The sequence below is a fragment of the Aristolochia californica genome, unplaced genomic scaffold (genome assembly GCF_029961685.1).
Source record: "Aristolochia californica isolate CCGP_79_NKW_82.1479 unplaced genomic scaffold, dmAriCali1.0.hap1 SCAF_2, whole genome shotgun sequence".
Taxonomy (NCBI): Eukaryota; Viridiplantae; Streptophyta; class Magnoliopsida; order Piperales; family Aristolochiaceae; genus Aristolochia; species Aristolochia californica.
The window spans coordinates 42,411,686-42,548,703 of record NW_027181881.1 but is presented as its reverse complement, the minus strand read 5'-3'; the positions used below and the strand labels follow the sequence as shown (position 1 = coordinate 42,548,703).

The 137,018-nt window shown below is 36.7% G+C and overlaps 10 protein-coding genes, 3 non-coding genes and 2 pseudogenes across 21 annotated transcripts; 8 read left to right on the top strand and 7 right to left on the bottom strand.

Moving 5' to 3' along the window:
* Positions 1 to 3,900: 3,900 nt before the first annotated feature.
* Positions 3,901 to 5,986, bottom strand: LOC137955104 (trans-resveratrol di-O-methyltransferase-like; annotated as a pseudogene).
* Positions 5,987 to 6,400: 414 nt separating this feature from the next.
* LOC137956376 (metal tolerance protein 2-like) lies at positions 6,401 to 17,406 on the top strand. Of its 2 annotated transcripts, XR_011113240.1 has the most exons (8): positions 6,401 to 6,972; positions 8,185 to 8,254; positions 8,595 to 8,692; positions 8,885 to 9,030; positions 10,370 to 10,485; positions 10,678 to 10,774; positions 16,020 to 17,064; positions 17,132 to 17,168. XR_011113240.1 is itself a non-coding variant. In XM_068803852.1 (7 exons), the coding sequence occupies exons 1-7, from the start codon at positions 6,634 to 6,636 to the stop codon at positions 16,033 to 16,035; spliced, it is 882 nt and encodes a 293-aa protein (XP_068659953.1). In that variant the 5' UTR covers positions 6,401 to 6,633; the 3' UTR covers positions 16,036 to 17,406. The 2 variants fall into 2 exon arrangements, 1 of the variants encoding a protein (XP_068659953.1); XM_068803852.1 differs by having other exon boundaries at positions 16,020 to 17,406.
* On the bottom strand, positions 16,382 to 17,182 carry LOC137955103 (trans-resveratrol di-O-methyltransferase-like). Its single transcript, XM_068801976.1, has one exon. It carries the CDS (start codon positions 17,180 to 17,182, stop codon positions 16,382 to 16,384), a length of 801 nt encoding a protein of 266 aa, XP_068658077.1.
* Positions 17,407 to 21,619: 4,213 nt separating the features above from the next.
* LOC137955102 (trans-resveratrol di-O-methyltransferase-like) lies at positions 21,620 to 22,782 on the bottom strand (annotated as a pseudogene).
* A 482-nt stretch (positions 22,783 to 23,264) lies between these two features.
* LOC137955700 (metal tolerance protein 2-like) lies at positions 23,265 to 35,220 on the top strand. 4 transcript variants are annotated; one of them, XR_011113175.1, is made up of 12 exons: positions 23,265 to 23,767; positions 24,983 to 25,052; positions 25,393 to 25,490; positions 25,683 to 25,828; positions 27,176 to 27,291; positions 27,484 to 27,580; positions 32,444 to 32,528; positions 32,668 to 32,730; positions 33,113 to 33,218; positions 33,466 to 33,609; positions 34,620 to 34,711; positions 34,877 to 34,886. XR_011113175.1 is itself a non-coding variant. In XM_068802775.1 (12 exons), the coding sequence occupies exons 1-12, from the start codon at positions 23,429 to 23,431 to the stop codon at positions 34,980 to 34,982; spliced, it is 1,452 nt and encodes a 483-aa protein (XP_068658876.1). In that variant the 5' UTR covers positions 23,265 to 23,428; the 3' UTR covers positions 34,983 to 35,220. The 4 variants fall into 4 exon arrangements, 3 of the variants coding, with proteins under 3 accessions (XP_068658876.1, XP_068658874.1, XP_068658875.1); XM_068802775.1 differs by having other exon boundaries at positions 33,466 to 33,602; positions 34,623 to 34,711; positions 34,877 to 35,220; XM_068802773.1 differs by having other exon boundaries at positions 33,466 to 33,602; positions 34,608 to 34,711; positions 34,877 to 35,220.
* A 701-nt stretch (positions 35,221 to 35,921) lies between these two features.
* LOC137957391 (small nucleolar RNA Z155) lies at positions 35,922 to 35,995 on the bottom strand. The gene has a single exon (XR_011113360.1). It is a non-coding gene; the product is annotated as a small nucleolar RNA Z155 (small nucleolar RNA).
* Positions 35,996 to 36,071: 76 nt separating this feature from the next.
* On the bottom strand, positions 36,072 to 36,168 carry LOC137957389 (small nucleolar RNA R41). Its single transcript, XR_011113358.1, has one exon. It is a non-coding gene; the product is annotated as a small nucleolar RNA R41 (small nucleolar RNA).
* A 2,728-nt stretch (positions 36,169 to 38,896) lies between these two features.
* Positions 38,897 to 42,293, bottom strand: LOC137955699 (zinc finger protein GAI-ASSOCIATED FACTOR 1-like). Its single transcript, XM_068802771.1, has 3 exons — positions 41,900 to 42,293; positions 40,656 to 41,052; positions 38,897 to 40,224 (listed from the first exon to the last, which is right to left on the bottom strand). The coding sequence occupies exons 1-3, from the start codon at positions 42,105 to 42,107 to the stop codon at positions 39,090 to 39,092; spliced, it is 1,740 nt and encodes a 579-aa protein (XP_068658872.1). The 5' UTR covers positions 42,108 to 42,293; the 3' UTR covers positions 38,897 to 39,089.
* Positions 42,294 to 58,329: 16,036 nt separating this feature from the next.
* On the top strand, positions 58,330 to 68,653 carry LOC137956606 (KRR1 small subunit processome component). The gene is made up of 13 exons (XM_068804161.1): positions 58,330 to 58,590; positions 59,818 to 59,971; positions 60,083 to 60,159; positions 60,905 to 61,015; positions 64,955 to 65,023; positions 65,400 to 65,456; positions 65,572 to 65,610; positions 65,738 to 65,842; positions 65,931 to 66,013; positions 66,515 to 66,596; positions 66,853 to 66,996; positions 67,076 to 67,153; positions 68,363 to 68,653. The coding sequence occupies exons 1-13, from the start codon at positions 58,504 to 58,506 to the stop codon at positions 68,471 to 68,473; spliced, it is 1,197 nt and encodes a 398-aa protein (XP_068660262.1). The 5' UTR covers positions 58,330 to 58,503; the 3' UTR covers positions 68,474 to 68,653.
* A 584-nt stretch (positions 68,654 to 69,237) lies between these two features.
* On the top strand, positions 69,238 to 69,318 carry TRNAL-AAG (transfer RNA leucine (anticodon AAG)). Its single transcript has one exon. It is a non-coding gene; the product is annotated as a tRNA-Leu (tRNA).
* A 4,631-nt stretch (positions 69,319 to 73,949) lies between these two features.
* Positions 73,950 to 86,118, bottom strand: LOC137956083 (uncharacterized). Of its 3 annotated transcripts, none has more exons than XM_068803402.1 (4): positions 85,876 to 86,118; positions 85,682 to 85,780; positions 82,874 to 83,629; positions 73,950 to 76,345 (listed from the first exon to the last, which is right to left on the bottom strand). In XM_068803402.1, exons 2-4 carry the CDS (start codon positions 85,685 to 85,687, stop codon positions 74,465 to 74,467), a joined length of 2,643 nt encoding a protein of 880 aa, XP_068659503.1. In that variant the 5' UTR covers positions 85,688 to 85,780; positions 85,876 to 86,118; the 3' UTR covers positions 73,950 to 74,464. The 3 variants fall into 3 exon arrangements, with proteins under 3 accessions (XP_068659503.1, XP_068659505.1, XP_068659504.1); XM_068803404.1 differs by having other exon boundaries at positions 85,682 to 85,749; XM_068803403.1 differs by having other exon boundaries at positions 85,682 to 85,777; positions 85,876 to 85,891.
* Positions 86,119 to 88,111: 1,993 nt separating this feature from the next.
* On the top strand, positions 88,112 to 90,543 carry LOC137956616 (probable methyltransferase At1g29790). Its single transcript, XM_068804175.1, has one exon. It carries the CDS (start codon positions 88,833 to 88,835, stop codon positions 90,234 to 90,236), a length of 1,404 nt encoding a protein of 467 aa, XP_068660276.1. The 5' UTR covers positions 88,112 to 88,832; the 3' UTR covers positions 90,237 to 90,543.
* Positions 90,544 to 99,144: 8,601 nt separating this feature from the next.
* LOC137956050 (nuclear cap-binding protein subunit 1) lies at positions 99,145 to 120,795 on the top strand. Of its 3 annotated transcripts, none has more exons than XM_068803354.1 (20): positions 99,145 to 99,347; positions 99,507 to 99,602; positions 99,995 to 100,054; positions 102,496 to 102,552; positions 102,980 to 103,051; positions 103,895 to 103,957; positions 105,176 to 105,352; positions 106,187 to 106,318; positions 108,734 to 108,800; positions 109,993 to 110,192; positions 111,041 to 111,114; positions 111,356 to 111,440; positions 112,888 to 112,956; positions 116,832 to 116,950; positions 117,573 to 117,711; positions 117,922 to 118,413; positions 118,553 to 118,852; positions 119,769 to 119,947; positions 120,047 to 120,161; positions 120,301 to 120,795. In XM_068803354.1, the coding sequence occupies exons 2-20, from the start codon at positions 99,519 to 99,521 to the stop codon at positions 120,403 to 120,405; spliced, it is 2,589 nt and encodes an 862-aa protein (XP_068659455.1). In that variant the 5' UTR covers positions 99,145 to 99,347; positions 99,507 to 99,518; the 3' UTR covers positions 120,406 to 120,795. The 3 variants fall into 3 exon arrangements, with proteins under 3 accessions (XP_068659455.1, XP_068659456.1, XP_068659454.1); XM_068803355.1 differs by having other exon boundaries at positions 99,145 to 99,389; positions 120,050 to 120,161; XM_068803353.1 differs by having other exon boundaries at positions 99,145 to 99,389.
* A 374-nt stretch (positions 120,796 to 121,169) lies between these two features.
* On the top strand, positions 121,170 to 122,778 carry LOC137955101 (acyltransferase GLAUCE-like). Its single transcript, XM_068801975.1, has 2 exons — positions 121,170 to 121,622; positions 121,763 to 122,778. Exons 1-2 carry the CDS (start codon positions 121,170 to 121,172, stop codon positions 122,669 to 122,671), a joined length of 1,362 nt encoding a protein of 453 aa, XP_068658076.1. The 3' UTR covers positions 122,672 to 122,778.
* A 6,451-nt stretch (positions 122,779 to 129,229) lies between these two features.
* Positions 129,230 to 129,706, top strand: LOC137955100 (nuclear transcription factor Y subunit B-1-like). Its single transcript, XM_068801974.1, has one exon. The coding sequence runs from the start codon at positions 129,230 to 129,232 to the stop codon at positions 129,704 to 129,706; it is 477 nt and encodes a 158-aa protein (XP_068658075.1).
* The last annotated feature ends 7,312 nt before the right edge of the window (positions 129,707 to 137,018 follow it).

The window sequence follows — 137,018 nt, the reverse complement described above, 5'->3', positions numbered from 1 at the left end:
TGGAATTCTCTATATTAGAAGGAGATTCAGAAGAAGACATTTCAACATATTCTTCCACGTGAAACTCTGTACCTAAATCTTCATCACAATAAAATTTATCCTCAATGAATTTTACATGTCTACTTTCAATAATGACCTTCTCCTTGGGATCATATAACCTATATCCTTTCGAATGTTAAGAGTACCCAACGAATAAACATCTTCGAGTCTTAGCCTTCAATTTGTCCTTAGGATCAAGTTTTAAAACATGAGCAACACATCCCCATACTTTAAAATGGTTAAGACTAGGAGTTTTGCCTGACCATACCTCATAAGGTGTTTTCTCAACCGACTTTGAAGGCACTCTATTTGAGACATAGGTAGTTGTCAATAGTGCTTCGCCCCAAAAGGATATTGGCAAATTTGCAAGTGTCATCATAGATCTTACCATCTCTAGTAAGGTTCGATTTCTCCTTTCAGCAGTGCAGTTCTGTTCAGGTGTATAAGGTATGCTAAACATATGGATAATCTCGTTTGACTTGCCAAATTCAGAGAATAAATCCGAACAATACTCTCCACCTTTGTCAGTGTGCAATATTTTGATCTTCCTTCCTGTGGCATTTTCTACCTCCAATTTGAAGGTTTTGAAATAATCTAAGGCCACATTTTTTCTATGTAGTAAATATACTCTTCCATATCTTGAGAAATCATATATAAATGTGATAAAATACGAATGACATTATGAGTATTCACATTCATAGGTCCACATATATCAGAATGAATAATATCCAAAACATGAGAACTTCTTGAGCCTTTGGATGGAAAGGGTATCTTTGTCATTTTCCCATATATACAACACTCACAAATAGGAAAATCATTATGTGAAAGATTTTTCAATAATCCTTGTTTCTTATATGCCCTAGTTGTAAATGCCACAATTCCAATTCATTTTCTTTAATATTCGAAGAAGTAGAAACATTGAACACCATATTTCCACTAAGTTGCAATTGATATAGACCAGAATTTCGAAAACCTCTCAAAATAACTTTATCTTCTTATAACATAAGAAACTTTCCACTTCCAAAGTAAAATGTAAATCCAAGTTTCTCAAGACAATATACAGATAATAGACTTCTTCTCATAAAAGGAGAATAAAGACAATCTTCTAAATCAAAAAACTTATTATCAACAAGCTTTAGCCGGTAGGTTCTCATGCCTTCCACAATTGCCTTTTCATCATTTTCCATATAAATAAAGCTTGTTCTGCCCTCAATCTTTCTTAGCTCCTTGAAGCCCTGCAACTCATTCGATACATTAACAGTTGCACCAGAATCAGCCCACCAACTAAAAGGCTTGATATAAATAATATAATTTTCAAGAGATAAGGACTCACTAGTGTTCTCCTGTTGCCCTTCTTGCATGGTTTTCAAAATCCTACAATACTTCTTTATATGTCCTGGCTTATTACAGAAGAAGCAAACACGTTGATTTACATGTACTTCAACCCTTTATAGATTGACCTTTTTGTCCTTGAAGTTTTGAAATCGAAAGTTCTTTCCATTCTTCTTAAAATTATTCTTCTTCGGCTTCAAAACTACATTAGCGCTAGGTGAAGATTTATCTAACTCAATACTTGGATTGAGTCTATCGGACTGGTGGTCGATCATATTAACCAAATCAAATATAGTCCACTTTGTCTTGGACAAAGAATAAAAATCTTGAATATATTTGAGAGATTTGGGTAAAGAGTTGATAATGGTGATTACTTTAGTTTCTTCATCCATTGGTCTACCATGATATTGTAACTCATCTGCCATGGCAAGCATGTCATTTACATGTTTTCTCACATCAACATTTTCTGCGCTCTTGGCACGAATGAACTTTTGCCATAAGTTATTGATGTGAGTAGACGACTTTTTACCATATTTTGCCTCAATCTGGTCGTGATCTTTTGTAATGGGCACATAAAAATAAGTCATCAAGAGAATCTCACTTAGAGCACCAAGAATATGTGGCCTAGAAATTTCATTAGCATCATCCCATTCCTTGAATTTTCTAAGGTCCTTCTTATACTATTTCAGATTATCGGGGTAGTTTATTCGAGAAGGTCTTTGAGGAGGAGTATCCACTTTGATAATCTTATCAAACCTATGGCCTCGTAGCTTTAAGTCAACCCGTTGTGACCAATTCACATAATTAGTCCCATCAAGTACATTTTTCTTTAGGGACTCAACAAAATTATGTCCACTACTGGATGTTCCTATCATTCAAAAAATATTTCAATATATGGGAGAACATACGTAATTATACAATCATCTCAGCCATCTAGTACTCCCACTTACCCTTTGGGGATTCATGAGAGTTACTGGGCAAATCATTCCACACATAATAAACAAACAACAATATCAGAAACAAACAAACAAACAAATAAATCAATTCATACTTACCCTTTGGGGATTCATATGAATTAATTTATAATATACTAATCTAATTATACAACTCGCATTACCCTTTGGGGATTTTGGAAATTATATAATTAAATTAATTTTTACATAAAATACATAAATATATAACAAGGCATGCAATAAGTCAAATTATAAATACTTCAAGAAATTATAGCAAAGAAATAATTAAACAACAACTAAACCAATTAGATATGAACTATTTATAAAATATCAACATATAAATCTTCATACCTATAGTCTTGGATCTCAAATAGCCAAATAAATTCCAAATAACATGGAAATTCCATTAAAAATAAATTTCTGGGTCAAAACAACTCTTTAAACACATTCTAGCTCATAATATTAGCAAAACCCGGTTTGGTTCATGGTCCTGGGGTCATTACAAACCCGTATCGCACAAGCCCGCGCATTAACAGGCATGCTCAAACAGTAGCCCGTGCATTGGCAGGCCCACGCAGAGCAGCCTGCCTGCACCAGTAGGCCCGCCTGCGGCGCCAGAACCCAATAAGCCTAAACTAGGCTTATTTCCATTCACAAATAAATAGCCAAAAAATCCAAACAAATATGGAAAAAATATAGAAAATTAGAATCTATCTCTATGATACCAACAGAGGCATTAATCACTTGTATTTGTTAGACATAATGTCTAATAATAATAAAATAAACTTCATAGAAATAGATATTAAATTCTCCATACATATATCATAGAATTGAAATAATAAGAATAAAGAGAGCTACCTTTCATGTTGAACAATATAAATGAAATTTGAAGTGCACAAGATAACCTTTGGTAATTCATTTACAAGTGATAAGTTTGCTCCCGTTCAGCTAGATTGGGTGTGCAATTAGCATTAGTCTCACCTGTAAGACCATGGAGGAATTTATAGATTTCCAAAAGGTGTGACACTAATTACTATTCATAAGGATACATCCCCTTAGGAGAGATACATCTCCTTATTCCCAAGGGATGTATCCACTAAGTCAATGCACCCAATTAATCTACCTCTATAGGGGGATGTGTTAGCCATTATTCCCTGTACTGAACATCCAATGACTAATCATCTAGAAGTGGGCCCCACGCCTATAAATCATGGAAAATATATTTTATAAATAATATATTTGAAACCATAATTCCAACAAATAGACGAGATAAAAGCTAAACGCATGAATTTGGAATTGACAGATAGATTTTCAACATTTACCCACTATAAGACAGTTTGCTCAGCACAAGATCTTTCTGATCCTTTAAGTAAAATGGAGAGCAAGAGCTCGCCACATTAGCTAATCTACTCTAACGGTAAGAGAGGCAGAGAAACAGATGGGTTCTATAGGAATCCACTTACCATTGATGTCATCCTTCAATGACTCTAGATTGGCGGTAGCAAGTCGGCCGCTGTTCGACATTCTTTATTTGCGCCGGCGATGCTGGAGTTGAGCACCGGATACTTCCCGTGGCTCACCGCAAGGCTTGCCCCATCCTTCCACCTTTTCTGCTCTCCTTGGCTTTCCGTCCCAAAGTCCCAGTAAACTCTTCCTTGTGTCCCTTGGCAATACACTGGAGACGACCGACGGGCAAGTGGACGTCAAAAGAGCACTGCTTCGAGTCTGAAGACTCTACTCTGTAAACGTGTAAACCCAAGGCCGATTTGTAGCCTCGATGCCAAATGATGGAAGTCCCCGATCGCTAAAATACACATCCATTCAACTATACATAAATTTAAACAGAGTAAAAAGCTTTAAAAGCGGATAAATGAAGATCAAATGACATTACAATTTAAAACGCACCTAACTAGTAATCAAGGAAACAAAAGCGAAAGCTATTGGAATTTGTGTTTGTATCGACCGGGCCAGTCCTTGTATAAGATCCGTGGGGTTGCTTTCCTAAAAGGTTCGAGCCTTTTAGCGCACTGGTTTCAACATGGTATCAGAGCAGGTTGGTCCTGAGTTCGAGTCCCGCTCCCATCGAATTTTGTCCCAGGTATTTCTGGTGAATTTGTCCTGGGTTTTTCCAGGAGTTTGACCTGGGTTTTTCCGGTGAATTTGTCCACGGGTTTTCCCGTGCGGGGGAGTGTTGGAATTTGTGTTTGTATCGACGGGCCAGTCCTTGTATAAGATCCGTGGGGTTGCTTTCCTAAAAGGTTCGAGCCTTTTAGCGCACTGGTTTCAACAAAAGCAAAACAATTTTTGATTCACTTAAATAAGAGTTGGATCATACAAACATCTAAACATGTTGAGTAATACATAAATCTCACGAAAAATATACAGACCATATAAAATAACCAAACTGCCTCTTATATATTTTCAAAGTTCTACAGTTTAGAAGCTTATATTTTTTAAATATGAAATTATTTTATGGACTAGTACTCGTCTATATTGATGGAGATTCATTGCAGTCAAGGAAAGACTTCGATGACGGAGCGCAAGCCCACATGGGTTATTTTGTATTGAGTGAAACCGGCATTTTCGAAAAGTTTCTTCCATTCGTCTTCTCCTCTTTCCTTGCCGGTGAAATTCGCACAAATCATCGAATCGAATAAGAACTGTGTCTCTGTGAATTTATGATCTCCCTTGTTTGAATTCAGCACCATTTCCACTATGATCACCTTCCCGCCATTCTCTTTGGATGGAATCGCTTCCTTACATTTCTGCAATATCCTTATGCACTCTTCGTCACTCCAGTCGTGTAGAATCCATTGTCACCCATTCTAACGTACCAGAATTTAGAACAAAAGTACTTCATGGCGGAATAAGATTGAAAATTAGTTGTTATGTACCTTGAGAAATACAGCATCTGCCCGGGGAATCCACTGGAACATATCTCCGCTGGTGAAATTTACACCGGAGTCGGCAGGAAAGCGGGCAACAACATGTGGAAGGTCTAGCACCGTAACTTCCAGGTTAGGGAATGCTTCAGCAAGTTTCAGGGCGGCTCCTCCAGTTCCACCACCCACGTCGACCAAGGAATTCAATCATCGAAGACATGTGCACACGTTTTAACGAGGGTGCTCATCAAGAACCGACTGTCGCTTGACATGGCCTGATTAAACTTGTCGTTGAAGTCCAGGCATCGGTTCGCCTGCTCCCAGAAGGTGAGGCCGTGGCAGAGTTCAAATGAAGTTGTTCCTTCTTTCTTGAACCATTCAGAGAAGAAGAGGCAGGAGTTTATAAACGAGGTGTCCAGCGTGAATAGGAACAAAGGGCGACAGGCACTCCTTAGTGCCATCCTTCACAAGCCTGGAGGAGGGCGTAAGAGCATAGAATTCCTCCATCTTTTCCGTTTCTCCGTCTCTGTATTTCTCTACGGAGAGGGAAAGCATCCCAGTATGGACAAGCACTTGCAAGAGGTGGCGAAATTTATCGGTTTTGGATACGGGGATATGAATGGCTGAGACGAGATCGGAGAGACTCATGGGTTCGCCATGGTTATGAATGATGTCAGGTATACCCAGCTCTACTGCACATTTCAGGGACATTGGTTTTACGAAGCTGAAGAGATTGTTCCACAGGTGAGCGTGAGCTTGCAGTAGCTCGCCGCAGGCCATCTTCAGATGTCAAGCGACTGATCCTGATTAATCGCACAAGGCTATAAGATCTATTAATGGCTAGTCCATGATCTGGTTAATTTTTGGAAGCATTTATAGAGCGAAGAAAGAAGAAAATGGTGCCGAATATGGGATCATTTCGATCCGTCCATTTCCTATCTGTTCATGACTTTCATGAGCATGTGTTGTGGACTGGCACAGGTCCTGGGTCAGTTTGTGGTCACCGACTTGCATGGGTTGTGGACTGGAACTGGTTCTATGTTGCCACTTGCCATTACTCTTAAACCCACTGGACTTGATTGAAGTCACTAGTCACCAACTTTGATAAATCTATGGAATTCTATGAGATTTTTTTTTTAAATCCAAATTGCGGAAAAAAATACGTGCCCCTTACCCCTACCGAATGTCAAACAGTTCCGTGAGGACCGCGACTGAGATTCCCACGGGCGTCGTGCCGTCCGACACGTCACATGATTACGTCTCCGCCGCTCCTCTTGGAATTGGAATCGATTCTTGCAGTCGGGCACGGACATCTTCATTCCAGCTCCACTTCTCCATCCGTGCGTTGCAGTACTGCTGGTTGGCAACGCGAGCGACCTTCTCCGTCTTTTCCCTCAACAATCTAGACGAAGGCGAAGAATTCTGGAATGGGTTTCAGATTCTTCGGTCTTAGTCCTCTTTACAGGAACTCCTTGTCTCGAATTTCTTTCGCTAGTAAAAACAGAAACTCTTTCAATCATTTTCTTCTTCCCATTAGTTATATCTGTAGTGATGACGTTTCTGTTCATCCTAACGAAAATTACTGCAAGATCAGTAGAAGGTCGCACATGGGCCACTCGCATCATCATGGAGGGGAAGAGGGTGAGGGGGTCTTCAGGTTAGGTCTAGTTGCAGACATTGGGTTGTCTGCCGGTAAAGCTATCACGGGTTATTTGTCTGGGAGCACGGCGATCATTGCTGATGCCGCTCATTCCATCTCTGACGTTGTGAGTATATACTGTTATTTTTCAAAATCTTTAAGCTTTTGTTTGGCACATTAGTTATGGTCTGTTCTTCTGTTTTTGTTTTCTGATCCATCGAAGCAGTTCACTTTTGGTAACTCACCCGTTCAGACTAGAACCTGTTTCAAATCGTCTTTAGTGATCCATTCCCTTCTGTTTCTCTTCGTATTTTCTGGATCTGGAGTTCATAGATAGATTGCTGCTAGAAAGCATTAACCGAGTGGAATGAGGCAGAAATACTCCTCTGCAATTTTCATCTTCCAGGTCGTGCATGCTCTATCACTCTTGATAGTATGAAAAAAAACGGACTGGGTGTTTCTAGATGCCCTTTTGATTATCAATTCCGGCTCATCCAATCTTTCCATCAGCTCAACCTTTGAATCTAGGCATCTGTGCTGAAGAAACTAGTTTCGCATAATTGTCTAATTAAAGAACTGAACATATCTGTCCCACAAAATTTTGTGAATGATAAGAATCAGAGGACAACGACGATCTGTTATGATTTTTTTTGGATCATGGGTTTGTATTCTGCCAACTCATCCTACATCTGGTTGCGGGAAAGGTGTTGTCCCTGGAGTGTGTTACCAATATGTCTGATTAGTGAAAGTTTCTGACCAACCCATGGACTTAAACAAATCATAGAGAAGCATGGAGGAAGCTCTGTATTTCGTGAGCCTTGAATAGTTGGTATAAGCTTGTGAGAATGATGATGAAACAAAACAGAAGGAACTTATTTGAAAAATGCTGCAACTTAGGATGAAAAGCTTATAGTTAAGCCAAAATTCTAGTAGGCATACATTATCCTCCTGAAAAAAGAAGGAGAAAACTGTATATGTAGCTATGCTTTTAAATCATCCATGTTATCCAGCACTGTTCCTGAAGCAAACAGGAGTTTGCATAATCTTTTTGTGGAAAAGATTAAAACTTGTGCAATTCTCAAATCATGGTCTTGGCAACAACTTGAAGATAGTGTCATGATCTACTGGGAGCACATTATAATTAAATAACGAACAAGTAGGCTTGACTCTTGTGTCTCTCAAACTATTCTATGTGGAGCCCATATGTCTAACTTTTTGGGGTACTTTTTTTTTCTTTTATCACATCATGTGCATGATCAACTAAGCAATTAGTATAATATGTACAATTTCTGTAAGCATTATGGAAACTCCACTCATGAGCACTATATGTATTTTACAGGTTCTTAGTGGCGTTGCTTTGTGGTCATTTAGAGCTGCCAGAGCTCCAAAGGACAAAGAGCATCCATATGGTCACGCTTGACTTGTACCTAGTCACTACTCTGTAATCTTAAAAAATCCATCATGTCTTCGTTCATTGTGATTATTATTACTGTTGTTGTGATTTTTATTTTGAATAACTATACTGATCATTGTGCAAAGAGGATGGTATTTTTCTTCTAAGCTTCTTATGAAAACTTCAAGCACATATGCTCTACCTTCCTATTCACATCTTATCAGTGTATGTGGATATTTGATCCACATAATTAAGTTCACTTTCCTCAAGACCCCTTCAAGTCCTTTATTATGGAAAATCCTTCATTGAGTTGGACAGTACAATATTGCTAACATTGGTGCATTTATTTGATCCAGGGCATGGTAAATTTGAGACCCTGGGAGCTCTTGGGATTTCTTGCATGCTTTTGGGAACAGCTGGTGGTATTGCGTGGCATGCTGTAGATGTTTTGCAGGTTTGAGAAGGTTCCTCATCTTTTGTCAAATTGGAGAAAAATAGTGATTCGTTTTATGCTAAAATTATTTATGATTCTCCTGTTTCAAACAAAAAAAGGCTAGCCTTAGTTTTTTCTTGTAAATCATAACAATCCCTTTATCCAATCATAATTCTTATTGTCTTTTGCTTTTTGCTTTTTCTTCTTTTCTAGGGATTTCTGAGTTCAACTCCTGATGCTATCCATCATTCAATGGCACATGGTAGTGGGCAAAACCATGGCCACCATCATGCAATTGACATGGAGCATCCTATCCTGGCATTGAGTATGACTACCATATCAATTTTAGTCAAAGAAGGGTATGCCACAAATTCTTGGTTGTGTGAAGAATTATTTTCTTCAGCGAACACAGGCTTGCCAATGGAGTTTCCTCTTTTCATTATTATATATAGTATCAGTGGAATATTATGTCAAGCTAAGCCGAAAGTAAAGCAGAATGTATTTTGTGAATGAATCCTGCAGATAAACTAAGAAAACAGACCGGATGAAAAGAAGATAAGATTTGGGTAGCAGTTCTCTGAGATGTTATTAATATTCTCAAAACAATAATTTCTTAACATGTATTTTTGACAAAAGGTGATAACCTCCTGGAACTGAGTTTCCAATTAAAACCATGGTTTCCTGGCCTGCCAGGTCAACCCGTGACTTGGTTGGTTGATCAGGATTTTAATGGGGGTGGGTTGGGGCAGGGGGTCAGACTCGGCCCTTCTGTTTGGGCGAGTTCACTCTGATCACCTTGAGTCCAGCACTGGACTTGGGCTGAGCCGACCCGATAGGTCAACCCAACCTGGGTTTTGAAGAACCCCAGGAATGCAGCTTTTGAGCAACATGGGTTGGGTCCCGATTCTAGATTGGAAAACCTTAATTGAAACCTAGTCATTGACTTTCTAAACTAAGTAAAAATGCTAATGGTGAATATTTTTAGGACTGAACTATTTAAATACAACTCAACTTTGACTTCCAAAACCCAAAAACTAACCACCAGAAAAATTCTACCAGCTAGTTAAGAAAGGACAATGAATTGTAATCAATTACTTACTATGGACTTTATCAAAATTAAGCTACTACAATCAAAAGAAAAACGTTGACTCACAAAACAAATATATTCAGAATATAAGTGTCATCTGTTAAAGAAAAGTTTTATCAGAAAAAGCTTTGGACTGTGTGTTAAGGGAAAAATAACTACTAAACATGGTAGTTGGCGATATTTTAATACCAAACAGATACTTAAATGTTGGATTTTGTTGCTGCTTTGTTTTCTTTTGTTGAATGTGTTTTCTTCTTACTGATTTGGTGAGATTGCTAAGTTCCATTCTTCTCTTTCCGTGGAGGTCTTGAGTTCAAGTCTCTCTGGGGTTTTAGTCTGTTTGTAGTTAACATTCAGGAAGAGAAAAAGAAAGAAAATCCAAATTAAGATTCTTTTAAAGGAGCACTTTTGACACTATTTTATGAATATCCACTAGTAAAAGATGATAGTTTGTGACTTTCCAAAACTGCAAAGATACCAAAGATAAGATTCCTTAGCTTTTTGTCCTGTTCTTGAATTTGTGCTTTGACAAAATCTGTGTTTATGTATGTTATGTATCGTCATTGCTATAATTTTCTTTTCCAAATCTAAATTTTATTTAAAATTGTTAGGCTTTATCATATAACTAGAAGAGCTGGTGAAAATAATGAGAGTGGGCTAATGAAAGCAAATGCATGGCATCATCGCACAGATGCAGTCTCTTCTGTAGTTGCTCTTATTGGAGTTGGTAAGAAACTCTTGACCAAATATGGAATTGTTTTTTACTTAAATATGTGTTTCTGAGTCTTTCTTTCTCTTGATGTTTAGCCATGGAATATGAGGTTATTTATATACTTCTTCCTGCCCACCACAATTTCATCTGCTTTTATAATTGTTTAATCTTGTTTAATGGTACTCACCATCATACACCCTAATGTAGGTGGTGCCATTGTTGGGGTACAGTTTCTAGATCCACTTGCTGGTCTTGTAGTGTCAGGCATGATTCTTAAAGCTGGCATTGGAACTGGTTACCAGAGGTAATTATATTTCTTGTATGATGCATTTAAGAAAAAGCTTTGCATCATTTTCTCAACAAAGGCTTTCCTCTCAGTTTCACAAATGTGTGTATGTTGTAAACCATAAGATAGGAGTAATAACTTACAGATTGAGTGCATCTCTGCATCCTGATGCCATAATGCTTTGCATGTGGATTAGCAGATTTATCTTTAAGGACATGCCAACAATATAATTCCTTGCTCGTTGTCTTTTACCTCTAGAGTTATGTTACTACCCTACTTACATACAAAAGTGGGAGGGCTTAGTTTGGGACTTAGGTGTTTTATGTAAGAGAAGTGGTTTTTACATAAGTTTCGGTCTGGAAATGATATTTAGATGCTAAGGGAGGCTGGATGAAATTTAGAAAGGTCTAGAGGCGTTGGGTTAAGTTTAGGGCGGTTGGGAAAGAAGTTAGGGTAGTGGGGAGAGAAAATAGGGAAGGAGAGGTTATCTTCTCGTAAGATTTAGGGGGGAAGAGTATTTTGGGGTAATAGAGGACCTGAGGGGACTCTAGGGGTGATGACACACATGGAGAGTGGATTAGTGTGGGTTAGGGATTTGAGTGGTGAGATGCAGTGGCTTGGATGGTGGGTTTGTGGTGGGGGTATATTCCAACGGTTGGGTGACTATAAGGGGGTAATGCGGCACAATTGAGGTGGCTATCGATTCTCAAGGGTGAGATGGCTGAGATGGAAGGTTACATTTCTTACTGTATGGTAGTAGTGCTAGTTTAGATACTCACCGGTGATATATGCATCCAAATGAAAGATGCATATAGGCTAAATTAGAAGATTTGACCTAGAATCCCACAACTTTGAACTTCTGCTGGGTTCTCACCTTGATGTAATTGCAGTAGTTCTGAGCTAAGATATATGTAGATCAAACAGAAGTCAATAACTTGGCTTGCACAGGTTTTAAAACTTGGGCACATAGTCCTAATTACTAGATGGCAAAATTACCTGCGTGTACTGTCACTTACCCTTGCTCCTACTCTCTTTGCATTCTTGTGTGCACGTGGTTGATGGAAAATATGGAGACAGGGGTATTTTAGTAATTTATCCTATCATTCTGTGTCTCAGATGGTTGGAAAGTGTCATAGGTTACTTCTCTTTAGTTCTGGACACTTTAGTTTTTTATGCCTTAGTATGCTCACATAGGCCGATTCATGTAATAGCAGTACTTTTGTCCTTTTATGTCTTTTTCACTTTTTTTTTTTTTAATGAAGTGATAATTTATTAAAGAGAAGAGCAAAAACAAAACAGAATTTAGAGGAGCTCTACCCCTACAACAAGGGATTGAAGGGAGGCTCCGTTTTTAGCAAGAGAATCAGTAAGCGAATTTACTGATCTCGGGATATGAGTCCAATAACATTGAAGGGGGGAAATATTGTCAAAAAGTTTATGAAGTACATTCCAGTGCTACCACATGGGGTTGGAGGATCGGACAAACCCGCACGTTAACGGGCATGCTCAAACAGCAGCCCGTGCATTGGCAGGCCCGCCCCAGAAGGCCCACGCATAGCAGCCTACTTGCACCAGTAGGCCCGCCTGCGGCGCCAGAACCCAATAAGCCTATTCTAGGCTTATTTCCATTCACAAATATGGAAAAAATATAGAAAATTAGAATCTATCTCTATGATACCAGCAGAGGCATTAATCACTTGTATTTGTTAGATATAATGTCTAATAATAATAAAATAAATATCATAGAAATAGATATTAAATTCTCCATACATATATCATAAAATTGAAATAATAAGAATAAAGAGAGCAACACTATTCATCTTGAACAATATAAATGAAATTTGATGTGCACAAGATAACCTTTGGTAATTCGTTTACAAGTGATAAGCTTGCTCCCGTTCAACCAGATTGGGTGTGCAATTAGCCTTAGCCTCACTTGTAGACCATGGAAGAATTTATAGATTTCCAAAGGGTATAGCACTAATGACTATTCATAAGGATACATCTCCTCAAGAGAGATACATCTCCTTATTCCCAAGGGATGTGTCCACTAAGTCAATGCACCCAATTAATCTACCTCTACAGGGGGATGTGCTAGCCATTATTCTATGTACTGAACATCCAATGACAAATCATCTAGAAGTGGGCTTCACGCCTATAAATCATGGAAAATTTATTTCATAAATAATATATTTGAAACCATAATTCCAACAAATAGATGAGATAAAAGCTAAACGCATGAATTTGGAATTGACAGATAGATTTTCAACATTCACTCCCAGAAATTATATTAGTAACTACATTAAAAACTTCTAGAATCTCACACACCATGTCAACCTTTTCCCATTCATCAAAATTTGGTAAACAATCATAAGTTGGTTCTCTAACTTTAAATCTAGAGAATGCATATTTGAATTTTAATGCAGAAGACAATACGTCATTAGTGGAGTTCCAACGAGTTGGACAATCAATAACCAACCTCTTTTCACCAATTTCTAATTGTTGTACAATTTCAGAAAAAGTGTGAAGTCTAGCCTTAGACAAATTTATGAATTTGACACTTTCATACATATTATCAATGATATCCTCAATCTGAACAAGACCATCTTGGACTAATAAGTTCAAAATATGAGCACAACAGCGCACATGAAACAATTTTCCACCACACACCAAATTTTTTTTCCTTGAAAAATCTTGTTTCAAAACTCTGATACAAACATCATTATATGCAGCATTATCAACTAAAATACTAAAAACTTTATTTTCTATCTCCCACTTTTTCAAACACTTGTAAATAGCATCTGCTATATCAACACCACGACGAGGAGGAGAAACATGCACAAAACTCAAGACTCGTTTTTGTAGCTTCCAATTACTGTCAATAAAATACCCGGTAATAACCATGTATTCAATCTTTTGATTTTGGACTTCCAAATATCCGTGGTAAGACTAATCTTTTTAATCTCTTTTAAAAAAAAATTAATTTCTTTTTCTCTGCCTCATACACCTCCATACACTCCTTCTTAATGGTCTTACGGGATATTTTCTCATAATTCATATTTGCCATCTTCATTACAAAATTAAATCCCTCCTCTTCTATTATCATGAATGAATGCTCATGCATAAGAATCCAATGAGCAATGAGTACTCTCATTTTAGCTTGATCATATTTTCCTCCAAAATCCATAAAAGGAAGTCTAGATGGACTCTGATCAACATTAGACCCCGCTCCCACTGGTTGAAAGTTTAAGGTTTTTTGTTTTCTCATTGCCACTTTTTTACTAGTACAACGTTTCAAATGTTGACTCATATGTGTGGTCACTCCACTACTAATAACACTCAAATTGATTTTACAATGAACACACTGAGCCTTTTTTGTACCATTAAGTGATACTTCTTTGAATTCCAACCACACATGAGACTTATTTTGTCTTTTTGAAGTATGGGTAGAGTCACCTTCATCCTCATTTATGGTAATTTCATCTTTCATCTGGGCCCACTTCTATGACAGAGGGTAGTGACTCTGGTGGAGTTGAGTCACTATTTATGGCCACACTAGAACTAGTGTTAATTATTGATGTCAATTGAGGAGGTGTTGACATTCTTACCTGATCTGTGTCAGGACCTTGAAGAGACTTATGAACATTTGACAAGGTTTAGGCATCCAATGAGTGAATTTAAGACATCAAAGGTTCACACACCAGATCTCAATTTCCAAAAGATAGAAAATGAACTATCAAATCACTTTTGCTAATATATCAAGCCATATAACATTTTAGAACAATAACAGATATAAGTTCAATGAGAATTAAGATAGAATAACAAAAACTAACATTTTTTATTCTTTTTTATAATAAAGAGAAGTTGGATGCAATTAAGAAAGTTCCTTATTCCATTAACTATAATAGAGTATTATTGAACAGAATATGTTATCAACACTAACATTTTTTGTTTTTTTTACAATAAAGAGATGTTGGATGCAATTAAGAAAGCTCCTGATTCCATTAACAATAATAGAGTATTATTGAACAGAATTTGTTATCAACACTAACATTTTTTATTTACTTTGACAATAAAGAGAAGTTGGATGCAATTAAGAAAGCTCCTGATGCCATTAACTATAATAGAGTATTATTGAACAGAATATGTTATCAACACTCAAAATCATGAAATAAAATTCCATTGCTAAAATATATTAAGTAACAATTTGAATGTCATTGCTGTTTATTGCTGAAATGTAAGATAAACGTACAAAATTTTATAAGAAGTCAGACACCTAAACATAAGAAGGCAAAAAAGAAACAAGATCCCAAAACATAAAAATATTTGAAAGTCTAGAATAATAAGTTCATTTATGAAGAACAGTGGAATTTGAGCAAAAAAATCATTGATAACTAACTATTTTCCAAACATTATAACACTTGAGCCTAGTAAGTCATTATGAGATATACAAAAACATAACAAATGACAAGGTGGGGGATTTTTCTCCCCCACCCTTCCTTTCCTTCTTGAATGTCATAACTCAGTATGAAGTTTCCTGGCTCTCAGCCAGCTAGAATGCAATTGATGGCACACTCAAGCAAAAAATAAAACAAAATGAAAAAAAAAATTGGTCCCTCAACTCCCTCTTAACTCCTGTTCGGTCCCGCTACTGGGCACTTGTTTAATTAAACAGGCCAACTTCGCAAGCTCTAAACCAAATTACTACTCATTAGAGTTCAATTTGTTTACTTAAAATGAATCGAAAAGTCAATCTCAAATTTGATTCGAGATCGGGTTTATTCGAACCGAACTGAGTTGGTGCCGAGTCGATCTCGAGCTATTCGTGAATTAACTTGGTTCGATGCCACCCCTAGATCTAATAAAGTATAAAACTACTTCATATGTAGTAGAAACCATGAATCCTAGGTTTATTGACAGAAAAAGAAGTCAAAAATCAAAATTTTGACATTCAATCAATGTCAAACCTCGAAATCGCCAAGAGTTCACTCTTTGGCGATCAGAATCATTCTCCAAATCCCTTTGATTCACTTATATTGAAAATTGGGTACAATGACTAATATGCCCTTCATAATTTAACCACTTATATCTCCAAATCGACACCTGTAAATTACGTGAAAATTGGATCATACAAACATCTAAACAACCAAACGGCCCCTTATACTGCTTTCTAAGATCCACACTTTAGAAGCTTATATTTTGAAATATGAAATTATCTATGGACTAATACTCGTCTATATTAATGGAAATTCATTGCGGTCAGGGAAAGACTTCGATGACGGAGAACAAGCCCACAGGTGTTATTTTGTAATGAGAGAAACCGGCATTTTCGAAAAGTTTCTTCCATACATCTTCTCCTCTTTCCTTGCTGTTCACAATCGCACACATCAACATATCGCATAAGAACTGTGTCTCTGTGAATTTATGATCTCCCCTGTTTGAACGCACTACCATTTCCACTATGATCACCTTCCCGCCATTCTCTTTGGATGGAATCGCTTCCTTACATTTCTGCAATATCCTTATGCACTCTTCATCACTCCAGCCGTGTAGAATCCACTGTCACCCATTCTTACGTATCAGAATTCAGAACAAAAGTACTCCATGGCGGAATAAGATTGAAAATTAGTTGTTATGTACCTTGAGAAATACAGCATCTGCCCGGGGAATCCACTGGAACATATCTCCGCTGGTGAAATATACACCGGAGTCGGCAGGCAAGCGGGCAACAACATGTGGAAGGTCCAGCACCGTAACTTCCAGCTTAGGGAATGCTTCAGCAAGTGCCAGGGCGGCTCCTCCAGTTCCACCACCCACGTCGACCAAGGAATTCAATCCATCGAAGACATGTGTACACGTTGTAACGAGGGTGCTCATCAAGAACCGACTGTCGCTTGACATGGCCTGATTAAATTTGTCGTTGAAGTCCAAGCATCGGTTCGCGTGCTCCCAGATGGTGAGGCCGTGGCAGAGTTCAAATGGAGTTGTTCCTTCTTTCTTGAACCATTCAGAGAAGAAGAGCCAGGGGTTTATAAGCGAGGAGTCCAACATGTATAGCAAAAAGGGCGAGAGGCACTCCTTTGTACCATCCTTCACAAGAAGCCTGGAGGAGGGCGTAAGAGCATAGAATTCCTCCGTCTTTTCCGTTTCTCCGTCTCTCTGTTGCTCTACGGAGAGCGAAAACATCCCAGTATGGACAAGCAATTGCATGAGGCGGTGAAGTTGATCGGTTTTGGATACGGGGATATGAATGGCTGAGACGAGGTCGGAGAGACTCATGGGTTCGCCATGGTTGTGAATGATGTCAGGTATACATAGCTCTACTGCACATTTTAGGGACATGGGTTTTATGAAGCTGAAGAGATTGTTCCACAGGTGAGCGTGAGCTTGCAGTAGCTCGCCGATTCCAACTGTTTCTAAAGCCATCTTCAGATGTCAAGCGACTGATCCTGATTAATCACACAAGGCTATAAGATCTACTAATGGCAAATCCATGATCTGATTAATTTTTGGAAGCATTTATAGAGCGAAGAAAGAAGAAAATGGTGCCGAATATGGGATCATTTCGATCCGTCAAATCGGGTGTATAAAATACTTAAAAAATCTGATCCATTTCCCAATAGACCGTGACTTTATGATGCGGACTGGACGGAAGTTCTGGGTCAGTGTGTGGTTGCCATTTGCGGATCTAAAAAACTCTTAAAACCACTGGATTTGATTGAAGTTACCAGTCGCCAACTTTGACAAATCTATGGAATTCCATGCGTCGTGCTTGTTGGGTGACCTTTTTGTCTTTTATCACATCGTGTGCATGATCAAATAAGCAATTTGTATAATATGTGCAATGTCTGTAAGCATTATGTAAACTCCACGCTTGGGCTCTTTTTATGTATTTTACAGGTTCTTAGTGGCGTTGCTTTGTGGTCATTTAGAGCTTCCAGAGCTCCAAAGGACAAAGAGCATCCATATGGTCACGCCTGACTTGTACCTACTCACTACTTTGTAATCTTAAAAAGTCCATCATCAGTCTATTTTTTGTCTTCGTTCTTTGTGATTATTATATTACTAATGTTGTGATTTTTATTTTGAATAAGTATACTGATCATTGTGCACAGAGGATGTATTTTTTCTTCTAAACTTCTTATGAAAACTTCAAGCACATATGCTCAACCTTCCTATTCACATCTTATCAATGTATGTGAATATTTTATCCACATAATTAAGTTCAAAACCCAACTTTCTATATATGGTGTATAGGATCTTTCCATATAAAATGGTAGTCCACCATATCTTCCAACACTCCCCCTCCAACATCTCTTCCAAGAGGTTGAAGTTAGTATGTGGATGTGGATATTATAAAATACTTAAAAAAACTTATCCATTTCCCATCAGATCGTGACTTTCACGAGTATGTGTTGTGGACTGGCACTGAAGTTCTGGGTCAATGTGTGGTTAACATTTGCGGATCTTACTGTTGCCTACTAAATAATTCTTAAAACCACTGGATTTGATTGAAGTTACTAGTCGCCAACTTTGACAAATCTATATGGTCACGCCTGACTTGTACTTAGTCACTACTTTGTAATCTTAAAAAGTCCATCATCAGCTTATGTTTTTGTCTTCGTTCTTTGTGATTATTATATTACTGTTGTTGTGATTTTTATTTTGAATAACTATACTGATCATTGTGCATAGAGGATGGTATTTTTTCTTCTAATCTTCTTATGAAAACTTCAAGCACAATGCCTATTCACATCTTATCAGTGTATGTGGATATTTGATCCACATAGGGGGGGTTAGTCAACATGACTCAGGACATGATCTCTTCCAACTTTCTATTCACATCTTATCGGTGTATGTGGATATTTGATCCACATAATTAAGTTCAAAGCCCAACTTTCTATGTAAGGCGTATAGGATCTTTCCGTATAAAATGGTAGTCCACCATATCTTCCAACACTCTCCCTCAAACTGGTGATCTCTTCTAAGAGGTCCAGTTAGTATAATATAAGTGAGAGTAAAATCATTTCTAGCCAAAAGACATCTCTTCATATTCCAGTCAAATAATTTATGCTAGATGTTGGACACTCCTATCTTTTGTAGGTAGTGAGTATATAGACATTGCTCAAAACTATAATAAAACTCCTCCATCATCGTGTTCCTCCATAGGACACCGACTCTCAAATGGTAGGAGTAAAGATGCCAATTAAGATTTTACGAAGGGGGCCCTCAAGTACAGTAATGAGAGCTTCATTTATTGCACTTGTGCCAAAAAAAAAAGAAAAAGGAAACACAAGTGGGGCCCAAGTGATTCCAAACTTGTAAGCCTCAAGTTTTTATTGTTAAGATCCTGGCCAACATGATCAAAATGACTTTTTCTAATACCATTAGCTTGAGTCAAAGTGGTTTTTATCAAGACAAACACATTCTTGACCCTATTGTTAAAAGTGGGTGTCAAAAAATCTATGAAATTTCTCAATTGGTCTAGAGTAGGTGTAGATTGAAGACCTCAATGGCTTCTTATTTCTTAGAATCACATCCCACCTACAACCAAGAGCCTGGCTGACTTTCTTGCATGCAAAGGGATTTGGCATCAACTCTTCATTATTTGATCTTCAAATAATCCTTCCACTCTTTTTCACATCTTAATTTTTTTATATTTTGCAGTTTTTTCTTGCTTCATTGTGTATCATATGTTTTAAGCTCCTTTTAGTAAAACTCTCATCAAGCAAAGAAAAGAAATGCTAATAAATAATTCATTTCCACTTGGAGACAAATGAAAGAAAATGTCAAACTGTTACAACAGTCAAAAGTGGTCCATAGTGCTCATTTAGAAAAATTAAAAATTTGCTCATAGTGCATCATGCTTTATTGTAGATCTTAAATGTTTCTGGATGTTAGAAGCTTCAGAAAGCAGATACAAGTAAATGGGTAGAGTCTATATTAATATGGAAAATTCTTCATATCGTGCAAGCACTCACTCAACAATTTCCCTTTTCCCCTCTTATATTTTATTTTAGTTTTTGTGGTGCAGGAAGATAATTCCGAAGGATCTGAAACCATAAGATGACAGAAGGCCCAACGCTTGTGTTCAGTTTTCAGAGGCTAGACCGATGTACTTTCAGGGAAACTGCATTATAATATACATAATACCCTTTGCTGAATTTTACATCCTATGTCGACAATAGTGTTAGACATAATGTCCAATAATAATAAAATAAACATCATAGAAATAGATATTAAATTCTCCATACATATATCATAGAATTGAAATAATAAGAATAAAGAGAGCATACCTTTCATCTTGAACAATATAAATGAAATTTGAAGTGCACAAGATAACATTTGGTAATTCGTTTACAAGTGATAAGCTTGCTCCCGTTCAACTAGATTGGGTGTGCAATTAGCCTTAGCCTTACTTGTAAGACCATGGAGGAATTTATAGATTTCCAAAGGGTGTGACACTAATGACTATTTATAAGGATACATCCCCTCAAGAGAGATACATCTCCTTATTCCCAAGGGATGTGTCCACTAAGTCAATGCACCCAATTAATCTACCTCTACAGCGGAATATGTTTGCCATTATTCCATGTACTGAGGGGAATGTGTTAGCCATTATTCCATGTATTGAACATCCAATGACAAATCATCTAGAAGTGGGTCTCACGCCTATAAATCATGAAAAATTTATTTCATAAATAATATATTTAAAACCATAAGTCCAACAAATAGACGAGATAAAAGCTAAAGGCATGAATTTGGAATTGACAAATAGATTTTCAACATTTACCCACTATAAGACAGTTTGCACAACACAAGATCTTTCTGATCCTTTTAGGTAAAATGGAGAGCAAGAGCTCGCCACATTAGCTAATCTACTATAACGCTAAAAGACGCAGAGAAACAGATGGGTTCTATAGGAATCCACTTACCATTGATGTCATCCATCAATGACTCTGGATTGGCGGTAGCAGCGGTTTGTAAGGGACACTTCCCGTGGCTCGCCGTAAGGCTTGCCCCATCCTTCCACCTTTTCTGCTCTCCTTGGCTTTCCGTCCCAAAGTCCCAGTAAACTCTTCCTTGTGTCCCTTGGCAATACACTGGAGACGACCGACGGGCAAGTGGACGTCGGAAAGAGCACTGCTTCGAGTCTGAAGACTCTACTCTGTAAACGTGTAAACCCAAGGCCGATTTGTAGCCTCGATGCCAAATGATGGAAGTCCCCGGTCGCTAAATATTACTGGTACGTTTAATAAATAGAAAATCGGTTTCGTCATTCGTGGGGAAAATATTAGAAACTATATTTGTGAATCTATATAGTCTATTAAAGCATAACTCGGGGTTGCATCTTCACTAGACTTGGGGAAAATATTAGAAACTATATTTGTGAATCTATATCGTCTATTAAAGCATAACTCGGGGTTGCATCTTCACTAGACTTGATCTGAATGTTTTGAACTTGAGTTCAAACTCAAGCCTAAAATTGGAATCGAGATTATCGTAAAAAACTTTAACTAAATTTAAACGATCTTACATTTAAAATTTTGTATAAAATACATATCCATTAAACTATACATAAATTTAAACAGAGTAAAAAGCTTTAAAAGCGGATAAATGAAGACCAAATGACATTACAATTTAAAACGCACCTAACTAGTAATCAAGGAAACACTTTTTGATTCACTTAAATAAGAGTTGGATCATACAAACATCTAAACATGTCGAGTAATACATAAATCTCACGAAAAATATACAACCATATAAAATGACCAAACTGCCCCATATACCGCTTTCAAAGTTCTACAGTTTAGAAGCTTATATTTTTTAAATATGAAATTATTTTATGGAGATTGATTGCAGTCAGGGAAAGACTTCAATGACGGAGCGCAAGCCCACAGGGGTTATTTTGTATTGAGTGACACCGGCATTTTCGAAAAGTTTCTTCCATTCGTCTTCTCCTCTTTCCTTGCCGGTGAAATTCGCACAAATCATCGAATCGAAGAAGAACTGTGTCTCTGTGAATTTATGATCTCCCTTGTTTGAATTCAGCACCATTTCCACTATGATCACCTTCCCGCCATTCTCTTTGGATGGAATCGCTTCCTTACATTTCTGCAATATCCTTATGCACACTTCGTCACTCCAGTCGTGTAGAGTCCACTGTCACCCATTCTAACGTATCAGAATTTAGAACAAAAGTACTTCATGGCGGAATAAGATTGAAAATTATTTGTTATGTACCTTGAGAAATACAGCATCTGCCCGGGGAATCCACTGGAACATATCTCCGCTGGTGAAATTTACACCGGAGTCGGCAGGAAAGCGGGCAACAACATGTGGAAGGTCTAGTTGGAAGGTCTAGCACCGTAACTTCCAGGTTAGGGAATGCTTCAGCAAGTTTCAGGGCGGCTCCTCCAGTTCCACCACCCACGTCGACCAAGGAATTCAATCCATCGAAGACATGTGCACACGTTATAACGAGGGTGCTCATCAAGAACCGACTGTCGCTTGACATGGCCTGATTAAACTTGTCGTTGAAGTTCAGGCATCGGTTCGCCTGCTCCCAGAAGGTGAGGCCGTGGCAGAGTTCAAATGAAGTTGTTCCTTCTTTCTTGAACCATTCAGAGAAGAAGAGGCAGGAGTTTATAAACGAGGAGTCCAGCGTGAATAGGAACAAAGGGCGACAGGCACTCCTTAGTGCCATCCTTCACAAGCCTGGAGGAGGGCGTAAGAGCATAGAATTCCTCCATCTTTTCCGTTTCTCCTTCTCTGTATTTCTCTACGGAGAGGGAAAGCATCCCAGTATGGACAAGCACTTGCAAGAGGTGGCGAAATTTATCGGTTTGGGATAAGGGGATATGAATGGCTGAGACGAGATCGGAGAGACTCATGGGTTCGCCATGGTTATGAATGATGTCAGGTATACCCAGCTCTACTGCACATTTCAGGGACATGGGTTTTATGAAGCTGAAGAGATTGTTCCACAGGTGAGCGTGAGCTTGCAGTAGCTCGCCGCAGGCCATCTTCAGATGTCAAGCGACTGATCCTAATTAATCACACAAGGCTATAAGATCTAATAATGGCTAGTCCATGATCTGGTTAATTTTTGGAAGCATTTATAGAGCGAAGAAAGAAGAATATGGTGCCGAATATGGGATCATTTCGATCCGTCCATTTCCTATCTGTTCATGACTACCATGAGCATGTGTTGTGGACTGGCACAGGTCCTGGGTCAGTTTGTGGTCACCGACTTGCATGGGTTGTGGACTGCAACTGGTTCTGGGTTGCCACTTGCCATTACTCTTAAACCCACTGGACTTGATTGAAGTCACTAGTCACCAACTTTGATAAATCTATGGAATTCTATGAGATTTTTTTTTTAAATCCAAATTGCGGAAAAAAATACGTGCCCCTTACCCTACCGAATGTCAAACAGTTCCGTGAGGACCGCGACTGAGATTCCCACAGGCGTCGTGCCGTCCGACACGTCACATGATTACGTCTCCGCCGCTCCTCTTGGAATTGGAATCGATTCTTGCAGTCGGGCACGGACATCTTCATTCCAGCTCCACTTCTCCATCCGTGCGTTGCAGTACTGCTGGTTGGCAACGCGAGCGACCTTCTCCGTCTTTTCCCTCAACAATCTAGACGAAGGCGAAGAATTCTGGAATGGGTTTCAGATTCTTCGGTCTTAGTCCTCTTTACAGGAACTCCTTGTCTCGAATTTCTTTCGCTAGTAAAAACAGAAACTCTTTCAATCATTTTCTCCTTCCCATTAGTTATATCTGTAGTGATGACGTTTCTGTTCATCCTAACGAAAATTACTGCAAGATCAGTAGAAGGTCGCACATGAGCCACTCGCATCATCATGGAGGGGAAGAGGGTGAGGGAGTCTTCAGGTTAGGTCTAGTTGCAGATATTGGGTTGTCTGCCGGTAAAGCTATCACGGGTTATTTGTCTGGGAGCACGGCGATCATTGCTGATGCCGCTCATTCCATCTCTGACGTTGTGAGTATATACTGTTATTTTTCAAAATCTTTAAGCTTTTGTTTGGCACATTAGTTATGGTCTGTTCTTCTGTTTTTGTTTTCTGATCCATCGAAGCAGTTCACTTTTGGTAACTCACCCGTTCAGACTAGAACCTGTTTCAAATCGTCTTTAGTGATCCATTCCCTTCTGTTTCTCTTCGTATTTTCTGGATCTGGAGTTCATAGATAGATTGCTGCTAGAAAGCATTAACCGAGTGGAATGAGGCAGAAATACTCCTCTGCAATTTTCATCTTCCAGGTCGTGCATGCTCTATCACTCTTGATAGTATGAAAAAAAACGGACTGGGTGGTTCTAGATGCCCTTTTGTTTATCAATTCCGGCTCATCCAATCTTTCCATCAGCTCAACCTTTGAATCTAGGCATCTGTGCTGAAGAAACTAGTTTCGCATAATTGTCTAATTAAAGAACTGAACATATCTGTCCCACAAAATTTTGTGAATGATAAGAATCAGAGGACAACGACGATCTGTTATGATTTGTTTTGGATCATGGGTTTGTATTCTGCCAACTCATCCTACATCTGGTTGCGGGAAAGGTGTTGTCCCTGGAGTGTGTTACCAATATGTCTGATTAATGAAAGTTTCTGACCAACCCATGGACTTAAACAAATCATAGAGAAGCATGGAGGAAGGTGTGTATTTCGTGAGCCTTGAATAGTTGGTATAAGCTTGTGAGAATGATGATGAAACAAAACAGAAGGAACTTATTTGAAAAATGCTGCAACTTAGGATGAAAAGCTTATAGTTAAGCCAAAATTCTAGTAGGCATACACTATCCTCCTGAAAAAAGAAGGAGAAAACTGTATATGTAGCTATGCTTTTAAATCATCCATGTTATCCAGCACTGTTCCTGAAGCAAACAGGAGTTTGCATAATCTTTTTGTGGAAAAGATTAAAACTTGTGCAATTCTCAAATCATGGTCTTGGCAACAACTTGAAGTTAGTGTCATGATCTACTGGGAACACATTATAATTAAATAACGAACAAGTAGGCTTGACTCTTGTGTCTCTCAAACTATTCTATGTGGAGCCCATATGTCTAACTTTTTGGGGTACTTTTTTTTTTCTTTTATCACATCATGTGCATGATCAACTAAGCAATTAGTATAATATGTACAATTTCTGTAAGCATTATGGAAACTCCACTCATGAACACTTTATATGTATTTTACAGGTTCTTAGTGGCGTTGCTTTGTGGTCATTTAGAGCTGCCAGAGCTCCAAAGGACAAAGAGCATCCATATGGTCACGCTTGACTTGTACCTAGTCACTACTCTGTAATCTTAAAAAGTCCATCATGTCTTCGTTCATTGTGATTATTATTACTGTTGTTGTGATTTTTATTTTGAATAACTATGCTGATCATTGTGCAAAGAGGATGGTATTTTTCTTCTAAGCTTCTTATGAAAACTTCAAGCACATATGCTCAACCTTCCTATTCACATCTTATCAGTGTATGTGGATATTTGATCCACATAATTAAGTTCACTTTCCTCAAGACCCCTTCAAGTCCTTTATTATGGAAAATCCTTCATTGAGTTGGACAGTACAATATTGCTAACATTGGTGCATTTATTTGATCCAGGGCATGGTAAATTTGAGACCCTGGGAGCTCTTGGGATTTCTTGCATGCTTTTGGGAACAGCTGGTGGTATTGCATGGCATGCTGTAGATGTTTTGCAGGTTTGAGAAGGTTCCTCATCTTTTGTCAAATTGGAGAAAAATAGTGATTCGTTTTATGCTAAAATTATTTATGATTCTCCTGTTTCAAACAAAAAAAGGCTAGCCTTAGTTTTTTCTTGTAAATCATAACAATCCCTTTATCCAATCATAATTCTTATTGTCTTTTGCTTTTTGCTTTTTCTTCTTTTCTAGGGATTTCTGAGTTCAACTCCTGATGCTATCCATCATTCAATGGCACATGGTAGTGGGCAAAACCATGGCCACCATCATGCAATTGACATGGAGCATCCTATCCTGGCATTGAGTATGACTACCATAGCAATTTTAGTCAAAGAAGGGTATGCCACAAATTCTTGGTTGTGTGAAGAATTATTTTCTTCAGTGAACACAGGCTTGCCAATGGAGTTTCCTCTTTTCATTATTATATATAGTATCAGTGGAATATTATGTCAAGCTAAGCCGAAAGTAAAGCAGAATGTATTTTGTGAATGAATCCTGCAGATAAACTAAGAAAACAGACCGGATGAAAAGAAGATAAGATTTGGGGTAGCAGTTCTCTGAGATGTTATTAATATTCTCAAAACAATAATTTCTTAACATGTATTTTTGACAAAAGGTGATAACCTCCTGGAACTGAGTTTCCAATTAAAACCATGGTTTCCTGGCCTGCCAGGTCAACCCGTGACTTGGTTGGTTGATCAGGATTTTAATGGGGGTGGGTTGGGGCAGGGGGTCAGACTCGGCCCTTCTGTTTGGGCGAGTTCACTCTGATCACCTTGAGTCCAGCACTGGACTTGGGCTGAGCCGACCCGATAGGTCAACCCAACCTGAGTTTTGAAGAACCCATTGGGTCCTGAATGCAGCTTTTGAGCAACATGGGTTGGGTCCCGATTCTAGATTGGAAAACCTTAATTGAAACCTAGTCATTGATTTTCTAAACTAAGTAAAAATGTTAATGGTGAATATTTTTAGGACTGAACTATTTAAATACAACTCAACTTTGACTTCCAAAACCCAAAAACTAACCACCAGAAAAATTCTACCAGCTAGTTAAGAAAGGACAATGAATTGTAATCAATTACTTACTATGGACTTTATCAAAATTAAGCTACTACAATCAAAAGAAAAACGTTGACTCACAAAACAAATATTTTCAGAATATAAGTGTCATCTGTTAAAGAAAAGTTTTATCATAAAAAGCTTGGGACTGTGTGTTAAGGGAAAAATAACTACTAAACATGGTAGTTGGCGATATTTTAATACCAAACAGATACTTAAATGTTGGATTTTGTTGCTGCCTTGTTTTCTTTTGTTGACAGTGTTTTCTTCTTACTGATTTGGTGAGATTGCTAAGTTCCATTCTTCTCTTTCCGTGGAGGTCTTGAGTTCAAGTCTCTCTGGGGTTTTAGTCTGTTTGTAGTTAACATTCAGGAAGAGAAAAAGAAAGAAAATCCAAACTAAGATTCTTTTAAAGGAGCACTTTTGACACTATTTTATGAATATCCACTAGTAAAAGATGAAAGTTTGTGACTTTCCAAAACTGCAAAGATACCAAAGATAAGATTCCTTAGCTTTTTGTCCTGTTCTTGAATTTGTGCTTTGACAAAATCTGTGTTTATGTATGTTATGTATCGTCATTGCTATAATTTTCTTTTCCAAATCTAATTTTTATTTAAAATTGTTAGGCTTTATCATATAACTAAAAGAGCTGGTGAAAAGAATGAGAGTGGGCTAATGAAAGCAAATGCATGGCATCATCGAACAGATGCAGTCTCTTCTGTAGTTGCTCTTATTGGAGTTGGTAAGAAACTCTTGACCAAATATGGAATTGTTTTTTACTTAAATATGTGTTTCTGAGTCTTCCGTGCTCTTGATGTTTAGCCATGGAATATGAGGTTATTTATATACTTCTTCCTGCACACCACAATTTCATCTGCTTTTATAATTGTTTAATCTTGTTTAATGGTACACACCATCATACACTCTAATGTAGGTGGTGCCATTGTTGGGGTACAGTTTCTAGATCCACTTGCTGGTCTTGTAGTGTCAGGCATGATTCTTAAAGCTGGCATTGGAACTGGTTACCAGAGGTAATTATATTTCTTGTATGATGCATTTAAGAAAAAGCTTTGCATCATTTTCTCAACAAAGGCTTTCCTCTCAGTTTCACAAATGTGTGTATGTTGTAAACCATAAGATAGGAGTAATAACTTACAGATTGAGTGCATCTCTGCATCCTGATGCCATAATGCTTTGCATGTGGATTAGCAGATTTATCTTTAAGGACATGCCAACAATATAATTCCTTGCTCGTTGTCTTTTACCTCTAGAGTTATGTTACTATCCTACTTACATACAAAAGTGGGAGGGCTTAGTTTGGGACTTAGGTGTTTTATGTAAGAGAAGTGGTTTTTACATAAGTTTCGGTCTGGAAATGATATGTAGATGCTAAGGGAGGCTGGATGAAATTTAGAAAGGTCTAGAGGCGTTGGGTTAAGTTTAGGGCGGTTGGGAAAGAAGTTAGGGAAGTGGGGAGAGAAAATAGGGAAGGAGAGGTTATCTTCTCTTAAGATTTAGGGGGGAAGAATATTTTGGGGTAGTAGAGGACCTGAGGGGACTCTAGGGGTGATGACACACATGGAGAGTGGATTAGTGTGGGTTAGGGACTTGAGTGGTGAGATGAAGTGGCTTGGATGGTGGGTTTGTGGTGGGGGTATATTCCAACGGTTGGGTGACTATAAGGGGGTAATGCAGCACAATTGAGGTGGCTATCGATTCTCAAGGGTGAGATGGCTGAGATGGAGGGCTGGAACTCGTGGGTGGATGGAGGGATATGTAGGGGTAGCCCCAGTACTAGCTGAAATATCGAAGGAGAATGGCGGCTAGGCTAATAGAATGGAAAAGTCTCATGATATATAATGAAAGGAATGGAAGATAGTACTAAGGATTGTTATTGTTTCCAGGCCTCCTTGGGATTGAGCTGGCAAGACTCCATATATTAGATAGAAACTCTTGAATTGGAGATGAGCTGCCTCCTAACCTTTTCATCGTTAGTTGGAAGCCTAGGGTTTGACCGAAGTTGATAAAGGGGGTTTTGTATTGATTGAACGATTATAAGGCTCATAGAGCTTATAATTGGTAGATTGAGGGCTGGAGCTACTTGTGCTCTTCGTTTTTATGCGGAACTAAGAGTTGGACGCCCCCTTGACTCGTGCATTAAGCTACCTCTTAGATACATTCCACATAGACACTTCTTTTTCCAACGTTTTAAATCTTGGCTGAGTTGCTGCCCTATCCTAGAGGTTTCTCTAGACATTCTTGCCCTTGCATAGTTGGCGCCACCTTCTAGAGCCTTCTCTTGGACATTTCTACCCTTGCTTAGTTGGTGCCACTTCTTCAGGGAGTGTTTTGACACTTTTATCCCTCTTGCTTAGTGCCACCTGGCTTCCCTTCCTTGTTGTGCTTCCTACTCTATCCTGGACTCTTCTCCTTGGCTTAAATAATTCCCTATGGACTTCTAATTTAATCACTTGTCTATCTCTTGTGACCAAAATTGCCTCCCTCTAAACATATGAATGGACGGTTACATTTCTTACTGTATGTTAGTAGTGCTAGTTTAGATATTCACCGGTGATATATGCATCCAACTGAAAGATGCATATAGGCTAAATTAGAAGATCTGACCTAGAATCCCACAACTTTGAACTTCTGCTGGGTTCTCACCTTGATGTAATTGCAGTAGTTCTGAGCTAAGATATATGTAGATCAAACAGAACTCAATAACTTGACTTGCACAGTTTTAAAACTTGGGCACATAGTCCTAATTACTAGATGGCAAAATTACCTGCATGTACTGTCACTTACCCTTGCTCCTACTCTCTTTGCATTCTTGTGTGCACGTGGTTGATGGAAAATATGGAGACAGGGGTATTTTAGTAATTTATCTTATCATTCTGTGTCTCAGATGGTTGGAAAGTGTCATAGGTTACTTCTCTTTAGTTCTGGACACTTTAGTTTTTTATGCCTTAGTATGCTCACATAGGCCGATGCATGTAATAGCAGTACTTTTGTCCTTTTATGTCTTTTTCACATTTTTTTTTTTAATGAAGTGATAATTTATTAAAGAGAAGAGCAAAAACAAAACAAAATTTAGAGGAGCTCTACCCCTACAACAAGGGATTGGAGGGAGGCGCCGTTTTTAGCAAGAGAATCAGTAAGCGAATTTACTGATCTCGGGATATGAGTCCAATAACATTGAATGGGGGGAAATAATGTCAAAAAGTTTATGAAGTACATTCCAGTGCTACCACAGGGGGTTGGAGGAGGTTGAACACCAACTAATGACGACCTGCGAGTCACCTTCGATTAACTCCTAATCTTCTGCTGCTCTTTCAACGCATCTTTCCCATCATCTTCTCTCCTCATTTCTTCTCTTTTATCTTCAATTTCTCCTCTATTATAAGTTTCTATATGGTATCAGAGTAATAAAATTCGAGCTTGGGAAGTTCTTACCAATCCTTCATCATCTTTTTGAAGCCTGCAACCTTCTACTCAGAGGATTCTTTCAAATATGCTCTGTTGAGAGCTTAAAGGTTAGACCATTCCTCTTCCCTTGTGCCATAGCTATTTGACTGTGGCTTGTGCTGCCTATTGAGCAGCTATTATGTATATTTGTTCCCTAGAGGGTCTCTGCTGCTGTTTTTCTTGTTTAGACAGGACTTGTGCCTGAATAGACTTCTCCAAGTCTGCATATTGTCTACACAACATAAATGTCGGTAAGTCTTGATTGTGTTGTATCTGAAACTTGTTCTGATTATGTTAAATTTAAAGTGGTTGTAGGAGGTAACTTGGTTAGCTGGAATAGAAAGAAACAAAATGTAGTGGCTAGGTATAGTGTCAATGCAAAGTATAGAGCAATGGCTCATATTGTGAGTGAGTTTATGTGGATAAAGTCTATGCTTGTAGAGTTGGGTCTTGAAATCAAAGAGCCTATGCTCATGAAATGTGATAATCAAGCAGCCATATTCCGAGCAAGTAACCTTGTCATGAAAGAACCAAGCATATTAAAATGGATTGTCATTTCATATGAGATTCCTTGATGCAAGGGAAGGTTGCTACACCATATGTGAAGTTATCTGAAGAGTTTGGTCACATTTTTACCAAAGCTCTGGGGAGATGTGTGGATATGATGTTTTCTAACGAGCTGTTCGATATTTAGGCTCCAGCTTGAGGGTGAGTGTTAGAAAAAATAGAGTTATGGGTATTTTTTTGTAGGTTCTCTTACCTCTCTGTGTCTCAAATTGATCAGAAAGTATCATAGATTTTTTATGCCTTAGAATGCTCATGTAAGGCTAATGCACGTAATAGGGGCATTATTTTCCTTTTATCTCTTTTTCATTTAAGTTATGATAAAGGCTGGATTAGTGGTCGACTAACTCCTAATCTGCTACTGCTCTTTCAATGTCTCATCTCCTTCTCTCTTCTTTTCTTTTCTCTTTCCTTCAATTTCTCCTTTATTATAAGTTTCTACAGTGTTTTGCGTATTTTCTTTTCTCCTTTTTCTTCAAAAAATTTGGACTTACTTTTTTTATTCTTTTGTTTGATCAGTTAACTACCTTACTTTCTTCTTTTCTCTATTTTATTTCCTTGTTGAAGCACGTATTGTATTTTTCTCTATTCTTCATACAATCCCTCTTTTTGTAGTCTTTTCAAAAGCGAAGGGTGAATTATCTGAGAGAAATTCAACAGTGTACTTTAAAGGCACGTAATAGATGCTCCTAATAGCTCACTTGAATGCTTGGGCAAAATATGTTTTTGTTTTTGGTCATAAAATGGTGGTGGGGGGTCGGAATATGTGAAAGCTTTATTCTCATACAAAGAGCATTTGGAGGAAATTTTATCCTTAAACCCACAAACCATAGTTCAGACTAATGTTACCAAAGGTGATTGGCTGAACGGTTCCTCAAGCAACATTTGTAACAAGAACTGAGTTGGTGTAATAAATATTTTCAAATCATTTGATGAATTTCTGTTTTATAATGTGCTTTTATATTTTTCATCCTCTTACCTTTTTCTTTAATGATAAGCTCTAAATTAGAGAGTCCAGTAGGTTCTGAGAGTCGCACGTGCTTTAGAAATGTTCTATCAGCTTTTAAAAACCCTAGCCAAGAAACACTACAAGACCCATAAAGGGGTAAGGAAAGAAAAAAAAACTGCTTAGCCTTCCTTAAGTCTCATTTTCGTATTCCTCAATCTTATTAATGACGGGACATATTTTGTTTTAGACCAACGTGACAGAAGTTCCTTAAATGCAGAATTAATCACTTGAAGTAAGACTTGTTTTGCCAGTATTGGGTACTCATATTTGATATAGACCATATTGGCTGGTTTAGAAGGCAGTAAAACTTGCAAAATTTGGGAAAATACGTAAAGTTGGGGAAAAAATTAATGCAATGATGGAATACTTTACTATCTTTATATTTTTAATATTTGATAAGTTGTTGAATGAACTCTCATTTTCACTCAAAAAAAAAGTTGAATAAACAGCTCATGTTATACATTCAATCATTTTCTTAAATCTGAATATTCTCATTGGATACTAGTTTTGCTTAAAATGTCATGGACTCGATGGTAGTGGTAATGTGGTTATTAACTTAAAAGATTTCAGTACTGCTTGGATTGGAACCTTTCAAGATCTAGCTGAAGATAAATTAAAGGGTATTAGTGAATAAAACCTCTTGTAAGCATTAACTTAATCATCTGAATCATGAGATTTTCATGAGATCAGTAGGCCAATGATTGAGGACTTCCTATTGTTTCTTATATCTGTATTTTGAGTAATTCTAAAAATTCTTTATAACTTTCACTTTTACCATTTTAAAAAAAGTGCACATTTATTAAACTTGATCCACTTGTTTTTTTCTGGTCTCACTTTCTGTCGTACTGGCCTTTAGTGTCTTGGAATTGGTGGATGCTGCTGTACCTCATTCTGTTTTAGTTCCCATAAAACAATCAATACTGCAGGTTGAAGGTGTCATGGTAAGCTCTCAATCCATTTCCATTCCTTTGAGATAATTATTATCTCATGCACAAGGTGCATTGTCTTATTGTTTTGGATGTTGAATTTCCTGTGATAAGTCCTACATTATTTTCTTTGAATTTTTATATTCTGCTATAGGGGTGCCATCGCTTGAGGGGGAGGAAGGCTGGATCTTCTCTTTATCTCGATGTACATATTGAGGTTTGTCTCATTTTTTTTTGTTATTTTTAGTTTGATCACAATGAGAATAGATTTTATTAAGAGAGAAACAGAGGTCTCCAGAAGAGATAAGAGTGCAATATCAAGATTCCATCCAGAAGCCAGATAAAGTACACCAAAAAACGACTGAGTACTGACAGTTTGTCAGTTAGTTTCTTCTGTATTACCAAGGGAAACTAGCCCAAAAAAATCACAGAGTGGTTCACATGGTTTGGCATTTCAGCTAAACCATGGTTGCCCTGTGAAGTTGGCAGATTATTTCTTCTCTCAGATACCATGATACTTACTGGTGCTTCATTTTTCATTTTTTTTCAAAACTAGGTTGGGCGTTCATATATTGTCTGATTGATCCAACTACTTCCAGGTAGATCCATTTTTGAGTGTTAGTGCTGCTCATGACATCGGTGAAACTGTCCGTCACCAAATCCATCACACCCATCCTGAAGTTGCAGAGGTCTTCATACATATAGGTATCATCTGCTTGGATCATCGTTTGTTGATCTGTTGGTGTCTTTTTAATTCAATAATGAAAATGACGTAGATGACTGGTGTTTCTACTTCATTAAAGTCTGCTTACAGAATAGGTGATGTCTTCAGCTTGCTTTTCAATTGAAGGGGGAGAACTCAGTAGTTGGTTTAGGAAAAAAAGATTATGTTGCTCTTATTCAAGATCATCATGCATCTAACTTGCATTCTCTTTGCAAATGGGTTTTGTAGATCCTTCACATTCACAATGCTCCTCTATTGTATCTGACCAGCCAAAGAATCTGAAGGGCATACAGCAGGATGATTCTTGTGAGCCACAAAATATTGAAGTAGTTGTTTCTGACATTGTCTCATCAAAATTTTCAGAGGTACATGGTATGACGTTTTTTTTTTTTTTTTCTACCTGTCAAGATATGACTTTTAAGGTTTGGTGCTTTCCAACATTCTCTCAGGTTTTCCAAGGGTAGCTAGTATTGAGCATTCCTTTTATCCAAGTTAGTTTAGGCATAATCAAGTTCAATCCCTGAGACCACTCAGCCTAACCCTGATTTTTTTTACAGAGCATGGATTCTTTTCTTTTTAGAACACACTGTAAAAAACAATTTAAATTAAATGAAAACTGTTGAAATTTTAGGAGAGGAAAATAAACATGTATTCGGGACCCTGATTGTCCATATGTAGGAGTAAAAACAAGAGTTCACATGTGAAAGGGAGTGTTGGAAAGAATGGTCCCACATGGAACAATAAGTAGAAATATCTCGGGTTTATTAGTTGGGAAATAAGGTTTCTAACCAAGTTATTTTGGGAGGAACGTTTTTTTTTTTTTTTAGAGGGTGTGGCGCGATTCAAAGTCGCGACCTGACACTCCTGGTTGTAAAGAGAATACCATCAGACCACACGGCCTGTGAAATGACAAGATAGCTTCATAAATAACAAAAACATAATACAATCATAAAAATGAAAAAAAAAAAAGGCAAATAAGGAACTCCCTCAGATTTTGGGAGGAACTTAGGATTCAATTTTTAACAAAGAGTATAAGAGTGCCCAGTGACAAGGGGTTACAAGAGAAAACTCAAAACATAAAGGCAAACTAAAATGGGAGAAAGTGGATATGAGTTCTGTTCAGCAATGTGTTGTTGGGAGACCCCTCCCTTGTCAAGGAATCAGCCAACCGGGTGGCCTACCTTTCTATATGATATTCTATCTTTTCTTCTTCTAAATGAGACCTGATTCCTTCTCCCAGTTTGATTACAGAATTCATCTTAAACAGTAGCTGTTTGTCTTTTGTTTCGTTGTTTGACAGTTTTTTTGTCAGAAAACATTTGTCAATATGCATCTGTTTGATTTGTGTTATTGATAGTTTTACTAACCAGGGGCCTTTTCAGAAGATGACCGTTGAACACATCACACACCACTTATTGCAAGGGAAGCTCTTGCTCCAAGTTGAAGTATCTATGCCCTCAGACATGTCAATCAGGTGAATCACCATTCTAACTATGTGTGCTATTACTGCAATATCTACTATTGGGGATGGTAACTGGTTGGGTCAGGGTCTGTCTCCTGGAAACCTCCTGCCCTAACTTCACCTTCCTTGTGCTTTCAATGTTCAAGTATAAAATTTGCGTGTTCTTCTGAACCATAGGGATGCTATGGAGGTGGCACAGGCAGCAGAAAAGGGGATCTTAAAGGCTGCTCCTAATGTAAGCAGAGTAGCAATTCAGTTAAGATTGGTAAATGCAATCCCCTAATGAGGAGAATTTTTATGGAGAATAAAGGCTTTACTGAAAATATTGTTGTTGCTGTAGTTGGCATATTGTTGGAATATCGCTTGTAAGGCAGTATATCAATATGAACCTTACAAATAAATTTTTTGGCGGAGCAGATAAAGTCTTAGAGAGACTGTAAAGTAATTCCTTGCTTTGCCAAATTTCATAATTTTGAGCAGTTTCCCTTTCAGATCTGTTTTCTATTTTTTTGAATCTTGTGAGAAAGAATTGAAGAAATGCTACAAGACCAAACATCGTCTTCACAATGTTTTATGCTTCTCAGAAAAGGATAAGATTAGCTTAGAAGGAAGGGCAACAGTTCACAATTGTTCATCCCTTCTATCGGGTACCAGTCAACATATACCAATTACACCAAGGGGTTTCTCTAATTTTTATGGTTTTACCTGGAGTGGGTATTCATATTCTAGATTGGATGACGCCATTCAAGTAAAGAGGGTTTGAGACGTTGATACAGAGAAGGTGGGATATAAGGTGAAGTAGATGCGTGAAGATGAACTAAATGCATCCACAGGTTTGTTTAGTCAAACTGGGAAAACATGCAAAAAATAGCATGAATCTACCCTAATGCGAAGGGTCTCCATTGGCACATCCAGCTGCTCAAGTTGATTCAATTGAGTTCTTCAATTGGACTTAAATTTAAAAACCTAGAGCTAGTTTTTGGAATCTCTTGTGGTGTATTTAGCTTTTGGCAAACCAAAATTTTAATTCCTTGAGGAACTTTCCGATGACAAGCTGGAATTTTGATGTTCCTCTAAAACTCAGATAAAATGCAGCCCACAACCCTGATTAGTTGAAATCAACTGCCAACCTAATTCAGAGTATATTTGATGCAGAAGCAGCTCCACGATTTAACCTATAATGGACAGTGTCGACAAATCAAGGCAGAGCTGAAGTTCAATCCGTTGATCAGATAATTGTAGTCTGATTAGTGAGTCCACACGGTTGTTCAGAAAACATCTATCATCACGTCAATGGAAAGCACAACGCAAAATAAAATTTAATCTTTGCTAAAAAGAAAAACAGAAAAGAAAAAAACAAACGAAAAGAAGCTAAGAGGCTCAGAAGGATCCATTGGTTCTATAATCACGAAGGGAAGCAAACTTCCCTCCTTCAGAAAATAGGTAGTTTTGCTCATCACAGCCTCGGAAACACAATGAAAAAACCTAAGAAACTGGCACAATCAATGGTCGCAATCCTTACAATGAATCAACCACGCACCTTCATATACTTGCTGTTTCCAGAGTCTTTCTATCCTTCCTCCGCAGATGAGCTGAAATTTATAGAAGAGAACAGCCATTAGGGTTTACGGGCTCCGAGTCGAATTTCAATTTGAGGTTAGCCCTCTCTCTCCACTATATTACGAAAGCACCCTTCGGAGGTGCGGGGGTTGCAGGTCGATTATGGTCATAGCCACAGGGCTCCTCTGTTTCGCGCACCCTTTATTTCAATTTCGTTTCATGTGTTACAAATTATTTTGTTGGAAATTGACAGATTGGGGAGGGATGGGAATTTAGGGGTGACACCAATCCAAACTGGCTTGTAAACCATTCAAGCTTGGTTTAGTTTTATTTTTACTTGAGATCGGGTCGAGTTCACACTTAAAATAAGTTCATTAAGTATAACAAGCCAAATTCTAAAATTTTCAAGTTCAACTTGTTTATTTGTGAGGTGACTCGTTAGCTTAGATTTTTTTTTTTATAAAAATACCCTTTACTCTAATTGTTTTCGCCGATTCCCTCTTTAATTGATTGATAATTATTCTTATTTACCTCAAATCTCAAAGACGAATGATCCTTCAACCTTTTTTGGTCCCTCAACATCTAATATTGTTGTTTTGCCAAGTGAATAAACACTATTGATGGATGTGTTTGTTATTTCTTTTAAGTTTATTAAGCTGGCTATTATACATTAGTATGCTCTATTGCAAAGTCTTTAATTTTTCTGCGTTAACTTGCGATTCAATGGTATAAATTATATTCTCTATTTTTTTTTTTGTAGTTTAAAATATAAGTTAGAGCTCCAACCTGGCTCACGCTCGAGCTCAAACTCGGTTAAAAATTTTGGGCTCGAGTACGATTCTAATTTTAGACTCGAGGCTGATGTTGAGTTTGAAGTATTCAAATCGAGTCAATCTCGAATATATGTAGGTTTGAACTTGGTTCGGCTCGATGTCACCCCTAGATGACTTTGGTAAGGAGGAGTCTCCTGCCCTCTCCTGTCATGCCTTCATTTCCATTGTACTTCATACCCATTCATAGCCCATTCATAGGACTCTAAGTTGTTTGTTTAAATTTATGCTTCAATTTCAAATGACGTAGATAATTGAATTTATATGCAGCCATAAGAATTGTGAAGGAAGAAGGTGAAAAAATGGCCTCCCATCAACAATTTCAGACCTGAGCTTTTTAGTTAATTTTTTTTTTCTTAAAAATTTAAACCTCACATTCTCAAATTCAACTGGAATCACATTAGAGGGAAGAAAAACATCCATTACAAGTTACTAATTCTCTTATTTTTCATATTTTTCTCATTTTGAGGCTAACATTGAAAATTGTTTTTCAGTGCACATGAACTCGTCCACACTAACACCCAGTTCAAAGATGAAGTTCATGCAGATAAATGAAATGAATTTGAATAAGGAGATGAAGATGAATATGTTTGTTGACTAACCCTCCCACATAGGATCGCAAAAATCATACCCATTCCTAGGATCCAATTTCTATAAAGGTTATTGCATATACCATTTCTATTATAATTCTAGTATTCCATATTTTTTATGTTCGATTATTTTGTATGGTATTCCAATTTCGCTTATTTATTCGATTATTGGTCGGGCAAAATGGGTGAATGGGAAATTAAATAAAAAATAGTAAATAACACATAAAATAAATGTATATATTGTATTTTATTTTAAAATATCATGTTTATAATGTCTAGATATAGTAAAAATCCATATATTAAGGTCCTCCCTACATATGTATGTAAAATTTTATAAAAACATATTTACATAATTGGTAATTGGGTATTAAAAAAAGGGTTGTGGACATACAGATGAATCGGTCTGAAAAACAATGTGACTATAAGTATAATATGTAGCCCTTTGATTCGATCTTCACAACAAGTTCGAAACACTTGAGCAAATGGGGTTAGTTGACTCACATCTGATGCTTAAGTAATTTTGAGAATTTTGGTCTTGTGCTTAAGTATGGTAGATTTCGAGGAAGTGAACGGTAGGGATAATTTACTTGTTGTGACTCTTAAACAAAAATTCGATAGAATATTAGGATTCATTTTTTGGCTTGTTCAACTCTCATAGCTCTCTCTTTAGCTTCCAGTTCTAATCCCCCCAAATGGCAAATGGATTGCTATTTATATAGGGGTGAAGGTGGATAACATAAAATTAGGGGATTACTAAGATTTTTTGCTCCATACCTATTCCATTTAATAAGCCATGAATAAAATTAGATAATGGGATAAATCAACACCCCTATTCATATTACCACAACATCTCTCCTCTTGCTAATCTTCGGATGTCTCTTCGCTCTCCATGAATGTTATCCATTGCAGCAAAATACGTGGGATTCATTTGAATTGACACAAGCAAAAATCATAGCCAAATTAATCAACCTCCCTTGCGCCTCTGCATTTTTTTTTTCAGTTTTTTCTTTTGTTTTCATAACAATGGTGCGGGAGGAGAGAGGGGGTTTAGTGAGTGGAAGGGGAGAGGGAGAAATAGAGAAGCTTCAAGCTTCTTGCGGACAATTTTAGAACAACCACTGTAATTGAGGAAGACCCGCAATCGACTCAGCTTTCTCTGAATATTTAAGCTTTAGTAGGGCAAATAGTCAGTGGGAAGTAGTCGAAGCCATGGCCAAATGGTCGTCTTCTTTGTTTTCCTTTTGGACAAAATTCATGACAGACAAATAGGGGACCTTCCAGTGTTCCCCAATTCTTAAAACTATCACATTATCACTAAAATAAGTGTTGAAGCAGAAAAACTTCTTAGGTAGAGAAGGAGAGAAATGATGAAATCAGAGTTAGGAACAACTACAAGTAAATGTTGGTTCCTCAGACGTCCCATGCAGGTTTCTCCACTCCAGCTGGGAATCGGTGATGCATGGATCGCAGTCTCTGTTGGTTCACTACCTCGAACTCCATTCCTTGCTGCTGCTGCTGCTGCTGCTCGTGAAAGCTCATCGACCTCGTTGGACCTACACCCAAGAAGTCCAATGTCATCATATCCCCACCATTGCCGCTGCTTCCAAACTTAGACGTCCTTCCGCTTATCGGGATACCCATTCCCATCCCCATCCCTGTTCTTGTCGAGCTTGTACTTCTTCCCTGCAACAGATTACTACTGCTGATACTGTTTTCATGCTCCATACTGTTCTTCATGAACCCATGGTTTTGCTCGCTGCCCATGAAAAATCCCGTCGGTTGATTGAACATACTGATCTCGTTCACACCCGGGTTGTCATTGGCGGACGCTTCGAAGAACTGCGGCGCCAAATCATGTGGGTTTTTCTGCATGAATTGGCTAGAATAAGCTCCTACTCCTCCATCTCCGTCGATCCCGATCATTTGAGACTGCTGCTCTGCTTGAGGTTGGATAGGGTCGTAGCTTCCGTGGTGGTGACCCCCTGCATAGGACCGCATGGTGGGAATCTGTTCCGGTCCCGCCATCCCCGTAACAAAGCTGCGCGGCATCATTGGATTCGGAGGGCTCATACTATTACTTGCAGTTGCACCGATTTGAGCAGCCTTCTGTAACAAGGCCGTGGCAGACATGTGCGCGGAACCGGCCATCTGCCGCCCATTTTTGGGGTCAGTGCTCAGAGCATTCAGGCTGGGGGAGGTGTTGCCACTGAGTTGGAGGCATGAAGAGGTGGAAGAGAGACTTCTGGGGCCAAAGAGAGCGCCGGAGGTAGTAGAAAACATGCCACCGGTCATTTTGAGAGATTTGAGTGACATGGGCACGAGGTCGTGACCGGAGATCGATTTGAGAGGATTCTTTGAGTCGTGACTGAAATCGGACATTCCGATGGAAGGGTTGATTTGGTTGCTTAAAGGCATAGTAGAGATGAACTCGGAGACATGACCTTGTAAATTTCCTTCTATGTCGGTCGTTAGTCCTTGGTTTACCTTGTTGTTTTCTTCTGCTAGTGCATCACAGAAGGCTCTGTGCGTGATGAAACTATCCCTCCTGCACATGAATTCATAAGTTATTTTAACGTTGCCCTAGATTAGAATGCGAGAGCAACGGGGAACGATAGCCCTTATCACAAATAAAAAAATTTGCCCTTTGTTTATTTTTATTTTTCTGAGACTAAAAATTCCGGCCATATACATATATATCTTCTGTGATGAAGATTCAAATCTCAAAAACAGTCTCCAGAACCAGAGAGAAAGAGCAAGCTAACCCTTTTTAGAAGGCTAAATTCTTCAAATATCTGACTAGCTCGTTGGAGTATAGCCGTGAACAACAAATTCTTCATTTCGTGAGAATATAGCCAGTAAACAGGAGTTTTCTTCAATTTAATTTGCTCGCCGGAAGGTTTTGTTTTGTAAGGTAAGAATTGAAAGGATGCCAAATTTGGAGAGAAAAGAAGAAGGAAAGAGGAGTTGAGGTGAAACCTGGAGAAGATGGTACCACAGTCGCACTTGTATTCTCTGGTACCGCACGTCTTCGAGTGGGCTTTCCAGTCCGACTGTACCGCGTATTTCTTCGAACACTTGTCGCATTTCCATTTCTTCTCCCCATGTTTGCGGCAAAAATGCTTCTTGATTCCCGTCAGGTCGCCCAAAGCTCGACTCGGGTTGTGATGCACGCAAGTGGTTTCTGGGCATATGTAAACTCGTTTCCTGATCTCCGTGGTCGTCCGCTGCTTCAGCTTCCATGGAAGATTGTGGCCTCTACGGTGCAGTTGCAGGTTTTGGTCCCTTTGGAACCCTTTGTTGCAAATCTCGCACACAAATCGGTTTGTGGCCATCAGCGTTGTTGGTGAAAGGGCAATGACTTCAGCCGTGGGATCTGCATAAAATGACATTCAATTCAGAGAAGTAATTTGTTAACCAGTAATTTGTACTGCTTTTGCACAGAAACGCACAGGCAAATCCAGCAACCAGGCTTTGTAAAAAGGAAGAAGAAGAAGAGACTAGAAATGGGGAAAAAAAGGAAGCAGTTGCAGGGAGGCAGTAAAGAGAAAACGTTCTCGGGGACAAAAGTATCTACTGCATCACGAGTGAGGATCTTATTGTTAACAGAAGTAGAGGACAGAAAGAGAACCCTGTTGGGAGTAAATTCCAAAGTCCAGCAACCATCAGATAAAGATTACTTTTAAAGGCGAATGAGTACACAGTATCAGACAATTATATATGCTCATCTCGATCCAATAATTGAGCCTCTCAACAACCTAAGAACACAGCGATTGTTTTTCATTTAAACACCCATTTTCATCTTTAGAAAGACCTCCACTAAAGAGTAAAACCTCCTTCGACTTCATGATCTCTCCACTTTTAGACTCTTTTCATGATAAACAGGTGAGCCCTAAAATGGTTGAACAAATCAGTCTCAGTACTACTGAACTAATTAAGACTGGCTGCGATTCCTCTCCGAGGAGATTCAATCAGGAACTGCATCTCAAAAGCCGCCCACGGCAACATCACAGGGAAAGTCAGAAGACAGGCAAGTTGTTGCCTGGACTAAGAGGGAAGATTAATTTCTCTTCATCTTGATCATCTGGTTGAATCAGATGCCGTAAATTGCTAACCCTCACCTCCTTCAATCAACTAATTCATCACTCGGCACTATTCTGTACTAGTAGAGAATACAATATCAGTATTAATGAGGAAAAAAAGACTAGTGGTAGCTGAATTGCCTGGAGTTCCTGGGAGATTTCTCTTCTTCTTGACGGGCTGTTGTTGAGAAGTGGAGCCATTACTGTTGGTAGTGGCGGTTGTGGTAGATGAAGGTCCTGAATTGGATCCATGAAAGATACTCGAATTCTGCTGGTACTTCTGTTGTTGGACTTCTTCCCCGGTGTTCTCAGAAGAGAAGCTTTCACCTTCTCCGGAGAGATTTGACATGGTGAGGGAGAGAGAGGGAAAGAGAGAAAAAGGGAACTTTCTCCTTCTTCGTCTTCTCCTCGCGCTTGCTCTTCTTGTTGAGGCGAAAAGGGGTTTGTTTTTTCATAAATACATGAAAGACGGAATTTGTACTGGGAAGAGGAAGACAAAGAATAGAGAATTCTCCTTCATTTCTGCTCTGGAAGAAGGTTGCTGCTGATAGAGTAACATCCGAACCGAGTCTTCTTCGCTTCAATTTAATATAAACACACTGGACACTCTAAAATGCACATCGATTTCAACCGTATTACAAACTCGCCCTTCATGATTTGTAATGGGGGAGAAAGATGTAATAGCAAGACAAGACTTTTGAGTAAACAGGAAATTTTTTTGATCCCAAAAATATTCCAGAGTAAAAAAATTCGAAAACCAGAAACCTCATATAAGTCAATCCTGACGGGTCCTGTGACTAGATATTGAAGCATTAAAATTGCATCCTATCCATGTTTTAAAGCTGGTAGGTTTGATTGCATATTGATCGAAGAAGACCAGCTCAGTTGGATGGTGATAGCAGCGTTCAGCGAGGAGAAAATTAGTTAATTGCCCTTTTACTTCTCTAAGCTGGTGATTATCGTACTCTTCCATGGAGGTTGCCAGATTGCTGAATGTTTGCGTTCTCTGTATCTTCTTTGATTCTAATTCTCTGGATCACCCATCTTGATTTCAGAAAAAAAAACCCAGTGGAGTTCAGGCGGTCTCTCTCTGTCTCTCTTTCTTTATGAGCTTTCGCCGTTGGGCATTTTGTCTCTTTACCAGGAGATTATTCTGTGAAAACACAGTCAGTTTGGACATTTCGTGCATGAAGGGTGGGTTGGGGCGAAGTGTTTGGTGAGAGTCTTATCATAAGAGCCATCCAAAGATGGCGACTTTGCCTTAGATTGTCGATAAAGTCGGGAAGTATGTTTAAGTATAAGAATTATGCATGACAAATCCGGAGAAACTAGCATTATAATTGACTGGTTTTGGCCTGCAAAAAAATGCCTTTCCTTTCTACTTTTTTTCTTCTTCTTCCTTCTAAGCCCTTATCATTTGCTCCAGTTATCTCTCTCCGACTCTCATGCTTCATGCTTTAATCCAGTTAGATTTAGAGTGGAACATGAAGAAAACAGTAATCAATTTCACTATACAAAACGTGATCCACGAAGCTGAAGCACATCTCCTTGCAGTAACTAGTATGATTAGAAATAATAATAACCCAGTTGAAATTGTAGAAAGAATATGGTGGGTGAGGGTGTTCAGCAAGGTCTGGAATGGATGGTTGAACCTGCAAGCAACGCCGCCATTAGTGCTCTTCAAAGCAACGTAATATGCTGTATTTACTGAAGATTAGGAAAGAGAGCAAAGTAAATTCTCGCTTTTTTATGTTCTGGGTATCTATCAGTGCCCTTCCTCATTAAACAAGGGCAATTACTCTAATCATTTGCTTTCCTACAGATAAGGCAAATGTAGTCTTTCTGCTTCTTTTGATCTCTTGCTAGAAGCTGTAACTAGCCTACCAAGCATTATCAGATTGCAATGACAAAAACCTAACTTCAATAAATGGATTACTTGCAAGTCCTGTAACCTATCTGCAGCAGCAGGTAGAAGAAGCAAAAGCCAGTATCAATGGATGCCAATATTAGTTTCAGTGATGTTAATACGAGTTAAAACGGTTCAGATCCTTATTTGTCACGCTTGATGAAGACAATCCAAGGGTTCATGAGGGTTAAGCTTTGCGTATTCGTGTCCATGTCTTTTAATATTTTTATATCAATATTATAGATTCCCATACTTGTCTTCCTGTCACATTCTACAAGAACCTGCTGCTTTAAGATAAGCTATTGCTGTGGTGATGTGACAAAAAACCACAGGATTTTCCTAGCCACGTCTCTCAATATTGAAAAACTGCTCAGAAAATCTCCGGGTCTAAACACTGCTGATGGGTGTTAAACAATCGAGACCTGCAGATTCCTTTTTATTTATTTATTTTTACTGTAAGAAGCGGCAGACGTCCAATTCTTGGATAAAAATGTTCCCAGATGAGGAGCAGTGGTTAAAATCGGAAGAGGTTCTGTTTTAGCCATTGAATTCTTCCATAAATTACCTTTCGATGAAGACGAGAAAACTCCTGGGTTTCATCGATGCGAATCGATGGTTTTGAAGGGGCAAACATCATTTCATCCACGCAAAATTTGATTATATATAATATGATACAAGAAAGAAACGATGAGGAAAGGAATTTGGGCACCAAGTTATCTTGTGCAAGCACATTCATATCTGCAGATGGCTTAAAATAATGCTGCTCGTTTTGGTATCTAAATTAAAACCAGGACAAACAGCTACTGACATGGACAAAACAGCAATGGATAGCTCCATCAAGAGAGTCGGCCGCAGAAAATATTCAAAAGAAAACCAAGGGACGCCGGGAAGAAAAACCCCGTTCTAATGACACGGACTGGTGGAGATTAAACAATGGAGAAAGAGATTAATTTTGTTCGTGAAAGTCGTTAAGGCGTTAATTTGTCATCTTGATGTCGAACCAGTGAAAGCTACCTTGTTTTTGAATATGGTTTGAGGGTCATATGTGAAGCTGATGTTTGGTATAGATTATTTCTTTTTCAATTACATCACTCGACAAAATTGACGGCATTTGTGGAGTGGGAGCCACAATAAAGCAAAGTTCTTTCTGAATTAATGTATTTCTTTAATTCGAATTTTGAACAGAGAAATGAAAGATGAAAATGGGTATTTATTTGTTATTGACAACATTATCTTCTTTCAAGGCTCCGTGAGGTACTGATTTCAGTATCGTTTTATATGTGGAATATATACAGTGATGATAAAGACGAAGGCTCAGTTGCTTGTACGACGAGCTGCTGCTCAGATGTCCAAACTTTGTGGAGATGATCCTTTTCTATGAAGAAATAGATTGAAGAACACTGATGCAGTTAGCGTACAGCGTAAACGCAAGCAAGTAGAAGTAGATTTGATCCGGAGCGGCCATTTTCGTTTGTCATGTATAGTTTTGTCAGACGAGGAAACTGCGAGGAAGATGAAAAGGAAGGTGAAAACATCAACGACAGTAATTGGAAAAGGTCGGGAGACATGAGACGCGAAGTTTCACTTACATTAGACTGGTTTAATCATTGCAGAAGCAGACAAGAGCCCGTGATTTCTCAAGGACTCCCAGTCCCACCACTTTCAAAACTTGTTCTGTTTGTGGAAATCCAGCTTTCACTTGTCAGTTCCGTGGCTGACCATGGACGAAGCTGCAGAAATGTGGAAACCAACTGCATATGTCTTGACAAATTTTATACGGCAATCAGTTCGTAGCAGCCTTGTTTCCCATTTTAATGGTGGAAACGTGAGATCTATGACACCCGCGTAGAGTTTCTGAGGGGCAGTTCAACGAAAGAACCTTTTTTTTTTCTTTCTGAATTGAAGCTTATTTTATAGATGTTGAGAAAAAGATTTGGATCCTTTATTGAAGGAGTCTAGTTTCTCCAATTTGGGTAATCAATGTCAATCAAGCTCTTTCTCTCTCGACAATCTGTCTCAAGTTTGAACTAGTAAGTTAGGCCTATAATTCAAGTTGCGTTGGTAATATCTTCCTTATTTTTTGAAAAAAAGAAGTCTAAGTTGCCATTGTTGACTTATTTGGCACTGAGCTAGATGGTGTGGATGATGTGGAAGCATGAAGAATGTGATAGAGCTTTGCAAGTCTGGCACTAATTTGGTGATATGTTGTGGATATACAAATGAGTCGGTTCATAAAACGGGATGAGTTTTTATGGTATGATAACACAAACGACACAAGTTTTTATAGTATGACAACATACAAAGAGTTTTTTCACATGTCACCTTCTATACTTGAATGACACTCTCTTGTGACGACAAGTATTGTTTATATGTCAACTCTTTTGCTCGTTGGCACTTAGGTGGCATCTAGGGTTATAAACAAGTAACGAACGAAATGTGTCATGGGTATATATTATATACAACCTAGGTAAAAGAGTTATCGGTTGTCAAAAAATAATTATCCATATCTATTTTGTTTATAAATCAAGTGATAGGTCATCGGGTAATTGATATGAATTTATAAATGTTAGGAATTAGACGTCTTAATTCCAAATTAATGAGAGCAATAATAACAACGGAAACTAGAGAGCGACTTCTGGTCAGAAACAGAAACCTCTCCTCCCATTGAGCAGAAGCAGAAACACAACTGAGTTGTCTTCCTATGAAGCTGGCGATCAACTTGGTATGGAAAGGCCCGCGAATAACTTCCAAAAATCAGCAATTAAGTAGTAACAGTAATGGCAAATAATTTTTCCAAAATAAGAAATATCTCTGGAATCTAATGTCGGCAAAGATATGCCCAACGAAGGAGGAGTTTCTGAATTATCTATCATAATATTTCTTAAGATAGCAAAAAAATCTTGAAGTGGTAGCAACGGCAGTGATACGGATTTGCAGAGAATTGGGAGTTTCAATAACGATTAGGAAGAGCGTAAGATGACAATAATATACCAGAGTTGGCAATCAGAGGAGTTGCCGAAAAATCAGTAGTAAGATCAAGATCAAGTTTTTGGAATAGAGTTTCTTCCTAAATGGTGATTCTGAACAAAGCGATGAACCTCTCTTTTCCGTGGAGGAAATAATCCAGCAAGATAAGGAACAACTTCCGTCAGTCCTAAATCAGAAACTCTCAAAAATATAATAGCGAGGCTGCAATAAACACATAGAGAAGAGGATCCTTCTTAGAATAAGACTTCGTCAGATTTCATCAAAATAACAATACCTTCAGGATAATTGGAATCTTGAAAATATCTACTTTGATACCATGTTGATTATCATGATTCCATAGATGATAACTTTAGGAAAAAGAGAGAAGGAAGAAGGAAGAAGAGAGAAGAGAAAGAGATGACAGAAATATGGTACATATCCAAAGAGATGATAGGAAAATAGGGTTTTGGACATAACCAAACCTTCCCCCATAAGATATATTTATAGGTATCAAAACTACCAATATTATAAGTATACCTTTCACACTTATAAAAACAAAGAAGAAACAAGAAATTTAAACTAATTACATCATATATTCCAACATCTTTCCCTTACGTGTTCTACTCTTTTGTCCTCTCTCTTGGGCGTCTCATTTTTCCTTCTCTCCTCTCTCTTCTTCTTCTCTCTTTTGACTTCTTCTTCTCTCTTCTCTCCTTCATCAAGATCATAACGTATGGAATCTTGAAATCCAACACATAGCAATGCAATTGTTGAATTTTTTATTTTTTTTGGAGTAACTTCCTAAGCAGATTGATTGATAGACATGATCCATGTCATAAGGTGAATCATAGAGGCGACTTTTTTCTTCGCGCTAGGGTATGTGTTGGGTATACAACCAAAGTCCATATTGGCTAGAAGTGGGGAGGACCTTGGAAATATAAGTGTAGATACTATCTTCATTGGTATGGGGCCTAGCAAATCCATGAGGGTTGAGGCCCAAAGTGAACAATATCATACCAATGTGGAGAAAGGTCTTTACAAATGGTATCAGAGTTATGCCCCAGAGTTATCAATGGTGGATGAGATCCTCTGAATGCCGAATAAAGGTGGTGAGCCTCGAATTAGATCGTGAAGGGATCCGTGGATGTGCTCTATTGGACATGTGGTGTGCTCCAGATTCTTTGTGGACATGTCATGGTCCCAACACGATGAAGTGGAGTTGATCTGGATAGAGCATGCCCTCGAGACAGGTGGTACTCCATGTAAGGTGTGTGCTTCCAACGCATTGGAGTGGAAAATCCGAGTTGGTAGAGAGTGCACGGATGAATGATTGTTTGAGAGGAGGCTCGATGATCCTTTGTTCGAGGGGAGGATTATTCGGTATACGACCAAAGTCCCACATTGGCCAGGGGAGGATCATGGATATATAAGTGTGGACACTATCTTCATTGGTATACGGCCTTTTGGGGTAAATCCCAAGAGCAAATCAATGAGGGTTTAGGCTCAAAGTGGACAGTATCATACCAATATGGAGAAATGTGGTGTCCATAGTCCTTACAGTATGCAACAATTGGATCAATATACCTCATGTTTGGGTGAGATGTTCAACCAGTGTTCTTAACTTCCTTCCCCTTCCCGTTGTCAAATGAAGTTGTAAGTTCTTCAAAAGTGGAGAAGGAAATGAGAGGTAGAGATTATCGCATCAAGCATGTCAAATAAATATACAAAGGAGTTGGTCCATGAAACAACATGACCTTTTATAACACGATAACACAAAAAAAAAATTACAAGTCATTTTTAGTTCTTTTCTCTAGTAACCCTCTTATTTTATCACCACTTAATAATTTTGGACCACCTTTTAGAGGAGGCAAAGTTGACTTGATTTTGATACCTATGGTAATCTCCACTCGACATTTGAATGAGAATTTTGGTATGAACATATATATGATAGATTTGAGTTGCAACAAAGTAACGACAAAAAATACTTGCTTGTTATGAATCCAAAGCGGAAATTCTATAGTATATCGGCCCTCCATCGCTTCAACCTCTAGGATTTCTTCTCCCATCTTAAAGATTCTTGTTTAGCTCCCCAAATAGCGAAGGTAACTCACTATTTATAGTGGGGCGACGAGTGGTTCAACCACCCCACCTTTCTCTCCTTCTATCTCTCTTTACCAAGTCTTAAATTGGTGAGACTATGACATGTGGCAAAGTTAAGTCTTCTCTCCATGAGATAGCAACACATGGTGGAGCCAAGTTTTCCTTCCAAGAGATTGTAGTACGTGGTGGAACCAAGTCTTCACTCCATTTGGAACTCTACTATAATGATATGTGTCATTTACATTGTCAAATTATTTGCTTAAATGACACTCTCATACGACAACACATGTCACTTACGTGCCAACTCTTTGTGCTTAGGTGGCATCTAAGTGTCATTTTGCTTTAATTTGGTAGTGGTAGTAGCCCGATACAATCAACTTCATTTTAACCTTTGATCAACCTTTGATCTTGATAACAATCCAAATTTGATTAAAACTTTGATTTTGACATCGATAAATAGTTTGACCAAATTTTTATTCTTTGACCATCAAAAACTTTGAGTTTGACCTCTCAATTGATGATCAAGTTCCTTCGATCTTGGTTGTTGATTGATGTCAATGATCTAATAAAAATATATAATTAAATATATATTTTCTTAGTAATTAAGTTAAGCAAGATATGAGATTGAGTTCGTCACTCGATCTTAATTTGTTCTTAATATTATTTATATTTATATTACTAAGTTAATTTTAAGAAGATTATTTTTATTTAATCTAAAGTGTTTTTTATAGGAAATAATAAAAATCAATAAAATTTTATATTAAAAAGAATATAAAAAATAAGTAGGCCTTTTCTTAAAAAACTTGGAGACATTCTTATAAGTAGACCCATATTCGAATAACAACGTAGATAGCACTCTAGATACAATCTCATGTTTTGGGTTCCAAACACATCTTGACATCTTGGATAAATTCATATGAGTTAGATTGAATGGTTAGACTTGCATTCTAAACCAATATTGTGCATGGAATTGTAGCTTTAAGTATATGTGTTAGATTTAGAGTATGTATTGATTTTATGCATGACTTAGTCAGAGATAGGCCAGCAAAATCTACCTATTACTTCCATAAATACTACAACAATTCAAAGGCAAATTCATTCAAGGAAAAAAAGATAAATGTGCCCTTAGCAAGTTCTTTGATAAATCAATCGAGAATAAAAATAAAAACCAACCACACATCGAACAAAGGACTTAATGTGGTCGGGATAAACCGAATGTTGTAGATGAATAATGATAGTCTTAAGAACATGAGGACTGCCAAATGATAAGTTTGTCTTATATCTTATTAAAAGTGTACAATTTTACTATTAATCATTCTCATTACACTAGTTACAATGTTACCATATGTTAAAATCCTTTAGGAGTATTCGTAAAATGAGTACATGTGGGGTATGGCAGAAATCATTTTAATGGCAAAAGGGTAGATAATTTTTTTAAAATTAGTTCGTCATTGATAAGAAAAGAGGGAGTTCTTCTCCACTCTTAGCCTCTTAGGTTAGTTTCCAAATTAAACTAGGGTCTCTCTTCGATTAGTTAAAGATAAGAAATATAAATTTATATATAGTAACTTTTTAGGCTGCATCCATTTTTTAAATTTTAGAATGACGTTCTTTTCTAGTCCAACACTGGTTGAACCCAATCTAACTGAGTTAGACCAAAATTGGGCCTCCATCATGTTTGTTGGCACATCTTGTTTTAATAACATTCATTTTAGATTAGTTTCCATGGTTAAAGTAGGATTGCTAGTCTTTTCCAAGTGGGAGTACTATGTTAAGCTCCCTTTTTAAAGTGTACTCAGTGGATAAGCATATGTTATTGCGTAAGGTTCACCACCTTGGGGATGTCAACTGCCCTTGGTTGTCACCATATTAGCCAAACTTCTTCTACACAAAACTTGGATTTTACATGTGCAAAGACTCTTGAAGGTATCCTATGGGACGAAAGAATCATTGAAGATGATAGGGTTGATCCAAGTTGCTTGTTTCCTAATCGAACCTTCAAGACGAGGTTCATCTAGGTGGCTAGAATGTTAGGATCCTTTGGGGTTGAGTATTTTGGTAAAAAAAGGGCGTATGAAGTTATTTTAATGGCATAATGGTAGAGTAGTTTTGCTAAAATTACTAGGGCATTAGTAAGAAAAAGGCAAAGCCTTTCGGCTCTTATGCTAGTTTGATGTTAGGGAATAGTCCCACATGGATTAGTGAGATAAAAGATCTTGAGTTTATTAATTGGCAGAAGAGGTTTCCTAAGTGGCTAGTCATTTTAAGATAAAGCCTTGGACCCAATTTAACATGGTATCATAGCAACTACTCAGTATGTGGGCATTTCACCCAAATTATCTACGTACCACACGTGAGGGCCTCCACCCAAATTATCCACGTGCCTACACATGAGGGGGAGTGTTAAGGAATAGTCCCACATGGATTAGTGAGATAAAAAAATTTGAGTTTATTAGTTGGCAGAAGAGGTTTCCTAAGTGGCTAATCATTTTAGGATAAGACCTTGGACCCAATTTAACAATAATAAAAGTAGGATTTCTCTTAAACTACTTTCCAAACTAAAGTAAGATTGCTAGTCTTTTCTAAAGTAGGAGTCTCAAGTCAAGTTTTCTTTTCCAAAGTGTTGAATTTATGGAAGAGAGAAATACTTCATTGACTTGATAGTAATCAAAGTATATGAACCATTATTTATAATAGAAGAAAGTAGTAGAGTCCAACTACAATTAAACTACCCTTGTCCCAAATACACCCAAACTCTAACACTTAAAAATAAGTTCTAGCATAATTAAATAACCCAATATAAATGGAAGACTAACATGACTAAAACGTCTTTAAACTGAAACTCTTCTGTGAGACCTACTTCCATAATAATTTTGGCTCTGTAAGACTTCTTATTGTGTCAGACTTCTTATGCTACCCACGTGATCATGGTGGGTCCCACCAGCTCATGATCATGGTGGGTCCATATCTTATGAGCTTGGGTCCATCTTTCAACACTCTTCAATATGTGGGTCTTCCTTGGTCGTGTGGGCTTGGGCCCACCTTCCAATACTCCCCCTCAAGTTGGAGGTGAGAGAACATCATGAACTCCTAGCTTGCTGCAGATGGTATATCGGATCTTCTCATAAAAATGGCGATTCTCCATATCTTCCAACACTCCCCCTCTCGTTGGTGGTTTCTTCAATGAGACCCAGCTGGCATAAGATAAGTGAGAGTAAAATCACTCCAAGTCGTATGATATCACTCCATACTCCAGTCACAACCTATGCTGAATGTAGGGCATACTCCTATCATTCGCAGGTAGTGGGTCTATACGCAGTACTCAGAAGTGTAGTAAAACTCCTTCATCACCGTGTCCCTCCACAGGACAACGACTCTCAAGTGGTAGGAGTAATAAATGCTAATTAAGGGGGGTAACATATATGTAGTAATAAGTTTTTCCATCACAGTGTCCCAACCCAGGCACTAACTCTCACATGTAGAAACGGGTGATAAGTGGGTAATGTCTGTCATTCACAAAACAACAATAAAAGACCACGGGTATATATATATAAGTCTCAATGGACTTAAAACACTCATATATATGTACGTGGACTTAAACTCCTATCCGAAGCAACACTAAAAAGGTTGGCCCAAAGGTATAGGTGAGAGTCAAATAATGGATGGTAGAAGAAAGGTTGCCAAATAACCAATGCGTAACGGGTAAAGAGGAAGATAGGATGCTGAGGTCACCACTTTTTCAATAATAATGTCTCATCCAAAGAGACACTATAACAGCAATTGAAATGGGTAACATGAACCAAAATAATAAAAATCCTTGTAAAAGGACCTATGAAATAATCTGATGCCAGTATGTGCACAAAATAATATGTTGACCAAGGAATAATGTTGTGAATACTTCAAAATAATAATCCAACCAGAGAAATAGAATCGAGTTGAGCCAAGTCAGGTATCACCAATAATTACGACAATTATTATTGCGAGTCAGGATTCTTGGTCTTCAATTTTCTTTGCTCTTTCTTGTACTTTTTCTTCTACTTCTCCCCCTCAAGCTGGGAGGTAATGGCAATGATCCCAGCTTGAACCAAATAACATAGATGTAGCAAATTTGTAGTAGTATAGTAGTAGATAACTGGTAAATGATGAAAGTCTTTAAGAGTAATAAAGACATATGAAATAATTCGACTTAAATTCAGATTTTTCAATGCAACAGTACACTAGCATGTGATCCTTCCAATGTGAATATATTCTTAAATATAGATCAAATTGATATAAAAATTTCTCCTCTTGAAACTAGATTTAAATACCTTTCATCTAAGTATAGCATATCTTCATAAAATATACTTCTATTGAGATATATATTCTGGTAGATTTCAGACTCTATAATCTAATCGAACTAAGTATTGTTTCTCCTTTTGCTAGCATAACCATTGACTCTTCCAAGATCAATATCTTCTTATAAAAAAACTCATATAGATAATTAGTTGAATAGGTAAGAAAATAGACTTATAATTATTTCTTTTGATATATAATTACCCATATAAATTCTCGGTCTTGATAGCATAAAATAGCTCGAAAGTTGAAACTTTTTGCTGCTGCTCGAACCTCTTTTGCAATCTGACCTTTGCTGCTTCAAATATTGATTTATCTTTGTAGATAACTCTGATTGAAAAAAAAAACTTTTTTTCTTGGAAAATAAACTCGAATATATTTCCATTAATCTATTATGCTATATGAAAAGCTCAATATAGAGGTGAAAACGCAATGCAAACAATGGGTAAAGGGACTGAAAAGAGAAAAAAAAAAGATAAATATGAACCTAAACTACTAGAGATAATAGATCAGAAAAGGATAACATTACCCTTGTGGGTTGACCGAGTCAACTCATAGAACCTGCTTGGATACCATGTTGAATTTATGGAAGAGAGAAATACTTCATTGACTTGATAGTAATCAAAGTACATGAACTTCTATTTATAATAGAGGAAAGTAGTAGAGTTCAACTACAATTAAACTACCTTTGTCCCAATTACATCCAAACTTTAACACTTAAAGATAAGTCCTAGCATAATTAAATAACCCAATATAAATAGAGGACTAATATGACTAAAACACATTTGAACTGAAACTCTTTTGTGAAACATGTTTCCATAATAATTTTGGCTCTGTAAGACTCCATATTGTGTAAAACTTCTTATGCTACCTCACGTGATCATGGTGGGTTCCACCAACTCATGATCATGGTGGGTCCATATCTTATGGTCTTGGACCCATCTTCCAACACTCTTGAATATGTTGGACTTCCTTGGTTGTGTGGGCTTGGCCCCATCTTCCAACACAAAGTATAACTACAATTATTTAAAGAGTGGAAGACATGGGAAGGTAGTCAAGACCCGATTACTATTTGTTTTTCTCTTATTTCTCGTGTATGCTTCTTGCTTGCCAAAAAATCATTTTCTAGTACTTCTTTTCCTCTTCTCTTTTCTCTTGCTCAAGCTCTTTTCATTGTTGCCACTTGAAAACTCTCCCTCTCAACTAGTGGAGGAAGAGTGAAATTATCACCATACTACTGTGATACATCTAGGTCGGTTGAAATTATAAGTCTTGTGGGATTCTAGCCTATATCCCCATCAAGAGCAACCTTGATTAATAAATTCTTCGTTGTTTTTCACTTTTCCAAGAGATTAAACTAGATCCCAAAATCATGAGATAATCGCTAATTGACTTCCTAGTCTTAGGATTTCCTACCCAATCAAAATCTAAGTACCTAACAATATCACTAATTATAACATTCTTCTTATCACAAGCACATAAATTGTACTAGTTTGACATGTACCCTTGATATACTACAAAATTTGTTTCAAAGATTTCATTTGGCTTTAAGGAGGAAATTAATATATAAAATGACAAATATAATACATTTACAGAGGTGATGTTATGGTCTCTGACCAAGGACCGAGTAATTCTACGGTGGGAGAGGGTTTCCTGTATTTTTCGAATCCGAATCAGGTCTCCTTGTTCTGCCCCGGACGACCTATGATGGCGAATGAGGGTGAATAAACGAAAGGTGAAGGTGGAAAGGGGGAAATCGATGAAGAAGAAGGGATCAGGCTTGTCAAAGGGAGTCATGCACCTTGGGTTCTAGGGGAACGCCAGACCTGGTTCATTGAAGGAGAACACATATCCTAGTAATTTTCTGCTTACCTTTAATTCCCTCTCGATAGCCTAATAAAGCTAAGGCTCTAGGTAAAGAGTTATTGATTATTACAATACTGCCCTCGTGGGCTTCCTACTTGTTATTAATAATTTAAAAGAACATATACTACCTAATGTACTTCACTTCTCCATTGAGTCCCCGACTCGTCCGTGTCGCCTCTGGATTACTCATTCTGCTTTGGAGTACTCGTTCTGCTATCGAGTCCACAACAGGTGATATCTACATCAACCAGGAAATCACTGCAACACACTCACTAGACTACGATATAATTTAGGTAAATTAATAGGATCATCCCCTTATGTAAAATATGAAAATTACTCAAAAAAATAGAAGAACTTCTCTAAGAAACTTTAGTTGAAACTTGAATGAATGAATGACACAAGAGGTGACCTATTTATACAAAAAATGAAATTCCAACATATAGTGCAATAAATATGGGCAAGTAGGATTCCCTAGAGAGAGTTAAAAAAATTTTCCATTGTGATTAGAATACTTAGGAAATAATTCACAATTCCAAGTTATACTGTTTTTATAGAGCTAATATGAAGGATCTTGATTGAGAGAATCTTGTCTTCCCTTCTTTCTAAGATCTTGATTGAGAGGATCTTGTGTTATTTCATTTTAGTTTGAAAGATCTTGATTGAGAGAATCATGTAGAACATCTTCCCATGTGAACAATGTGAGAGAATTCCCTTTCTTGAGACATTGAATTGACTTGCCTTGTGTGAAGTTATGTGGACGTGCATGAGGCCCAGGTGGAAGCTGATTTGACTTCTGCATGGAGTCATGAAGAGGTGGACCTCCATGACTTGGCTGAGGTGGTTCTTGCATGGCATAAGATGGTGGATGTAAATGGCTAGACTAAGATTTACATTGTGAGTTGTTTGGAATTGGTTGAAATAGTAGATGTCTTCATATGGAATTTAGAAAAGGAATTTATCAGGCGTACTTTATATGTGATAATTGAATACCACCAATATAGTTTCAATCTTTAAAAAGTACTCTGAGAAACTTTATCTAAAATTACATGACTAAAGGTTTCATTGTAATCAAAACCATCCTGTTAATTGTTTACCTTAATTATAATTATGACTTCTATTCTAGATGTAGTTGAGACATAAGTAGCTAATTTCACTTTGATGCTATGTATTCTCTCTATTACAAATAGAGATTCAATATACTCAATTAACACACGGTCAATGAATTATTTTCTTTCCCTAAAATTCCAACAATTGTATCTACAAAGTTTTAGTTATAAAGGCATTTGTCAATAAAAATGGTCGTTACACACTCATCTCTAAAAGTTTTTAGCAATAAAATATTTGAATCATCAGTAGAAAAGAACATAGTGACAAATATAATATGCAACACTAAAAAATCTCTTAATGATGATCTATGTTTCATTATTGAAAATTATTCTAACAGTGCAACACTTTCATCTTTAAAAACCTCCTTTAATGAAGATCCATAAAGGTTGTTGTTAAAACTCTTTTTAGCTACTAATATCAAGTTCACTAGTAAATGTGACTTGTAATAGAGAAACAACTTAGGTGCTAAAAAATATTTTCTATTTTTGTTTACTTTTCCCTATTAATATGTTAAACATATAATAATTAATTTGATACTTCAAAAATAGTTAAGAATACAAAAAAAAAAAAAAAAAAAAAAGCACAAACATTACAAAGATTATATACAATAAAGTTACATGTTACAAATAAAAAAATATAATTCCCATGAGGGCAATTTTGATGCCCAGAAGTGGAACATCATTGAAAGGGCTCCTCAACACCCATACTTTTGGTATAACCTTATTTGACAACTAATACATATACAATTACCTTCGTGAGGATAATGGAGATATGAAAGTCCTTAACTTAATAGGATGTTGCCTAGTAATAATCAATGTTCTTATAAAATTAAACATGATCGCATTCTCTCTACAAATCCAACTTTTTAAACATTGGACCAAAAGAAATAGCTAAACAATTAAAAATAAAATAATCTTAGTATATCTCATCTTCTGCATGAAGGAATTATTTGTAGCGAGATGAATGTGGAATCTTTTGTTTCCCTCCAAATAAAGTTTACCCGACAATCTCATCATATTCCCCCTATCTTCATTGTGGTATTTTTCATTGCATGTACACCATTTCCTTTACACTCCTAAAAAGTACCTATTGAAAATTAATTACTTAATTAAACAACTAAAAATATAAAATTAACAAAATTTTAAAACTCCACCCGTTCCTTTCTCTCTTTGTCCCCTTAATCCATTTTTGCCTCTCCTCTATATCAGACCAAGGGTTCAGTCATATTGATCTCCATAATTTGATGATAACAAAGCAAATAGTTTGAATGAATGTAATAAAACGCAATCATTTTACCAATCTTTGACTAAATGATTGAGCATACTATTTTAATGTTCTTGAAATTGATGTAAAGCTTCCATGTTCTTGAGGTTGAAAACTCATTTTGCTGAGAACAAGACAAATTGAAGTTTCAAGTTGACTCAAGCTATCGAGTTTGGAGAACTTTGAGTTTTCAATTGGTAAACTCCAAGGTTGTCTTCAAACTTCATCCAACAATGAAAATAAGGATTTTCTTATGACCAAATCAAATTTCTCATGAATGTAAAAGTTGCCTCCCAAGACTTTCAAGTACTCTTAGAATTCTATTGGCATCCTGCTTCAACACTCACTATTATCTAACAATTTCAACAGTAAAACACAATTTGTGAAGCTTCAATTTCTACGAACAAACATCCCTTGGATCGTTCCATGTGATAAATCCACTTGGAATAAAAAGAATTTTTGAATACATAAAAAAAAAAAAAACAAAGGATTTAACGTGGTTTAGCACAACCTTACTTTGTAAAAGAACAACTATCTCAATAACACGATCGCTATTCTTAGGGTAAGTTTTGTCTTATATTACTAAGAGATCATACCTTTTGCCCTTAACGGGTCCTTATAAGAGTTATGATGTCACCATAAAAATTCACTATGTTTTGGTTAGTTGAAATTATGGTTTTCTAATTCATCAAGTGGATTTGCAATTTGGTCAACCTGGATCAGATTTAGGATTGGGTGAGCTGAGTTGAAGGGTGAGACTCAAACCTTTTATTTTGTTGTAAGATGTAACCCACGTATAGTGGTAATGATGTAAAATGTCTTTATTTCTTGTCCTTTTTTCCTCCCCTCTTAGAGTAAAAGGGTATTGATGTAATTTCTATGTAGTATAGACTCTGAAAGTATGGGCCTCCAATCAAGTACAAGAGCCATATGTTGGGTCGGTTTTTAGTCATAGACAGGCCCACCCACATGGCTCGTTAACTTCAGGTGAGTTTTCCCGATTCCTGAACCCCATCCCCGTTCCCCGTGAAAGCCGACCCGCCTTACCCACAGGCCACAACAGCAAAATAAGTCCAGGGTTACTTGGATTGACAAAGCAAAAGCCTTTCCGCCGCCCGCAGTCACTTGCCAATCACCGTTTTTCTTCTTTAGTTGCTCCGCCGATCTAAGACGAGGGAGAGGGAAGTGTAAGAGGTAATGCCAGATGAGTCGGCACGACTCCAACCATTTCTCCGCCACTAAAAAGGGAGAGATCCCTGAACATAGAGATGAGCTAAATTCCCTGCATAAGGTAGTACCTCTTTTTGAATCCAAACTTTGTGAACGACAATATATGTGGGTTTCTTTATATTATCTTTAATTTGTTTTTTTACGGGCTTTTGCGCTAGTGATTGGCGGTGCCAATGAGTGTTAATCTTATGTATATATGCATTAATACCCTCTCTATTGTCTTTTGTGTTCTCTCGCAAATATTAATTTTTTGTGGTGATTCTCCTGAATCTAATGGATCAACTGTCAATGTTTTGAGGAAAAGAAAATGATACAATAGGCCATCTTGAACGTCTATCTCACAGTTAAGTGGGTAGTTTATTTACTAAAACCGTTGGGGTTTATGAAGAGGGTTGGAAATCTCGATCCTCTGCACAACTGGCCCTTCGTGGTCTATATTTCATTAATTTTACTCATTCGTCTCCCAGCACCGTTCTGTTATATTAAGTGCTAGTTTAATTAGCTTCTTAAATTTTTAACTCAAGGACAACTACTGTGGTATTTGCTTCACAAACTAGATGGGATCCTATTGATGGAAGAACAAGCTAGTTTGGAAGTTTGCACTTGCATTACTTCTCTTACGCTCGATTTGAGTAATTTCTTAGCCGTTATTAAATTTGAAATACTGGCGCAGGTAGATAGGAGTAACACATTTAGTCTTGTTCGGTTTGATCTTAGTAGATAACGAATTTTGGATAGAAGGTGTGTTCCTTTCTGAAGGAACTGGATTTATGTGGCACTGACAACTGTAATTTGTGCATTTCTTTGAAGCATTTGTTCTAATGGTTCAATATATTAGTTGATATAATCTAGTTCTAAAAGTAAAAACGGCAATAAAGTTTTCAACTTACATCTGGAAAATCATTTAGAATTTGATCTTCTCTTTTTTTTGGTACGCATTATATCTACTTTGTTAATGTGCTTTTTAAATGCTAAAAAAAAAAAAAAAAACTGCTAAGGAGCAGCATTATGAGGCACACGTATATGCTGCAACTGTACTTGATCCTATTATCTCCAGTGTACTGACTTTCATGCACTGTTGTAAAGTGGCATTGTGGCAATCTATTTTTTTATATCATAAATCTATAAGATGCTGTTTTACTTCATTTCCTTGTCAAATTATAGTATAGTATATCATTCAGAGTTGTAAATATCTTGTGATAGTTATAAAATTGAATAAGCATTCTTTTTAAATGGTATTAGCACATTGAACGTTAACCAGATTCCTTTATTTGTAAATGATGAATAGAAGCCCAAGCACAAGGGCAAGCACGACAAACCAAAGCCATGGGATGATGATCCCAATATTGATCGATGGAAAATAGAGCCATTTGATCCGGCTGACAATCCAGGGGGATTGTTTGAAGTTAGTGAATTCTCTGTATTATTTCCTCGTTATAGAGGTATGTTACTTCATCCTGATTGCTTTGACAGTTTTTTGCTTCACCTCTAGGGGCTAGCTTGTTCACTCATCTCTTTGCTTCCTTAATATTTGTTTGTTTTTCCCATTTCAGAAAGGTACTTACAGGAAGTTTGGCCTTCAGTAAAGAGCACTTTGAAAGGATATGGTATTGACTGTGAGCTCAATTTGGTAATAACCCTGCCAAAATGCCTAGTGCAATGTGAAGAAACTACTAGTAGTATAATGTTTCATTTTTTAATCATTAATTGATATTAGCTCTTATGAATTGTGTGACCAGTCAAATGTGAAAAAGCTAATATCATTTAATTATTAAAAGATGAAAGATTACAATATTATTTGTTTCCTTGTGCAGTGGTTCCCTGCAGTTAGAATTTCAGTTAGATTTTACAACCTTTTTGGCCAATGTTAGTGCAATGTGAAGAAGAAACTGCTAGTATTATAGTATCCTATTTTTTTTCATAATTTAGATATATTAGCTCTAATAAATTGTTTCCTTTTTCACTTTTGGTTGGCCATACCTCGTGTAAGAGCGAATATATTTTAATTATTCAAAAAATGACAGTATGATATTTGCTAATATCCACTTGTTGAATAGTTTAGTACAGTTATAATTCCAGTTGGGTTTAACAATCTTCTTGGGTCAACAAATATAACTGCAACAATGAAGGGTATGCTTGGTTGTGTCAACCAAAAACTGAAGGAGTGCTTGTGTTTTCTTTCAACCAGTATTTAACTATTGCAGTGCAGAATACCAATTCTGTTACAACAATTATGTTATTGTTTTTGGTTTCTCATATCTGTACTGTTCTCTTATCAAACTCAAGGTTTTATTTTTTTTATGACTTGGAAAATTTATTGACAAGAATAAAAATATACAAGTGCCGAAGTTTAAAAACATCTTTTGCTTGCACAGAATGAAGGTTTCGTGACAGTCAGAACAACACGTAAGACATCTGACCCTTACATTATAATAAAAGCAAGGGATCTCATAAGGCTTATATCTAGAAGTGTGCCTGCACCTCAGGTATTTATGCCTTTGATTTTTTACATTTTTCACACTCTTCAGTCCCAGTAAACGTGGTTTGCTTCCAGAAAAGAACAGATTGAGAACTGAAAGAACTTCTTCAAGTTCAAATGTGCTGTAAATTACACTGCTTTTTATATTTTTTGGAAATCATGAAATGGTAGGTGTTCACCATATTTTGCTGTGCCCCCAATATATTTGGAATTGGTGTCCTATAAAAGTGCCGCTCATTTTTTTTAATGCTTGGGAGAAGATTTTGTTCAATGATATACTAACCATTTTCTCAGCATATATATGGAATTAGGATTATACTGATAGTCTGTTTTTGCTCAATGTAAAAGGACCATATTTGCTTCAGATATACACAGATTAATCTTAAACCCCATCTCCACTTGTTTCTTTCTTTTTCCTCTCCTTCCCAGCTACCAGTTTTTTCTTAATTGTATGAACATGCTACTTCTAGTCCTATTTCCTTTGGTTTCTGTTCATCCAAAGAGTTAAATTTTGCCAAAGATGTGATCTCGTGAACGGCAGCTCATTGTCTTAATGCCTAGGAAAGAATTGCCAAATGATATTTTAACCTTCCTCAGCTCATTGAATAAGGTTTCTACAGGTAGTCTGCATCTGTCCATTTCAAAAGACCACTGTTGCTTCAGAGACAGAAACATCGCAACCTCTGCATTTGTCCTTTTGTAGCTCTCTTTTTTTCCTCTGCATCGCGACCTATTCTTTTCGCAATTTGTCTCAACGTGCTATTTTCATTCCCCCTCTCACTTGTTTTCTGTGTTCTTCCAAACCTTTAAATTTTGTTAAAGATGTGATCTCCTGAAAACAGGACACTTGGTGATAAAATGCAAAAAATGATGAAAATATGAAGATAGAAGAGAAGAAGAAGCAAAAGGGGAAGAGGGTTTTTGAGAAGCAGCAAGGAAGGCTGCATGATCAGTCTCGAAAATTGAGACCGATCACTCTTATATTCATTATAGTAAAAGGACAGAAGTGCCCCTTAAGTACAAAAACTCTATATATATATAACTTTGATTTTAACACAAACTGTGACATGGGCAAATGAGATGAAAACTATCTTGTTGGTACAATAAGACACTTATCAGATATAGACAATGACCAAAATACCCCTGCCTATGCAATTTAATACTCCCGCTCAAGCTAGAAATCTGAAGTGTTCTTTCCTTCCAAGATGTCCGTAAACACATCTCCAAGCTACTATGAGGACTTCACATATAGAGTAACGACTTTCCCTTGCAAGATAACATCTCTAATAAAATAATAGTCAGCTTATATGTCTTTCGTTCTTTTATGGAACACAGAGTTGCTTGGTATAAAAATAACTGATTGACTATCACACTTCATAGTCATAGGTTCTGGAACAAAAAAATCAAATTCAATTAGAATAGACTTGACCCACATAAGTTCACTAATTGTGTGAATCTCTACAGTAGATTTGGCCACTACAACTTGTTTCTTACTCTTCCAGCTCACTAGGTTTCCTCCAACAAAACAACAATAATCAATAGTAGATCTCCTATCCATTTTGTGCCCACCATAATCTGCATCAGAGTAACCTAATACATTAATCTAATCAGTAGCCCCTTTCAAATATTTCAAGATTTGGTGACTCGCTTCTAAATGTACCGACCTTAGATTCTCCATAAATTGGCTCACCACTCCCATTGCAAAGGATATATCAAGCCTGGTAACTGTCGCCTTGATCAACTTTGAAACTAGGCGTTTGTACTAGGTCTTATCCTTAACTAATGAACTATGTGAGCCATGAAGACTAGCATTTTTTCTGTGGGGGTGTCCACAAGCTTAGCACCTAACATACCACATTCACTCAACATGTCAATAACATTTTTTTTTTGAGAAAGAAAAACAACTTTTTACTCTGAACTACTTCAATATCAAGGAAGTACTTAAGTTGTCCAAGATCTTTGGTCTAAAAGTGTGTGGCTAATACTATTTTATTTCTGCATTCCTTCTAAATCACTGTCACATAAGATAATGTCATCAACATACACAATTAAAATAAAATACCTCGTTTCCTTTAGAGAACAATGACTTCTATAAGACCCAAATTGTGTCACCACACTACTGAAGTTCTCAAACCAAGCTCTCGGACTTTGTTTAAACCCATAAATAGTTTTCCTCAACTGACTCATTTTAGCATTCTCCCCTTGAGCAACATACCCTGGAGGTTGCTCCATATATACCCCTTCCTTCGAGTTACCATATAGAAAAGCATTCTTCACATCCAACTAACATAAAAGCCACCCCCCCCCCCCGATTTATTGCCACTGATACCAATATACAACAAAAGTAAGCCAGGCAATAGGTGAGAATGTCTAAAAGACATCCAAACCAAATGTCTGTGTATAATTCTTGGTAACTAATCTAGCCTTATAGGGCTCAATAGTCCCATCAGTCTTATACTTGGTAGTGTAGACCCAACAGCATCTAACAACAGCTGATCCAAGAGGAGGTCACATAGGCTCCTTGTGCTTCCAGATACCAACGCACCCATTTCCTCATCCATAGCGCGTTTTCACTCGGCCGAAGCCATAGCATCCTGCACCAAATGAGGAATAGAAGATGAGGATAACAGCATAACAAAGGATTAGTATGAATTAGACAAGAAATCAAAGCATACATAGTGAGAAATATGATGAGAATTATACGATTTATTACCTTTCCGAAGCTTGATGGGAAGATCCAAGTCTGAGGTAGTAGGATCTGTAGGCAAAGAGGAAGATGGCTGGTCATGAGAAGAGAGCTCATGAGCTGGATAGTCTATTGGCATTGATGTAGGCAATAGACGATGGGAACATCTACTATACACCTGAAATGGTGGAGTATAACCTATAGAAAGTGCATCCATAACAGCAATGGGAACTGGTATCCATATAAGGTGCAAACTGAGATTCTGTGGAAGATGCAAAATATGGATTAGATTCAAAAAATGTGACATTAGAAGAAATATATGTTTTCCTGTTGATTGGATTACAACACTTGTATCCCTTATGATTATGTGAATAACCCAAGAAGATATATTTGATAGCACGAGGAGACAACTTATCCATAGATGGACTGAAAGAATGGACAAAACAAGTAAACCAAAATATCCGAGGAACAACATCAAACAGTTTGCATTCTGGTTTTTAAATCTGACTCAAAATTTTCCCTTGCACAATTGATGATGGCATATGATTAATCAAAAAACAGGACGTCAACACTACATCTCCCCAAAACGATTAGGAACATTCATATGAAATCATAAAGTACGAGTTACTTCGAGGATATATCGATTTTTACGCTCAGCCACCCCATTTTATTGGGGAGTATACCTCCATTTCAATTTTTTCCATTGCTTGCTTATCTCCTTTTCTTCCGTTCTCTTTTCTTAATGAAATTAACATACTGTTCAAATATAACTAATAAACTGAGAAGTGAAGAAAGAAAGAAAATAGTGTGTAAGCATGGCTAGAATTGCTTACTTTGCTATTCCTCATTATTCCGATTTAAGACCCTGACCATTTTTATTTTATTTTTTAAATAGTGCTGAGTTATATCAAAAGGCTCATAAGAGCAAGAAAACCCAGACCTTATTTGATAACAATCAACTGATTGAGTCATAATCTGAAAACATGCTTAATCTTTGATGATTACTAGTCATTCAGGTAGAATGCTTTTGCACCCAAGTAGAATTTGCCTATAGCAAAACAAATCGTGAACTGGATCAGGAAGCAACTGAGTAATTCTATTGACTGTATATTTTAACCTTTCTGAATGATACAGTCAAGATACATAATTTGATTTTTGAAATATGCAGGAAGATTTTTGTTTTTGCACATAAGTTTGCAATTTGGTGGTTCTTTTAATTTATTATAATACTCAGCTTCATTTTATGCCTTCATGTTTTAGGCTTTTAAGATACTCAACGATGACATGGCATGTGACATTATAAAGATTGGCAAGCTCATCCGTAATAAGGTATTTGCATTTCTTATTTTATTTTTTATTTTTATTTTTCTTCGTATCATCATTCTTAAAGTGATTGTTGCCGTCGGCACCGATATGCCTCTTTGAACTCCGTGTCTTTTATTATGAATCTAAAACTTATTTGTCTACAGATGGATTCTCTCTTTCTTTCGTGTATGTAAGTATGTATTTTACGTCTATCTATGCATATATGTATTTGTGTTGGTATGTAAGTTATGCGTGAAAGTGTTATTTCTTGTTAGTACATCTCCTTTCATCTTGGTTATTGGGTTCAACTGTGGCATGCGTTGGTTTGTTAGAGTTTGTAGCTAATGATGTGTTTTAACATGACAGGTAAATATTGTAACTATATCATGTTATTTTGCAGGAACGATTTGTCAAAAGAAGACAGCATCTTATTGGCCCTAATTCCTCCACCCTCAAGGTATGACAGACAGTAAAACATTATGTGATTTGACTGTAAATTAGAAATGTGTGGTGAATGGGCTCTATAATGCTGATACTGCTTATGTTTCATTAATTCCTCGTATCCAATTCAGGCAATTGAGATTTTAACTGGTTGCTATGTGCTAGTTCAGGTTAGTGTCTACTTCGATTTCTTTCTTCTTTTTTACGTCAATTCATTTTTCACGTCTTGCTCAATGCCCATTCCACCCAAGTTGGCAGCCTACTCTACTTCTTTCATGTTTGTTAATGAATGGCCAGGGAAACACAGTAGCAGCTATGGGTTCATTTAAAGGGCTAAAACAGGTTCGGAAGATTGTTGAAGATTGTGTAACTAATGTTCAACATCCTATGTATCATATCAAGGTTAATATTATAGCTGCCTATCTTGTTCTTTGTGAAATATTTCATGGCAATCATCTGAATGTTTGTGCTATTTGTTTTGAATGCACAGATCCTTCTGACGAAACGTGACCTTGCAAAAAATCCAGCACTTCAAAATGAGAACTGGGATAGATTCCTACCTAAGTTTAAGAAGTATGGGACTAATAATTTCCACAATCTCCTGTTTCAGCATGCTGGCAGCCTGCTATGTTTATGTTGATTTGCACCCTTCTTATTGAAGCTTTTGAAATATCTATGACCTAATTATTATGACTTCTGTTACTGATAAAACACAGCCAGAATCAACATAATAGAAAAATTTAAATCAATTACCATTGGTACCATTACAACGGAGTCCCCTTGTGATTGAAAAAGGCTAAGATGTTGTAAATCTTTTTCTATTTGCATTATTCTTCAGTCAAGGGCTTGAGATGTTAAGTCTTTTTCTGCTTGAAGGCAATTCCTTCTGCGCAGCAATTTTATTGGTGACCCCTACCAACAGTAGGACCCTATGATAGGATTCCAGAGTGTACTTATTTGCGATATGGTGTTTTTCAAACCCATGATAACAGGGTGGTACTATGAGCATAGCTGTGAGCATCCATTCCTTAATGCTTTATGTTTCTGATTGTGTTAATGTTAATTTCATTCCAGGAAAAATGTTAAGCAGAAGAAAGTAAAGAGTAAAGAGAAGAAACCATATACACCCTTCCCTCCTCCTCAACAGCCCAGCAAGGTGAGAAAAAGTGTTGTGCTGTTCTATTTTCTGTTTTCCAAAAATATTACTCGTGCTTCAGTTACCTCCTTCAATTACCTCTCTTGATTGTCTATTCCTGCTTTCAGCTGGAACTGTTTTAGTGTCCACTCTCATTGATATCCCTTGAAACCCCTGGCAAGAGAATTTACTAACCTTACTGAAGGAGTTAAGATGGGGTTGTGTTGAAATTGTTCAATATTGCAAGAAAAATAATTAATGGTGAAATATTTTTCAGGTTGATATTCAACTAGAGAGTGGTGAATATTTCTTGAGTGACAAGACAAAGTCTGCAAAGAAATGGCAAGAGAAGCAGGAGAAGCAGGCTGAAAAAACTGCAGAGAACAAGCGAAAGAGGGAGGCTGCATTTATTCCACCTAAGGTTTGATTCTAGTGCTCGTTGTAATGACCTTGTTTTTCAATGAGTATCTTCATGTATCTATTTTCTCTGGCTTTTGTAGGAATCATCAAACCAGGATTCTGCAAAATCCACTGAAGATGATAAGAATGATGTTACTGCCATGGCAAAATCTCTAAAGGTGAGTGGTATTCCAAAGTTTCAGATACCTCTACATTTTTTATTTAAATTTTTAGACTCAAAAAAGAAGTATTGTGATATTATTGTATTGGAAAAAGGAGTACAACTTAAGTCCACATAAGCTTAAGTGGACCAATTTTCAATTTAACTATTGCATTTGATTTGAATGGCTTAAAAATTGATTTCTTCTTCTTCAACATTATTTAGAATCTCATGCATCCATGTTGATGTTAATTTGAGAAATTTTTTCTTATTTCTATCAATTTTAAATGATAAAATAGAGATAATGGTATTGTTGTAAATAGATTAACTTTTCCAAGGTGAAAAAATGTTTGGTGCAATCAGGGTTGGCTGGACTTGACTCCAGTCTCATTTCCCTTCGACATGTTTGATCTGGAAAAAAAATGTACTCAGGTTTTTTTAGCATGTCCTTCATCGTAGGTAGATTTCTCCATTGGATAGATTTCACTATATGCTGACCAACTTTAACAAGCTAAAGTCCTCTGGTTCATTGTTCTGTTTGTTGTGCCTCCAGGCTTTTAATGAAAACCCCTTTCTCAAAAAAAAAAAAAAAAACTAAACTTTTGCTATCTAAGTCTGCTGAATTAATTGATACTGGTTTTGAATTTATTTAGTGACTTGTCAATTGGTTTAGATTTTTTTTGGCCTTAAGGGAAAAATGGTTTCTAATGTATCCTAAACCAATCGATGCCAGGGTTCAACTCTCATACTTGTACATAGTGTTTATGACAGTCTGTCTACTGTAGCTGTCCTATGAATTGAAACAGGAGTACAGATGATACTCGTTTGAACAATCAGGAACCTTTCATGGTCAGTAACTTCCAGGGGACTAGCTTTACTGAATAGATTAGTTATACCTTTTTATTGTTGCTGGGATAGAAGAACCTTATTCTTTGTAGCTGGCTGTCTACTGTGTAAAACCTGCCCAGCAGGAAGTCTCTTAAAAAATTTTGAGGAAGCCAAAAATGGTTCCTACCCAATAGTTGATAATCTTGAGACTTAACTAACTACATTCTAGATTTACTGTTTTTCTTCTTAGTAAATGTTAGAATGTGAAAACGCTCCATGAGTTTTATCTGTACTCTTGTGTTGGCTGTTTGATATGTTCTTGAAGATAACAATTTGTCATTAAAGAACCGAACCAGCTGCTTTTGAAAAGGGAATTTTGATTTGCCAATATCTCTTGCAGAAAAAAGCCAAGGAGCTAGGGAAACAAAAAGCCGTTGAGAACATTAATGCAGAATCTTACATTGCAGATCCTGAGAAAGTCAATCCAAAGAAGAAGAGCAAAGCTGCTTGATCTTTTGGGTAATTTGATGCTTGCAAGGGTCCTCCGTTAAATTCTGTAACTCGTTGAGGGTGGTTGCATTGCAGATTTTCCTGTACACACTATTGAACGATCTTTAGGGTAACTAGTGGCTATTGTAGAACATTTTTTTTTTTTTTTTATTAGATAGAAGCAATCGTTCAGAGAGCAAAAGAGCTACTAGGAGAAATTAGGGGCTGCTGAGAACCCAAGTCGTCGTTGTCTAATATTTGGAGGAAGCCAGGAGAAATCAATTTTAAAATGAATAGTTATTTGATGAACGATCGCATTGACAAATAATATATATGTAAGATACATGCATGTTGTCTTTGATTAAGATTGATCAATTAGTAATTCATTAATAGAATTTCCATTAGCAGATACATCCTTTACTAAGCCAATAATCATTAAATGAGTGGAGTTATGTTTTATTATAATTTTAGTTAGCCAATATGTCAATTATATGTTTATAACTGACAAATATGTCATAATAATCATAGACATGATCTTAATCTGTCACATATTAATTAAACAATAATCAAAATTTCAAACAAATCAAAAGATTAGTTATGTTAGTCAAGGCAGTTAAAACTTAGGAAATTACAAAGGGGAGAAAGGAGACTAGAAGACCACAAAGGGGGGGACGGCAGACTGAGGAGAAAGAAGTACCTGTATCCGAACAATCCAACTCAACTAGTCTTTGGGTAATTTCATATGCTAAATAACTTCAATTAACGTAAAACTAATTAGACCAAGAAGTTGAGATGGCCGAGTTGGTCTAAGGCGCCAGATTAAGGTTCTGGTCCGAAAGGGCGTGGGTTCAAATCCCACTCTCAACAAAACAACTTTTGTTAAATGTCCTTTTTTTAGAAACAACGTTTCTTCTTATAATTTTGGTTAATTAATGGTCAGCATAAAATATTTGCGACACTGAAATTTCCACTCTCCACGTCAGCAGTCAAAGTCCACGTAGCCAACAGTATCAGCGTATTTTCTTTTCGATTTTTTGCAAGAAAATCGGTATTGACTTAAGTATAATATTTATTTATTATTATTTTATTTAAATATTTTTATTTATAAATATATTACATTTGAATTTCTTACTATTTTCTTAGTGTTTAATGACTTTATCTCGTACGAAGCCATATTTGGATGTAGCAACACGTCATGAGTATGTCTCTAGGTCCCATATCATGGGACTCACCACATGTTCATAAATGTGTAGCCAAGTCGGCACTTGTAATTGAACCCTCGAGGAGGAGTAGAATCTCTGGTCTTTGTCTCTATCTCATATATGTGGGACCCACTAGCTACACATTGGTGTACATCCATGATCAAACATCGAATAAATCCTAGTTGTCACAAAGTACAAGAATAATAAGATGAGAATAAGTATAAAAATAATATGAAAACTTGTAAATAAATAAATAAACTCTTGTAAAAGGGTAAGACACTATACATTTTTGCTAGACCAAATCCCGTAAATTCAACAAATTTTCTTAACGAATCATTTCTCAACGTTGTTTTCAGTACTCCTTATTTTCAAAGATTTGACCAATATATAAAGTGTTCCTTTTTCACAATGTGGAGACCAACATTTCCAGTAAGTCGGGGTGGCATCAAGCCGAGTCGAGCCCAAACCTGCTTATGTTTGAGTCAAGTTTAATTTAAATATTTCGAACTCGAGCTCGAGACGAGCCTAGCCTCGAGCCTAAAATTATAATTGAGTTCAAGCCCAATCATTTTAACCGAGATTGAGCTCTAACCTACATTTAAAACTTTGTATAAAATACAAGTCAAATAAATTGTATATAAAATTATGCATGCATTTTACATAAAATTGGGCAATAACCTCTACTTAAAATTGGACTTAACCTCTATATATTAACCTTGCATAATCTATATACTACGCATAAAATTATTCATAAAAGTTGCATAATTATGCATAAACTTTATTCAATAATCAAACACAAAAACATTCCTTTAAAAACAATGCTAGTTTTGTCCATTTGTACTCAATCAGATCGTTCTGATTCAAGGACTAGAAAACCAGATCATGGAGACGGAGAAAAAGTTTAAGAAAAATGGTTTTGGATGACTTAATCATATGTCCATTTTTTGTTTTTTCTTCTGAGCATGGATTCATACAGCAACAGTTCTGAAATTCTAGCAATTTGTTTTTCTAAAAAACTTCAGTGGAGTTAGCATTAAGAGAGTACCTTAAACAATTTGAGTTTCTTCAAGAGCTATGAGGAAAAGACAGTCGAAGTTCAAGAAATAGTTTTTTTTTTCACGTGCTTGTGATCTTGCACATGCGAAATCGCACGATGTCTTCACGGACAAGGGGAGGAAGAAATCGTAGACGACTCCCGCTCGCTCCCAACTGCCCCCTCCCGGTTCCGACTCCCGAGCCCTCTTTAAGTTAACGAGCCAACTCGCGAGCTTCCGAACCGAACCATGGTTCGATCGAGTTCGGCTCGTTAACTCAAACAAACCTTATCTGGATCTCGAACCGAAATCGAACTAAACCGAGCCAGAACCAAACTTGAGCCGCTCACGAACCAGCTTGGTTCGATGCCACCCCTACCAGTAAGGATTAATATGATCTATAACATCATTAACCCAATCATCATCATTTTCACTGGAAACACATTTATATTTTCGTAACTATCTAATTCAGCAACCTCTGCACCCTCCAAACCATTATTGTAAACCGTATTATTCACTTCATCCTCCCCTTTACCATCCATATCTTCCATGTTTTGTCAAATTCAACATCATCCCTATCTTCATCATGAAATTAACTATCATCTACACCATTTTCTCCACCAAATTCACGATCTTATACACTTTCTCCAAGATTAACATCAATAGCTTCTTCAAGAATCTCATCATCACTATCAACAACCCTTGCAATCACACTTTGGTCAATTCCATGTGATCTTACCAACTTTGTTCAAATTCACAATCTTACACACTTTCTCCAAGATTAACATCAACATTTTTTTTAAGAATCTCATCATCCCTATCGACAACGCTTGCAATCACACTTTGTTCAATTCCATGTGATCTTACACCATGCAACAGTTCCGAAATGTCCCCTATTAGACGAAGACGTTCTTGAGCAATTTCATGCAACAAAAATACAATGAGGATTAGTCTAGTCCTCCACATTGAATTTTCGATAAGTCTCAAGATTCACCTGAACCCTACACTTAATTATCATTTGATGAACCCTTGGATTACATCTTGTCATTTCATATATATTTTTTTTAACAACACAGAATAATTTATCGATATGTTTACAATAATCATCTTTATTCTACCTCCTTTTAACTGCATGAGACACCATCTCGTACAATACTCCCTCCATATTGGAATATAATCATCTTACTTTCACAAGCCATGTCTATTCCTTCCACAATAGATTCACAACATTAGCAGCGATATTCGCATTGGATAGCTTATGTAACATTTAAAATTCAACAACGTATACACAATTATCAACTAAAACCCTATAATTGCAAGAGTGAACTACAAATTCAACCAACAACTTCCAAGTCCAACTTCTTGTTCACTTGTATATTTAGTTTCACCTCATTCATTCAGGACTCAACGTTATTTACCGTTATACAGTTACAATTTAAGACAATTGTCAAAATTTCAGCAGCCCCTCCCTACACCCTCATACTATATTGATATCGTTTGTTATCTAGTGTGCACCAAACTTGATTGTTAGAGCATGATGCACAACAAGGCAAAAAATAATATAGAATAACATAGAGGACTTTCAGGATATGCAACAAAAAAATTATCTACAACTGTCTTAAATCATAACATCATAACCGAGAAGACGCGACAATGCAACAATTATACTTCCTAAGTGACTTTTTTATAAAAAAAAAAAAATTGGAGATACTATAATGGAATAACTTAATAAACTTGACCGATTATAAATTTTTTGGGGGTGACTATAATTTTTTGGAGTTAACTATGCATAAGATACACAACCAAGTAACAAAATGAAAAACTTGAAAACAACATTAAAGCAAGATATTACATATCTTCAATGAGCACATCATGGAGTGATTAAGTATAACTAAAAATATCTGATTAGAAGAAAATTTTGGCTAAAAAACTCAGATTTTAGGAAAAAAATAAGCTCAAATTCACGTCAAAGGAGAGATAAAAGGAGCGAAAATTGGAAAAAAAGAGAATTTCAACAGAACTGACCTTTAGTACTTTTGATATAGATATTTCAAAAAAATATAGCTCAGAATTATAAACGGTATACTGATCAAGAAAATAGACTCAAAAAGCTTTAAATTAGTATCTAATTTGACATAAAAAGCTTCGTTCTTGAATATTTTATGACCTCTTGATTTGTTTCATTTTGCAACTTGATCGTTGCCTACTCCAATGCGAATATCTCCTTAAATGTAGATTAGATTGACATAAAATTTTCTCCTTGTAAAACTAGACTTTAATAACTTTCATCCAAGTATAACTTTTCTTAATAAAATATATTTATTTTGAGAGAAATAATCTTATAAATTTTGAATTCTGTAATCTTTCTTCTTTGGCCAGATGACCATTGACCCTTACGAAATTGATATCTCCCTCTACAAAAATCAGATTGAGAATTAGTTTGATAAGTTAGAAAATAGACTTAAAAATATTTCTTTTGAAATATATCTCTATCTAAATTCTCGTTCTTGATGTCTTAAATGCTTCAAAAAGTGAAGTTTTCTGCTACTGCTTGAACTTTTCTTGTTGTTTGACTTTTACTGCTTCAAATATCAATTTTTCTTTAAAGAAAACCTTGATTACCAAAATTATTTTTTTGTTGGAAAGTAGACTCAAAGATATAATTTGTAATAATAAAATTTAAGTATGGAGGTGTGAATGCTAAGAAAAATTTAAAGTCCTTTTTTTAGAAACAAGGTTTCTTCATACAAAAGTTTAGTACAATAACACTTTGCTTTCAAGTCCTCGTTTGCACATGTTGATTTTGTGTTGAATTTGTTCTTTAATTATTATTCTTACAAACCACTTCTAAGCTTATAATTTCAAAACCATTACATCCTCTAAGTTGTTTCTCATAATTATAATCATAATTAGGTAGAGGATGTATTTTATTTTGTGTTAAATTGTTGTAACCTTTCAAGAGTTTGGCATTGTAAAAGCTAGTAAATCTTGCAATTAGTATTGGGCAAGCTTGGTGTATGTAAACTCAGTCATGTATTCAACCTTTCCAAAGACCTTTGTGGGCAAAGAGGTGAATAGCTCTTATAATTTGGTTGTGTACCCAATTGGTGCTAGACTATTGTAGGTGAAATTAATGAACCTAAACAACAGTTTTTTTTTTTTCAGCAAACCTGGCCTTATTTTAAACCTGAGAGGCTATTTTCAATCAATAGGTAAGACCATATAGAAATTTTGAATCGTTTGTATAAAAAGCATGTATAAAATCACTGGGAAAACTATACCAATTACAACAATGCAGACTCAGATACTGGTCGTTCTCTACTTTTTCTATGTACGGTAAGTACTAAGGAGCAACACATACTCCACTCAGTAGACGATGAGTTGAAAAGAAATCCATCACATTTGTGATTACCTGTACCTGTTTGTGCTTACCAGTTTATTCAGTCAAGCTCATGTCACGGAACACAACCAACATGAATTGCAGGCAAGTATCTCAGCTGCTCCAGATTTGGTACACAGGGGAATGTCAACTTTGACTGAGGCTTTGGCGACTGATTAAGTTCCTGTGATCCCCCACATTCCCCATTATTTCACCAGCAGCAGGAACTGTAAGATATTAGATTTGGATTACTCTTCCAAATCGGAAGTATAGGGTAGTGGAGAGCCAGAATGGAGAAAAGATAGTCTCAAGAAGCACACAGAAGCTGTTGGAAAGGCCAGACAGTCCCCACAACAGACCCAACCCGACTTACATATAGCTTTGGCACATCTTCAACCCTAGCCAGATCTATTCTCTTTAACTGTTAAAATCTCTGGCTGATATGTTGGTCTGAGGACACCAAGGAGCTCATGTTCTTCCTTTTTTTCTACCCGAAACTGAGACCTGGTCAAATCTATATTTGTGTTACTACTGCATTCTTCATCCAAGCCCTCTAACTTTGAATCTATAATGCCATTATCAGCATTACCAGAACTCTTTGAACTCGGCTTAGAAGTATCACCATTCCCACGCACTCGTCGTCTGGAAGACCTAGGTATTGAATTGTCGTCTGGAAGAACCTTTGTCCCCTTCACCCTCCTTTTTGTATTGAAGAATCCACTCTCCAGAGCTTCCAGTGCTCGTGTGGTCAATGGTCTGTTTCTAGTGCTCTGTCTCCGTGCATTAGCAGCAGGTTGGTCCTCAGAAACCATCCCATTAGATGTTCCAATTGTATCTAATTCCATGGGTTGCTGGTTTATTTCAGATGGCACAGAAGCTTCTTTCATATCTGAACCGTCCTGGCTGTCAACGCCTTCAGTAAAGGAGCCACCATTGTCAAAATCTGGTGGGGCATGAGGAAGGTTTAAGTCAATCAGAGTTACACGCAGAGGCTTCTGATGAGACAAGCCCATCTCACTCAGACCACATGCACTACACTCATCCGGACTAACTTTACCTGAAGAGCTGGTGGATAACTTTTGTTGAGACATGTTCTCATCGGCAACTTTGACATCGCTTGATTCACTCAAGTCTCTTTGGGAACAAGTCTCCTCTTCTATTGAAACAAGCCCAACAGGGAAAGCATCAGTACTGGAGCAAATTTTGTCAGATTTGCTACAAGCATTCAACTTTCGCCGTTTTGTCATCGGAGCTAAATAATTTGGCCGACCAGACTTGAGCCCCTGATCAACATCTTTCTCAGAGTTATTTTTGTCTATTGCATCATTTGAACCAGATCCACCTCCTGGCATCTGCTTAGAAAGAGAATATACAAAATCTACAGCATCACAAGGCACAGACCTATCGGGTGTACACCTTTGATACTTCTTCTGTTCAGGGCCAGTAACTACAGCTCCACAAGATTCAGGTTGGTCACTAGAATCTGGTTCATCTACCTGCTCCTCAGAGCTGGTGCTATCAGTCTCTCTTGAAACACTTGTTGGACTCTCAATACCAGTGTTATCCACAGGTAAACTTCTCAATTCTCTCACCTTAAATGGCTCTTCTCCATGAACCATACTAGTGTCTACCACAGTAAATTTCATAAGCTCTTGATTACCATTTGGGGCTCTTGGGCGAAGATAACAATGGCGCTGAGATGAACCCACTTGGTCTAATTTGGCATCTGGATCCCAACCAAATTCCTCTTTTGCTCCTTTGCCTCCATTAACTACTTCAATGTCTAACTCAAGAAGCCTAGGATCAGATGCAACTTTGCTTAATACATCAGTCACAGAGTCAAAATAATGATTCCCTTTCACAAGCTTCCTTCTTGAGAACTTCTTAACCCCTGGGATGAGGAAAACCAATGAATGTTTTGAATTAACATAGCCTTGGTTTTTGGGCTGCTCAGAGTGCCAACCTCTTGCTAGCAAGCGAGGCCAGACAGCTTCCCAGAAGAGGTCATTGGACCGAGCTTTGCTCAATCTGAAGTCTCCAGTTAAAAAATTGATTATGTCCACAGATGAGAGAGAGGAGCAAGCTTTTCCAGAAGGTATTTCAGAACGAGAAGCAATTACTTGATTTATTTTTGCCGGTTCTATCAGAATTCCTGTGAGGTCATGCTTCCCCTTACCTATTCCTACAGCTTCAACCAGAGCCTTAAGACCAACAGTAGCCTTCAAAGTTGTGATATATTCTTCAAAAGAAACTTTACCTTCACTGAATGTCTTAGAGGCCTGCCAAGAAATCAGAAGCAGTTCAGAAACAGAATGATTAGTTATCTTGAGAAATGAACAAAATGGCCAGATTCGTGAACAGTGTGAGTAGAATATCACTGCAAAAGTCAATAGATGATCATTTTTCTTATCAAAAGAAAAAAGTCAATTTACTTCCTCCATAGCCACTGAAAAGAAAGCATATTATCCTTTTCTCCAAGTGAATATTGAAACTATTTCAGAACTAACGGTTCTCGAGGTACTTCAACACATCATAAATTAAAAAAAAAAAAAAAACACTTAGGAAAAGAACTAGAACAGCAATAGAAAAAAGAAAAGAAATTCTAAGCAAGCAACCCAACAAAATGGCCCAGATTCATGGACAAAGTAGACTATATCACTGCAAGTATCAATAGATGATCATTTTTTCTTATCAATTGAACAGAGTCAACTAACTTCCTCCATAGCCATTGAAAGGAAAGCACATTATCCTCTTTTTCAAGTGAATATTGAAAACATTTCAGAATTCATGGTTCTCGATGAACATTAATTAACACATGATAAATACAGAAAAACCACCTAGGAAAAGAACTAGAACAGCAACAGGAAAAAGTAGAGGAATTATTGACGGCAAAGTAGAAACGGATAGTAGCAAAGAAAATTTCAGACAATTGACACGTGGGCCCACTAGATTTTTAAGCTAAGAAGTAGGGAGGTTGTTTATAATGGAAACATATATAGCATTGTAACTCACCTGAGTGAATCATCAGATTTACAAAATTTGAGACTTTCTTATGTGTCATTTCAGACTTTCTTATATTTTTTATTTGATTTATAAGATACTGTTATAATTATTATTGTAATAGAGAAAGCGGCAGATATAATGATCTTTAGAGAGTGCAAAAGGTGTGCAACCAACAATTGGGTGCCTCCAAAATATCCATGAATTGCAGGGTACCACATAAACTAGATTAAGATTTAAGAGAACATTTGACAGCATCTCGCAGAAAACCACATCATAGGAAAATCAGAAAATTATTTCTTTAAATCCTTAACCTCTTAAAAATACTCATATTGAGTGTCTAGGCTGCTACTTTGGAATGTACAGAACTTTTACAACCCAAGAACACCCAAAATTTCTTTTACCTTGTTGGCAGAAATTGCACAACAAGGTGAAATGGACTCAACCAGCACTAACACTTAGATAATCTAACTTCCTATTAAACAAGAAACTGAACACACAAGTTTTCACACAGAGCCTTTACTAGCCAACTTCTAACTTAACAGAAAGCCAAATCCAATGTTCCTTTTTCTTCCTACAGTCATGAACAGACAAGGAATTCTTCTTCTGAAACAAAGCAACCATACCACAACAGATGTTCAACATCTTAATCAAAAGGTAGTTGCCAGTGATATAGATTCTGTCATTCCTGTAAGACAATTACCTCCCAAAAACATCAAAACCAATTTGTAGAAAAGGCATTGACCATTTCCCCACCCCTCTCTTTATCTCCACCTTCTTCATTCACAGTCAGGTTGAAAATGTGCTTTGCATTTAGCCATGCATCTTGAAACTCTCTACCGGTTACTCTTTTACATAGCTTAGATCAAACATGAAATTTAACATGGCCTTATATTCAAGCTTGGGTCTTGGGATATTGCCAAATATTGCCGCAGGTTGCCAGACTGAAACTGAAGGCCAGGAAGACAAGACTTGAGTAAATTGATGAAATTTCATCAATTCAAACCTTTATTTTGGTTTCTTCTCTGTAGGACTTGCATATTCACAATTTACCAAGGCTCTAAAACCCAATCCAGTTGCTGACCTGGCCAAGCTAGCAAAACTGGTTCAAACCGAGTTGACCCACCAGTTCAACAGGTATGAGTATTGTAAATTCACATATGTGTATAAATATAGAAGAACTATAAATGTAAAAATACGCCAAATATAACCATAATCTCAAGTTAATCATCAGGAATAAATTTAACAAAATAACACTATAACAAGTATATAACTTTAAAAATTGAGTATGTTAATTACATAACTCAAATAACAATAGCAAATAAGTAATCAATCTAACTTGACAAAAAAGCCCCTTCATCGAGATTGAGTATTTCTTCATTTCATATTTCCTTCGCACATGTTGCAGGATAAATAAAGGATCAGCTAAAAAGTACACACAATTAAGCTTCATAAATCACTAAATAGGTATAATGTTTTATACATTGCACAAGTATATTTATTTAATAAATAACTTATTTTTCATTGACAAGAGTGTGGGAGTGGCAATCTAGATGTTGTTCTTACTAGTTAGATGCCCAATCAAAGTTAACAGTTTAATCCAAAAATTGCCTTTAATAGGGTTAAAATCTCAACCACAGATGATTTCAAGTGCAAAAAAAGTGGGAACTTAGTTTTTATGGTGTGTTGAATTTCTGGAAAAAATAAATACTTCACTAACTTGTTGTAATTTGAGTATAATGAACATTTATTTATAATAGAGGAAACAAATAGAATCCAATTACAATTAAACTACTCTTATCCCAGTTACACCAAAAGTTAAACACTAAAAGATAAATCCTAGAACAATTGAACAACTGAACATACAAGACTAACATAACTAAAACACATTTAACTGAGACTCTTCTGTGAGACCTCCTCTTGAGAGACTCCTATAAGACTCTACCATATTAATTTTGGCTCTATGAGAGTCATGTAAGCCTCTTCCATATTTGTTCTTCAACATTGCCCCTCAAACTAGAGTTTATAACTTCAACTTACGGTGAAAAGGATTTTTGGTCTTCAATCTTAGTCTTCAATCTTCATTGGCTAAAATGAAAGATTTTCAACAAAACTGACCTTTAGTATTTCTGATATCAATATCTCTCACAATATAGATAAGAATCACAAACGTTTGTTGCTCAATAAACTAGACTCAAAGAGCTTTAAATTGATACTTAATTTGACATAAAAAACTTTGTTATTGTATCTTTCATGACCTCTTGATTTTCTTTGTTTTGTAGCTCAACCCTTGTCGACTCCAATGCGAATATTTCCTTAAATATAAATCAGATTGACATGAAATTTCTCCTTCTTAAACTAGACTTTGATACCTTTCATCCAAGTATAATGTTTCTTCATAAAATATACTTATTTTGAGATAAAGAATCTGGTAGATTTTGGACTCTTGATTCTGGCCGAACTGAATATGCTTTCTTCTTTGGCCAGCATGGCCATTGACTCTTCCGAGATCGATATCTCCCTCTAGAAAACTCAGATTGAGAATTGGTTGGATATGTAAGAAAATAAATTTACAGATATTTCTTCTAATATATAATCCTCCATATAAAGTCTCGTTCTTGATGGTATAAAACGGCTTGAAAGTTGAAGTTTTCTGTTGTTGCTCAAACCTCTCTTGATGTCTTACCTTTGCTGCTTCAAATATCGATTTCTCTTTGTAGAAAACTCCAATAGCCAAACTTCTTTTTGCGTTTGAAAGTAAACTCGAATATCTTTCTGTCAATATATAATTTAAAATGTGAAAAGTTCAATATGGAGGTGTGAACGCCAAGAAAACAACGGGTACTAGGACAGGAAAGAAAGAAAAAATATGGAATATGAACCTAAACTACTAGAAATGATAGATCAAAAAAGGATCACATTATTTCTATGGGTTGACCAAGTCAACTCACAAAACCCACTCTGATACCATGTTGAATTTCTGGAAAGGAAAAATAAATCATTAACTTGTTGTAATTTGAGTACAATGAGCTTCTATTTATAATAGAGGAAACAAGTAGAATTCAATTACAATTAAACTATACTTATCCCAGTTACACCCAAAGTTAAACACTAAAAGATAAGTCCTAGAACAATTGAACAACTGAAAATAAATAGAAGACTAACATTACTAAAATACCTTAACTAAGACTCTTCTATGAAACCTCCTCCTGTGAGACTCTTGTAAGATTCTACCATATTAATTCTAGTTTTGTAAGACTTCTTACTGTGAGGGTCATGTAAATCTCTTCAGTATTTGCTCTTCAACATGGTGAAATAGAGAAAAAGTGGCAAAGATTAAGAGTAAGGACAGAGAATGGAACTGTACAAAGCTGCAGGCATGTGCACAAGAAGGTATCAGATATGTGTCATCCCTCTTAGAGGGTCGGATCAGGTCAACCATATCTCAATTGGACCAGACCATGAGGCCAAGTTCACTGAAAATTTAGAAACAAATCATCCAGCACTTTGTAACCCGGTCTGCCTTCAAATGTCCCAGTTGAAATGGTTCAACTGGCTGGACTGGACAGGGTTTCAAAACACCCGCAACTCGCTAGCCCAACATAGTACATCAATGTGATGCTTCTTGTGTTATTAGATGCAAACCATCTTCATTATGGTCATTACATGGACCATACAAAGAACAATTCACCTACTGAAAATCAAGTTCCCCTCATATGATCAAAATCTGGTGTGATCATGCACAGAGGCCTTACAAGACCAGTTTTTCGCTTCTTATAGTCGGAAGTGATTCACTTAATGTCATTAAGTGGGTCATATTAGGTCATACACCCTCAAAGACTTCATGGGAATTTGAAGAGTTCATCATATCACTACCTTCCTTTCAATCTCTTGGATGCAAACCTCTCATAATAGCCACCACTCTGTGGACCTTTTGGCTCAAGATAGTTTCAACTATCATCCTCTAGCTGTACAGGCTAAAGTCCTACTGTATTTGAGTATTTCAACCATATTTCCTATGTTAAATAGTTGTATATAGCTTCTTGTAACCCTTCATCTCCATCTAGTTAAAGTCACCAGCTTAGAGAAGAATCATACCACTTGCCACAGGGATCCAATTTGTGTGGAATAGGAAAATGAATACATGCAACATCTTCGTACTGAACTTGGTTATTCATTAGCTGAGGCAATATTCTAATGATGTCTTCTTACATAGTGAACATAACATAACAAATTATTTATGCATCAAATGAATCGACTCAAAATATTAAAGCTGTTGAGTGCGAAAAAGTCCCATGTTGAAAAATGAGAAGAAAATTTAATGAATTATAAGATTGAATAATAAGTCTCCTAAGTGGCTAGCCATTTTAGGATGGAACTAGGTTCAATCCAACAATGGTATAATAGAAAGATGTGTTGGATTAAACCCGGTTTCATCCCAAAATGACTAGCCATTTAGGAGGCCTATTGCTCAATCTTATAATCCATTATCTTTTCTTCCCATTTCTCAATGTGGGACTTTTTACCATTCAACACTCCCCTTCACGTCCAGACTTATAACATAATAGGCTTGATATGTGGGTATAAAACTCAATGGAGGAAAATATACACAGGCTCCTACCTCATGGAGCCTACAACACATAGATAACCTAGGAGGCACAAACTGAGCCTCAGCCCATGCACACATACTGCTCTGGTACCACTGCTGGATTGAGCCAGGTTCCATCTCAAAAAGATTATCCATTTAGGAGACCTATTGCTCAACTTTATAACCAATAACATTTCTTAACACTATTTAATATGGGACTTTTTTTCCACTCAACAAAAGCATAAATATGCCCTTTTCAGTTTGGAATGGCATAAAGGAGGGAACTCAAAATTATAAATATCACAAAGAAGATAAATCAATGTAATTAAAAACCAACAAAAAGCATACTTCATACAAACTAAATTTTTCAAGGAAAAATACAATTTTATATGGAAAAAAATCAGGGATGGTTCATGTCAAATATCTCCAGGCATAAGAAGACCTAACCCACATGATCAATCAGATTTTGAATTGATATGGTAGAGGTTCAGCTAGACTTATACTCTAAATGTGTGACCATAAATGGGCCAGGAATTGACAAAGCACAACAAGTGAATAGGACTTTTTAACAACTGTGATTTTAAGCTGGATGCAAGACATACATTTATAGGTAGAGACCTTGCCATAAATGCTGACAGCTTGCAGATCCCATATAACACATTGATGCTCTCAATAAGCATTTTCTCCAGGGGAAAGAAATCTGTCTCCCAACCAAATGCATATACCAGCATGACTTACAGAAGAAGCACTGCTTTCCCTCAACCAAATTGCCAATGTTATTATGTAATATAAACTTTCATGTCCTAATCTGAACACCATGCAAAAAAGATGCCAAAACAAATATTGCTCAACTACCAGATAAATGTTTTGCTACAAGATACAATGAAGCTTTCATGAAAAATACAGATTCATGATGTCTCGATCAACAAATATTCAAACACGATTGGGGAGAAAGGCAATGATAATTCAGTATAACATGCTTGTAGAAACACCACTCAGAACAAAGAAAGATGCTTCCAGAAACGTTGAAAGCAAGTTGGTAATTATATCCTTAATGTTAGGTTTCTCACACAGGTGTATGAGCTGTACTTAGGTAAAGAGTAGCCAAAACTACCCCAACATGCTTTTTCCTCTTGTCATCACATTGGTCATTTTGTGAAGGAATAAATGAGCATGTTCACTAATAAATAAAGCATAAAAACAATAAATAGAGAAGTACCTCAACCAACATTTTTCCATGTTCCTCTGAGACATGGGGGAGTAAACGTGATAGCAGTTCCAGCTGCCTCCACCCAGTAAAAAGTCGCTGCCCATGTATACACCTCCTGCTTCTTATCTTCCTAGACTCCGACCATCTCCGATGCCCATCAGACCTGTAAAATCTTCCATAATAGAACGAAAGTACGTCTCCCATATCTTTATTTTCAACAAATCTTTCCACTTGACTGAGATTTTTGCCAAAAATGTAAAGACCTAAGAGAAAACACTCTTGGTCAAAATCACTCCAAGATCCTCCCAGCAAACCAGGCACAGGATGGAAACCATGCCCTTCAGACCTCTCATCAAGTTCAGTTTTCTTCGAACGTGATGAGAGAGACATGTCAACCTCCATCTGGTCATCATGCAATGTATCTACTCCACTGGTGTCACAGGTAGACACGAGTGGTTCAAATTTAACATGATCAATCACATTGCGGATCCACATAACTGGAATAGGCAAACCAAATTCGACAGGGCAATCAAAATCATCAGTGCCTTGCATCTCTGATTGATCCTGCATCATCTGGATACTGTATAACTCTGTTGTTAGAGGAGGCATTTCCACCTGGTACTGAGCTCCAATTCGAGGAAGAACCTGTGGGTCTCCATAGATGTCATCTAGTATATCAGGAGCAGGAGAAAGCAATGGGTCCACCGAACCATCTTGTATGCATCCCTCACCATGAGCTCGTTCAACTTGTTTGGCTGAATCTCCCTGTAGAAGGGGCAAGAACAATCCAGCCAACAGTGAGAGAAAAATTGGTATGGTGCAGAGATAAGCTTGCCAAAGAAAAAGAAAAGAAAAAAAACAGTAGCTTGAGATCAAACATATAGGAGCCTGAAAGCAAAAAAAGGAACATTTGTTAGTATTTTATAAAGCCCAGACACCAGTAAGACATTACTTGTCCTCCAGATCCAAACCAAGAAGAAAAAATAAAGGAGGTTCCGATTCTTGCAATCGGGATCAGAGGAGTGGATCCAATCATTTAGCAACAATAGGTATGTTCAAACTTCAATAAATCTACAACCAGATGGTTCTTAAATAGTACCAGCAGTAAAGCATCCAAATTATTATCCAAGAGTAAAAGCTCTATGAATCGGCCAGACAGGGACGTTCCTTTTTTAAGTAAATTTCTGCAGCAACATACACAGGAAAAGACATTCTCCTTTAAGGAGAACATAGAGACAGAACCCTGCCCCATCACGAACATGTAAATACAACCTTTTCAATCAAAGGAAGTGTTTTTTAGAATCTGTGGAAAAAGTAAAGAACTAAAATACACAATTTTTTTTAGCGAACTTTACATCTTTTGTTCTAAATATGACTGTTTATTAATTTTCACTTGCACTGGCTAATACAATCAAAACTCGCTGATGAAGAGACCTGGTGTTTCACCAATGCAAAAGTACCAACACAGACAGATGTGATCCTCTAAAGATTTATATTTCCTATGACTGGGCGATCCGCCAAATATTTATATTTCCTAATTTACCTCAAGATGCCAAGTGGATTATAGATGGATATCTTGATCAGTTTAAAGAATGAATTGTCAATGGACCATTGCATGCCTCTAGAAGAACTTTTTGGCCAAGGTTACTCTACTTCTGGTAAAAACTAATGTGAGGAATGAAATGCTCACGTACTGGTTTGCATGCTGCTGCTGGAGGACAAAATCCCCACATTGGAAAAAATCAAATGAGATTAAAAAGTTGCCATTTGATTTTCTACAGGATGGAGTTGACAGACCCCAATTCTAGACTTAAAAAGCAAACATAAAGTAATTCCTTTTTCAGCTTAAGCCATAAAAAAAATAACTAATCCATTTTTTATTTAAGGGCTCATATAACTACTTCTTGCATCTTAGATTTTTAAGAATAGACTAAGTCTCCAGAATTAAATTTACAAATTAAAATTTTCAAAAATTTAATGATTTTCCACTGCTGCACACGAAAAAACTGTAAGTAAGAAATCAGTAAACCACCAATGACAACTTATTTAGTAACCCCCCAAGAAACAAAACAACCATGGAGACACTCAAAATAAGGGCAGAACAAACTCCAAACATACATTGGAAAGGACAAACACTCCAATCAATTGGATCAAAATTGATAAACACTGTGACCAAGGACTTGAAGTCCTAATAAAGCGTTCCAGCAAGATAAATTCTCAGTTCTTCAACGCAACCGACTTCTAGGAGCAAACAATTAGAGGCAAAACACCAATATGAATAATGAGCATTGACAAATAATAGAACATTAAAAGAAAGGCATAACAAACAAGAATATGATCAGAGGAACAACCTCTGATAAGATAGCAAAGAGAAAGAATTAAGTTTAGCACTGATCAATCGACCGAAGCGTCAAAAAAAATAACCATGACAATCCGTCACAGAAACATACACGATTAAAATGCAACAAAACCAAATCAAATGAGAAATTATCGCAAAAAAAGGCGTAGTAAATGAACAAGAAAATAATATAGGTATCCAGGAAGCATATCAAGCTCAAGAAGCATTTGATTGAAGATTTAAGGAGAATTTAACAAATAAGTAGGAGTTGTAAACTGCAGCATGACCGAAATCACCACCCGGGCGAGAATTCCCACGCGACCCACCTAATCTTTCTGGTCTCTCGACTCTAAAACAATAACTACAGTAATGAAGCTACATTAAATCGTCCGCGGCAGCAGTACCGCATCATGAAAAGGCCATAGGAAGAACAACATGCAGAAACAAAGAAAAGAAGTAAGAATACAAGGATGTCTGACCTCCATTAGAGAGCTTCAACGTCGAAACCAACGTGAAAAGACAAACTTTTGAAAATGGGTATCGATCCCTGTAAACATATTGACCTCGATTGTCAGCTTCTACGGTGGAAATAACAAAAAGAGTTAGATTCACACAAAAACCAAACAACCACGAAGGGATAGAAGAGACAGAGACAGAGGGTGACGAAGGTTACCTTGCGTTTAAGAGAGGTGTTTTCTCATGGAAGAGGAGGGGGGAAGAGAGGGAAGAAAAGAGAGACTGACCGAAGAGGAAAATAAAAGAGCAGTCGTTCTTTCAAGGCCGAAAAATAAAAAACAAGTAAAATACGAGTTTGTTGAGAACAACAGAGAGATCGTAAAGGAGTGCGGGGAGAATTTTTACGCAGGCAGCCAAGGATTTTGACGCTCACATGAGGATCCCCCACCGGCTCCTTTTAATCCCCGTTATTCAAGATAATTACCAATAACGCCCTTATTTCGCATGAATTCAGTTCACAGAGACACAGAGGACAAAAAAGCAAAATCACGTCAGCTTCTGAAACATATTATCCGACGATAAAAAAAAAAAAAAAAAAAAAACGCACACACCACACACAGAGTCTTGAACTACAGATTTCAATTAATTTCGAAAATGTCAGATAGATGCTGTCAAGTTTCACCGTTCTTTCCATCGTACAGTCAAAATTAGGTCCAGACTACAAAACCAGAACAAAGAAATGTCAAAAACTAACTACACAAGTACAAATTTCTCCACCGAAAAACCCTAAAAAGTGTATATTTCGATCGGGGAAACACAAAAAGATGAAAAGAGTTTTTGTTTGTGGGTGCTACAGCAGACGGCTGAAGCGCAGCTTTCAAACCTTGGACGACGGCAAAATTAAATAACATCCGAGGTTGTTTCAGTCATTTCTCGGTCATTAGAAGTTTAACTTCCGAAATGAGGTCGTCCATCTGGACACGCACGGATAAGTCGGGTGCTCATGGCCTATCTCTCCTTCCGTCGTCGCGGCTATTTCTCGCGATACCGACCATTTTCTCACGAGTCATCGCCCCAAAATTTTTAGAAACAAATATTAAGAAATTGTATATATGACACGTGGCTTGTACGCCGGGACAATAATAAAAATCTCCAATTACGAATAATCAAAAAGATAATTATTTTTCCTAAAAAAATAATCACAGTGGACCTTATTGAAAGCGACGTTGGTCCAGAGATCGACAGAGGAGAAAACGGAAGGGTAAGATTGTAAAATAATGATTGGATGGATGGCATATTCAGTAGAAATGAGTTCTATCGTTTTGAGGCATGGCTGACCATGACGATCAACCCAAGCTTGATCCTGGTCTAGAGTCCGCCAGACTTGAACACAAGACTTCGTAGTTAAAGTCCCTAAAATAGCAAATAATTGAAAATATTTTTTTTTATTTACAAGCTGTCAAATAACCTAAGGGTCGGTTTAGAACCCCAAAGAAAAGAAAATTAAATAATATAAAATAAATTTTTAATAATTATTATTCCCAAAAATAATTAATGAAAGAAAAAATTGATCTTGATCTCATTTTTACTAACTATTTTTCAGAATATTAATGGTCAAAATTTTATTTTATTTTATTTTCTTGGAGTTCCAAACATACCCTTAACATGTCACACGTGTAATATTCGTATATAGTTTTTTTAGCCATCTCTCCAAGCTAAAATTCCAATAATGTAGTTATCCATTAATCATCTTCTATCGAACATATAAGCCAATAAATTGAAAAGATTCTTAGAGATATACAAAATTTATTAAAAATCAAACATTTCATTTTCAGCCTGTCTACTTAAATTTGAAAAATTAGGACAAATTATTTTTATCGTTAACACTATATATTATCGCTCCTATGTGATCATAAACGGAAGCCAATACAAGTGAGACCAACTTCATGTTGGAATATGTTAGTGATCTGTGTTAAATATTTGACTTTTTGTACCTTAATAAACTAATATTTTTAGATTATATTGGTTAGGTGCTTACGTGGTATCAGAGCAGGTTTATGGGTTTAACCGAGGGGTTTGGGATTTACAGGGGAGTGTTGGAATATGTTGGTGATTTGTGTTAAGTATTTGAATTTTCACACTTTAATAGACTAGTTTTTTCGGGTTGTATTGGTATAGTGATTATACTTCATATGAGCTTAAAAAAAATACAAAACCCACTTGTAAGTTCATTTTTATGTGTAACGCTCGTTCATATGTGTCACACCGTCGTATGTATGAAGCAGGGGAACGAGGGTCACACAGCGCTCCGGTCACGACAAACAAACACATACACGTGCAAAATATTGGGCACGACAGCCCAAAACGGATCCAAACCCTTTCCCTTACCTGTTACCGTTATAAACGAAACGAGACGAAACGAGACGAAACAACCCGTCCGCGAGCCAGGTATCTTAAGAAGGCAGAAGGGTGAAGAACAGAGGATGGAACGAAGCTTCTTCCCCATGGCGACAAGCATTACAGCGAAACCCAGTGCCAAATCACGGCTTTTCTTCTCCATGTCTGAACAAAGACTCATTTCTAAAAACCGCAAGTTAGGCGCGTTTGGTGCTGACTTCCGCATGAAAATCGGAAAACCTAATCCTCACTCTCCGTCAACGCTTCAGAGCAATATTAAAATGTCGCCTCGGGACCTGCTTGACCGTCGCGACTTGGAGAGCCTTGCAGTTTCAATTTTCAAGCCTCTATTTATCTGGCCTGGTTAGAATCTTCAGCTGCTCGTGTTTTTGGGGGCGGAGTGTCCATCGGTTCTCCACTGCTAGAGTTCTATGTTCATGAACTTCCGACTCTCTCATTCACCGATGCCTGTAGTGACCGGTGTGCGGATGACAGATTTGTGGCTTGTTAGAACTTTGGCTCTCTAGATGTATTTTAGCCACAGATGTACCAATACTCTGCTTCTTTTTATGCAAATCTCTGAGAGCGAACTCATCTTTTGCTGAAAAAGAAATTCCTCGCCGCGGGCATAAGGCGATAGACGCACATGAGTTGACTGTAGGGAACACTGGTAGGTATTCGTTGCGCCTTAGTTTGGTGTTTCCATCTGTTGGATCTTGTCAAAACTAGAGATCCCAATCTTCTGTGTTTGTTCCAGAATATCCATTCCCGAACGAAATGGAAAGGTTATGCTTTCCTAGATGCAGGATGGCGAAGATCATGGCTTTAATTCAAATTATTTTGGGAACGCTTGTGATACTAGTTAGTCTTGTTAGTCTTTCCCGGTTCTACTCACTGGGATTTTTCCTGCACGAAGAAGACCTTTGTCACCATTTTTATGGTGCGAAAGAGGGATACACTGGTTTTGATCTTAAAGCTCTGTCCGATCGCGTAGACGAGGTTATCTCCCGATTGGCTACTTTGCAGGATAAGCTGGAAAACACAGTATTGCAGATGGATAAGAATGAAAACGCCATGAATGTGAACATCCCAAGATCTGAGTACAAGAAGTTTCTTGAAGAGGAGATTATCCGCCCACTTTACACGGCTCATATATCTCTCAGGCTGATTCGCATGCCGAAGGTTGAAGATCCTGCGCATGGATCCTTAAAGGAAGATCCTTTGATAAATTTCTTCACTGTCGAGGAAATACGCAAGTACATTACTTCGAAGAAGAATCGATTGGGGAAGATCAACATTTATGGTGCAGATAAAACTTACAACACCATTGGGCATTCTTGTGTTTTGATGAAAGAAGAACTGGAGGAGTATATGAATTATGATATCGGGTCTTACTGCAAAGATGACTGGAACCTGGCTCAGAAACTGTTGATCAATGGGTGTGACCCTTTGCCTCGGAGAAGGTGTTTGGCAAGGGCTTCAAAGGTCTATCAGAAACCCTACCCCATTAACGAGTCCCTCTGGAGATTGCCGGATGACAGAAACGTTCGGTGGAGCTATTACCAGTGCAGGAATTTCAGCTGCTTATCCAGTAAGAACCCTAGACGGGGTTATTCCAAATGCACTGGGTGTTTTGAGATGGAGAAGGAGAAAGTTAAATGGGTGCAGAACAGCTCGTCTCTGGCTGACTTTCTGATCTCCGATGTGTTAGCAATTAAGCGCGGTGAGATCCGAATAGGGCTGGACTTTGGTGTTGGCACAGGAACTTTTGCTGCAAGAATGAGAGAGCAAAACGTGACTGTCATCGCAACTGCTCTAAACCTCGGTGCACCCTTCAACGAGATGATTGCACTCAGGGGTCTTGTTCCTCTGTACATCACTCTGAATCAACGATTGCCATTCTTTGACAACACCTTGGATTTGATTCACACAACTGGGTTTCTGGATGGCTGGATTGATCTGCAATTGATGGACTTCATATTGTTTGACTGGGACAGGGTTCTGAGACCAGGAGGGCTCCTCTGGATTGATCGATTCTTTTGCAGCAGGAAAGATTTAGATGATTATATGTACATGTTCTTGCAGTTCAGGTATAAGAAGCACAAATGGATTATTTCTCCCAAGTCAAACGAGGAGGTTTTTCTATCTGCATTGTTGGAGAAGCCTCCAAGATCTCTGTAGTTAAATCCGGCAATTCATATATCTTTTTAGAAATTTCATCTTGTAAGAGTAACTATCGTTGCTTTTGCGGCCAGTGGTGATTCATGCTCATCGTCTGCGTCTTGTTTAGAGAGACACGGTTGCCTGCTGTCTCAATCTTAAAGCCGCAACAAGGCATGATTCTGTTTTTTTATTTCAACTACTTGTATGTCACGAACAAACCTTGAACAAGTGCAAATTGTACTATGAGCGTGAATGACAATTAGTTTTTATGGTGTTAGCTTATAGGCATATGGCTAATAAGGGATCGATATAATCTTCTTTTGGTTATCGGATAAGATCCCGATTATGTTTATTCCATGTTGTGTTTATCACTTCATGTAAAACTTATCATTTCAGATTGTGAATTGTATAAATATCACACTTAATCAATACAAAAATCACTGTTTAATTCAATACCTGATGTTTTTGCTTATAATGGGACATGGAAATTAGTTCCTCTTGATGGTATCACTAATCTTGGTTGTTGTCTATTGACATACTCTAAGGTTTTGTGGCCAAAGGGTTTCATCAACTGCTAAGTGTAGATTACTATGAGACCTTTAGCTTGGTTGTTAAACTTCCAACCATGAGACTTGTACTCAGTATTGCAGTCAACAATGGTTGGTCCCTTCGTCAACTCAACATCAACAATGTCTTTCTTTTTCAAGGTCGGCTCTCAAAAAATATTTGTATGGTACATCTACCGGCCTTTGTTGATTTGGATAATCCATCCTATGTATGCAAACTTCATAAAGTTATTTATGGTATCAAACAGGCTCCACGGGCTTGGTATCATGACATGTGTCAATTTATTGTGGATTTAGGTTTCAAGAATTTACACTCTGGTACTTTCCTATACTCTCAATACTAGCAAACATGTCTTATTTCTACTGGTGTATGTCGATGACATTATTATTGATAGTAATAGTGATGACCATATCTCACAATTTGTTGATTACCTCGCTCATCATTTCTCTCTTAAGGATTTTGGCTCTCTCTTTTACTTCCTTGGAGTAGAGGTTACTTTGAAATGACAGATTACTCTCTCAATGCAAATACATCAAAGATTTGCTCAAAATGACTCATATCGAATATGTCATACTTATTCTCACCCCATTGCTAACAAACTCTTCATCACTCACCATGACCTCAGGCTTTCCATTGTCTAATCCATCTTAGTTTCGTGAAGTAGTTGGCAGCATGCAATATCTCTCTCACTCGGCCTGATATTTTCTTTTGTTGTAAACAAAATGTCTCAGTGTATGCATCAATCGACAAATGAGCATTGTGTACTTGTTAAACGAACTTTAAGGTATTTATATGGCACACTGGACAAAAGGACTTCTTCTACATCGTAAGTCTTCTATATCTCTACATGGGTTCTTGAATGCCGATTGGGCTGGCAATAGAGATGATTACCCTTCCACTAGTTCCTACCTTATCTATCTTGGGCGTAATCTCATTTCCTAGAGTTCAAAAAAGCAACACACTGTTGCCCGTTATTTTACTGAGGCCAAGTATCAATCAGTTGTTGTTACAGCTGTTGAACTTTGGTGGGTGTGCTCTTTACTTACTGAACTTGGTATGACTTTATAATTTTTTCCTATAGTCTATTGTGACAATATTGAAACCACTCGGTTAAGCTCCACTCTCATGTTTCACTCCATAACGAAGCATGTAGCAGTCGATTATCACTTTATCCGTGATCAAGTATAATCTAGTCTACTTTGTGTTGCTCATATTGCCTTTGCTAACCAACTTGTTGATCTCCTTACAAAATAATTATCACGATCACAATTTCAGTTGTTAAGAGACAAGATTTGTCTCTCTAATCGTGGCCTATCTTGAGGGGTCATGATAAGGGATCAACTTAATCCTCCTTTGGTTATCGGATAGGATCCCAGTTATGCTTATCCCACGTTATATTTATCTCTTCGTGTAAAGCTTATCATTTTGGATGGTAAATTGTATAAATACCACCCTTAATCAATATAAAAATCATGGTTCAATTCAATACATGATAATAAAAATATCAAACTCCACTCCAATCAACTCGAATTAGTACTTCAATTGCTTTGACCGAAGCTATTACAATTATTACTTGAGAAAAATATAGATGAACATAGTAAAATTGAAAGAAAGTTTCGTGCTCATTGAAGGATTCAGTAATATTTTTTATTTCCCTAGATGTTGTTTATATTAATGGACCTCATATGAATAAAAGATTATTCTTAACTCAACTACCAATTTATTTTGATGGTAAAATGGTAAAATAACTGAAAAATAGCTCAAACAACCTTATTTTTTCCTTTTGAAAATAGCTCCAATAACTCTTAACAATCTTCTTGAGATATATAAAGACCCGACAACGAACTCTCATATCTAAATGTCTCTAACTAAATTTCATTTCTATATACCCCTTCTAAAAAGAAATATCTCAGGGTGATTTTTATAAGTAATATTGTGTATATATTGAAAAACTAAACTTCGATTTACAAAAGAAAAAATATAATGTAGAGTGCTTCATAATTTAAATGTTTTTATTTCGTAGTAAAAGTATTTAAAAACAATTTAATAATATAATATGCAAGTTATATCAAGATGTGAAAGACGTGTACTTACAATTTATTGGCTGAAAAAGTATATTGGTTTTATGAGTGTTATGGATTTTAAAATTTTAAATATGTTATTTAGATATTTTATTAAGGTTTTAGTGGATTCCATTAACGAAGGTGCTATGAAGCATAGGTTTGGGTTTTAAGCAACTCCTTTGTTTGATCAATGGTTAGGTTTTATTTTTGTTATGTCTTTCCTCTTCCACTAGCTGCTTATGTCTTGCCTCCCTGTCGATGTCCCAGTAAAACGACCAACACAAGCAAGAATCCCCTTCCTCCATCACATGGTACACCCCTTCCTTTAGTGAGAATCCTCTTCCTCCGCCCCTTCCTCTTTCTTTTGCCCAATTGACATCACTGGCGTCCATCGCTATTGTCCTTGTTAGTTACCCATTCTTCCAAAAGTCAAATGCATCTGTTTGATGGGTGCATGACATTTGATTTACATAATCATAGCGGTTCAAATACACCTATTTGAGGGAGACAAACTAACTGCTTTTGTCGTATCTTGCCTTTGATTAGAGGTTTTGAGAATGAGCTCTAATGCAAACCATTTAATTGTATTGTAGCATCTAATTTATATGGCTATAGTAGTTCAAATGCATAAATATCTGAGGTATACAAACTGGGTTTTACAATTGTTTCATGCTTTTGTTAACTATGACGCATTGCAAGTCTGTTCATCTATTATGTTTTATCTGTTCATTACATTATATATTTTATGTTATTACAGACCTTATTATTATGAACATGCTTTTCATTCCATTCAAGTTTTTTTATTTAATATTTTTTTCCTTCACAAATATTGCTATGAAGAGCATTAACCAACAATCAACGCATCTCGCTATACAATGCTCACTTAGCAGAAAGCAAAGTCTTCTTATGCTTTCTTCTAATAAAGGTGGATATCAATCAGCACAATTACGTTTGTAATTTTTGTGAATGGTTTGAATTAAAACATTTACTTCTTGAAAAAAATGAAAGAGAAATCTAATCTCATGAGTTTTGTTTTTCTTTGTCTTGAGTGATCCATTGGCTCTCAATCTCTTCTTCACAATGCATCTACTCTACCTAGGTATTTTTTCTTTTAAGTTAGGGAGTTTCTAAATACAAAGTTAGAGAGTACACAAGCGGTTTACATATGAGTTTGAGTCAAATCATTCAATACTTAGTTGATGTGATTACTGCAGTTGCGGAAGACAGGACGTAGTCTCACCTTGAGGTGAACCTGTATAAATCTTGTTGTTTTTTTTGCTCGTTTTTCCTTTCTTTCGTGATTATTATTATTGCTCTCGTTAGTTTAGAATTAGAGCGTCCAATTCCTAACATTGGAGTCTTCCTAGTATAAGTTTTTTGTTATTTTTCTTCAACTTTTTTTATTAACCTTAGTGTTTTTTAGAGTTTTTTTTTTTATGTTGGCTTTGATTTGAAAATATCTGGTTTTTGCATATGGTATGTCTAATTTCTTTGAACTAGATAGCTCATTAACCCTACTAGAGTCTTTGATGTAGCCAATGCTCTTTTGTTTTGGTCTATGGGGCACTAATGTTGACCATTGACTTTTACCTATATTTTAAAGTTATAGGAACTAGAGGGGTTTGTTGTGTGAAATTGGGCATTTTTTTCCATTTTTATATTTATCTCAAAAGCACAAAATTTCGAGCGGATCTGTAAGGTCAAAATGGAAAAGCATTCAAATGTCTCTTTTGTGAGGGTGGTGGTTCGAATCCACAAAGATCCATGTTGTTTTTTCTCATGATTTGTTAGCTATTTGGGCCTTCACCTTTCCTTTTCAATTTATCCTTTTCCCATTTGAAACTTTCTTACTTTGCTCTATGTTCCAGGCAAATGCAAGTAAAACATTATCTTTTGTTTTATTTCTTGTGATGAAAATGTACTCAATTTTCTATTTCCAATTCCTTCCCAAAGTTCAACTAGCAAGACTGTTTACTTTTCGTCTTCCACCCTTACATATTCTTTTGTGTGCAATTAAACTAGTAAGATTGATTGGTTATTGCTTCTCCTTTGCAAGAAACTGATTGCAAAACCATATTAGAGCTACTTGCATTTGTCATTACAATTCGGGTCCATGAACTAAATAAATATTTGTCTCAAATGTTTTCAAGATGAAGTCCATGAGATTTTGTACTATAGCAATATTGTTTATTTCATGAAATGCTAGAAGATCTTATAGAGATTCTTGAATATCCATTGGAAAAGTCAAAAGTCCAAATGGATTAATAGTCATAATTAATACATTTATAAGAGGCTTGTAGAAGTTCACTTGCAGATAAGTTTTTTGCATGTTGCTTAAATGAGGGCTACTCAAGTATGAGAACGAGAAAACTCCATAACATGCAATTAGATCTCCACATATTGAAATCTCAAACCAATATCACCAAATGGGTGACCAAGAAAATTAAAAGAGTTTAGTACACAACAAGAGTAATATAATTATATTGGGAGAACCCATATCTCCAATTGCTTGGTGTCATATTGTTAGTCCACAAAGTCTTCTCAATCGAATTGGAACAATACAACTAGTAAACAACTAAACTACAATAAAATTGAAAATAAAGTAACTACAAATTTCCTTGAGTTATTGCTATAAATAATTATAGTTGTAGATACAACGAGGAAAATACTCAAGAGTTGCGTTATTCGATAAAGTGAATCATGTGAAAACTCTTGAATGTTAAATAAGGAACAAAATGATCCCCTAAAACTTGTTGGAATTAGGATCCCATTATGGTAAATGAATAAGAACTAGATTAAGTGAAGAAGGAGACAAAGAGGAAGAAAGAAGAGAAGAGAGAAGAAATAGAGGAGGAAAAGAAAAAGTGGATGGTTGAGAGGATTAGGGTTGTAAGTCACGTCCCTAATCTTCCCCTTATCGTCTATTTATAATAGTAAAAATTTAACTAATTACATCAATACCATTTACCCTAATAAGGGTGGAAAAGGGGCAACAAAAGAAGAGATTTTACATCAATGCCACTATAAGTAGGTTACTTCTCCCAACAAAACCCATAACAATAATAAAAACCCAAGAGGAAGCATAATTGAAAGATCTTGAGAATGAAGAACGATTGTTAGAAAGAGGTAGCAGCACCAGGCAAGATTGAACTGCGATTATGAGGGTACAATATGTGAGGAACCATCGGATCACTAACCAACATCGAAATTGAGTTTTTTATTCACCTTTTGACCAGATGAGTAAAATTCACTGTTCTCCCTATTACTACTAAACAAAATGGAGATAGCAGGTTTGTCTTAGTTCTTCTATGACTGAAAGAAAAGTTGGTTTCAAAAATAATTTAAAACATACCCATTTAAGTAATTATTAATACTAGAAAGATCTTTATAAGGGCTCTTGTAAACATGGTTGTTTTCCACAACACAATCATAAGAACTATTGGAGTTGGGTGAAATCAAAGCATCCATCTGTAGACATTATTTAGACACCATTAAAAACTATTTGTGAATCAAAGATAAGAAAAGCTTAAATATCCATAAAATCCATGATGACTAAACTTTGATATTTTTGTGCATCGATCTATTCTAGTGTATGTTTTAGACTTATAACGATGAAATTAGAGCAATTTATGGTTGTGAAAACAAACTTCACTAGTAAGCCTCGTATTAAACAAAATCACATCTCAACACACAATATTAGTCAACCCACTTCATTGTTCTAATCAAACTTTCTACAAAAGCAAGAAAACCGTTATTTTGTCAACAAAGTATAATATTTCTACCTCATCACATCTAGTTCAACAACACTCTAATTATACTTTACAATTGCACATATTATTTATTGCGAATAGTGATGGAAATTGATCACAAGAAAACATAGTTAAGACAATTTATTTGCTTAATTTATCAAAATAGTATTAAGAAATATGACATTTAGAAGTAAAATATGGCCTTTATTTGCCACATCCTCTAACTTAATTTGTAAATGTAGTGCTAGAAAACATGATAGTTAGAAAGTGTGACCTTTATTTGGCTTAATAACAATAATGCATAGAGAAGTGCAATGACTAAGCATCAAAATTTTGAAAAACATAGAAATGCATAAAGAGATATTTCAAAAAATATGTTAACTTCAAAGAAAAAATTAAATGCCTAACTCGATAAGTAATGGTTTTACTATAGCAATAAAGACCTCGTTGTAAAATACGATGATATCAACATGTTTTTTACTAGTTTGTTATTATCCAAATCATCAAAGTGATAACTAGAATATTATAGTTTCAACTATTAAGCTGAAAGAGATCAACAAACAGAAAAAACATCCCATTACGCCCAATTGATTGCCAATTAACAAAAACACTACGAAATACAATTGTTATCTATAGTTGTAAATGATCTCTTTAAGGGTCATGCTTAGCTGAGAAATCAGCAAACAACAAACATATAAATTTTGATTCAACTTAGTAGGGGAGACAATGCCTGTTGCTTGAAATCCAAGCCAATAAAAAAAGGAGATTAGAACAAAATCAATATCATTTAGTAAAAATTCAAAACCTAATATTCTTGTATTTAAACCAAATTTTTGTAGGCGATTCAACTTTAAGTGAAGTGTTACTTTTGATTAATATAATCATAACTCATACAAATCCACACTTACAAAAAAGCAATTTTTGTAACCCATATAAACTTATATAGAAAGGAAATTTATGTGATAAAATCTATATAAACTCTACTCCTCTCAATAGAAACTTATAATTTGAGCGGTTCATACCATCAAAGACAAACAACATTATCTATGACAAAAAACAAAAAAAAATCCAGTTGAAAAAGCTCTAACGAGCAAAACTTAATCACAAAGTAATGACTTACAAAAATAACGAACTTTTGTATGAACATGCAAATGATTCATTCATGCTATAAGTTCATAAGTAGAGAGAAGAACACGAGGTCTCTAACTTTCGCCTCCATTTAACATTTTTTTTAACACAAATATATGACATAAAAGAATTTCCCATACCTTGCAATGGAGATGCAACAAACAATGATAGACAGAAAGGGACAAAGATAATAGGCAACGATAAGGACAACAACAATGGACAACAGTAGTGTCGATTGGGTGGGAGAAAGAAGAAATGATTCTCTCCTATGTGGATTGTTGAATTGGGATGCCAAACAAGAGGAAGGAATTGCTAATAGGCAACAAACAAGGATAACAATGGTGGACAATGATGAATGGGGGTTGACGAAGGAGGCTCTCTTTCCTTTATATTGGTTGGGTAGGAGAAAGAGGAAGGGACAAAGGAAGGGATTCTCACTTGAGGAAGGGGAGTACAGTGCGACAGAGGAAGGGGATTCTCACCTGTGTGGGTCGTTGAATTGGGATGATGAATGGGAAGAGAGGCAAAACTGGTTGGTGGGAGAGGAAAAGCAACACATATAAAACTTGATCATTGATCAAGCAAAGGCACTGATCAAATAGCTGGGATTAAATTTTCATAACTTTCGCACATAACACACTTTTGTATTGAATCTGGCCTATAAACACACATACACGTAGACACATGCTTAATTTTTGTTTACACAAGGATGGACCATTGAATTTATACTAACATGTCAATAGGACAAAACAAAATTATAATAAAGATGAAGCAATATCATATTCGTTTATGCGAGTTAAATCTTTAATGCTTCTATTTAATATTAAATAGCAAAAAAAACTTTCCATTATGGTTTTAAAAACAACACCACAAAACTAAAATGTATGTAATCAAATCGTAATATTTCAATTTACAACCGATCATCTAATATTTATTTGGACCTATAATTCGATTAGACCCCCTTATACATGGATCTTCTCCAAAGAATTTCTCAATTTGTTGTATTCGAATTTGGACTCTTCTTATACAAAGTGTAACATATTCAAACCTACTCAAAACGGATTTAGATTCGTCGGATCAAGCCCAAATTTTGGGCTAATGGTCAGGCTTGGTTGAGGGGAAGGTTGGATTGCCAATGGCATTATGTTTGATTATAATTATATTAGGAGATTTTTTTTTAAAATGGCTAAAATACTCTTATTAGTACATCAGATTATGAAATAAAAAAACATATTAAATTACAGTGTGGATTTAAAAGCTAGAAGGTGGACACATAGTTTTGAAGGATTATGTAGTCCCAAATCCCAAATATAAAAGCATGTTAATGATGGATCAGACATTTAGTGATGTGAGTCCTACATCGTTTAAAATTCTGTATATTGACGAGGGTTTTCACTGTAATCTCTGAAGTAAGATAGATTTTTCCCGTCAGATGACCGACGGGACACCCTCTGGCTTTTCAGTTTAATTCAAAATCGAGGACGAAAGACGAAAATTTCCTACTTTCCCACCCGCACAAGGGCTGCCTCCAGACTCCAGAGGCTGAAGCCAGTGGATACTGTGGTCTCTCTCCCTGTTTTACTGCCTTTGCTCTCTGTAGCCACTTCCTTCCCTTTCTCTGGGTAGGCAAAAAACCCTGCCAAAACCCCACCTTCCTCATCAAGGTTAACGCTTTCCTATTCGAAAGTGTCCATGGTTTTCACTTCGTGTCCGCTTGCTTTCCTTTTATTTTCTCCGTCCATGGATCTCGCACGTTTTTGAATACTGTGTTTTATTCCTAGGCGGTGGACGTCATGAGCAGTTGGCGGACCCTTTTGCTGAGAATCGGCGATAAATGCCCGGAGTACGGCGGAAATCTTGACTTCAAGGAACACATTGTAAGTAATTCTCCTTTACTGCTTTATCATTCATCAATTTATTGCTATAGTTTGTAGTCATACCTCATCCTTGGTCGGTTAGCACTAGTCATAATGAACATTTTTTTTCCTGAGTGATTTTTTTTTTTTTTTTTTTTTAGGTTTTGGTTGTAAGTTGGATTGTGTTTAATGGGCCTATGGGTCCTGGACTTGTGCCTCCATCGTAATTCTTGTGACTTGCTTCTGTTTTGCTTTTTGTTGTCTTAATTAATATTATTGGTATTGTCTACGTGTCGTTGAGAATGGTTCTTGTCTTTCTTGATAGCATTTTATTCAATGATATTTCCAGGTGATTTTAACTAGTAAGCCACTTTTATTTCTTTGGCATGTTAAATTGCTTGTTCGTGTTGCAGGAAACATGCTATGGCATACTTTGGCGAGAACTAGAGCATTCTGGTGATGATATTTTGACAGTACGTTGGAATTTTATGTATTGTTTCAATTTTTATTGTTGGTTTTTATTTTTTATTGCTGTGGAAATGCTGCAAGAAAATTAGTGCTACTGAGGTCCATTGATTGGAGCTTGCTTATAATGATGGAAATTTGACTTTGTTAATTGGTTGGAGCTTGCTTATAATGGTGGAAAATTGACTTTGTTAATTGGTTGGTCCAAAAAAATAGAAAATGATGTGTATACGGGATTTGTTGGCCGGGAAGGGTATCTAATAGGAGACACTATTTTTTCCTTGTTTTTTGCATACATTCAATTATTTATTTATTAATTTTTGCTCAACTGTTCTTACGTACCTTCATTGCTTTTGGCTCAGCTTGCCCAAAAAAATTTCTTATTTCTTGGTGACATTTGGAGTACTTGTTTAACAGGACCATGCAGATGGACTGAATCAAAACTTACATTTACTTGTTTATTCTACTCATTGATGGTTGATTTCGAACTAACGAATAATAAAAGAATGACATAAAAAGCTGAGATGAAGTTCTGTGTCATGGAGCAATGTTTGCAACCACTGGGACAATTATAAGAACATGATTTCTAGCATCAACGGCTTATGACCAAGCCATGGCAGTAAAGGAGAACTGAAGTTCTTATCATATTTATATGGAATATGTCCAGTGCTCTTTAGCTTGCTGTTTTGTGACAAGAACATAATAAAATGGATTATGTCACTACTTAAAATCAAGTTGATGAAATGCAGTCACTCTTATTTTGGTTGTCATCTGGCTTTACCAAGGCTGTGCCAGTTTTTCTTTCTTATTTATGTATTAGGTGTATTTAATGAGAAAGTCCCTTATGGTTTATATGCCATCATTCCGCACCAGATTCTCTGACTGTTGTGTTTGATCGGTCAAGTTGCAGTTCATATGTTCAGTATCACATCACATTAATTTTAGACTTCTTGGATTCTTTGTTCTGCGTCTGTAGTTCTTCTTTTATACTTACACCGCCTGTAGCTTCATCTACCAGAACTATATAACATGCAAATAACATACATTACTCGTCTCTTGTGACTATGGGTGGTTAGTTCTTCCATGATATGGTTGGAAATAGACTTTGCTCTCATCCATTCTTTTCAACTATGTCGAAACCGTCATAGATATGTTTAATTTTTTTTTTAAATGATGCTGATTTTTAAGACAAAAACTCAAAAGAGCAAATTACAAAGGAGGGAAGCCTTTCCAAACAATGAGAGATTGTTGGGAACTTCCGAATTTTGCCAATTTATCAGCCAAAGAGTTGGCTGATCTAGGAATGAAATTTCAATTACAATGAATAGAAGATACAATGTCAGCAATACTATCAGTGATGTGCCAGTGGCGCCAAGGGGGAAGTTGTCTTTGGAACACCAACTAATGACAGTCTTCGAGTCGCCTTCAATGATTAACTTGCCATGGAGACGATCCCTGAAGATTTGGAGTCTGAATAGAAGATCACTAACTTCAATAGTATTAGAATCGGCAATGCCCATCGGACCAGCATAAGAAAGAATAACGTCTCCATTGTGACCTCTGAAAACACTGCCTGCTCCAGCCGGCCCAGGATAGCCAATAGCACTACCATCAATATGTTGTCCTGGGTCATTTTTTTATTTTGTTACTCACCAAATCAGGTCTCCAACTATTCTGTCAAAAGTTTCTCCAAATAAAGATTGTTCATATTTCTCCTCCTATCTCATTGCCGAACGGGACTATTTGGTAGTCATCAGTTGTGCTAATAGAAGCAAGAGCCCACCGGGCAGATTTTCAATTTACTTTGATGAGTTGGAGGATATTTGTAGTACCTGTAGCATTTATTGGTGTCATACTACTATATGTGCCGATGGATCACAAGGCAAAACCTTGCTATTGGATCTTCACTTCCCCTCTGATTTTCTGAAGTGTTTTTTTCCTCTTTTTTTGTTTGTTTCCCCTGCTTTTATTTTTTCTTTGGGGGCTCTCTTCTTAATGAATTCACTTTTCTCTCTTGCTTAAAACAAGAAAAAAAGAAGGAATGACCATGTGTAGGACTTTCTTCTTCACAATATTTGTCCTGAAGTTGTCTATGCAAGAAAATTTAACCCTAGTTGATCTCCACAGCATGAACCCAAGCTGGATTTCCCATATTGTGGAGATCCTCCCGCACATCTTTTTTCTCTACTCTGTTGCATAGTTTTACTTAGTAAAGTAGGTATGTATTTTTGAAAGTTGAACATAATGTGCAAGGTAAATAGTTGCTTTATCAAACTGTTGTTGCAATCTAATTTGTTGGCATGCCAGGCTGTCTATATTTTCTGAAGTTGGTGACAGTTAATGAAATTTTAGCAATTAATGAGAATTTAATCTTTGAAAGTCGAGTTTCAGTTATTTTCTACAACTTGCTTAAGTGGAAGTGCTTACTTTGGTCTTTATTCTCCTGCAGTTTTTTCTTGAATGTACTGAACAGTTACCTCACAAAATCTCTCTATATGGTGTACTGGTAGTGTATCTTTCCTCAATCTTTGCGTTTTAAGTTGCTCTAATATCAATATTCAACCTGTGGAATTAGTGAAAATTGCTCGATATGAATTTCATCTGCATTTTGATACTTTTTATTACCATTTACTTGATAACACTCAAAGACTCTGTTAGGATTTATGCCACAATATTTTGGATTAATGTCTCAATTTTATGCACCAGAAATGAGGATAAAAAATAAATGACCATGAACATTCGAGAAAAAAAGGCTATGAAAATGAAGTGAGAAGTCCTATAATTATCAATATTAGGAATTATTGCCAGGTTCTTTCAATTATGCATGGGGTGCATCTTCTTGTTTGACTTTGAACAGTGTGGAATTATATTTTTGGCAGCATCTAAGTTTGACAAAGGCGGATAAATTTTAAACCTTTATATTTGTCATACAGGTTGGCTTATTGAATTTGGAAAGTGAGGATTTTGCTAAACAAATAGTCGATGTTACTCAAACCAATCTACAGGTTATATTTTTTAAATGATGTGCCTTTTTCTTAGTAGTAGTCTGACTGCTTAAGTTTGTTTCATTACCATATTTTTCATAGAAAAAACTTGTTGGAGATAGGTAGGTGCATTTAAAGTTCATATTTTATTAGGTGTCATTGAGTTTATTATAGTTTTTGTGTACTTTCTGTTGTCATCTGCTATCATCTGCTATTGCTGGTTATCCAACTTTGCGTATTAATCTACCTAGTGAAGTTGTTATTTTTGCTGCCTGTCTTCATTAAAGTATAACATTTTCTAAAACAGGAAATGAGCTTCTCTTCTGCTGCTTCTGTGCATTATTTTTTCCATTTGAAACTGCACATTTTAAATCCGCTGAAGAGAAAAATGTGCTGAGATAATAGAACACTGATTGGTGTTGTGATAATAGAACACTGATTGGTGTTGTGATTTTGTGAGAGAAGATTAGAATATGTAGGTACTAAAAGAAAAGACTTATGTCAGAGTGGAATCTATGATGGGCCAAGCAAATATTTAGAAAGGAGGATGCCTTTTTTCATATTTTCTCAAGTTTTTCTTCATGGAAAAAATTTAAGTCAAGTTTCGTTGGAGTAAGGTATATAATGGGTTTGCTTAACGAGGATATTTGATGGGGTACCTAAATGGTAGGAAGAGAGGATGCTTATCATGTTAAGTCAAGTTAAAACTTTTCGTGTCGTTTAATCTACGGTAGTTGGAGTTGTATAGAGTCTTTGTCTCAATTCTTTTTTCTCTCTTCTTGTTTCAGCTTTTCTTTCTTCTACTTCTTCATGAAGTGTATGCTATCTTGCTTGAAACTAATTTGTATTAATTGATTTTACCAGGATGCCTTGGATACTGGAAATTGCAACAGGATTCGTATTTTGATGCGATTTATCACAGCGCTGGTGGGTTAATTTTTTATTTTCACTAAGTTTAATAGTAGATTCTGTCATTAAAAAGAGTTAGATGGTTGCTATATAATGTTAAAACTCGATCTCTCTTACTTCTCAGACAGTGGTAGCTACCAGATTTAGCTAGGAGTGAGGAGAGGGAAAGGGTTGAAAGAGGTGAGCAAGATATATGCTCTAGGATGTTGGGGTGGACACATGAGAAACATAAACAACAAAGGGCTGAGTATTGGCATGCTCTTTCTCAAATTCATTCATGCTTTTAAATAATCTTACAGTCCTAGGAAAAAAAATTAGACTTCTGCCTAAACAACTTCAGCTAGACTCAGCAACTTCTCACCAACTAGGAGAAAAAACTTCTATCAAAGAAATTCTAAACCTATCCCAATTTCTCCTATTTCTTATGATAGACAAATTCACCTAAGGAGGATGAAACTACCTTAGACCTAATATTCTCCTTATATCCTTTTACACATAATTCCCATAGTAATCCTACACAAGTGCTCTAATGTTTCCCCTTACATATGAACCTTGTTCTGAAGGTGAAGAAATCTTCATTTTCTCCTGCATTGAAATTGTGGCCCTCATTATCATAAATGTAAAGCTGGACTTACTTACGATGGCCTTAGATGAACTTTTCATCACATTTGCAAAGACCCTTGGAGTAGCGGTCTTCCATCCCCTCTAGATGTAGGTGCTTCAGATTGCGGCCTTTGGGGTTAGCTCGAGGTTGTTGTGCAGATCTGTTGGTGGGCTTAGATGACATAGAGCTGGTTGTAGCCATCTTGAGCTCGTAAGATGTGCTACTTTTTCTTCTTGCATGTGTGCTAGTGTATTGGTGCCAATTAAAGATGTGAGTTGGAAAATTTGTACCGCAGTGGCTAGTTCTGGTTTGAGTAAAAGTAAGCTGCGATGATTTGAATAGCAAGCTGTGATAGAGTTGGTTTGGTGAAGCTTATGTAGTGCTGGATTCACATTTGATGAGCAGCCAAGAATGTCATATTTGGTCACTTTACATATTTTACAACTTTGACACTGTGAGTCATAATATGCTGTTTATGTTGATGATTTCATCACATTTTCGATATAATTATCTCTGGTTTCTGCTTTTCTTTATATTAAATTTATTTGTTTGGAAGTAGCTTTTGATTATATTTTTCTTCTTGATGATTGATGGTATAGTATAGAGTGATAGTGTTTCAATTCTTCTGTCAGATGTGTAGCAAAGTCCTCCAACCTGGTTCTATTGTGGAAGTTTTTGAAACGCTATTGTCATCAGCTGCCACAACAGTAGATGAAGAGCGTGGAAATCCATGTTGGCAACCTAGAGCTGACTTTTATATCACTTGCATTTTATCCTGTCTGCCATGGGGTGGTGCAGAGCTAAGCGAGGTAATATTTGTTTTTTTACAAGGTTGCTTGTTACAATGTAGTGACCGCTCCTTGGGGGGTATTTATGAATGTTTTTGTAAAAGCTTGTTGTGAATGGAAAACAGAATCTGGATTCAAGTTGTTTATAAAAATAAAATAAAAAATTGGACTCTACTTTTTAATAAAACAAAAATGAAAAAATAAAGTTCATATAAGATAGATACACCCGTGTACTGACATAACTATAAATCTAATGCTCTAAATTTCTTTTCTCTATGTCCAATTTTTTCTTTACCATGATTTCACGGTTGATGTTGATGGCCCTTTTTTTTTTGTTTTGTATGTAAAATTGAGCACAGCAATATCGTTGTAATGATAATGGTTTTAATGGCACTTGCGTAACATACTTGACTTTAAAGGGGTAAAATGTTGGGTGCAGCCAAATATGAACTAGCTTGGTTTGGGTTGAGTGCAGCATCCTTCCTCTCATCATAAATTGCTAATGTCTTGACATGAATTTTTCTGTTTGTAATGCATTATCTGGTCTTGTTTAAAATTTGACCTTCTTTCTCTTATTAGAAACCACCATTGTCTTCACTCAAAATCTTTTGGTGCAATATTTTAGCTGGTCTGTTCTAGTGCTTTTTGTTGCCAGTGCATGAAAATACCTCAGTAGTTTCGTGCTCATTGTTGGAGTATAAAGCTCTGATTGACCTAAGTTGAAGTCGTGGAATTGTTTTATCCATGGAATGTGGATGGCGTGGTTTAATAGTCATGTGGTAGTTCTAATAATTATGATTGCTTTCTGTGAACTGTTTGGCTTCTATGCTCTAACATGGGTAATTATGTGTGCAGCAAGTACCTGAGGAGATTGAGCGAGTTCTAGCTGCTATAGAGGCTTATCTAAGCATTAGAAAGCATGCCTCCGACATTGGTTTTTCAGTCTTTGAATCTAATGAAGAAAGTGCGAAGGGCCATCCAGAGAAGGTACAGTTTGTTTTTATCAACCAGGCAAGCATTGATGTTGTTGATAATACATTGTATGTTGTTACACATTCTAATGGCTTTATCAACATTGCAGCTTCCTTTTCTTATAGTAGTCATACAATATGCTTTATCCTACATTTGTATGATTCGTTGGTGTTATTATTTGTTATCAATTGGAATTTCAACTGATTCTTTTTCTCATGGATAGCTTGGATATACTTGTAAAGATCTAGAAAGTGACTTTTGTTTTTACATCCATATGTGTGTGGGTCTGCTGAACAATATAAATATTTCTTTTGCTGCAAACAGATGAACGACTTAAATGCTGAAGCTGAAAACTGGTAGTTGTGAGGTTCAAGTATCAAATGATTTTCACACTTGAATTCCACTGGTGTGCGTAAAAAAAATAGATTTGGAACATGCCTGCAAAGAGAGTTAAAGAAGGTTAAATCAGATGAATAAATGGAGGTAGAGAAAATAGAGTACACTGAATATAATTGCAGCTTGTGCAGTTGTGCTGTACCTTTGTCATTAAGAAGGATGAATTTCTGAAATGGACAAAGGTGCCCTTAACTACTAGAGGGAATGACTTAACTGTACAATATACTAATATAATTGGGACCTAGCAACCGTATAAGTTTAGAGAAATGCGACTTGAACTACAACAGTATAATCTTCTGAAGTATTGAAAATTTCTGCAATTGGTTATTTCCAGCTGTCATTAAGAAGGATGAATTTCTCATACATGGGCAAAGGTGCCCTTAGCTACTAGAGGGAATGATTTAACGGTACAATATACTAATATAATCGAGACCTAGCAACTATATAAGTTTAGAAAAATGCGACTTGAACTAAAACAGTATAAGCATCTGCATTATTAATAATTTCCGCAATTGGCTATTACCAGCTGAACTCAAAAGCAGTTTTAAATCCTTTTGAAGCTTCCATTTAATTTTTTTTTTTTTTTTTTGAAGCTTATGTGATGCTGTATGTGATTTTAGAATTCTATGTAACACAGTGTTATCAGATGTGGAAAGGATCAGACATGGTCCAGCCTTTGGCTTTCACAACATACAAAACTAAATGTTAAGATAACTGCATGACTCGGTTGATTTGTATGGTTCAACTGCCGAACTGGCTGATTTGGTAGAGTCAACAACAATTGTGTTGGAGGGGTCAAAGGACTTGGCTGAGCCCTCCTACCGGTTGATTTGTTTTTCTTGAACATTTTATGTTTTATCTTAATAATGACACCTGTGGACATATTGCTGTTGGACCTGTTCAGCCGGGCTTGGCTGCCTTTTTGGGTCTGCCAGTTTTGACAACATTGTGATATTGGAAGTGTGAAGATCAAGATTTGGGTGAAGGAAGAGGAGAAAATTGAAAGAAAAAGAGAAAGGAGAAGAAGAATTCTCTGAAGAGCCTGAAAAGGCTCCATTGGGAACTGTGCACGAATTTCCAGACTTCTTAAATAAATGTTTTGAGTTATAAATTACAAAAATGCCCCTATACACTTAATAAACATTATTCTCCTTATATCTCCCTAACTACACATCCTATGTACATGAAAATTTAACCACAGATATAATTTAACATGTAGAATAAGATTACATAAAGAAAATTGACCAATGAAGTGGTATCAAATGACTAAAATACAAGAAGGGGTAAAATGACCAACACACCCCTGGATGTATTTTCTAACAGAAAGATATGCCTGTAATGTACTTTCATCATTTAATGTTTTTAATATTATTAATGACTTCTGGTACAAAAATAAAATAAAATTAGTGACTTCACATCTAGGGGAAGGGTTCTACCTATTTTAGTAGATGGACTAACAAGAACAGAGTTAATGAAATCGTGTCATAGATGAAAGTGTCTAAGAAAAACTTAAAGAGGACGGTCGTTGTAGTGATAATGATGGATAAAGTTGTGATCTTGTATGAACAACTCCGTAAGCTTCCTCTTTATGTGTAAAATCAAGAGTATTGACTTACTCTTTAGAGTTGTCTTCATCCTCGGCTTTATCTTTCAGTTGTGTCTAATTAAATTTTTGTAACGAATTTAGTTGATGAATATCCTCATTTATCTGAATAGCGGAGTAGGCTTCAGGTAGTTATTCCTTGTACAATGGAGACTAGGCTTATATGATGATAAATAATATAATAATAATATAATAATAATAATAATAATAATAATAATAATAATAATAATAATAATAATAATAATAATAATAATAATACTGCAAGTTTTTTATTTTGGTTATTATACTACAGTGGCACTATTATAATTATTATAGTCATTTCCACTCAGAAGAAATGCCAGTTGCCTCTATATTTGTGCCTACACTGCTGTTGCTTTTTAACTATGTTTTTTTGATCCACTGTTTCTTGTCTTGTTAATTTGCTTTGTTAGGACTTCTTGGAAGATTTGTGGGACCGGATACAAGTCCTTTCAAACAATGGATGGAAAGTAGATAGTGGTATGGAATTCCATTAATAACCTTTCTTCTTTCAGTGTTTGTTTCATTTGTTTCATGTTGTAATATTTTGTATCTTTGGCTTCAATAATCCTGCTAGTAAGTGAATGGCCTATATTAGAAAGAAAAGTGAAAGCAGAGAGAGACATGAAGAGAGAAAGAGAAAAGAAGGAGAGAAGGGCTAAAGAATAAGCTGCATTGGGGGCCATGCAACCTATTTAATTAAGAGAACTTTCTGAATTACAAAATTGCCCCTCACTTAAATAAAACCTTAATCTCCTTATATCTCCCATTTTATGTCTTATGTACTTGAAACTTGGACTATAGACATAATTCAACATAGAGAACAAGATTGCATTAGAATATAAATACGAGGATATGGTGAAATGATCAAAATAGGTGAATTTATTATGAGGGCTTTAATAAAATAAAAAGGTGTAGGACTAACTTTAGTAATAAAAGAAAGTATGAAGTAAAAGGTGAATATATAGTATAAGGAGCTGAGAAGAGATATACATGAGATTAGGGACTTAAAAGGTAAATATTCTCTAGCTTGAGGATTAAAGTATAAGGTTCAAAAAAATTTAGATGAAACAGTAATTACTTTTAATCAGTATGGTGGATTTATAAATCTTTTTGACATCTATCCAGCAGAATCCTTGAGAAAAAAGAAAGCGTAGAAAACTAGAAAAAATAAGGAAAGGGAAGAAAAGAAGTTCAGTAAAGGTAGGACACATGGAGGTGCTCTTCTTGCTCTGAAAGTCTTCCGTTTTTTCCTTTCATCTCTAAGAAACAGAAAGAATTAGACAAGAAAAGTAAGGGTTGTGGAGAAAGATTGGTCTTGCACTACTTCTGTGGAGCAGCTCTGCTTCTGCTTTCTACTTCTTCATTTTTCTTCTTCTTCTTCTTCTTTAAATTTTTGAGTACATAAAGGAGTTTTAAAACAATCAAATACACAACTTTCTATCTATAGACTAACACTTGTAAACAGAATTTCTTCAACATCAGAATCTTCAATATTTCTGACAACCTAAAATGTAGCAGTCATGTTGGTTATTTAGTGATCAAGTGTTTGTCAGTATAGACCCTAAAGATACGTTTTAAGGTTTAGTTTTTATTATTTATTATTTTCGTATTTCTTACAATTCCTGGTCTTTTTTGTGTTCCTTTGTGCACCATTGTATTAATTGTGTAGTTCCAAAGCCGCACCTCTCATTTGAAGCACAACTGGTGGCTGGAAAGTCTCATGATTTTGGTCCCATCAGCTGCCCTGAGCAACCTGATCCCCCTTCATTGCTATCTAGCATCACTTGTGGCAAACAAAGGCATGAAGCAGAGTTGAAGTATCCTCGGAGGATTAGGAGGCTCAACTTATTTCCTGCAAGTAAAGCTGAGGTAGCCTATTTGGTTATATATTTTAAATGTTTTTACCTTGGTAAATATTTTCCCCAAGTTACTGTTTACATAGGTAAAAACATGAATCCTAGGCTCTATGTTCATGCGGTTCCCTGTTTTTTATCATACCATAAGGTTATCTGAAGAAATGTAATTTCTATCATTACTATTTACTAGTGAGAAGAGGCCACTTAAGTGTTTTTTTCCTCTTTTCTTTCTATATTTTTTCTTTATCTGTTTGTCTTTCCCCTTAATTTCTGCGTGTTTTGATACGGATTTCCAATTTGAGAAATATGTAGCCTTTACTCATCAGTTGGACTAAAATACTGTCTTTCTGTTTCACTGTTGTTGTTTGGTTAGGTTTAAGCTAATGGATGTTCTTCAAAGGTCACTGCTCTTTGTTGCATTCCCTATTTTGTCAGCGTCAATTATGCCTAAAAATTACTCCATGCATACTTCCTGTCCTTATTGACATGTATTATGTTATATCTTTACTTTGACATCCATTTCTGCTCTTGGAGCGATCTCTTGGTGGTGTTTTATTTATGAGGAGATATATAATAATTTCTCCACTTCTCCTCTTTTCTTGTCTTTTCCTTCTTTATCCTTTTCCATTTTCTTTCTTTCTGGTAGTAGTAACAGGTATTTCCGCTGTTTCTTATTATTTCCATTTTCTCTTAGTTCTTGAGGTTCATTTTATTCGATTATTTCTCAGGAATTGTAAGAGGCTGTCCCCAGGAGACTATTTTCACTTCTCTATTATTTCAAAATAATTTGTATTTGAAGTAATCCTTGTTTAATCATTACTATTGCCATTTTGATTTGAACTAACATTTCTCTGTTTGCAGCAAAATATGCAGCCCATTGATCGTTTCATTGTGGAAGAATATCTATTGGATGTTCTTTTTTTTTTTAATGGCTGGTTAGTCATCTTTCTTTGATTACTTTTGTAATCAATTTTGGTTTCTTGTAGTTGCATGATTATCAGAATCATTGAGCTGAACAAATTCCTGTGATTTCTAATTAGGCAAATCCCTCATTGATGCTTATTGTTCCTTTTATTTTTCTTAGAAAGATCTTTTTTCTTTCTGGTAAATTTTTTGTTTATGATCAAGGTTTAATGGCTTCTTATTTGTGTATGTCGTTGTTTCTTGCAAAGCCAGTCGTAAGGAATGTGCTTCATTTATGGCTGGTCTTCCTGTACCATTTCGTTATGAGTATTTGATGGCAGAGACCATATTTTCTCAGGTATTCTCTTTATATCATGTTAAGTGCACGTGCTTCATTGTACTGATGCTATTGTCATGTAATAGGTTACTATGGCCTACTCTGCTTCAAATATACTTAAATGATATTCAGTTCATACAGAAGAAAGTATCTAAAAGGACTCATTAATTGCAGTCTTATTGTTCTCTGTTTATAAGTACTAGAAGTGTCTGCAACAATTTGCATCTTTTGATTTTTTTACTGTTAGAAGTTTCTGCGAATTATAAGGAAGATTCAGATTATAGAAGCATTTGTTCATTTTGAATGTCAGTTGCTGTCTCTACCTGTCACATAGTTACAATTTCTTGTGTTCTAGTGGATTCTTCAAAAAAAATTCTTTTTTGCTTAAATCATTTTTTCCCTTGTTGCTTAGTGTTAAAACAGAGAAAACAGTGAAAGAAAAGGTTAAGAAAAAAGAAAATAGAAGGTAAAGGTTTACTTCGATGAATGTCATCAGAACCTGAACAGCCTTGCTCTGAGAGGTGGCCTAGTCTCGTTCTACCACAAAAAACTGGCAGGTGACTAAGACATTATAATTAACATAAAAACTCTGTTACAAAGGTAACTATTATAAAAATAAAAAAATAAAGAAGTTAAAGAAATAGAGTGGGAAGGGTACCGCTCTTCTCACTGTTTTAGAGATCTTTGCATGCGGGTGGCAAGAGAGGAGGCCCCTCCATCAGCAAGAGAGATGGGGAGGGGTGGGCCTCCTATTCTTCCATTCTTATTTGTCATCCCCTTCCCCTTTGTTATGTGAGGGGGAGAGGGAAGACTGGTTTGACTCACACAGTTCATTGGTTAAACCAGATATGCCAGCTAGTTTTCTCCTTCTCTTGGGTCTTTGAATTACAAATCTGGGAGAAAGGGTTGGCTCCTGTTGAACCTGGGTCAACTGGCTGATCCAGTCTACGTTTGATAGTACTGATTTCATGGAGAAAAGGGAAGGAAGAAAAAAATATGAGAGAATGAGAGAATTACTCTCAGACAATACAATTAGCCCAGTGGCCTGAAAGTCAACTACAGTAAATGACAATGACTACAGCCAGGTTCCTTATTTTCAGATAAGTACAGTGAATATCTGTCCTACAACTCTTACATGTTTACTGCCAGGTTCCTTATTTTCAGATAATTACAGAAAAGGCCTTACCTTCAACAGTTTCTTTTAGAATGTCAATTTTAGTTCCAATAAATACAGAAAGTAACTCTTCTACAACATTTACATATGTACAGCTGAGTTCCTAACTTTCAGATAATTACATAAAAGTTCCTCTTCAACAGTTAGTTTTAGAATGCAAAGATCTTCTTTAAACCACATCCACTTTTTGATGTTGCACTAATTGATTTCTTCTGTTTTTTTTGAAATGATGCGTAATTGATTTCTTCTGTTATAGACGATCTAAACAATCTTGTACACTCTCTCTTTTTGCAGCTACTTTTTCTACCTCAACCACCCTTCAAGCCTGTATACTACACATTGGTTATCATTGACCTTTGCAAGGTAATCTGATTAAAATTCTTCTTTTCATAATTGGGTTATTTAGTGGCTTCTGCTGTATCATTTTTGTTACTTTGTGCAGCATTACTGTGTGAGTTTATTGACTTCTTTCAGCTATTCAATGCAGCATTTCCTATGGGAAATTTTTACTTTGAGAGAAACAAAAAACCTTCTTACAGAAGTTTAATAATTATGAAACAGATATTATTAAAAAAAATCAAGAAGTAGAAAGAGAGAAGAAGATACAGAGTGAGAAAAAGCTGCTCGTTGAGTGAGCAATTGTTAGGGGAGAAATCGACCCCATTACCCTGTTTTATTAACTCAATAACTTTACATGAATGATCTAAGATACCCCTCACTCCTAAGTTACATCTCAGTTTTTTATGAAAACAGTACCAAACTAAATTTAATAAACATATAAAGACATCTGATCTGCAAGGGGTAAAATATACACAGTAAAGTGACCATTATGCCCCTCGATACATACCTAACTACTCATAGTTTTGATTATTCACAAAGTCATTTTGTGTAAAAGTAATTGTTTGGTTCTTCAGACCTGTATATTAGTGAAACAAGTAGGCATTTCCTTTTGAGGTTTAGTCCTGTAAAGTTGCATATGAATGATCAGTATAAGACAATAGTTTATTATGCTTGTTATTTAACCAAATAAAGCGAGTACTATTATCTTATTAAGATTGCTATTTTACCAAATAATTTATTCTGTTGTGTACTTGTTTTCTATGAAGCAAGATTTATTGTATCTTACAGTTAGACATTGTGTCGACTAATAAAGGTTGCCTTTACAATCACTATTAGAAAATAATTGAGTGTTTGAATATCACACTTCTTTTTGAGACCACATTCAGTTACCCTTGATTTTTTTTGACTGTTTGGTGTAGTGTCATGACATTCACTATTATCCTACCATTCTTCATAATCAAGTGCTATCTGTTTTCGTTCCTTGTGTTGCTCTATCAAAAGATCACATCTCTCCTGGCCTGGTCTCCTATGATTAATAATGTTAGTATGCAAGGATTCCTCTGCTTGACCCTATCGAAGTGGGGTCCTTTCCTCTAAAAATGACTAGTTGAAGTTAGGAGACCTCTTCCGAATTAATAAGAATGGGATCTTTTGAAGCCCTAACAAATGTGGAACTATTCTCCCACCCAGAAGGACACACTCTGAAATTACTAGCTTGAGACATGGACCACATGAACAATTTTAAAGTGGTAGATTTCTTTACCCACCAATGCTCCTATTCCTGTCTAGGCCCTAAACCAATAGCTTGACTCAAGACATGAAAAATGTGCATAGGCTTTGTTTTATCCCTTCTTATTACTTAGTTTTCTATGCGGGGCTATTCTTTATCTATATACATATGCCACAGTGAACAAACATAGAGGGTACATAGAATACAAACTTAGGCTTTTATACCATGTTAAAATTGGGCCAATTACTCCAAAAATGACCTGTCAAAGTTAGGGGGCCTCTTCTCAACTTATGACCATAGGATCTTTCATGTCCAAGCAATTGTAGGTAGGGGTGGCTTCGAACTGAGCCGACTCGAACTCGGCTCGGTTTGATTCGGTATACTTGGATCTCGACCCGAGCTCAAACGAGTCATGATTTGGTTCGAAAGCTCGCGAGTCGGCTTGGGAGTGGGGGAGCAGAAGAGCGAGGGGGGGAAAAATTCTTCCTCCCCTCGTCACTGTCGATCCCCTCCGTCCGCTTCTGTCGCCGTCGACAGCTGCTCACCGGCCGCCTTTGCCGCTTGGTTCTATTTTTTCCTTCGATTTCTTCCTCCCTCGTCTGCCTTTGCCTCTATTTCCATTGCCGAGTTCCACAGAAATATGTAAATCAAGCTCGGCTTGAACATAGGCAGGTTCGGGCTCGGTTCGGCTTGATGCCACACCTAATTGTAGGTCCATTCTCTCACAAACAACAATTTTTAGTCTCTAACAAGTAGCTTGGGAGATGGTGTACATGAATAAACTATAGACAGATGGACTTTTTCACTAACCAACATGTGCATTATTTAGTCATTTATTATTCAGGCATGCGATGACCCCTAGCCCTGGAGAGTGGTTTGAATAAGCGCATGGCACATTACAGAATGGTGATGGGGGCAAAATTTGAAAAATGACCAAAAAACTTTAAAATAAGATGAATGGTCCTAACCTTGTCATTTGGTATTTTACTACTGTTTTCTGAATTCTATGTTATTGATGACATTGAGACATACAAGAGGCTAAATAGGCAAAGCACCAGCCATTAAAGAAAGGAAATGTGGATTGGGCCTTTGGCTTAATGGTGAGTAGCAATAGAAAATGACAATAAAGAAAAATGCAGGATATGATCGGCGTCCATTCAAATTACAAAAATGCAAACACAACTATTCATGGATGAAATGACAACAAGGCAGATATTGCTTTCAGCATGTTGTTGAGAAACATCAATCCTAGTCAACAAGCTTGCCATCCCATTAAAACTTTTCATGGTATGAGACCCTCTTAACTGGAGATGCTTCTAAACGTCCATAACTTCATCATAAATTACCAAAACCTCCAAGGCCAGATATCCGTTTGATTAAATATTTTCACTATTTTTTGTATTTTTCTATTCATATCTCTTTCTCATACATGTATATATGTATATACATGGATTGATTGATAGTGACATAGAAAGAGAGACAAAGAGATAGATAGAGAGATAGAGAGATAGAGAGGCAGACAGATAGAGAGACATGTAGATAGAGAGTGATAAATAGAGAGAGAGAGATAGATAGAGAAACAGATAGATATAGATATGGATATCCGTACCCTTGATGATCTAGTTAGAAATAGATGAAGTGGTAATAAGGGTTAAGACCACTTCAGAAGTGTTTTAATGCTACTAATCTTTTTTAGTTCTATAGTCTATTGTTTAGTAGGAGGTTTAGCAAAGATATTTGCTTATTTTGATTGGCTCTAAGAAACCTCTGTTCTTTCTGCTCAAAGTCTGTCCTAATAGTATCACCTTTCCTCAAAAAAAATTAGTATCACCTGGTTTTATACTGTTAGTTAAATAATTTAAAATGAAAAAAAAACCCAGAAATTGTTGCCTCTAATGTGAGCTCAGGGTAAACACCTGTGACACATGAAGTGGACAGAACCGACTGAAATGCTCGGACTGAGGGCTCATGTCAGCAAACTGGCCAGGTCACTTATCTGAGGCAGGTTTATACATATCCCTTCTGATCCCCCATATTATCCCGTCTCCAGAAAAAAATGATATGATGTGGACTATAGTTGAGTCATATCACCGATTCATTGGCCATGGTTCTGCCATGATTGTATGCTGAATTTGGAAAATTATAGCGACATTGTTCATTTTATCTGCTTTCAATAGACTTCTATAGCACATTATTTGACTAGAATTTGTCTGAGTCTGATACTCAGGATTCAGATTTGGGTTATGGAAATGATATTTACTCAATAAACATGATCGGCTTTAAAATGAATTGATGCATTGACATGAAGTGAACTCTTTTCCTATATTATATAGTTAATGGCCGCACATGTAGTTAAGAAACCAATTTTTCATTGAAAATTCATTTTTTGTGTTCAATCTGTAAAATCCAGCTATCTGTTGATAGTGTTTTTGGCTGCATGATGCCTCATTTAAATTGGTGTGTATTAGAAAGGTTATTCTGCACATGTACTTCAAAGTGATATTTTCAAATTTATTTTGATCAAGAAATATGGATCTTTATGTGCTTTTGGTTTTTGGTTTTGGCTTGAATGGTTTTCCTCTTCCATGCTTGTTGTAACATGCCATGCATTTATTACTGGATTATCTCTGCTCTTTCATGGTGTTGATTTTGAGATTTGTTTCTTTAGGCCCTTCCTGGGGCTTTTCCTGCAGTTGTAGCTGCAGCTGTTCGTTCTTTATTCGAGAGAATTGTGGATTTAGATATGGATTGTCGGACACGTCTCATCCTTTGGTTTTCACATCACTTGTAAGTTTGTGTTCTATAAGATGTCTCTCTCTCTCTCTCATACACAAGTTTTTGTACTATGAGATATAGTGTATGTGTGCAAATGTAGTCTGGGCTTGTTCAATACCTGCAATTTTGCAGTATGAATGGTCTCACCATTTTTCTACGAAAATGGCTTCAGCGGGTTGAGATTCAGCCTTCACTAACCAATTCATTCCATAGACTGGTTATGCAAGATATATTTGGAATTTTGCACTGGATAATGGATTGTGCTGTGTGCATATTGCATCAGTGTCTAGCATGACGTGATCTTGTATGGATCTCCCACTGTTTTTGTTGTTAAATGCTTTCAGGAGCCAATGGCACTACTAATTTTTTCTCATTCTTAAAGAATTTGTCCATGTAGCATATTTATTCGGATAAATGTTTTTTTTTCTGGAGAAACTTTTTCATTGAGTATAGAAAATATATGGGATCTTCTGTTGTCCTTGTATTACTTGCTCTGTGATGTCAACTGTTACATTTTTAACATGTGTTTGGAGATTTTTTTCATTAATTAGAGCAAAGTGTGCATAAGTCATTTAAGATAAGGTCCATTTTTTGTTCTTTAGCAACCTAATTTACTTGATTATTCATATTGTAGAGCAAATTTTCAGTTTATTTGGCCATGGGATGAATGGGCTAATGTCTTAGATCTTCCAAAGTGGGCCCCACAACGGGTATTTGTGCAGGAGGTGTTAGAGAGAGAAGTACGATTGTCATACTGGGACAAGATAAAGCAGGTAGAGATCTTCTTGGGCTAATTATTACACTGACCACCTGATGACCAAAATTTGAGTTCGGTTCATATTTAGTAACACTTCTGTTGCCTTATTATACTGATTTTTGTCTAACCCATCTTACATTATGCATCATGGCTTGTTTTACTGTTTCTCTTGCAGTTTTATTTTATTGCCTATTTAGACTAAATGTGTATGGTTTTTGTGTCTAAGAGCATTGAAAATGCTCCCGCATTGGAAGATTTACTTCCTCCAAGAGGTGGGACTAACTACAAATATAGTACTGATGTTGAAAACACGGAGCACTCAATTTCTAAGGAACTCAGGAGCATGGTAAGGGGAAAGAAAACATCCCAAGAGATAAATGCATGGGTGGAAGAGAATATAATTTTAGTACATGGCTCAAAAGTGGCTCTTGAAGTGGTCATCCAGACATTTCTTGATATTGGAGCAAAAAGTTTCACTCATTTGATAACTGTATTGGAGAGATATGGTCAAGTTATTTCAAAGTTATGTCCTGATGAGGATAAGCAGATTCAACTGATAGATGAAGTCAGTTTATTCTGGAAAAGCAATGCTCAAATGACTGCTATAGCCATTGACAGAATGATGGGTTACCGTCTGATATCTAATTTGGCAATTGTTGACTGGGTTTTCTCTCCATCAAACGTTAATCAATTCCATACATCAGATTCTCCTTGGGAAGTAAGTCTCTGTGGTATTTAGTTTTTTTTTTTTTTTTTTTTTTTTGGGGTGTGGGGGGATTAATTTTACATTTTCTGTAGTTTATGTCTGCTTTGAACTCTTATTATCAACTTTTTAAGCATTTTACTTGCGTGGACAGATTCTTAGAAATGCCGTTAACAAAACATACAACCGGATCTTGGATTTAAGAAAAGAGATTTCATCTCTTCAGAAAAGCATTTTATCTGCTGAAGATTCAACTGCCAAGGCTACAGAGGGGTTAGAAGCTGCAGAGTCTAAGCTTGAAGTTGTAAATGGAGAACCTGTACAAGCAGAGAACCCTGTAAGACTGAAGCGCTTGAAATCATATGCCGATAAAGCAAAAGAAGAGGAGACTTCCTTACGTGAGTCTTTAGAGGCCAAAGAGGCTCTCCTAACTCGAGCATTTGGTGAAAATGAGGTAATGACAAGTTCAAACTTACTGATTCTGTTATTACCATACCGGTATCTCTTATTATCTTAGTTGTTGTAAATCTCGTACCAACTATGGCATGGAGTATAAAGAGCAATATATGAGGAACTGATAAAGGGTTTAATTGAACGAAGAAAAGAAAAAAACAGGAGGATAGACAGGTAATACTCCATAAAAGTATTCTTCTGTCTTTGGGTTAGCTTTTATTGCCACCTGTGTTGTAGGAGTTGGACTTATTGGCACGTTGAATCAGTTTGGACCAGATCTGGGGCCTCGTCTGGTTCTTACATGGAGAAGCCCTTTCTTTTCTCATGAAAACTGGCTGACCTTTTAATTTTGACCAAAAAACTGACTTTGTTCATTTGGTCAAATTTGGTTTAGAAAACCCTATTTTTTTAAGATAATTATAAAAATTCAAATTAAATGATGACCTTCTTATCATAAGTTGATTGGGGCTTTGGCTCCATGGCCACATAGGGAAGTTTCTATATGTGTGATCTTCGGTTCAAATTTCAATTGGGTATGGATTCAGCATTCCAAAAAAAGAAAAGAAAAAGAAAATAAAAATCAAATTAAATTCGAGAGGAGTTGGATTTGAAGACTTGATCACTTAAAGAGGGAAAGAAGTTTTTAACTAATATGTCCAGGCAAAAACTTGTGGAGTGATAAGGAACAAAAAATATAAAATTGAGTAGTATAGAGAGGGGAATTGAGAGGGAGAAGGAGAAAGTGAAGAGAGAAATAGTGACATCTGTGAGTTACAGTGGTGGAACTTTCTTTGGAAGCTAACTTTCCATTACTTTTTGATGGATTTCGCGAATTTTAAAGAATTTTCACCTTGCATCATTAAGTAGACTTAGTGGTATTTTTGTGACCTTGGACTTACTGTTTTGCATGTATTTAGGCTCTTTTCATTACCTTGTATAAGAAGTTTGCATCTGTACTCTTGGAACGCTTGCCTCATGCATCTCCCGATGGAAAAATGCCGGGGTTAAATTCGAGTGTCACCGATAGCATGGCTCTTGATTCTGAAGAACCATCAACAATGGATGTTGACAGGGAAAATGGAATGTCTGAGAAAAGGTGATGAGAGACCATGGCTTTTCATCTAGTTGGATTTTATCATTTTCTAGTAGTCTTTTTTCTTCACTATCTTACCTGTGGTCCCCTTAAATCTTTTAGCAGTCAGTTAAATGGACAGAGTGTAAGTGATGGCTACAACGTGGGGGAACAGGAACAATGGTGTCGCACTACTTTGGGCTATGTTAAAGCATTCTCTAGGCAATATGCGTCAGAGGTGAGTTAAATTAAAGGAGTAAGAGATTTTGATGTACAATTTCACTATCGTTATTGGATTTTTTCACTAAATTGATCGATAAGTTTCAGTTTCTTTCTTCGCTATGTATAATACGTTAATGATACTGTGTTTTTCTCAGATTTGGCTTCATATTGAGAGGCTGGATAGAGAGGTGTTTACACAAGATGTTCATCCACTCTTTCGAAAAGCTGTTTATGGTGGTTTACATCGGCTTGGGATATGAAGCAATATGCGTTGCACCAAAATTCTTGCGACATGAATGAGAGAGTGCTCACTTTTGTCGGCAGCTCTGTTGAAAAGCGCCATTTGTGCATCAAAAGCTTCGCTTTGAACTGCTTTGAGCGTCAACTGGTGGTGGTGCACTTAATTGGTGCAACGTGCATCAAGCCATCTGGGCCTCTCTGAATCTCCTATTTGCTTTCATCCTTACGTGTAATTTTATTTGTATTCTCTTGAAGAATTGTGTCCTTGCAATCTAATTTAACCTCTTGAAGTTTAATTCTTTACAATTACTAGGAGATGTCGTAGGAAACGGATCGAGAGATGACAGAACTGTAAAAGAAGAGTTCCTGTGTTAATTATATAGATAGATAGATAGATAGATAGATTCATAGTTTTCCGTAGTTTTTTTTATCGATTAATTGTACTGTTTTTTACTGTCCACCTCGTAGCTTTGGAACCCATCACAGAATGACGTGCAACGTCGATGTCATGAATTCATGATCCCCCGTGAAGTGCGATGAACGGCGCCACCGCCAACCACTACAGAACGCACAACAACCAAACAGCACAAGACGCTTGCCACGAAATTCTGCTCATGCTTTTCCTCTTACTGGACGAGGTGGAGAGTCCTCGCCTATATCTCATAAACATTCTCTACTAAATAAATAGAGATCTTCGACTCTTGCCTTCTGCGCAAAACTCCCGCTTGAAGCAAGTCCCAATTTACTATCGAGATCTTCGGGTATCGTTCTTTGTCCCTCCACCATGGAGCACACTTACCTTGTATCTGAGAATGATGTCGTGAAGGAAGATCCTGTAATTCTTACCTCTCCTAAAAACCCCACGCCCATACGGACTGTGTTCCTCTCCAATTTAGACCAGACAGTGGCTTTCCCTGTGGAGACCATCTACTTCTATGAAGCTCTTTCAAACGGGAGAGCTTCAGGTTCTGACGTGGTGGAAAGTCTGAAGAATGCCGTCTCTCGTGTTCTTCTCATTCCGTACTACTTCATGGCTGGTCGACTGCGTGTTAGCCCCGAAACTCAGACATTGGAGCTTGTCTGCAACAATGCTGGGATCCACTTGGTTTCTGCAACGTCAAATCTTAGAGTCAAGGATCTTGGAAACGTCTCTCTCCCGAATCCATCTTTCCAACATCTTCTGTTGAGAACAGATGGTTTCCGCAGCTTCACTGAAACTCCTCTGCTAACAATTCAGGCAACTTCAACACCTGCTCATTTCACTAAAAAAGAAATGAAATATATTTTTTATGTCCAGTACTTTTTCCCCCTTTTCGTACAAATTTACTACGTACTATCAGTGTTTTGTCCATAATTAATTCTACAAGTTTTTTGCAGGTTACAAGATTCAAATGTGGAGGTTCCTCCGTTGGGTTCGCGACAAACCATAGCATTCTTGATGGGAAGTCGGCCTTTGATTTTTTCGATAATCTTGCTTCCATTTGTAGAGGCGAAGGCCTCAAGACCCATGTCCTCAATAATGACAGAACATGCTTTAAAGCAAGAAACCCACCTCAAATTACATACCCTCATAAAGAATACATGAGCATAACAGAAATGGCGTCTGCAACTTCTTCTTCATTCACTTCCTCAAACCAGCCTTTTCTATCTCCATCTCTTTTAAAGCTGAAGGAACACCAAAGCTATAAGCTGTTCCATTTCACCTCTACCATGCTTCAGAATCTCAAGCAAAAGGCTTCTACCAAGTGTTCCACTTTCGAAGCTATCGTTTCCCACATCTGGAGAGTGAGGGCAAAAGCCGTCTTCGAAGACCCAAACCAGACATCAAGTGTACTATTCGCAGTGGACATAAGGTCGAAGACATCTCCCACTGTGCCTCATGGGTTCATTGGGAATGCAGTGATTACAGCATGCGCCACTGCCAAGGTTCTGGAGTTGGAGGAGAATCCTTTCTCTTTCTGTGTGGAGAAAGTGAAGGAAGCTATAGAGAGCATAACGGATGATTATGTGCGGTCAGTCATAGACTGGTTGGAAGTTCATAAAGGTTTCCCAGCCACTTGTAACGGCAACTTCTATGTCTCAGCTTGGTGGAGGCTGCCTTTTTATGAGTTGGATTTGGGTTATGGAAAGCCTATATACGGAGGCCCGGTTGTAAGTGGTATGGATGAGTTTGTTCTACTGCTATCCGAAAAGAAGAAGTTAGAATTACAGGGAGGCATAAATGTGTGGATTGTGCTGGAGAAGAAGAAGATGGAGAGATTCGTCAATCATGTGTTTGAGATATAGATCCTCAGATCACCTAATTGTTATATTTTATTCACATAAAATGGTCGGACTTATACGATAATCACCTCCACACTTGTGCTTTCTCTCTCTGTTTAAAAAGGAGGAATAATCAGTGTTACTGAAATTTGTACATGTTCTTTTCCTGTTTTTGGGTTGGTGAATTTTTTTAGCTTCAACTAAACAATGGAGAATAGTAGCTCAGAAACAATTAATGAACAAACAAGAAGAAAACTAATTAAAACTTGCAATCGTACTCACATGTTCCAACTTTTAAAACAGCATAGATATCAGAAGGGGTCAGCCGTCTTCAAGAGCAGAATACAAAGAAGAAGTGGTTTAATCTTTTTCTCAACTAATAAACTCAAGATCTTTGTATTCCTTAACAACATTTATTGAAGTAGCAAATACTGGTGTGTCTGAACCAAGAGGCACCTAATTGCTCCACTGAATTGGATCTACTAGATCGAACATGAAAGGTTCCAGTTAAGAGGCCTGTCTGGCAAAACTCAACAAATCCTGACTCTGTAAATTCTCAAGTGTTTCCTTTATAATACAATATTTTCATCTACTATTTTCGTTAAAAAAAAAGGGGATGACGAAAGGCCGGCCACTTTTTTGTTTTGGTATGGCAAAGACAAAGGCAGTGGATAATATGAACGTGAAGCTAAATTTCAGAGGCTGATCAAAATATTTTTGTCTTTCCACTTCACTTTTCGCATACGGGAGTCATCAAAAAATTGTTCCATACCAGTTATGATAATTTGATGCTGAAGTTCCCCCTGACTGCCAAGGCGTACTTATGATCTTAAAAAAAGGTACTTCAAGCTGTAGTTTCCGTTCTCTTTTATCTACTTCTTCTATTTAATCCTATTGGAAAAGTTCTTCTGTGGTGACTCATATACATACAAGAATTTCATAAGCTTTCGGACATGGAAAGACGCCATTATTGAGTACTCAGGTCTTTAGCTACATCAGAGTTTTCAGGCCTTTCGCTTGTTGTTTGCACTGCGTCATCTACATTCGTGAACAGCTTTCAATTTTTCTGGGGTAAAAGCTTCATTCTGGAACGAAGCAGAATTATTACGAGAGAACGGGACGAAAATAACTAGCTAGAATGGTGACCAGATGCAGAATAGCTTTATTTCCGAGAATCAAAGGGGAAGGGACGAATGAACGAACGAACGATTGCCATTGTCTTCCCACGAGGCCGACGGAGGCCATCAAATTATATAGCTGGGCATGAGGAACCAAGAAAAAGTTATTCGTTGCCATAATGGGTAAAACCTGCTTTGCGGAGGATCGCACAGATGCTGCCGACTGCGATATTATAGAAAGGAAGCAAGAAAGGAGAAAAGCAGGTGGAAGAGTTTCCAATAATGGTGGGTCTGGGGCCATGTGTCGGCTCTTAGTTTAACCGAAACAAATCTTAGGTTGGATTCTCAAAACTCAAAAGACTTCAATTCGTACGATTTTCTTCTCGGTCACAATACCTGGCTTTGAGCCCCTGACATCTGTCCACTTTCTTCGATGCCTTCACGAAAACCTGGTTAAGGAGGATACTCCCTTTGGAAATAAATCAGGTATTATTCTTGAAGCTGGACCACTTGGTTCTAAACCAATAGATTCTCCCTTTGGAACTGAATGTTGATTTGTTTGGACCTCACTCTCCATATTTGAAGGATAAATCATGATATATAGGTGCTTACTTGGTAAATTGATTTATGTATATGTGTCTTATGGAGTTGGTTTGGTAAGTAGATGTTAACCGTTTTTATGAGAAACGGTTTTCTCATTAACGTGGTCTCAAACTTTTGGCAGTTACAACTTCCGAAAGTTGCAACTCCCTCGGTAACACGAAGCCATGAATAACCTTGATGGGATGTTGACTTTAGTTAAAATGTGTTTTTCGGTCCCTTGTTTCGTCACTCAAGCCCCTTCAGTTGAGCCATTGCCGTGAGTGCTCAGAGATCGGAAGCGCCGAGAAAACAGAGAGAAGGAATTTTAAGCGTATGGAAGGAGGTACGATTTATCTTCCGTTTAATTTATAATGAATTTCATGTTGTTATTAGAAATTCATGTTTAAGGCTTACAGTAGATTCATGGACAATCCAAAAAAAGTCCCTTGTACACATGTCATGGGCATACTAAGGTGGAAGGTTATTCTGATATTGATTATGCCGGTTTCAAATTAGATAGGAAGTCTTCTTTTGAATTTCGTATATTTGTTGGGGGGGAACTTGGTGACTTGGAAAAGAAAGAAACAAAATATTGTATCAAGATTAAGTGCTGAGGCTGAATATAGATCTATGACTACACAAAGTGGATTTGATTCAAGTCGAAGATAAAAGGATAGGGAGGGTTTGACCCCTACAGAAAGGATTTAAATAGTTTGACAACCCTTTAGGGGAATAGTGTTTATCTTGAGTAGGTCATTTTTAACAAAAATACTCAAGAAAGTCTACTTAGCCAAGAGTATCTTGTAACTATCCTCAATAAAAAAAGTTATTGGAATGTAATACCAGTAAACTTAAATCACTCATACACATGCTGTACTTAAATAAAAAAAAATTGAGTAAAGCACCAACTTAGATAGGATTCAACAGCTACCAACTTAGGACAGGCCACACTTCAATAACCTCAACTTAGCAACAGTAAGAGTCCTTTATCAAGAAGGACTCGAAGAAAGGTGGCTCGGATATATTGAACTTGAGAGCACCAACCCAAGAGACGCACACACACATGACTCTTGATGTTTTCTTCCTTACCACCAAGGACATATTTCAGAGTAACACACCTATCCAAACTCTTCATTTAGGTTTCCTTATGCAGAAAGAACACCCACCATGACCCGGAAGTGCTCGAGAGGAAGAATTCGAATCTTAGTAAACTTCTGGCAACTTGAGAAGCAGAATTGGAATCTGAGTGAAACACTCAGCTTCTCTAGTTTGAAGAAAAAGGGACTCAGGAGTTTTCAGGCACGATCCTCTAGCTAGAGTTTTTGGTAGTCCTTTGTGAGGATTAGCCTCAACCGAACCTCACCAATGTTTCTGCTGTGTTTTTATTCTTGACTGCTACTGCAATCTTTCAGCACAACAGGAAAGAGGTCAGGTAAATGACTTTTTCTTGAGACAAAAGGATGTCAAGAGAAGCTCCAACACTCCAAGAAACAACCAAAATAAAAAATAAAAAATCACCATCTCGAACTTGTTTTATGAGAAGGAACACCAAGTATGTATCTCGCATGGCTGCTCTATGCAAACATGGGCAGGTACTAAAAAAATATTTTTTTTCATAGACCTTATGAAGAACATATGGCGAACTGAATGATAAACTCACCACCTATGTTCTTAAACTTCATTAATGAAAAACAAAATCACAAGTTTGAGCTTTGTGCTCATCTGAAAGCGAGACATATCAATCATCCACTGATATTCTATCCCATGCTATCTCAACACAAACAGAGTAGAGAAAATTTTTAGAACCCTAAGACCTCTGCTCTGATACCATGTTAAATCTTAGGATTCCATTAATACCTTAGGAAGTTCTAAAAGAGTGTGGTGAGGTGATGAGGAGAGGAGAAGAGATGTGAAGAAGAGAGTTCAAGAGATAACGAGGGTGAGAGACAGAGAAGCTAGAAGTTGGACAAGAGGGTTGGAGAGTTAGGGTTTCAAATATAATACCCTAATCCTCTCCTAGATCCTTTATATAGTCACTTAAAGATTGGCATATAACATAAATACCCTTTAAGTTAAGGGCCGAAAATATAGCTAAAGAAAATAACAAAATTACATATAAGCCACTACCCTTCTTGTATTCTAACATGGATAACCACTCCCATTAGAAATATAGGATGAAATACTTTCACTTAACCTTTGAATTTGATGTATGAGAGATCACAACTGAAGGTCCTTATATTGCCATGAAATGGGAAGGAGAAAAGGAGGAGGAAAAGTCACATAGTAGTACACTAGGAAAGAGAAGAAGAAAGTCTCTGAAAACCTTAAGGCCTTAGATTTACTGTTGTGCTCTCCTAGTGCTATTGAAAATTCTAGAGTAATAGGGGGCAGGTGTTCATGTGGACCTCCATCAAAACTGTCACAAAAGAGTGCTCGCATGTGAGGGAGAGTGTTACAAGAATAATTTCACATAGATTAGTGAGTACAAAGATCTTGAGTTTATTAGTTAAAAAATAGGCTTCCTAACTTGGGTAATCATTTTGGGATGAGTCCTAGACCCAATTTCACACTTATTGGATTATGTTTGGATAGTTAAAAATTTGTTTATTGAGAGCCAATTTACATTTGTTTATACTATAATCAAGTAATCCTTACAAGTTGAGTTAAGTCCTTACGAAAGGTTGTCTTAACCCCTAAGTGTTTGAGAGAAGCTGTCATGGCAGGGTAGTAGTTGGAAAGTTGCATTTGCTACTATGTGAGCTGTAAGACCTTGAATAGGCATATGCAGGTGTAAATAGCGAACTACTGTAAATCAAAGTGTTGGTATGCTATTGTAAATTGATTGTTATAGTCAATTGAGTGGCATAAGTTCCTGTATGAGGGGGACATTATAATTGGCCTTATAGGTGACGCATTGTAGATGCCAAGGGCAACCCAAACTTATTAGAGCCTCAAGGTGCTAAAACATCTTGTGGAGGGGAAGGGAGGGGAGGATTAGCCATTCACATAAAGATTATGAACTACCTAAAAATCCTGTATATTTTGTATGTAATTTTTTTTGCATATACCTGTATCATTGCCCATGAACTTAAACTGTAAAATTAAACTTGGATTTTGAATTAATTGAAAGGACAAATACACACACATAGAAATTAAGCAACAATTGTTAAAAATAAGGGTAAAATTTTAAAAATCTACTTCCCTCCCCTCTAGGTTTATTCCTTAGTAGACCTAATAGGATCATAACTTATTTGATTATTGAAGTAAACAAGTAAATACTCTAGAATATCAGTGATAGATCTAACATAATTTACATTGATGAAGTTGCTTATCTCCAAAGTGAGAAACCAATTGTATGATTCCTCATATATTTATAATGGGTAAAGTGAACACACACACACACACACACACACACATGCACACGTTCACGTGCACACGCACACGCACACGCACACGCACACGCTCCCCCTCCCCCTCGCCCCCATAAAAAGGCCAGGGTATATTGTGATACCTTTGAATTTATCTATTTCCAATTGTCTCGCTAAATAAATGTGCATTAGATTTCAGTGGGGGTTGCAAATTTCCACTTTGAAACACTAACAAGATTTGAAATATTTGCTTTAGCATATTTTGACACTCTTTTTTCTTCTCTTTATTGACTAGAACACGTTAACCTGCGGTAACCTCATTCAGGGGCAAATGAATTAACATGTAATTAGTGTAACAAAAAGCAACTCAATGCCACAACAGCAATCAAATCTGATTGATATTCATTGCAAACTCAAAAGGATTGCTAATCAGATAGTTATCATATATTACAATAATTACAGGTAAATTCCTCTACACGGGATCATAACTCTTTAAAAATTTTTGAAATTAAAATACCAAGGAGCTAGACTTGAAAGAAGCCGGTTTGATGGTCACATCATGTTACCGTAGCTGGAGCAGGAAAGATATTGTCATCTTTCCAGCCAACTAGTAGATTTTGGAGGTAGCTCTGGCAAGAGTCTCATTTACCCATTTTTTTAATGGTCTAGGAACCTGTGGATCCTAGGATTTTGACCAATTTATTAACTTGTTTTGCTGGTTGTTCAATTTTAGGTATTTCAAAACCTGACAAATCCCTCTCCTCCACGCTTTTAGCTAGCTCTTACACAATTACATGAACTCAAAGTCATCTCTCCACATTGCTGGGTTCCATCGTCTTCTTCGTTCCCCTATGGGCATCAATCTGGGATGTGACTTCCGAACTAACTGTACCTCCGGCAGGACCACCGACTGTCGTTTCAGTTGGATTTTCTGTACTAGTAAAATCACAGCTTCACATGCACACGTGCATGAATCTACTGTTAGTGTGATCTCATGGTTGTTTCTGCTGTTTGATACTGAGATGGGAACAGTTTCCTGTTTTAGCTTTTGATAGTTTTACTTATACGGGTAAAGAAATTCACATGAAGACGACAAGGCTATAAACAAGAAGTTATTCCCAAAGTGCATTTCTTGGGTGTACTTGCACTTGCAATCCCCACGGGTGACCTAACCTGCGGGCGAAGGCAGAAATGGCGGATCAGCTGATTTGCTGCAGATGGGTCCAATTTTTTAAAGAGGGGACAGTAACACGGTTGCCCATTCGCAAACTCCAAATGAGAGACTACCACTTATGAGTTGTGACCTATTAGCAGCTGTTCACTAGTTACTCTTCTCTTTAATCTTTACCTTCCTTCCTGCCTTTATTTTTAGTTTTTCCCCCTTTTTTCGTCTGAACTGTCTCACAAGCTGGAGATCGAGCTCCCCCTCGGAAGATATAAGTAGGCAGGGAGCTGAGAGGGGACGGGAAACGAGGTCCATCAATCGATCCAAATAAGCTAGCTTCCTTTTGGAGATGGTTGATAATAGTACTGTTGGACGCAGCAGCAGCACTTCCCCGGATTCCTACTCGGAAAACAACCGCAACAGCGCTGTAGGAGCAACTTCGAGGGAGGCGGGCGGGATCAAGGAGCAGGACCGTCTGCTGCCAATCGCCAACGTAGGCCGTCTCATGAAGCAGATCCTGCCGCCGAACGCTAAGATCTCCAAAGAGGCCAAGGAGACCATGCAAGAGTGCGTGTCCGAGTTCATTGCTTTTGTCACTGGCGAGGCGTCCGACAAGTGTCATAAGGAGAAGCGCAAGACCGTCAATGGAGACGACATCTGTTGGGCCCTCGGCACCTTGGGGTTCGATGACTATGTGGAGCCTTTAAAGATATATTTGCGCAAGTACAGGGATTTGGAGGGAGACAAAGCTAACCACAGTAAGGCTACTAACTCTCGGAATCCTGTCATGTTCAATCTCATGGACAGGGATAACGATAATACCTGACTCTTAACGCCCTCCCCGCTTCTTCAATGGAAGGACCTCACTTGCATACAGTTGCAATAATGTCTAATTCTTGATTCTGGTCTATCTGGTCTGCTGATGAAAAGAGAAGCAGCAAAGGCAGATGTAGCATGAAACCTAAAAAGGGTCGGATTTCTTTCTTCCTTCTGTTTCCTGTAATTTTTTTTTTTTTTCATTTTTGTGTTTTCTCTCTCTTTCGACTGTACTCTAACCATTAGGGTTTTGATTTGGTTTTTTCCCCCTACTGCCTTAGTGGGATCTTGAGGCTTGAATCATCAGAATGAATTATCTACTTTCCACCCAATTTGTACTGTTTTAGGAATGATCAAAAGAGTTGAACAATATAACCCTTATAATTGAGATAACCTGCTTGTTCTTGCTTCTTCAAGCAACTGCCCATTGTTTGTACCCAATGACTTGTTTCAAATATCAATACTTGCACTCAAATTTGAGATAGGAGATGGCAGATAATTACAGTAAATTTGCGAAGCCTGGAATCTATCAAGAACTTCAGAAGATCAGTTGTATTTGGTGTTTGATGCAAATTGAAAGTACAACTTGTTGCTGACTTCTAGGTTTCTATATCCGTGATTTATTTCCTTTCAGAAATTTGAAATATTGGTCTTAGTTTATCATTCCAAACTTGGAATTTACTGAACAATTTGGATTGGTTCATGAGTCAAATCCCTCATTAAATTTTGCTTTGTTACTTTGGATACTCTTCTGAGTTTCGCTTTCTAATCTTTTTGGCTCAGTGTGTTTGTCCCAACGCTTCCAATGTCATTGGAGAGTATCAGATCATTGAGCGTTAAGTAGTCAATTCTGGGAGGTGTTGAGTATTCTGCACTAACCGGAAAAAAAAAAAAAAAAAAAAACCAGGAAGTACATGATCAGTTCAAATAAGGAAGAAAGACAAGTAAAACTAGACAAAATAAAAATTACACTAGAAGCCAAAAACCTAAGAGAGGATAGTGAAGAAAACTACAATGCAAATGTTATTACTGTTTTGAATGAAGAATGGATTTTAGTAGCCACAGATCCTCGATCAACCTGATCTCCTTCAATCAATCTCTTGATTGACTTGGAATGGCTATTTTAAAATTTTAATCACATTTTCTCTCTCTTTATATTATTCTTCAACCTATTCCGATCATTAGTTCTTTAGTATGGAGTTTCCTTTTGTGACCACCCAATTCAGATTAATCTTCTCCTCTTGTTTAAATCACCTGTAGTATCTTAACCAAAACAAACCTCTGAGTACATTGAAACCAAATGCCACAGTTGGAAGCATACTACATTTTTGTTACTCTCAAACAAGCTGAGCAACTTCATAGTTAAACTCTTACATTATGTCAGCACCATCTACTCTCAGTACCATTTTGTTAGGATCATTAAACTTCAAAAGCACTGCATATCTCAATCGTATAAAACTCCTGGCAAATCTCTTAAGTAGCTATTCCACACATTGTCTCTACAAGACCCATCTTGTTCATCACCCAGATCTAACCTTTTCTCATATTTTCATTTTTAAAGATAATCTTTCTTGAACTATAGCAACTTTCTTATATTCCAACTATAGCAACTTTCTCATATTCCAGTTCAGAGTTCCAATCTTCTGAACTTAACACAAGAACAAGAAAAGAAGTAAAAACAACCATGAAGCAGTGTTAGTCGATGGCAGCATATACGACAACACAAAAATTCTTCAAAACCTAGAATGAGGGACCACACTTTATGAGTGCCTCAAAACTATGGCTGCATCAGTAATTGTGAAAGGCCCCATCAAATCTCGAGCATGTTACCATTAGTATATTCAGAGTGATTGTCCTCCGGCCAAAAGAATGGATGAGTTTGAAGGCGGATGAGAAGATACAGAAAAAGAACTGGGTTCTGTCTCTGATCGCCAGATACAATTTGATTTCTTTTCCAGTAAAATAATACGCTTTGTCTTGGGGGACCACTTCGTGTAAAACATTTAGAATTTTTGGTAAAGCCTGCCAGCCATGGGAACAGCTCTATTAATCCACCATCGTAGATGTCTCTTCTGCGGACCTCCATGGATTGTGCCATTTGTGGAAATTTTGTGGTCAATGGAGTTCAAATCATATATAGTTTGTGCCAGAGTTAGGAAGAAAGAAACAGTCGTGTTGTTTTGGACATAAGTTTCTTTGGTATATGGGTTCCAGAAAACAGTTTATTTGATTTCTCTGTCAGTAGAGTCTTGTTCTTACATACTAGCCGAAGATTATGCATGGTAAAATATATGATAAGCTGCAAGGGAGTGATATTTGAAGAGGAAAACAAAGAGCATCTGCAGGTAGGCTGCCAAGTTAGAGAATTTAGAACAAACCTCCAAAGCATGATGGAGAAACCAATGAAGAAATCTATCGCAAAAATCTACTCCACCCAACAGTGATTAATAGTTCAAAGTGCTCAATGTTGAAGACATGTTTTTATCTATTTTATCCTCTTATGAGCAAGAAATAAAGTTCATGTGTATCTAGAGAAATCATTAACAATTACAAATAAAAGACTATATTGGGTTTGAATGAACTTCAAATGTTTTAAACTTGACCTTCATCCATCCTTCAACTCTAGGTGGATGAACTATCCCCGATTATGTGCCTTCAACAACCGCTGTATATGGAATATGGTCTTCCTTTCCTGTACATCTTGTTGCACTTCTCTTGCTTTTTTTTATCTGCTGTGACAAAAATCTAGGTTGGTATGGTACCCTTTGATTGAGTACACTAAAGTTAACATTTTCCTTTTGCTACATGAGCTGATTTTGAACTTTCTTCTTGTACCAACAATCTATGTTGGCTTCTCCCCTTTTGCTACAATAAAAGCATGTGACTGAATGTCCGTATTAGGTTGTCACTTTTGACATGGTCTCTTGAGTTCTTAGAAGCATTGGATTTCTTTTTCAAGGTACTTGGCTTCTCACCATTAATACCCTTTCATTTGGGCTCCTTGGAAGCAATTCCTTTGCTTTTAGTGTTACATGACACATTTCATATGCCCTCGGTGGACAAAAACACATTTGTGACATGAGGAGAGTTATATTTGACAAAGTAATCTTCTAACTGACCTAAACGGGTATTACCATCACACTCTAGACAACTCATGTCATGTGCCATTTCATGTGATTCTATCAATGAGAAATTTTCAAAATCCTTCTTTAGGCAATTTCTCTTGTCCTCTAGAGAGACACATTTGGCCTTAAGGTCTCATGCACATCAATATAATGCAACTATCATGCAATTGAGGAAGATCTACATGATCTTCTTTGCTAGAGCATAAATCATGCTCTTTCATGCTCACAGATCAAGGCAGATCCAATCTTGATACCACCTCATTGTGTACGACATTTAATTTTACATTTTCTAGCATTTTTTATGTGAGGAACTTGATCGACTTCTTGTTTTTGTTGAGAAGAATTTCATATTTTTCAAACAATTTGCTAATTTCAAATTCAGCATTTTTGGATTTAGAACATACTCATTTTCCAAGGTCATAAGTGTCATGTTGGCCATTTCCTCTTTTGAGGCTTGTCCTTTACTTTTGGAATAAGTGAGAACTCCATCCTAAGTTTCAACTCCCAATGCACTTGTCTTTGGTTTATTTGTTCCTTCCTTCATTGGATTCTTCTCTTCTTCTTCCTTGAGTGGACAATCTACAATGAAATGACCTTTGCTTCCACACACATGAAGCACTTATTATTGTCCTTCTCCACTATTTGACTAATTTGTCCTCTTCTTATTAGTTTTCCCTAGCTCTTTTGGTACCTAGTAAATCATTTGAATTTTCTAAGAAACATATCATTTTCATCATTCATTCAAATTAGATTCATTAGTGGAGTCATCACTATTATTCACCACTAAACATTCATTTCCTTAATTTTTTTTATTTTTTTGCCTACTCATATTCCTTGAGGTTCATCTTGTGGGAAAGAAGGACAACCTTACACTCTTTACTGCCCTAATCATTTATGGTTGACCTTGGGCATCCATTACTTGGCTATGCTCCTAAAAACGTTGTCAAGTTTTTTGTTGTCAATATTGGTAGTGTCAAGTAGCTCCAATTTACTAATGATTTCATTGAATATTTCACGCATGTTTTCAATAGATTCACTAGGTTTAATTTTGAAGTTCTTATACTCATTAAGGAGTATGTTTACTTTAGCTTATTTCACTTGAGAAGCACCCTCATGGCTTATATTAAATTTCATAATGAGGGCATGCTTGAGAGAGGAGAGAGAGGAGAGGGTGCTCATGTGATCTCAATCAAAGGATGAAGAGTAAGACATGTATCTTGAGTCTCCCCTCTTCTAGACAGTTTCACTAATAAAAGTAAAAGTTACCTAATTACAATCTCACTTTCTCAATCACCCAATAGCTTGTTTTCTTAAATAAATTAACTTGCAAGAGACAAGGCTAGAATAGGAAATTAAATAAGAGAATTCTTCATTCAACGTGCTTCTTGTTAAAGGTTTCTTCCTTTTTTTCTTGGAGTAGCTTCAATGTGTGAGACATGTTTTTCATGAGATTCACCACGAACTCTTTTTAACGTGTGATACAAGTTTTGCATAAGATTCATCTTAGACTCCTTGATATAGCTTCTGCAACACTCCCCTCAAGGTGAAGTTTGTAACTTTAACTTGCACATAAACATTTCTTGAAAATTTTCTTTCGTCTTCAATCTTGAATCTTCCTTTCGTTGACCCTTGGACTACAAATTGTTTCAAAGAAACAAACTTTTGATCTTCCATTCTCCATTTACTTAGATGTTCTTTACCAGAATTATAGAATTCATCATTGTTGGTCCAATAGAAAATTTATCTCACAACTCATGAAATTCTTCATGTTAGACTTCTATGAAATACCTTGTTCTTTGTACTTCTCCTTCCACTTCTCCCCCTCAAGTTGGGAATCACCCTATTATTTTTTTTAAAAATGCCCAACTTGCCTAGAACTAATAAGAGGGAAGAAAAGCCTTACCCTAGCCAAACAACATGACTCCATACACCAATAAAAAATGGTCTAAATCTGAAAAAACCACTCAATTTCAAAGGTGGAAAGCCAATATTTAGGGCATTGAAATGAAGCTACTCGCTATTTTGAAGACCTGATTCACGTTGGATATTGGGCATATTCTGATAAAAATCTACGTGTGAAAGGTCCTTATCTTTTCTTAAAATTGAAGGAAGAGTTTAAAGATGGAGGTTAGAAGGTTGATAAGAGAGAATGGAAGAACAAAGACGTAAAGTAAAGGAAGAAAGGCAGATAAAGAGAGATCTAGGAGGAAAAGACATAAGAGAATAGGAGAAAAGAGAGGAGAAGTGCTAGGGCATGAATTTGAGAGGGAAAAGAGGCAAAAGATATTTTGGAAAATGCTTGATTGATTTCTTCCTTCAATTGACACTCCTATTTATAGTATTATTTGGGAAACTTCTTAATCAACAAGGATTGAGTAACTCAAGGAGTGACTATAGGAAATTGAAATGATTACATCAATCTAGGAGAGATTCTAAGAATTGAAAGATTATATCAATTAAAGATAAACATAATCATGTAGGATAATATCTTTTCAAAAAGAGGGGGCATTTTTCACTTTTTCTCTCATGCGTCACCCCCTTGGGCATTTTCTTGTTTTGCTCTCATGCCCCACGCCCCTTGTTTCTTTGAGGTGGAACTTCCTAATTTTTGGCAGCTTCTCTTTCTATATCTCTTCTTCTTCTCTTATTCTCTTCTACTTTTTTCTTCTCTTGTTTCTTTGGGGGTAATTTTGGGCCTCTATCATTTCAACACCTCTCCGTCGTCCCGCCCCCCCTTTTTGTATCAATCTTGTTCTAAAGGTTGAAAGTTGAGGGATCTAGAAGAAATTCTTCCTGACGTGTCCAAAATGGCGTCCCCAAGATTTTCTAGAAAATAAAATCAAAATACCACTTTTACTAACAAGGTTGCCACCTTATAATTTTTAAAAATAAATGCCCCCCAAATTACAATTTGTACCCCTTCCCTAGCTTTGTACATATGCACTTTTAAGTAAATTTGGGTTTTATCGTTCCACACCTCTCATAATCTCCTCTTGGACTTTCGCAAATGGGTTCTTATCAACCGGTATCAGCACAATCCTTCTTTGGGACCTTCTCCACCTCAACCATTAAGCGAATAGAAGATAAGTTTGGCCATATTGCAGATTCGATAATTTATCAGATTATATCCTTCCCAAGAAGTATATTTTATGTGAAAATACTATACTTTAATGAAATATATTGAAATCTAGTTTTGGAATTGACAAGTTTAAAGTCAATCAGATCTCTTTGTGAAGGGATATCCCCGTTGGAGTTGAGAACGGTTCTATTGTAAAAATAAAGCAAATCAAACAGCTTGAAATGATTTATGGTAAGAGGTTTATGTATCAAATAATATACCGAATTAAATATATTTTTAATCTACTTTCTATATAAACAAAAAAATCGGTATTCTGAGTTATATTCTATGAGATATCACTATTAGAAGCATTTAGGTTGATTGATCATGTTTTATGCTAGAGTAGTAATATGAAATTTAAGCATAGTTTAGGCTATAGTAAAGGATTTAGGAATTATAAATCATATGTATGCATTAATCAAATATGGTTTTCAAAGATTTTACACCATAAAGCTCTAATGCTCTTAAGTACCTTAGGATTGAAATTTGGCTGACTATCCTCTTACATGGCTAGATGTTAAGCACCTAGCCAATACTACCCAAAAGACCGGCCTGTTAGGAGCGTAAGACATAGGTACTTAACCCCAGGACCATAACAGTACACCCCGCCCTCCCGAGCCGACCACCACGACGGCCTTAACACAACAACGGGAACCGGGTCAGGAGCCCATACTCCCTTACGGCGCTCCGCCAGGGGTGTGCGGTCCACTTGCGCATGTGGGGACTCGAAGTTGAGACATAGCCCCGCTCTGATACCAAATGTTAAGCACCTAGCCAATACTACCCAAAAGACCGGCCTGTTAGGAGCGGAAAACATAAGTATTTAACCCCAAGACCATAACACTAGAGTTCTTGAAATTTTTTTATGCAACTTGACTCTAGATCTTCAAGTTTTTAAGCTTCTTGATGGTGTTTCTTGAAGATGACTTAACACTTTATCTTTGCCCGAGGTCTTGTATTGAATTTGTCGAGTCTTCTTCATTGACCTTGATTTTGTATCACTTTGAAAAAATGCATTTGAAATGCTTGAATTTTAAATATTAATTCAATTTGGTTAAGTTATGTTATCACCAAAATAT

Excerpts from the sequence above, each read along its gene's own strand:
- LOC137955101 (XM_068801975.1), top strand. The coding sequence starts at position 121,170 with ATGGAGCACACTTACCTTGTATCTGAGAATGATGTCGTGAAGGAAGAT. Across the intron at positions 121,623-121,762 it reads CTCCTCTGCTAACAATTCAG|GTTACAAGATTCAAATGTGG; the intron begins GCAACTTCAACA and ends AGTTTTTTGCAG.
- LOC137955699 (XM_068802771.1), bottom strand. The coding sequence starts at position 42,107 with ATGTCAAATCTCTCCGGAGAAGGTGAAAGCTTCTCTTCTGAGAACACC. Across the intron at positions 41,053-41,899 it reads AAATCTCCCAGGAACTCCAG|ATCCCACGGCTGAAGTCATT; the intron begins GCAATTCAGCTA and ends CATTTTATGCAG. Across the intron at positions 40,225-40,655 it reads TGTGGTACCATCTTCTCCAG|GAGGGATAGTTTCATCACGC; the intron begins GTTTCACCTCAA and ends ATTCATGTGCAG.
- LOC137956083 (XM_068803402.1), bottom strand. Across the intron at positions 76,346-82,873 it reads ATGGAAAAATGTTGGTTGAG|GCCTCTAAGACATTCAGTGA; the intron begins GTACTTCTCTAT and ends ATTTCTTGGCAG.
- LOC137955700 (XM_068802773.1), top strand. The coding sequence starts at position 23,429 with ATGGGTTTCAGATTCTTCGGTCTTAGTCCTCTTTACAGGAACTCCTTG. Across the intron at positions 33,219-33,465 it reads AGAGGTCTTCATACATATAG|ATCCTTCACATTCACAATGC; the intron begins GTATCATCTGCT and ends TGGGTTTTGTAG. Across the intron at positions 34,712-34,876 it reads CCCTCAGACATGTCAATCAG|GGATGCTATGGAGGTGGCAC; the intron begins GTGAATCACCAT and ends TCTGAACCATAG.
- LOC137956606 (XM_068804161.1), top strand. The coding sequence starts at position 58,504 with ATGAGTCGGCACGACTCCAACCATTTCTCCGCCACTAAAAAGGGAGAG. Across the intron at positions 65,843-65,930 it reads ATCCTATGTATCATATCAAG|ATCCTTCTGACGAAACGTGA; the intron begins GTTAATATTATA and ends TTGAATGCACAG. Across the intron at positions 66,997-67,075 it reads CTGCATTTATTCCACCTAAG|GAATCATCAAACCAGGATTC; the intron begins GTTTGATTCTAG and ends TGGCTTTTGTAG.
- LOC137955100 (XM_068801974.1), top strand. The coding sequence starts at position 129,230 with ATGGTTGATAATAGTACTGTTGGACGCAGCAGCAGCACTTCCCCGGAT.
- LOC137956376 (XM_068803852.1), top strand. The coding sequence starts at position 6,634 with ATGGGTTTCAGATTCTTCGGTCTTAGTCCTCTTTACAGGAACTCCTTG. Across the intron at positions 9,031-10,369 it reads TCAATTTTAGTCAAAGAAGG|GCTTTATCATATAACTAGAA; the intron begins GTATGCCACAAA and ends TAAAATTGTTAG. Across the intron at positions 10,486-10,677 it reads AGTTGCTCTTATTGGAGTTG|GTGGTGCCATTGTTGGGGTA; the intron begins GTAAGAAACTCT and ends ACCCTAATGTAG.
- LOC137955103 (XM_068801976.1), bottom strand. The coding sequence starts at position 17,182 with ATGGCTTTAGAAACAGTTGGAATCGGCGAGCTACTGCAAGCTCACGCT.
- LOC137956616 (XM_068804175.1), top strand. The coding sequence starts at position 88,833 with ATGGAAAGGTTATGCTTTCCTAGATGCAGGATGGCGAAGATCATGGCT.
- LOC137956050 (XM_068803354.1), top strand. The coding sequence starts at position 99,519 with ATGAGCAGTTGGCGGACCCTTTTGCTGAGAATCGGCGATAAATGCCCG. Across the intron at positions 100,055-102,495 it reads CTGGTGATGATATTTTGACA|TTTTTTCTTGAATGTACTGA; the intron begins GTACGTTGGAAT and ends ATTCTCCTGCAG. Across the intron at positions 117,712-117,921 it reads ACTGGGACAAGATAAAGCAG|AGCATTGAAAATGCTCCCGC; the intron begins GTAGAGATCTTC and ends TTTGTGTCTAAG.